This window comes from Pagrus pagrus (assembly GCF_965226575.1).
Source record: "Pagrus pagrus genome assembly, chromosome: 24".
Lineage (NCBI taxonomy): Eukaryota > Metazoa > Chordata > Actinopteri > Spariformes > Sparidae > Pagrus > Pagrus pagrus.
The window spans coordinates 19648543-19766639 of NC_140206.1; the positions used below are offsets into that span (position 1 = coordinate 19648543).

The window sequence follows — 118097 nt, forward strand, 5'->3', positions numbered from 1 at the left end:
TGGCAAGTTCACAGTAAAATGGTAGTTAAAAAAAAAGTCTCTGCTTTCAAGGCTATGTCATGTTTCTGTGATTAAGTCTTCTAGTTAATGTTTTGTTTTTGAGGGCAAATTTTAATTGAGAACATATGGGCAATGTTACTTGAAAGCTGTTAATGTGACAACTGTTCTTCTGCGGATGCTTTAGGCACTTGCTCCCAATGTTGATTCATGACAAAAATATTATTTTCTTATTCTAAGTAAACTTTTTTTTTTTTCTGCTAAAGTGTGCAAATATGGCTGATAGTTCTTATGGGAATAGAAAAATTGTCAACACAGAACGCACACAGGGTGAACTGAAGTGGGAGCTTCAATGCAAGTCCTTCCAAAATATAATCTCTCCACCATTCTCTATTCTCCGAATGTTTTCAGAATTCTCATCAAATGTGTTGCAACTGGATGGATCTCTTTTTTCACATCATATTGCATTTTAATGTTCCACTGTTCTTTGAGTTCTCTTGATGTTTAACTGCATATCCAAACGAACAAATCAAGTTTCAAGTTTTTTATTGTCAATTTCTCCACATGTATGTGGGAGAGAGGGGAGAAAGTTCAGCTTCCTGACAGCCTGGTGGATGAAGCTGTTTGTGAGTCTGGTGGAGCGGGCACGGAGGCTCCGATATCTTCTCCCAGAGGGCAGGAGGCTGAACAGACTGTGTGCGGGGTGGCTGGCGTTGTTCACAATCATGATCGCTTTGCGGGTGAGGCGGGTGGTATATGTGTCTTGCAGGGAGGGGAGTGGGGCACCAATGATCTTTCCAGTTGTGTTCACTATGCGCTGCAGAGCTTTCCTGTTGTAGTCATTGCAGCTCCCGCCCCACACAGTGATACAGCTAGACAGGATGCTCTCAATGGTGCCCCGGTAGAATGTGCACATGATGGCACATTCTCTAATAAATAAAAAATAAATCACACCCTTTGTGTAATATAAAAACACAATTCTCACTTGTGTTCTTTTACCTGTATGTGATGGCTAAACCAAGTTTATTTAATAGTATTATATTTCATTTAAGCAAATTCAAGCCTTTTCACCTATTGATGGGCGAATTTGGAAAGCAGCTATTCAGGTTTCAACCATAGTTTCATCATGTAGCAGACAGAGCACAACGTGTTCACTATCTAAAAACACCACCTAATCTCACTGTAGGAGCCATTTTTTATGTTGTGTAGGTATTTACACAACTGCTTGAGATCAGAGAGCTGATTAGTTTGAGTGGAGTGGTGGTGGGAAAAACACAGCCAGAGAAGTAATAGAAAACCGTTTGTTTTGTCAACTTACCTTATCTTTTTGTTGAAATAAATGGGAACCTCACCCAAAGAGATCACCTTAGCCTTTCTTTTTTATTCACTCTGGAATCGAGTCAAGAACCATCCCAAACCACCATCAGGTGACAAGTTTTGTTTTTTATTGAATAGTCACCACACTCACTACTGTTTAATCTGATGTTCCGCAGGGATCACTGTTTGGTCCACTGCATTTTTTAGTGATAGCATTATAGTCACATGTTAGCTACCTGTAAAAATGCCTTAGATTTTCACTGGTATGCACAGAATGGTTACACACAGTTGTGGTCTAAAGTTTATATACACTGAAAATTAACTGCATCGTTCATGTCCCTGTTGAACCAGAAGAGGAGGGCTTTCATGGCAGGGGACAATGTGGACGCAGAGAAGGAAATTCAGAAAGAGCTGAGGAGGGAACTGAGGAGCCTGCTCGAAGACGGGACGCCCCAGTGCTCAAAAAGACTTCAGAACTGTGGTTCGTCACATGTCATGAAAACCTTTGAGAGGCTGGTCCTGCAGCATCTCAGGCCCCTGGTGCGCGACTGCCTGGACCCACTGCAGCTTGCGTACCAGACTGACATCGGCGTGGAGGATGCCATCATCTACCTGCTTCACAGAGCTTACACACACCTGGAGAGGCCACAAAGCATGGTAAGGATCATGTTCTTTAACTTCTCTAGTGCTTTCGACACGATCCAGCCACTCCGGCTGAGAAGCTCTCAGTGATGCAGGTTGATCAGGACCTGTTGGCATGGATTACAGACTACCTCACGGACAGGCTGCGACACTGCCTGGCACACCCGAGGGAACTGTTCTTTCACCGTTTTTGTTCATCCTCTACACCTCTGACTCCTGCTACAACTCCCGGACATTCCACCTGCACAAGTTCTCTGAACCCTTTATGGCGGAATACAGGGAACTAACCGAGAACTTTGTAGGATGGTGTGGCAGGGATCACCTTCAGCTCAACATCGGCAAAACCAAGGAGCTGGTGGTCGAGTTCCGGCGCAGGAAGAGCCCCCCAACACCTGCTTCCATCAACAGGGAGGTGGTGGAGATGGTGGACACCTACAGGTTCCTTGGGGTGCATCTGAACAATAAACTGGACTGGTCAGACAACACTGAGGCCCTCTACAGGAAGGGACAGAGCAGGCTGTTCTTTCTGATGAGGCTCAGGTCTTTCAATGTGTGCACTACGCTACCATGTTCTATGTTCTACCAGTTTGTGATAGCCAGTATTCTTTGCAGCAGTGTGCTGGGGAGGTGGCATCGGGAGCGGTGGTGCCATCAAGCTGAACGAACTGGTGAGGAAAGCCAGCTCTGTGGTGGGGATGAAACTGAACAGTGTGGAGGCGGTGACAGAGAGGAGGATGAGAGGAAAGCTGCAAGCTATAATGGACAATCCCTCTCACCCTCTCTACGCCAAGCTGAGGCAACTCAGGAGCACATTCAGCCACAGACTCATCCAACCACGTGCCTCAAAGCGCTTGGGGGGCTCTTTCATACCATCAGCGATCAGACTACACAACACCACCACCACAGGTCCCAACACCTCCTTTCTCCACTGATTAAGGACTCAACCATACACTTCACTGTCACTTAAAGACTGATTGTTTTTTGTTCTGTTGTTATTTATTATCTCAGGAACCCTGTACATTGCACAATGCACAGGCACATTTATTATACATTTATTATTTATTGCACATGTCATGTACAGTTACTATATAGTATGTTTATCTTTATTCTAATAGTTTTTACTTTATTTTTAATTAAATTGTTATTTTATTCTTTCCAATATCTCTTTATTATTGTCTCTTTGTTTTGAGACTTACTCTTGTGCTTCTACTTATTTCCCTCTGTACTGCTGTGTTACCTGTGAATTTCTCCCAAGGGGATCAATAAAGGAAAATCTTATCTTATCTCTGGTCTTATTGGAACTGATGACTGACTTGATATACAGGTGCATCTCAAAAAATAGAATATCATGGAAATGTAAATTTTTTACCACAACTTAATTAAAAAAAGTTGAACTTTCATATATTCTAGATTCATTACACATAAAGTGAAATATTTTGTATTTTGGTTTTTTAATTTTGATTGCTACTTACAACTCAGATAAACTCAGTATCTCAAAATATTAGAATATTACATCAATCAAAAAAAGTATTCATAAAACAGAAATGCAAGAAGAGGTGCAGAAGCTGTCATGCCCGGGTCTTGTGGTGCGGCAGAGAGATAGGTAGTGTGGGAGGGGGAGGGGGGTGTAAGCCCGGCCCCAGGTGGTGAGTCAAATATGTTAAAAAACAGGTTCAGCTCATCAGCAGGTTCCTTTGTCCCCTCCACTGCTCCTCCCGCCCTTTTCATGCCTGTGATGTTTCTCACCCCCGCCCACACCTCTCAGGGTTTGTTCTGCTGCAGCTTCCCCTCTGTCCTGTCCTTCTAGCAGGCTTTAGCCCTCCTCAGTTCCCTCCTCAGCTCTTTCTGAATTTCCTTCTCTGCGTCCACATTGTCCCCTGCCATGAAAGCTCTCCTCTTCTGGTTCAACAGGGACATGAACGATGCAGTTCATTTTCTTTACAAGTGTATGTAAACTTTTGACCACAACTGTGTATGAACATTCTGTGCATACCAGTGAAAATCTAAGGCATTTTTACAGGTCGCTAACATGTGACCATAATGCTATCATCAGCCCCTTTTAGTTAGAAAATGCACCACATTTGCAGCCAGGTAAAGGCTGCAATCTGCTGCCTTGTCTATGTGAAACAGAGGTGTAATATTCCTCCTTTTCAAAAAAGCCGCCACTGGGGTAGGCATAAACATGTGATGTGACGTGAAGCATGAAGTCGGGCGTGAACAGTGGCGAGTGATCTGGTTATTGACTATTCTCTCTGCTGTGATGGTTAGCATCTTCCGGATCTCAGCGGCTTTCCAGTTGCTCATCTTGAAGTCCGCGGATGAAGTGATGAGCTGACTGCTGTGATCAGCTGTTTCCTGCTTTTAAAACTCCCGGCTGTGGGTCGCACAACAGTGCAGGTCATCGACACCTCCGCCTATGTCACGCAATTGCCGGGACATCGACGAATTGGATTTACATTGCAATGGACATGGCAAAAAGTGTACCCTCCTGAGCGTCATATTGGCGGACCAAAACGGACCCCCAATATGCAGCGGTCTGTCTAAATTCGCAGACCTAGCCGCAAAAAGGACAGCCAAATTGGCGGGTTGCTGTCCAGTATAAAAACGCTTACTAAAAAATGCAGTGGACCAAACAGTGATCTCTGCGGAACATCAGATTAAACAGTAGTGAAATTAGTTGGTGTTTTTCAGGAAGCATGCTGCTACATGATGAAACTATGGTTGAAACCTGAATAGCTGCTTTCCAAATTTGCCCATCAATAGGTGAAAAGGCTTGAATTTGCTTAAATGAAATATAATACTATTAAATAAACATGGTTTAGCCATCACATACAGGTAAAAGAACACAAGTGAGAATTGTTTTTTATGTTACACAAAGGGTGTGATTTATTTGTTCGTTTGGATATTATGCGGCTGCATATATGAAAAAAAACCACCTAACCCTGAAAAAATTCTAACAAAAGGTTTCTCCGCTGTTTTTTGTAGTATTAGGTGTCCTCAATAACATACTAAAAGTTTACCAAAGTTTGACCACTAGAAAGGTGTAATTTTCAAGATGGCGTCCAAGATGGGTAGGAAGCCCTTAAAATATCCTAACTCCTTCATTATTTGACCTAGCCAAGTAATCTTGGTGTCTAACCCCATGTTTTCTGGGTCAATGAATCCATTGGACTTGTCTAAATTGCACTGACACGATTAAATACTTATGGAATACATGATTTTGTGAGATTACTGTAAGGTTTTATCTTTGTTTGGGGTGAACCAGAGATGTAAACAATTTAGCCTATGTCATGTAACTCCTGCTCAGTACATGTTTTTGGACACATACCCTTTTTTTGCTAAAACAAAGACTTGACATGTAACTGGTGTTGTTGCCAAAGAGGAGGTGAATATGCATGAGTTTGAGACTGTTGGCAATGAGATCATTGTAAAGATGATTGGAAAACCCGTTTTTGGAATACCCTTCAAATGGAAAGACCGGGCAAAAACCCTTGCAGATGACTCCACCATCAAAGTTGCCCAAGACCGAACCATTGATCCTGCTTTGCTGTTCCAATGGTTCCTGATCATGTCAAAAACTGGACAGTTTTCACTGGAAGATGTAATGAGCCATGAACTCTGCTCATTTCCTGTAGCCCTGTTTGAAGGCAAGGAAATCTTCCGTATGCCAACAAGCCCCAACTAACGCAGGCAGTCACTGAGTTCTCAAGTAAGAAATCAAAAACAAAACTGTCCTGTTTCCATCCAGCCAACTGAGCATGATGCAGGTAATGCAGAGATACCTCTATTTTCGTTCAGACAAGTCCAAAATCGTGTGAATGGTGAATCAACCATCCAGTCCTGTGCAAATGTGTTTCTGCTCCCACATCAAGCAAGGAAGGTCATAGAGGACCATGGGACCAAGGCAATGGCAGCGTTGTTTAGCGGAAAGAGTATTGATTCACTTGCCTCTTTGCGCTACAACCTTTTTAGCAAGAAAATCGATACAGCCAAACCATTTGTTACCCCAGAACATCTGCCTCCAACTGAGTCCTCAAACAAATACTACTGCCAAAGAGTTTACTTCAAGATCATGGTGTGGATCGAAAAGGAAGGTGACATGAACACAGTGGATTGGGGATGGAAACTGGTGGACAACCGGTTCCTGCCAGTTACGACGACTGCTGCCCCAGAAAGCCTCCTGTAATATATAATGTACTATAATCAACCTCTATGGGAAGAAGAGTGTGACAACTAATGATAAATCTAGTGAAGGTCACAGTGCAAAAAGGTATAAAAAAATTAAACCAGAATAAGAGGAAACAACTGAAGAAAATAGAAAAAGAAATGTATAAATAAGAAACGTATTAAAAAAATATGAAAAGCAAAAGGCAAAAAGACTAAAAAGCATTATAAAAAAATATATAAAACACAAACAAATAAAAGGGGTTAGTGCTACTGAGCCTTCAGGTGGCAGCCCTGTTTTGACTAATTTTACATTACCACACAGTTCTAAAGAATTTATTCTTCATTGGAATCAAAAGAATGGTTATGAACCACAGAAACCACCAACACTAGGCAAAACAATATGAGAAAGGAGAAATATGCAATTACTTAAGGGAAATTGTATTTTTTTTCGCAGAAATATGCTTGTAACCAACTGATTTAATATATAATTGTACTAGTAATCACTTATCTATCATGCAAATATGCTAATTAGAATATTACATGGCCAAAACATGTATCAGGCACCAGTGTTCCTGGTGTAGGAGGAATACAAAGGAGTAATGGTCATTTTAAGGACATGACGGCCGCCATTTTGAAAAGGGGGCCTTTCTTGGAGTAAAACTTTGGTAAACTTTTAGTATGTTTTTAAGTACATCTGATACTACTGTAAACCACTGAGAAAACTTTTGTTAGAATTTTTTTGGGGTCAAACCATATTTGCAGCTGACTATGCGGCTGCATATATGAAAAAAAAAACCCTAACCCTGAAAAAATTCTAACAAAAGGTTTCTCTGCTGTTTTTTGTAGTATTAGGTGTCCTTAATAACATACTAAAAGTTTACCAAAGTTTGACCACTAGAAAGGTGTAATTTTCAAGATGGCGTCCAAGATGGGTAGGAAGCCCTTAAAATATCCTAACTCCTTCATTATTTGACCTAGCCAAGTAATCTTGGTGTCTAACCCCATGTTTTCTGGGTCAATGAATCCATTGGACTTGTCTAAATTGCACTGACACGATTAAATACTTATGGAATACATGATTTTGTGAGATTACTGTAAGGTTTTATCTTTGTTTGGGGTGAACCAGAGATGTAAACAATTTAGCCTATGTCATGTAACTCCTGCTCAGTACATGTTTTTGGACACATACCCTTTTTTTGCTAAAACAAAGACTTGACATGTAACTGGTGTTGTTGCCAAAGAGGAGGTGAATATGCATGAGTTTGAGACTGTTGGCAATGAGATCATTGTAAAGATGATTGGAAAACCCGTTTTTGGAATACCCTTCAAATGGAAAGACCGGGCAAAAACCCTTGCAGATGACTCCACCATCAAAGTTGCCCAAGACCGAACCATTGATCCTGCTTTGCTGTTCCAATGGTTCCTGATCATGTCGAAAACTGGACAGTTTTCACTGGAAGATGTAATGAGCCATGAACTCTGCTCATTTCCTGTAGCCCTGTTTGAAGGCAAGGAAATCTTCCGTATGCCAACAAGCCTGAACTAACGCAGGCAGTCACTGAGTTCTCAAGTAAGAAATCAAAAACAAAACTGTCCTGTTTCCATCCAGCCAACTGAGCATGATGCAGGTGATGCAGAGATACCTCTATTTTCGTTCAGACAAGTCCAAAATCGTGTGAATGGTGAATCAACCATCCAGTCCTGTGCAAATGTGTTTCTGCTCCCACATCAAGCAAGGAAGGTCATAGAGGACCATGGGACCAAGGCAATGGCAGTGTTGTTTAGCGGAAAGAGTATCGATTCACTTGCCTCTTTGCGCTACAACCTTTTTAGCAAGAAAATTGTTACCGCCAAACCATTTGTTACCCCAGAACATCTGCCTCCAACTGAGTCCTCAACCAAATACCACTGCCAAAGAGTTTACTTCAAGATCATGGTGTGGATTGAAAAGGAAGGTGACATTTACGACGACTGCTGCCCCAGAAAGCCTCCTGTAATATATTATGTACTATAATCAACCTCTATGGGAGGAAGAGTGTGACAACTAATGGTAAATCTAGTGAAGGTCACAGTGCAGAAAGGTAAAAAAAAAATTAAACCAGAATAAGAGGAAACAACTGAAGGAAATAGAAAAAGATATGTATAAATAAGAAAAGTTTAAAAAAAATATGAAAAGCAAAAGGCAAAAAAACCAAAACGCATTATAAAAAATATTTAAAAATATATAAAAAAATAAAACAAAAAATAAAAGGGGTTAGTGCTACTGAGCCTTCAGGTGGCAGCCCTGTTTTGACTAATTTTACATTACCACACAGTTCTAAAGAATTTATTCTTCATTGGAATCAAAAGAATGGTTATGAACCACAGAAACCACCAACACTAGGCAAAACAATATGAGAAAGGAGAAATATGCAATTATTACTTTTTTTTGCATAAATATGCTTGTAGCCAATTGCTTTAATATATAATTGTACTTGTAATCACTTATCTATCATGCAAATATGCTAATTAGAATATTACATGGCCAAAACATGTATCAGGCACCAGTGTTCCTGGTGTAGGAGGAATACAAAGGAGTAATGGTCATTTTAAGGACATGACGGCCGCCATTTTGAAAATGGGGCCTTTCTTGGAGTCAAACTTTGGTAAACTTTTAGTATGTTTTTAAGTACATCTGATACTACTGTGAACCACTGAGAAACTTTTGTTATGCACATATTTGCAGCTGACTATATGTAGTTAAACATCAAGAGAGCTCAAAGAACAGTGGAACATTAAAATACAATATGATGTGAAAAAAGAGATCCATCCAGTTGCAACACATTTGATGTCCCTGTTGATCCATGGTTGGCTGTTGGGGAAGCAGCGAACCTTCCTGGTGGGGACAACACTCTCCTCACAGAACTGACACACTGAGATGTTTCCTTCTGAAACATCTCCCAGTCAGTTATCCTGTCACACTCCATCAGGGCCCCCTCAGCCTCCACAGACCACTGCTGCACAGTCCTGGTGGTCAGTGTGGTCACTGTAGTCCTCCTGAAACATCTCCCAGTCAGTTATCCTGTTACACTCCATCAGGGCCCCCTCAGCCTCCACAGACCACTGCTGCACAGTCCTGGTGGTGATGGGCTATCTCTTAACAAGAGGCTTGTATGTAGGAGTGAGCTGAATCAGGCTGTGGTACTGTATGCCTCCTTAACGTTGGCATACAGTAAGGGTGAATTCCAATTCCTCGCTTAACCCTCAATCCTAACCCTCAATCTCAAAAATGCGCGCTCCTGCTAGTGCAAGTGCTGTCCCAATTCTCAGAAAAATTAAGTTGAGGGGCAAGTTTAAGGGCTGTATAGCCCTCAATATTGAAATTTTCCAAGACCACCCTTGGGAGTAAGGGCTACCCAGAATGCATTGCGTATTTTGACCGGACAAAGATGGCGCCGAAAGCAGCAAAGCGAGTAAGCTACAAATGTAAGTATTTTCTTTGTTAATAGAGATAAAAAAATGACGAAAACCATTGTATTATCTTAGTTTAGGCTCATTTTATGGATTACTTACGTCATTGTTGCGTAACATTTATTTTTTATTTTACGATCTTTTGTCAATAGTCGGCCGGTGCGGACAAGCCACCGTTTGCTATCGTTTACTTTTCAATAAGCCGTGGTGTGCAGTAACTTTCAGCTGAATATGTCCGTGGTTGTGGTATTTATACAGATTATTTGTATGAGTATCATCTTAGAACTGACTGATATCCTGCAAAAAAAATAATACCGTAGTAACCTAAGCTAATAACTGACAAACGGATCTGATGGACCTGTCAATGACAGCTGCAGACGGCATTGTCTGTTTTGTTTGTGTTGATACACGTCACGTCCATATGCGTCGACGGTAATGGTCGAGTACGGATGACGTAAATGCGTTCTTCTTCTTTTTTTGAGTTGACAGACTGGACGCAGCTTTCGCGTTATTCTGCCCCCCACAGTCTGAAGACGTATCTGCATTTAATGGGCGTCCCATTTCTAAGTGACAAAATAACCCTCAACACTTGGTTTTGAGGGCCAGTTAAGATTAAGGGTTGAGCTTGAGGGTTAAGATTGAGGGTTAAGATAGGAATTGGAATTGGCCCCAAGTCCAAGGTCTTGTCCCCTCTGGTGTTGCAGGTCACATACTGGGTGAAGTCAGTCAGTGTCTTTGAAATGTTAACGTGATTAAAATCTCCATTTACTACGACGAGAGCATTGGGATGCCGTGTCTGCAGGTCTGCAACGGTGGAGTGAATGACGTCACAAGCACGCGCCACCACTGCCGATGATGGAGTGTAAACAATAACAACAATGGCTGCCAAAAACTCCAGGGGCAGATAGTATGGCCCACAGCTAACAATTTCGATATCTGGCATGCATGTTATTGCCTTCATAGTAACATGGCCAGGGTTGCATCATTTGGAGTTAGCAAAGACAGCAAGTCCACCACCCAACTTCTTACCGCTTTGTTTGTCCACGCCGGTTACACCCCGCCTTTCTGAAACCCTGCTGTTCCGAAAATAGACTTCCATTCTTCGTAATGGCGTGGTTTCCCATTTTTTCTAAAGACCCCGCTATTCCGAAAAGGCTATTGGGGAACCCCTGACCCTAACCCTAACCCTGACCCTATTGGGAAGTAATTGGAACTTGAAAGTCGGATTCGGAACAGAGGTGTTTCAGAGTGGGGGTGTTTCGGAATGGAGGGGTTTCGCAATGGAGGTGTTTTGGAATGGAAGGCCGTCCCCGTCCGGGTCTGCCCGAACTATGATTTCTATAGCTCTAATTTCCTGTGATGGAATCAGTGGAACGCATGCTACTTTGTCATTCATGTTCAACATTCCTTGGTCAAAAATATACATACAACAAATTGAATGACCAGTTTTCAAGATTATAGAAAGTTGTGTCAATCAAATTTACTTTGTAGCATGGCCTCTTAACTTCTTCTGAGTGATTCTGATTGATAACAGCTGGTGACTTTTCTGGGCCCATTTAAATAGGGCTTGTTTGATACACCCACTAGACTCAGCCACAAACACTACAATGAGAAAGTCTAAAGAGCTCAGCATTGATCTGAAAATGTGCATTATTGATTTGAACAAGTCAGGAAGGTCACTTGGAGCCATTTCAAAGCAGTTACAGGTCTCAAGATCAACATCAACTATTTGTAGGTAAGTGCATGGTGCAGTTGTGTCACTGCCACGATCAGGAAGAAAATGCAAACTATCACCTGCTGCTGAGAGAAAATTGGTCAAGAGTCAAAAACCACCAAAAAAGCATCTCTGCAATGAGTTAGAAGCTGCTGGAAAACAGGTACCAGTGTCCACAGTTGAGCATGTTTTATAGCCATGGGCTGAGCTGTGCCGTGCAAGAAAGAAGCCCTTGCTCCAGGCGCAGTACCTTAAAGTGTGACAGAAGTTTTCTGCTGATCACGTGTGCAAAGAAAAAACCTTCTGGAGGAAAACTCTGTGTTCAGATGAAACAAACATTTAGTTGTTTGGCCACAATAACCAGCAATTTGTTTGGAGGCAAGAAGGTGAGACCTTTAACCCCAAGAACACCATATCTACTGTCAAGCATGGTGGTAGTAGTATTATGCTGTGGGGCTGTTTTGCTGCCAGCGGATCTGCTGCTCTAAAGAAAGTAATGGAATAATGAAGAAGGAGGATTATCTCCAAATTCTTCAGGAAAACATAAAATCATCAGCCAGAAGATTGGCTCTTGGGTGCAATTGGGTGTTTGGTAAAGGAATGGCTAAATCAGGCGGTTTTGGAATAGCCTGACTTGACCCCATCTAGAACATGTGGACCGTGCTGAAGAAACAAGTCCGTGCCAGGAAGCCAACAAATTTAGTTGAACTTCACCGATTCTGTCAAGAGGAGTGGTGAAGAATTCAGCCAGAAGACTAGCAGAAGCTTGTAGATAACCATCAAAAGCACCTAATTGAGGTGACATTGACATTTAACCAAATATTAGAATTACTGTATGTATGTTTCTGACCGAGCAGGTTTGGTCACATTTTCAGAAGACCTATTGTAGAATATATTTTGGATGTTGCCGTACACAGTCTGGCCTTAGTTTTCGGTTAGAAAAACTGCAGCTACTCCAGAGTGTTCCGTTATCCTTCTTTATTGATTCCACACATGAACAATGTACAGGATGTGTTGTGTTGTGGTTTCCTTGAAATGTACAAATAAACAACAATAAATATATTAGTATGATATAAAAATAAAGTGATATGACTGTAAAATAAACAGACACATACTCAAAGAATGCAGTGAGATAACAACTGAGGTCAAATAATACTCTCTAATGGCTACACGGGGGCGCCTCCGACCGCATCATTACAATCTAACACACAACTGTAACAAACTCAAATACAGTCAGATGCAAAACCCATCCGCAGCACCACACTCTCAATCAGAACAGTATTATATGTTTAGAACATGTATATGAAGGAAGACAAACATATTAACCAGCCCGTGGCAACATATCTCACATAAACAATTCACAACATGGCGGCCGGTCCGGATCCACACCACGCATGGTAGAAAACTGCATAAACAACAAACAACCGATGCAAACTCACTTTGTACTCACGCACAACAGACACAAGGCAACAACGTGGACATTCACGATTCAGCTCTGCTCAACGATGTCACAACCGAAGAGGATGTGCGCAGCACTCAACAGGTAACTTAGCTGCCTTCGGGGCTGTTCTGTTGTTCCATCGGGACTACTTAGGTCCTTGCGGTGATGCTCGGCTCTTCCCGTACACAGCAAAGCGGGGAAGTTCCACACCTATAGTAAATTCATTATTGAACTAAACTTCATGAATGTTCTTTGTTCCACTCATTCAATCACAGAAAAATTAGGGTTGTATGTAAACTTTTGACCACAACTGTATATGTAGCCTACCTATCAAGTGTGACACTTCCCCTTTTCTGCTAGAGAACCTTACCTCTGAGGCTGGGTGTTAAATACTTAGTGAATATACAGGGACAAAGGACAACATAGGAATACAGCTTTGATCAAATTTGCTATGTCATTTATTTTGGATTTCATGCCTTCAGCTTGTTACTCTTATATTCAGACTTGGTTGTGGTTTTTTTTTTGGTGCTTATTGTGTTTCCTTCACTGGAGCTGCCGATGCTCTCACACACCTGCAGCGCATTGGCAGTCAGCGCCTGTTTAAATATTGTGGTATTCACCTTGCTCACTGCCAGATGATTTGGTCAGTTCCTAGTAGTACATGGCCGACACTCCTAGAGTGTTACTGTGTTTGTTCCTGTGTTTTTTTGCCAGCGAACTAATTTTGCCTTCTCCAGTGAAGACACAACCCCTGATCAGCTCCACTCCACATAACTAGTTAGATCATTGTTCATGTTTGAACTTTCCACTTTGTGTGTAATTTTAATTCAACTGTGATTTTAATGATTTAAGTTATAAATTAATTTGAGTTATAAATAGTTATCAGTTTGGTTTAATTATAAGAGACCATTGCCTACTACTTCCTGATGTTTGTCTATTTTAAGAAAAGGTACAATCTGCACAATGTTTCGCAGTATATTACAGTGAAGTTCTATTGTGAGTATAAAGGGTATATGACATGTAAGTGTAAATTGATGTACTTACAAATGGTTACATATGGTTACAAATATATGAATATAATTTGGGTACCAAAACCTCACGGTACGACATCATCACTATAAATAGTCCACGGTACTATTTTCGTGATATTTAAAAAAACAAAACAAAGAAAATATGACTTGACTGTATATGACTGTTTGTTCCACCTAATGAGCCTAGAGACACTCCTGCAGCAAAGAGCGGCTCCGGAGGATGAGTGAACCCAACAAGACCAGGAGAAACATCAAAAAGGTCAGTGTGAAGGGGTCAATCAAGGTCAATCAATCAATAAAACAAAGCCTGTTAAGTTTAAATATTGCTTGAAAATGATAAAATTGTTGTTTCTGTATGCTAAGTTACAGCTTGCAGCTGTCTGTAAAGACATCTTTAGCCTATAGCTGCTGGCCTTTTACTGGACAGTGCTACACATGTTTCCTATTTATTTACACATTTACACATCTACATTAACACGTTAGTCTTAGCTATGACATTCCTTAAAGCAGATACAAGGAACTTTGAGTTTTTTGTTTATTCTGTCAGCCTCTGCAGACAAAAGCAGGACAAAATTAGCTGGTCTTCTTGTTTGCTTGTGTAGGCATCAGTTGTAAATTGAGACTTTTTCATACCCAGTTAAAAACTTCTTGCTGTATGTTTAAGTGCTGGTGCAACCTGATTTTGTGGGCTAAATCTCTGATTTAAATCTAGCCAGTTGTTACAAAGAATTTAGGAAGGACATACAAACCTAATGAAAATTCTGTGCAACTTAATCGCGGTTCTAAAACTACACCAGCACCAGCAGAAATCCATTGGGTTTCAGATGACTAATCACTACTGGACATCAAGGAAATCTGACAAGTCTGTTAAACACAAACTAGACTTTGTTACACTAATGTAGGCTGAACAATCCTAAAGCTGTGTGTTCATCCTCACCCATGGCAGGCTGTTCCTGCAGCTGAACTCCCAGGGGGCGATGTAAGTGGGACAGGTTTAGCGGTTCAACTGAACATAGGCAGTCTCAGGGTCAGCCACAAAGTTAAACTCTCCACACACTATGGTTTTACTGGCTGCTGAGGGGTCTGAATCATATGAGAAAGCTTCTTAGGGAAGCTAGGGTCCAGCTGTAGGCTACTGCAGGTTAGTGAGGGGCGCCAAGGCAACCACACTCACCTGAACACAGATGGGGCAAACAAGCTATACATAGGGGGGGGGGGGGATTGTGGATTGGAATGAGGGTGCCATCCACCACACCGATCACCTGGGGGATCCCAGCCCCTGCGTGGAACCCTTGGTGGACCTGGCGGACCTCGTCCCGTGTGGTGGGCAACTTTATGTGGGTCCGGGCATGGCGCAGGAGAATCGGTGTCACAGCTGCCACACTCCGTGACACCGATGCCTTGCTGAGGCCAGTGCCATCCCCCACCACCTCCAGGAAGCTCCCCACTGCGTAAAAACGCAGCGCAGCCAGGAGCTGCACCTCCAGGCTGAGGGCAAAACTGCAGCAGGTTGCTCTCAGGATGTGTGGGGACACCGAGTGATCAGCTGTTGGATCTCCGCACGGGGCAGCCGGTACTTTGCCTGGACAGCCCGGTCTGACAGCACGTCCAGTGGGGAGAAGTGCTGACGCACGTATGCATTTATGTAAACCGTCTGTTCCCTTGATATCTGTGAAATGCCACAGGGTTGTTGTTTTTTTATGTGTAGTACTATAAACTCATATGTGCAGATGTGTGTGGAAAACTTAAACGTGTAATTCAATAAAAAGTTGTTTTTTTTCATCTACTAGGCTATTAACCTATGTTTCTTGAGCCAGTGGTCCGCAGCTATGAGCGCATTTCAACATTGAGCATTGTTTTATTATTTCGAAAAGTGGAGGATATAAATTTCCCTGACGCGGCTTGATCACTGAGCATTTGGTCGCTAAGAAGGCTGTTAAGAGTGGGTCAGCTCGATCTTACATTTCCTTCTTAGTGAAAGATCTTCTTAAGCTAAGAGCGACTCTGGGAAACACGTCCTTCTTTCACAGCGTTCTTAAGAGCGCTCCTAAGAAGATCTTAGCACTTAAGAGCTTCTTAACGAATCTGGGAAACGCGGCCATTATCAAGTTGTTTAGGTAACTGCTTCCTTTATAGATATTATGCATCTGTGTGCACCATTCTGATTTTTGCACATTTGAATAAAAATGTATTTGGTAGGTTGTTGGCTCATGTTGTCTGTCAAATAACAATAAAATCTGATCAAACCATGCCTGTTTATTGCGATCCACATTTCTAACACAGAGATAAAGATGAAAAATCCATAGTTACATAAATCAAAGTTTGTCTCATCTCCCCAGGGTTTTGACTGACAATCTTGACCATGGCCAGCACACCTCTTTTCTTCTGCAGCAGCTCCAGGCCTGGAGCATCTGGATCTGGGACATCACCCAGCATATCCTTCCTGTTTAAGGAACACCAGGATCTGTGGAGCATACAGACTGTGCTTGTGTAGGAGTGTGTCACCCAGCTGCTAATATAATCCCCCTCGAACCCCCTAAATCCACAGATTTACATCCAGCCCGTTGCAGACTTCCAGCACATGCAGTGTGTTCTTGAAGATGTTTTCCAGGGCTGTGTTGCCGTAGCAGCAAGTGATCCCCAAAATCTCCACATTGGGGGTTGGGAGGGCCACCATGATGGCCAGAGCATCATCCACCCCTGTGTCCACGTCATTGATCCCACCCTTCCTTGTACTCCATTAGACAAGAAAATATTCATACCTAAAGCCTGAAGAATAATTCTCTTTACTGCTGCTACTCTTCTCTTTAAAGCTGTTTTAATCTGCAGCTCACTTAAGCTCTTTTAAGTGTTATTGCATTTTCAGCTTGTTTTTGGTTTTATAGTCCAAAACTTGACTAATTTGGGTCAATCCCACCATTCTCATCAATGTTGTTCCTAGTTCAAAGGGCAGTATACCCACTCTGCTTTACCTGGCCAACCCCAAACACCTGACAGACAAAGACATATTGGAGCATTTATTAACTTATGAGCAGATATTTTCCACAGGAGTTGATGGAGACCAAAACAGAGCTGAAAGGAGAGAGAATATTGGAATTGCATTCAACGGGTGTCAAGAGGCATATTTCCAAGTGAATGCTAATTTTACTCCAGCCTGCTGGATGTGTGAATACAGTAGCTGTCGTGCTTTCTCCGAGGGGGCCAAAACAATCTTTTAATGCAAGTTAAGTAATGCCACATTGAAAACTTTGAGGTCTTGACTTGTGTGTGGGAATGTTTGGGTATGATAACAGACAAGCCCGGACTCAGACAAGCCTGGACTCAGGGGGGAATAGCACGAGCGTATCATAACAAAATATTGGTGAAACTAGTTTCGTGGCAGATAATGCTCATAGAGGCTGCGCTTCGGTGCCCCGATCACTCGCATTATATGGATATACGCGGCGCTCCACTGGATCTAATTTCGTCCGAACGACACCAAATGACACCAAAGTTATCTGGGTGAGTAAATCATCGTATTTTATGCTAGAAATAAGGTCCAGGTTGTAAAAAACGGTAGTTATCCTTTAAGAGAAAGTGCATGCTGCTAGTGCTACCCCAAACCCTGAACAGATGGCAAGTCACGTGACTCAGGTGCCGCTTATGTTGTACCCTTGAACAGGGGGAATAGTGGTGAGAGAGAAATGAGGAGTAACACGCAGCTCTTGCATTCACTCATCTGAAGGAGCAGAGCGCGTTTCCCTCTACCGGAGCCCCGAGGCATTATCAACAGAGATGGCACCTGGCTGCAGGCCTCCACTGTGAAGTCGCTTCCGTTGCAGGCTCCACTGTCAGAACACCTCCACTGTCAGGACGGGAAGTGAGGAAATTTTTTTTGGGGGGGGGGGAATTTTTTATTTTTAGGGGGGGCTGGGGGGAAGTAAGGACATTTAAATCACGATTTCACCTGCCTTTTCATTCGAGAGAGACCAGCGAGTGAGCATGTGTCCCGAGTAGCGTTGAGTTGCTGATTTTTATTATCCACAGAAAGTAAATGCATGGTTTCTTGTGTTCTTCGTCAATATAGGTGCCATAAAATAATAACGTTATAGAAGTCATTAATGATGCAAATTACCGAATGTTACATGTCGGCTTGGGTTGTTGTTTTGAAGCTAAGTTAGATAACGTCAAAGTTAACTTTCACCAATGGCGGTTAGCATCAACACCGTAAGTTATCAGGGATTATTAACTTCATAGTGCATAACGTAAAGTAACTATTCGCAGTTGTTTGTATGTAACGTTATAAAACATTTTTGTAAACTCTCCTTGCATTAGCTGGGCATCGTCACAAAGTTGAAAACGCGTCTTTCTGAACTCACAAACGTGATATGTGAGACAGCCAAGCTACCAACACGATGCAACACACCATGATGTTTTGCCAGAGGTCGACTAGCTAATTAGTGATATCACCTGTTTAAGTGCACAAGCGGAATCAAAATGTGGCAGAACTACATGGCACATTTTTACTTTATTATTTTCCACCTCTGTTGTATACTAGCTACAGTATATAAACAAAACAAATAGTAACTGAAATTACTGAGAAGTAGCATGCTTCTGCACCATCAGTACTTTTATTTTTGATACTGAGGAAGGAAATACACATTGAGTGACGTCTGAGAAGGGCCCTCTGACCTCGAGACTGACTGATGGGATCCTTTCTTTTCTTCTTTTTTGGAGCTTGTATTTTGAATATTACAACTGATCATTTTGCTTATCTATATATTTTCAGGAAGAATAGCAGCAGGTCTCAGTCAGACCTGCCGATGTGGACACACCAGTGGAAGGGGTAAGCTTTTTCACAGTGTCTATTAGTCGGATACTATTGGTGCAGCAGCGATGGTACAGACATCTTTCTTTCTGTCTTTTCCATAGGACTCGGTTGAAGATCGCATTCTTCACAATTGCAGACATGCAGCAGAGTGGGTTGAGGCCAACAGACAACTGTTCTCTGCCAAAGTGGACCTGCCTGATGTTCTGTGCATGGGGAAGGAGAAACAGGTTGAGGCTGCTCTGCAATATGGGAGGGTGTGGAAAGAAGAGGTGGATGAGCATGAAAAGGAAGCAATCCTGGAGCCCTTCAAGTTCACATTTTACAATACTGAGGACATGTGGGAATTCTGCGAAGAAATAATGGACAGAAGAAATTATTTGGCCTATTGTGAATGTCACACAGATGAGTGAGTTTGTGTTCAAGAATAAAGGGCTACAGAACATTTAATCATGTTGTGACTTGGTGTGTTTTTTATGTTTTTCTCATTGATCACTTAATAATTCACTTGGATTATACTGTAGATATCAAGAGTTAGGGTAGTATTTAGTGGTACTTGGGTGTTCCAGCGGCACAAGAACATAATTAGCATAGACATAGAACCAAACATGAAATTTATGGTGGTTAAGAATAAAAATACAGAACAATACAACAGGAAAAAAAAATTGAAAAAATATATAGGAAAAGGCAGTGAAGTACTGTGTATACTGTATAGTACACAATGGAATGTCTAGGCCAATGACATGAGATGTTGGCTTATGAATGAGTTATAACTTAAAAGACAATTTGTGCACTGAGCAATATTATTCCTGCCCTCCATTGTTTTCATTTATCAACTATTTGACCTTCTCTTTTCAAGATCCTCAGCTTTGTGGTAGGCTACAAATAGACTATTGAGCCCTGAGTCATATCACCCACCGTTTGTTTTTCGTAATGACTGACTAAATCACGCAGTGCAGTGTATATTAGTCTGGCTTTTTGTCCTAGTTTTGGACAGAATAAATCAAAATGCCCACATTGGGGCTCATGCGCAACATAAAAGGAAAACACAGTACAAAAACGACAAACAAAAAAGTTTGCTATATAAATACGATATAACGATATATACTATAGACAAGGAATTGATAGATTTTATGTCACATTGTTTACTAATTAATGCATTTGTGAGTAAAACGATTAAACCGGAAGTGCATTCGCGATTTTATTTTGAAATGTATCCCGTGCATTTCCTGTCCTGACAGTGGAGGTGGCCTGAGCGTGGAGCCTGCGGCGGTAGGGACCTCACAGTGGAGGTCTGCAGCCAGGACCTCGTAAACAGATCACTGCACAATCTATCACTGCACAAACGATCCACCTGCAGTTGAATTACTCTGTGATGAGTAACTCCTTCCTGTCACATAACAACCCGTCACACTTACAACGTTGGATAGCAACTGGGTCAGCATTAGCAAGGGGAAGGGGTCTTCTAAGCCCACCCAAATGTGCATCTTGCCCACCCAATCAAAATGTAAGAAAACAAAATTCAGCCAATGGAAAATTATACCAGAATATCCGCCTCCGAAGTTGCCCTCCCCCAGCTTTCTCTCCTTTTCAACATGGGAAAAAACACACCACAGAAAGGAAAATCAAATCATCACATTTATAGATAGTTATGGAAGGCAAAAAAGATAGGGCCTGCAGCAGCAACGCTGCCTGTGTGGGCACACACAATTTTGAGCCGCAGTCGTTCACTGCACAAGCAGGCAGTGTGTTCCACACATCAACATCCGGAACATGGGGGAGATAAAACAGTTCCTACCCGGACATGCAATTAGATACACACTCAAACATGGCGGCCAACATAGAGCAAATTTTCCAAGACTTTATATTGAATAAAATAAGAGAAATTGAAGACCAGAATGAAGACAAAGCGTACGTAACTGTTGTGTTGTGTATTCGTCCCATTGATAGTTGAATACAGTTAGCTGGCTAGTAAATAGAACCGAACAAACATAATAGTTTTCCATCTTCAGTGGCCGGTTCCCGCTGTAGTTATGTGTACGCTATATTTACACATTCAAACGTTGGGACACAATTGATAACGATGTTATTATTAGGGCTTGCGAGTTGTAAATAAAGCTCCAGTTTAAAGTAGGATCATTTGTAAAGTGGGTAAAGCAGTGCTGTTTGTATTTAATTTGGCAACAACGATAGATAAAGTAGAATACAGGCAGGCTTACTGGTTAACTTACTGTGGGCATGCATGGCTGTCACTGTCGGCATTATATATAATTATATATCAGTTTTATGTATTTTCCCCTCGCTAGAATGATTATATCTCTGCTCACTTTCAGAGAAAATAATGCATACAGAACGACTCGAGTGACGTTATGCTCCTGAGATTTTACAAGTCACCAGGCATTCTTGCAAATAAAGTAACGTTATTTTCTCATTCAGATAAAATGGTACGTCCTGAGGAATAGCCAGATATAATAAACTTAAAAAGTAAATATTAAAAAAGTTGTGTTGGTGCACCATCAATTCCCCATTCCTATGAGAAAATAATTCCAGGCTTTACTTAATAAGACCTGCAAGCCTGTCAAATCTGGAAATGTACCATAATGTCTCAGTCTGTTTGGGGTTTTACTCAGCAGTTTTATTGAGATAACTTGATAGTCTCACTTGCAGCACTTTTTGTATGGTGACATTACCCCTTGAACCCATACAGAGTCCTGTTCTGATCTTTTTTGCGTTTCAAGCACGGACCAGTATTGCCAGAAAGGAAAATTATTATAAAATGATTGTGTTTTGGGGAAATTGTTGTACACTAGTCATAATGTGTGATTCTGGTTGCAATAGGTATGCAGGCCAGATGAACGTGTCTGATGTTGTGCCAGATCTGAGCTACAACAATTTTGCTATCTGGGTACATATGTAAGACAACATTTTGACATGCCCTAAAATCTACCCACATGTTTTTTTGATTGATTTTTGTTTTTCTTCCTTTGATTTAACATGAGTGGAAGCCTGTTTATATTTTGCATGAAAAAAATAATTAATTAGATAAATAACTGGACATAGAAGTGCTCTCATGCTGCAGGGCATTCCGTCGTCTCCCCACTCTGGGATGACAGAAAATGTACTTATTATGAACAGACAATCCCAAATAATAAATTAAGCTACTTCTGACAACATTATAGCCTGTGTTCTCATGCTGTTACTATAGTTATTATCTCTCTCTCTACAGCACTGTGTCAGTGCTCTTTACAATCGCTGGCTGGCTACTCAAGGCAAGACCTAACGCTATGAGAAGTGTTCCACAGTACTGGTCCATCTTTACCCTCAGTCAAAAAGGCTTGCTGGCAGGACCTTGCAAACATGTTGTACCGGTTAAACCAAGAGGGCATCAAAAATCCATACTGATTTGGCCAGAAGAGAGAGCAGCAGATTCCTACAGTGTGGCAGTTTAGCCACTGTCTTGTGTGTTTATCTGATTGGGTCTTCTGATCGGGCTTAAGGCTAAATTCAGATCGAATAAGATGGTTTGGCAAAAATGCAGGTCTTCCCATTCTTTTAATGAGGGTAGTCCATTTTGATTGTGGCAGTGCTTCACTTGTGATCACTTGGTTTGGTCTTGTGCCCCAGTTTAAAACTCACAGTAATAATCTGCCTGGCATCCTGGTTGTTTACTATTATTTTTAATACGTCGATGTGGACAAACGATTGCAAGTAGGACCAGCATGCTTGTAGCATAACAACATAGCAGCTTGGTCTTTTGGCAAAATGATCAGCGGGGGCTTCCCAACGCGCCACACACATGGACCCTGGAGCGACACTCCCACACCACTGTACCACCTGATTTGGTCTGAATTTAGCCTTATAGATACAATCGATCTGAGATTTAGAATGGATATCAGCAGATAACGATCGGTGTCTGATCAATCGAAGCACCCTCTATCAAAACTATCAAAATCAACATGGTACCGAATTACATTGCAACAATGCCCACCACAATGTGTGGAAAACACTGCTTCCACGGACAGTACTCATAAATGTAGGCGAGGTGGTCGGGCTGGCCAGGCTTCAGGTGGAACCCATTTCACTTTATCCAGCAGTTAGGAAACACAGTGAAAATTTGTACTGAACTGTTATGAAAATGCTGCACTTATTAACCGACACACTGTGACCTACACTGTACACCACTGATTGACAACATATAAACTGCTAACCTTTTTCCCTTGGCTCTGCTTGCATTCAAATCTCTTTTCTGCAGCTCTCTCTTGCTGGACCACACACGTTAGAAAAAGTTCTGGGTAGCAAGACAAAAGACTGCTGAAAAAAACAGAAGCACAGATGATGACATGACCGTGGTTTGTTTTGATTGACTAATCAGTAGTCTGCAGTGCTTTAACTCCACTTTTTAGTGTCAAATCAGTGTGCTAGGTACCTCAACAGAAGGGTAATGTAAAAACTTGATACCATCCACAACTTTTGTTAATGTTAACACAAAATAACCATTCTTACGTGTAACAGATTGATCTGAGCAGAACTGGACTGCTTGGTGCAAACACCGCTTTATACTCTTTATACTAATTATGCTAGTCAGTCCTCTGAATTAATTTCCACTTTCAAGCCCAGGTTTCCTGTGATGGAACCTTAAAATGCATTCCTTAAGCTGTGCTCGGCAGTAAAGATAACAAATGAGAATAACAAATGACAAATAAATAGTAATAATTCTTTTGTCCTGTGTCTCCCTCAGTGCTTCTGAAGGACTTGGTGCTGGCAGTAAAGTGGTTGGAGCAGAGGAAGCCACTTCAGAGACAAACAAGCCAGAAGATTTAAGGAGTAGTAGTTCACAAAAGAAACAAAAGAAGCACAAAAAACACAAAAGTAAGAAGAAGAGGAGGAACCGAGAGAAGGAGAGTAATTCCGAGTCGGAGGTGGAATTGGAGGGAGGAACCAAACATCTGCCAAGGTGAAACTTGAATGGTGCATGGTTGTCAGTGGTGTTAAAATAGTATCACTTGTGGTTATGTATCCACAATAAATTAACAGATTAAACTCCTCTCTATTCAAATGAATCATAGTAAATTGAGGGGAGGCAAAAGGTCGAAGTGAGTGCTGCTGCTGCCATGTTCGTTGTGTTCGTTTTAAAAAAGAAAAAAACATTCGTAATTCTGTTGCCATAGGCTAAATTTTATAGACAGTATTTATTTTCTATATACAGGTACTTTGCATGTATGCATACTAGGGATGCACCGATTTATCAGCCGGAAACTGGTATCGGACAATATTTACCTGCTTGACTGCCAATTGGAACATAAAATGGCACTGGCAGATGTTTATCTTTTGTGTCTTATTAACCTTATGCTGGGAACACTTGCCTTACAAGTGCCGTGTTACCTTGCCGTGTGCATGTACGTTTTGTTTTACATTGTCTTGGATAAAGATCAGTGACTTGCAGTTTGCAAGATATTCAAGTGACATTTGCTGATGTGATCTCCGTGGTGAGAGCCCAGATGCACTTTATGTAATGTACAAATATTTTTCTAGCCTGTGACACCCTTGCTGCTACAACTCCATCTAAAGGGACACACTTACGATAGAACACTGAGGATAATTATACTATTCTTGATAGAGCCTGGCCGATATTATTTGCTGCTAATGGCCAATTACAGATATATCAGTATCTGCGTATATGATATGCACAAATATGAAAACTTGTTTTTTCTTTAGAGATGATAATATAGAAAAAGATGCTTGGGATCATTTACAACTATTAAATTCCTAGTAAATTTACTGTACACTGATTTTATTTTGATTTATTTTTGACAATTCAGTTTATAGTTAAACTGTAAAATATCCTACTTTACTTACATGTCTTTTTTCACAAATGTTTGATAATCACATTTGAGAGATCATTGCAAAAATGTGTGTATATCAGCTGACATAGTGATATCAGAATTTTTTACTTCCTAATATTGGTATCAGCATTAGGCCCAAAAATCAAGTATCGATCTAATTTTTAATTCACTTTTGTTGAACGTCTTGGTCCTCTGAATAGCCAAAGGAATCTGTGCAATGTGAATGTGCCTGAGACGGCAGGGGGCACTCTTCATTAAGGAATGGCTTGAATGGACAAAGTCTAAGTTTGTTGAAGTAGCTGACCACTGCACGTTATTCCAGATTTCCTAGACATTGTTGTCAAAAGTAACGCTTCATAGAGAGTAAAAATTGTTCACCTCTTAGGACAGCTTGCATTCAAACAAGCAGATATTGTAGGGAGACACCACAGCAGTAATGGCTAATGTCTATCTCTGGTACTTCTCCAGGTTCATATACAAACACAAATAGCAGTTGTAGCCCATTTACACACACATACACTCTGTAAAGCAAAACAGGAGCCTAATTAATTAATTAATTAATTAGGCTCTCTTAATTATCTCTCTTAAATATCTCTTAATTAATTAATTTTCCTTTCTGTTTTTCATGTTAATAAATGTTCTGTGTTCTTCTACACATCGAAAGATCACACACACCATCCAGATTCACATAGTAGAATAGGAGTAAAGCAGCTGTCCTGGTTAATCCAGAGATCCTGTCTAAACATATTTATTTCAGTAGCAAAAATTTTTTGTTTTGCTTATTAAATGTGCCACGATATTTGCTGTAGTGACATTACTGCGTTAATGGAAATGTTTCAGATAACTGAAAGTGGCCTCTCTTATCATAAAATTGGAGTGTATGCACATTGTGAACAACCTATGTGGACACAAACACGCGAATGAGCAGCAGCAGCTCAGTAATGCAGTCGCCACGCAGCACACAGGCATCCAGTGTGTCCAGCCTGTCAGAGTTATAAGACTGAGTTCTCTCCTTTTATATGCTTTACTCATAGGAGTGTGATAGCGCAACATATTATAACATTACTTTCAAAGGTTATAAGACTGCTCTTCTCTTCTGTCCCCCTCTCCTCTCTCCCTTCTCCTGTCCTCCTCCCCATCCACCGCTGCTGCTAGATGCATACAGGGAAACACTGGGTTGTATATATGAGCCATAATGCCACAGAGCTGCATCTCTTCAATAGAGTGGAGTGTAGCTACTAAGTTGCGAGGAAAAAAGAATGTGTTTATGTGAGTGAGACAGAGTTTAACAGGGGTCATTACACAGATTATAAGAGATAGGACACATATACATATATAGAGCAGCTGTACACCAAGCATTAACAGAACAGCAGTTTAATTATTCCTGGAGAGCCCTATGTATATTACATCCAAAAAGGAATCTAGTTTCTGATGTTAAGAGAATGATGAGGCTTCCATTGAGTAGAAATCATTTTCCTAGCAGCAGTGAAACCAGCGAACAAGACCCTATGTCTCAAAATGCCTAGAATAATCCATTTAAACGAAAAACAGATATGGTAGAGTCTGACTGTTTTGTTGGGGCCAATGCAGATCCTGATATTAGGGACTAAATATGGATACATTGCCCCATACACACAAATATTTTGTATCAATCCCTAAACAAGGCTCCAGGATATGACTGGTCACACATGGTCCCAAAAATCTTCAAACACCAATTGTGTGTGTAGACAGTTGACATAATTTCTGTAGATTACAATACTGCTCAAAAGTTTGGGTTAACCTAGAAATATCCTTATTTTGAAACAAAAGCACAATTCTCTTTAATGAAAATGACATTAAAATCGACAAGACAACGCTGTATCTGAGGCTGGCCAATAAAAAGATTGCCTCATATTGTATTTCAGTAAATTGAGGATACCAATTAATGTTTGGTATACAGTATACTGGGGCAAAAGACTGAAAATAGTGCCCCCTTTTCTGCAATGCAATCAATAATTGATATTGATTTGTGAATTGTTTTGAACAACACCCAAGACTCAGAGTCGAATTTGAATTGTGAGAATGTGAAAGATTTAACAGCCCTGCTACTTACTCCCAGCCAATGAAAAGGGTCAAACTCAATTAAAACTGTTAAAGTTGGTGGCAAAGATTTTTTAGAAGGCAAAGAGGAGACATAAGGGATCTCAACACCAACAGCACTGAAGCTATGTGCAAATTCATGCTTTCAAGAGGAGGAAACTCCCTGCTCCACGGTTTGAGAGTTAACACGGTAAAGGCCATGTTGGTGAAGTTTTATAGATGAATATATCTATAAAATATATATACATTCCTGTAAAGTCAGCACAAAGCTACGTTGAATAAAGCTGACAGGAACACTTAAGTAGAGTTGTTTTTCTATGAAACAATACCTCGTCCCGTCCCGTCCCTCCTCTCCTCTCCTCTCCTCCCCTCTCCTCTCTCTCCTCTCCTCTCCTCTCCTCGTCTCGTCTCGTCTCGTCTGTTGTTGCAGACCACATTCTTGCAAGTAGATGCACGTTTCAACTTGTCTTGAATTTCTGCTGTAAACTTGCAAACACCCCCCAAGAACACCTCAACACGCACCCCTTTCAAAAGTATTGCTTCCAGTGCCCCCAAACATTCTCAAAATGCCCCTGTTGAGAAACACTGATCTAGCAGCTCTTTCCCTTTCCATTACTCCCACAGACTGTATAAAACTCCCTGATTTATTTGAAATTCATCGGCTGTCAACAAATGGCGAAAATGACCATTATTTTGCTCTGTAGACGCAATTTTAATGAACAGCAGCGGTAAATGTACAGTATTTCCTGTGCCTACCTTCCTTCAAAATTAAAGTCAACTTGTGATTCAGCATTTGAATGCTTTTATTGTGATGCTGCAGCGTAGGTTTGCATTAGCAGTAAATGAACACACTGCTCTACAGATAGTGAGTGACTTTTCTTGTAAAAAGCTGGTGTCATGGATACTACTGGTGTTGTCATGCACTTATTAGTCGATGCAAAAATCTCGTCACCATGGCAGCCCTACTCCGCACACCTTGAACAACAGCTGCATCAGCTTGAGGACCACACTCACTGCAATGAGATATTGGACTTCCTCTCATGCAGACCCCAAACAGTACGGATTGGCAGTCACACCACCGTTAGTGCTCAACACCGGAGCCCCCAGGGCTGTGTGCTCAGCCCTCTCCTGTTCTTGTACACCCATGAATGCATTTCCAGACATCAAAAGAACTCTATAGTGAAGAATGTGGACAACACCACCCTCATTGCTGCCTGTACAAACAGTGATGAGAGTTCATATCAGGAAGAAATCAACAATTTTGCAAAGTGGTGCACAGAGACCAATCTACTACTCTACATCAGCAAAACCGAGCAGCTGATTGTCGATTTAGGCAAAGACACACACCCCTGTCTGTATCAGTGGAGCTGAGGTGGAGCAGGTGAACAAATCAAATCAAATCAAATCAAATTTTATTTGTATAGCCCAAATTCACAAATCACAGTTTGCCTCAGAGGGCTTTACAATCTGTACAGAGACGACACCCTCTGTCCTTCGACCCTCGATTCGAGTGAGGAAAAACTTGCCCCAAAAAAGCCCTTTTAACAGGGAAAAAAATGCGGAAGAAACCTCAGGAAGAGCCACAGAGGAGGGATCCCTCTCCCAGGACGGACAGACGTGCAATAGATGTCGCGTGTACAGAGCAGATCAACGAGATCACAATGTATTCAATTATAAGCGATGGTTGACAGGAGTGAAAGTACATAAAGATGTATTACAGCAATAATAATGAAATGCACATGGAAATGTGATTACTAGTGATAACAGTAGTAGTGATTAATGGTAAGGATAGTATGTAGTAATGCATTACAATAATAGTAGTGGAACGTATGTAACAGATGTGACTAATATTTTTACAGTTTTATGTTCCTCGGAAATACCATCACTGAGAACCTATCATGGTCATCACACATTACCACCATGTTTTAAAGAGCACAGAAAAGGCTCTACTTCCTAAGGGAACTTCAGAAGGCTAAATTCCAGAGCCAAATTCTTGTAAACCTTTAATTTAATAAAAAACATAGTTGTCTTTGTTTTGAATTGGGCTATTGATTTTTTTCCCCCTAAAAAATGATTTGGTGCCAGTTTTACCTGTCTTTGGGCCTAAAAAGCCTTGCCCTGACATCATTGGTGGGGTTTACCGTTTTACCAGTCCCTGGTCCTAAATTGCGGCATGCCTAGTTCACAGTAGCCCCATTCACACTGCCCTTTGAGTGCGGGGATCCTGCGCCAATTTTCTGCATCCTCCTCTGTGTGAAAGTTTCAGATGCGGCGAGGGGTGAAATTTCGCTGCGGCTGTTTCCTCTTGTTACGTTTGCCATGGTGGGCGACCCATGACCAGATTATCATAGATTATAAAGGATATTTAGGATACAACCATTTCATACACGTACGTTCAAGATGTAGGTTATATAACACTGACCAACCCTCATTGGACCCCTTCATGTGAGTCAGCTGTCACTCTGTTAGTAGAGAATCCAGTGTAGTTCAGAGTTCTGTCCATACTTAGCACGTTCCTTCTCTTCACTTCATGCGAGTGCTGCTCTACATATTGTGTTATAAATATGCATAGCGACTGCACTTTCCAGGTTGAAACCTGGCTATTCTAGTTGAATTATGCTATTAGTCGGTCTCAAGGCCCTGCCCCTTCGTATTAAACTGACGTCTCCTGACTCAGCAGACTGTGGGAAAGGAGTATAAGCGAAGATGTGATTGAGTAGTTGGATAAAAATGCCTATGCCTAACAGCTCAGTAGCCAGGATAAAATGTTGGCAGTTAATGTTTCAGCCTAACACTGATATGTTCAAATCATATTGACATTCCTATAAAACGTGTCATATCACGTTCATATTATATTTTTATGACCTGTCATACTGAGAGGTGTAGTTACAGGAGAGAAAGCTACCAAGTCAGTGACCACTGTTTGAGATTGTGTTTCAACATTTGTGAGTGTAAAACCAGTGAATATTTTCAAGGAGACTATGGGGGAATTTCAAGAGTCTTTTGTGTCAAAAATGGGTTTTTGGACCGGGAAGTTGTGGCATCTTCAACTGTGCTTTGAGGCGACCCATCCTAATATGTTAGACCCTTCCTAATATGTTAGCTGACAGTATGTTGGTCTGTGTGTGTATTATGCGTTTATGTGTGCACTTGTGGTGGTGGTGTGGGGCTGGAGGGGACAACTGCGTCTGCTGGAGGCAGGAGGAAGAAGTGAATTTGTGTGTTACTACCCCCTGCAAGCCCTGACCACATTTTTTGAATTTCCAGGGGAGAGGCACAAGACCTGTAAACACACTTTACAGTGCCTATAAAAAGTATTCATCCCCTAAACTGTTATATTATGATGTGTATATCATTATATTGCTTTTGTAAATGGAATCATGGTCAACATACAAAAAAAAACAACAACTCTTTAATCTCAAAGTGAAAACAGATCTCTACAAAGTAATGTCATTTAATTAAAAATATATAATGTAAAATAAGTGATTGCATAAGTATTCACCCCCTTCAAATCAGTATTTAGTAGATGTCGAAGTGCTGTTTCGTAGGCCACTGGACAAGTTTCAGTTTCTTGAAGATGTTTTCACCTCTCATCTTCTTAATTTCTAACTAACTGGAGGGGAGTTGCAGGCTTTTAAACTCTGTGTGGGAGTGTCCTTACAGAGTCGTCAAGGAGCTCTGAGTTTCAAGGTTGTTAGGGCTACTTGTGGGTTGTTGACCCAACCGGCCTTCATGTCGATTGCTAAGGCTAGGTGAGCCCAGGTGTGAATGGCTGTTAAGCTGTCTGGGGAGAGAACTCAGTACTGCATTGTAGGTGGGTGATAAGTCATGTCTTAGGCCACCTCCTCTGTTCAAAGACGGTCGTTCCAGTTTGACATAGACGGATTGTTTCACTCCTCTTTCAAACCATCTGTCTTCTCTAGACAAGATGTTTACTTTGTTGTCCTCAAAGGAATGATTTTCCTCCTTCAGATGTAAGTGGACAGCAGAGTCTTGACCTGCAGAGTTGGCCCTCCTGTGTTGTGCCATTCTTTAATGGAGAGGTTGTTTTGTCTCCCCAATGTACAAATCTGTGCAGTCCTGGCTGCATTGAACAGCACATTACTCTGTTTATGCCTGGGTGTTTTGTCCTTAGGATGGACAAGTTTCTGCCTCAGTGTGTTGGTAGGTTTAAAGTGAACAGGGATATGATGTTTATTGAAGATCCTCTGAGTTTTCGCAGATGTTCCTGCGACATAAGGAATGACCATGTTGTTACGTTTTCTCGTCTCCTCCTCTCTGTCTGCTCTGGATCTTTTTGTTTTGACAAATGTCCAGTTTGGGTAGCCACAGGTTTTAAGTGCTCCCCTGATGTGCTTCTGTTCCTTCTCCTTCCCCTCTGACTTAGTGGGCATGGTCTCAGCCTGATGGTTTAAGGTTCTGATGACCCCCAGCTTGTGCTCCAGTGGGTGATGAGAGTCAAACAGCAAGTATTGATCTGTGTGTAGGTTTTCTGTACACCTCAATGTTGAGGCTTCTGTCTTCTTCAATGTGTACTGCACAGTCCAAGGAGGGCAGACTGTCTCCTCTGACATCTTCCCGTGTGAACTTGATGTTATTGTCCACAGCATTTATATGTTCTGTGAAGGCTTCTACTTCCCTTGTTCTGATAATGACCCAGGTGTTGTCCACATACCTGAACCAGTGGCTAGGAGCAGTTCCTTTGAAGGTAATCAAGGTTCTGCTCTCCACTTCTTCCATGTAGAGGTTGGTCACTATTGGAGACACTGTGAGCCCATGGCACAGCCGTGCTTCTGTCTGTAGACACCTTCACTGTACTGGAAGTAGGTGGTTGTCAGACAGAGGTCCAGTAAGGCACAAATGTGGTCTGTGGAAATTGGTTCTGCTGGACAGAGTGCATGTAAAAAGTAATGGGACTTAATAAGAAACCATTTGTTCAGTAAGATAATCTTGGCAAATGAGCGCCACTTTTGTGATTTTAGAAGCCTAAATGAAATCACCACATTGTGGTTTCATGACTTAAACATCACCACCAGTAAGTTTACTATATACACAATTACTATACAAGTCTTTTATAAATTGATCTAGAAGTTGTAAAGGTAGAGTTAGATTAGTTTGCAACTAAAGTATGACTGTAAAGACGGACTAGTGAGTAGATGAGTCTCCGTGTTCAGCATGATGATGTTAAATGTCTCTGACAACTTCGGTGGTCTCACGTAGGCACTTGTTAGCAACCCCTGTTTGTAAGTAAGCGCTTTTATTCAATTATGGGGCATTTCATGATGTATTTTATGTCATAGAGCAAAACATGTAAAACTGCATAGCCTGTGGTAACCACAGACCTTATTTCAGGCATTTCAGCGAAAAAACCACCTCAAAAAGTCCATTGACTTTGAGACGAGGGAACTGGAAATGCAAAAATGCTAACTGATTTCCGGGTTTTAGGACTCTTTAATGAGCACTCTATCTACTCACTAACCAAAGGCCAGCGCCTCCCCCTCGTGTCAAAGCGGGTGTTAATGTTTACAACTTCAACTAGCAGGTCAATGGAGTTCAGTTTGACTTTTTGTAAATGGTTTATTTATTTTTTTTATTGTAATTCTCTAATTCTATAAAATCACATCAATCAGACCTGCCTGTCCATCAAAATGACACACTACAAGAAGCTCTAACCTCTAATGGGTAGTTCCCCAGTGCATCATGGGCCTTACAATGTGAAACCGGGTGAGTGAGTGGTTGAGTTTATTTTTAAATCTGTCTTTCATTGTAGACAAAAAAGTTGGTTACCTGCCATTTTATTTTATATTATTAATACCCACTTTTTAACTGTGCCTAACTCAGGTTTTATCTTTGCTCCATAGAAGAGGAACACCAAAAGAGGCGAATATGGATCAAGGTAAGTCTTTCTCATTGTTTTATGTCAGGCTTTCTCAAACTTTTTCTTGCATACCACCTCAAAAATGTTAGGCTCTCTCAAGTACCACCATTATGACAGATGTTGAGTCATATCTCCTGTTTTGCACCGTTTGCTGCTAACATTAGCAGGTACTGTGAATGTTTCTGTGTAAGTAGCCACCAGCAGTCATGCTTGATTCACTGTTGTCAACTTCAATTTCAACAGAGCTGCTCATAATATTCTCCTCCTTTTCCGTACTTCTTTTCCTGATAGTTATTATTTCTAGCCACATTTGATCTTGAACCTATCATTAAACCTCTGCTTATTATCTTGCCTTCACAGTTTGAGTTTAGCTTGTAATAGGTCAGGGATGCTGTATGTGCTTGTGATGTGCATGAACTTGACTATGCATTTTGATTGCATTATATGTTTTAAAAACTTATTTCATGTACAAAAAATATTTCTAGGATTTTTTTGCCAGTAGAGGGAGCTTGCATACCACTGGTGGTACCTATACCATACTTTGAAAATAGTGGTTTTCTGCAGTATGATACATTGTTACATCATTGTTGTCCTCAGTTGTTGTTTGTACAGGAAATTTTAAAGGACATTATTTACAAGGGATACAAGGAATTATTAGTAGGTCGGTGCAAAGGCTCTATGGGTATGCAAGGAATTGTTATTACTTACAAATAATTTGCAGTTGTCAGGGTCAATAGATGCTTGAAAGCACACACGTCGGAACTGGTGAAAAGTTATGTCTAACGCATGGGTGTGGTGAAATGGCTCAATAGCTACCCTGCAAAATATGCTGTAATATCATGTATAATTAGTTGGTATTCTCCAGCACCACATTGTAGACACAGGAGCTGTGTCAACAAGTTGGTTTAATATAAATTGCAGCCACATGTTTATGGTTATTTTGTTGTTGTTGATGTACACCTTAACAAACCAATTTCCCCGCCCACATCAACATATTCCCCAGACCCCTAAATCATATAAACTGCTTATACAGCTAAGGGTGGGGCTGATGGACAATGGCATCGGCCATCGTAGAATGCTGACGGTCATTCACCGCTGAGATCTCTACATCGTAACATTGCGATTTAATAGCAGAGTTATTAGCGAAGTGATGTTTTTGACATGTCTGAGAAAATATACATTCTGCTTCATTGATCTTTTTTTTCATTTTCGTATTAAACCCACCTAGTGAGGTGAACTGAAATTTTCGGCTACACTGGTGGCAGTGACGTTTTTTTCCCCCGCATGCTGCTGTTAGTGTGTTTCTGTCAATTGTAGCATTGGCATATGCACTATATTTCTTAGCTTCCTCACTTTGTTTCAGGCTTCAGAGGCTGAACACAACTCATGCCTTGTTTCCACCGGTCACATCTCTATGATTTCTGTCTTTGTTCTGTCCTCCACACGGCTTCATACCCCACTGGTAGCATTTCAGAGGCCAAACGTCATGACTGCCTGATATTGTTGAGCTGCTCGGATTGTGTTCAGTTCAAATTTGTTGTGCTGTAGATCCCAATTGTGCAGAGTGGTTTTTATTTTGATGCACTATGCTGTCCCATTGTCTGACTTCCTGCCTGGCTCGATCTGCACTGTGCAGCTTGAAACGGCTTCTCTCCGCGTCCATAAAAAAAAGGCTTGTGTATGAAACGCTTGTTGTCTAGCACAACCGCGATCAGCTCCAGCGGCTGCATTGTGACGGTAACAGGACGCAGACGTGCATGGTGGAATCTTGAGGTAAATGACAGTTGCAGTATGTGGTGCAATGCGAGTTGATCTGCCCTCTCCCTTCTCTGGTGAAGGGAGCTTTTCTCAGCTGGGTGAGTAAGTTGCAGGTTTATTAGAATGACAGTGGGAAGCAGCAGCAACTACAGTGAAGAGCAGGTGAGGATCGGGAGAGGATTGTTGTTGTGAATGGGCTCAAATGGCAACGAATAAAAATGCCAATTAATACCCCCCCCCCCCACACACACACACACACAACGATATCATCATCCATTGCAGTGTTTCACTATCGACATTATCATATGATAATCTGTAAACATTACCCAACCCTATAACAGTTACTGCATACACAGAAATACAGTTATTAATTGTTGTACAAAACATGCTATGCTGACACATGCTGAACTGTTTGTCCAGGTGTGGATACTGAGAGTAAGTCCAGGTGCAACAAGCGGCAATCAACAGGAAAGAAGAAGAAGAAGAAGAAGAGAAGAAGGAGAGGTGAAGAGAACTCATCAGATTACGACTCAGAGTTTGTGTTAAAACCGAGGGATATTAAATGTGGCCAAAGCTTATCACCAAGTCGACGAGTGGAGTTGCCTGACATTATCCCAAAACAGGTAAAAAAAAATGACACACACACACACACACACACACACACACACACACACACACACACACACACACACACACACACACAAATGAAAGAAAGAGTCAACACAAGCTGTTTTGATAATGGTGACTGTACATAGTTGTTCATAGATAAAATCCTTTAAATAAAAGTAAGGGGGAGTATAATAAAATATGAATATTGGATCTGATTAACTATTAGCAGATACTTTTTTATCGGTTTATAGGTTTTCAGAATATTAAAGGAGTCTTATTAGGATTCCGATATCGCTTGTGACTGTGTCAGAAATTCACATGGAGCAGCCCTAACCGCCTGGCCACACTGGAAACTTGTGCAGTGCGTGGTGGCTATATTGCTGAGCTGCTGCTACTCACTCGCATATGTGTATTCACATAGGCAGCCTAGCTCCTGCAGCACAGCTCCTGCATGCCCTATCTGTTCACATGGAGTTTACCTTTAATAATTATCAATAAATATGATGACATGATTTTCCTTTATCCCTGTTGAAGAGCTGGAAAGCTGAAGGGGGAAAGAGAGGGAAGGAGGGAAAGAAAGAAAAAGAGAGTTCACAGGAAAAAAAACTATTCTCTTCATGTCTGTGACCTATTCTACAGACATTAAAACTGTAGTGTAATGCTCGCATGATGTAGATATGACTGTCTACAGGTCGTTTTCAGGTCTATTTTTGCAGTGAACTGCGTGTCGCAGAAGAAATAGGCACACCGAATGATTTGCCACTGCAGCCGTGCTTGACTTGCGCATGAGAAGCAGGACTCACGCAAGCCAGTGTGGCTGCTCTAACCTGTTAACATGGACGCAGAAATGAAAAGCATGACGTAACGCCACACACATGCACTGCTCATGCATCCAGCTAGGCCAGCCTGTTAGCACCGGCCCAATTGGCAATCGCATGTACACCTACACATTTGGACTTATGTTTGACTTTTTTGCCTTTCAGGAGGCAATGTTCCCACACTGAGTCAGGGCTCCAGACTGCAACCATTTAGTCACATTTTGTAACTACTTTTGGTGACAGTGTGACAAAATTTTATAACTAGGAGCACCTGCGCAACCTATAAACAGGCCCTCTGTGATTCTGCTTTTTAAAATCATCTCATCGTGTGAAACACCAAGAGCAGCATTTCTGCTAGTAACAATTTGCAGTGGACGCAGGTGAGAGGTGACCCATGACCAGATTGTCATAGTTTATGAAAATGCAGCATTGTGAGAATACAGCTTCATACACGAGTACATGTAGCCTGTATACCAATTTGCATTCAACCTGCGCTGGACTCGTTCATCTGAGTTAGCTGTGACTCTGTTTGTCTGTCATAGAGAATCTAATCTGGGAGTGAAAACATCAGATTTCCACACAATCAGAGAAAGTAAATGTGTGCGTTGAGTGCGCAGCCTGGAGCGTCTCTACTGCTGGCTGATGACAGCGCTATCAGAGCAGGGCCGGTTCTAGCCATTTTGGTGCCCTGGGCCAGATTAGGACTTGGTGCCCTCAAATTTCAACTTTTCTCAACAGTTAACCACCATCGAATGTTGTCAGTCGGATTTTTTTAGCAAGTGCGCCAGCTAATATAATATTGAAATGCTATAAAAGCACATTTTTATAAGCTTCTATGTTTTATCCTGTTATTGTACTTTGACTCACAAAAAGTGACTTGTGGGACTTGAAGAATGAGGAGTCTCAGACTGATAAAAAATCCTTACTGTTTTTGTGTGATACAGTCAGCATCACAAAGAATCAAATAATGGACTAATAGGCCTACATATAGTAATACAGGGATACAAAACAAAGCAAATCCTCTTCTTAGCCTGTATCCCAGTAAGATTTTTATTTTTTAAATAATATCTGGTTTTATGAATGTATATGAATATTATATGAATGTATTGTGTTTCTTGTTGATTTAAGTGGTGCTCCTATATTTTAAGCTGGTGCTCCTAAAAATTTCAGTAAGGACTACCAGTGCTTGTAGTGGAAAAACTTAATCTGGACAGAGCATGGTGGGAAAGTTACTGAGGCTACGCATTACTTGCGTCGCGAATATTCAACCTGCTAATATGTTAAGCTATTGACCTACAAACCAATTGAAAGTAATGTTGTCGGTTAAACCAGTTAACAGTTAGGGAGATCAGGGAGGCAAAAGAGAAGTACAGGAGAAAGCTGGAGTAGAAATTCATGAAGACCATCACTGGTTTTGGACCAACTGGCCGTGTGCTTTACATCTGACCTTGTGAGAAGACAGCTGATGAGACTCCACTCAAGCAAGACTGTGAGCCCTGATGGCGTCAGTTAGGGCTCCATGTTATATCGCTTCAGCATTCGACATCGTGACATGCACATGCACGATAGTCAAATCGCAGGATGTGCAGTGCCTGCAAACTCAGGCATGTCCTGCTACAGCTGTTTAGCTGCTTGGCAAAAAAGGTAAACTCGCACAGTTTTCATTTTCTCATTTTCCATGAACTAATATACAAAAGAAGCCTTTTTTGTGTAACAAGAAGGCTCGATAGAACAAATGCACTCTTTATTGGTGCATTGGGAAGGTTTTTTTTTTTTTTTGCATGGGCAAATTGTGGCAGCATGGGCAGTGGAATTAGGGCTGGGCAATAAAACGATCTAGATCATTTTCATGATAAAATTTTCCACAAAAACGATGATAAATTTATGACATTTATTTTCGATATAGTTATTTTTGAGTCCGTTTTCCTCTACCTTGAAGACACTACATCAACAGCCAATCACACAGCAGAGAAACAGATGCATGCGGTTGATGCATGTTTCCGGCCCCTCCCACTCACAACAACTCAGAATGATGGTGACCACTAGGGGTGGGCGATACTGCAAATTTTGGTATCGATCCGATACCAAGTAATTACAGGGCCAGTATTGCCGATACTGATACCGATACTTTTTACTTGAAAATCTGCATGTAGCCTAAATAGGAATACTAATGTTCCTTCAACAGATACACAAAAGGGTTATTATATTCTGCCATATTCATACTTCAGGTTTGAGGTAGGCTATATATCTTAATATAAGTATATATTTTTGAGTTCCAGTAAAACAATTAAGATTTATTTCAACTGTCTGAATATATGATAATAGTTTAATCACTCTGCTAAAATGACATCTCTGACCACCAATTACACTTTGAAAAACAACATTAATTAATGCTGGAAATGACTTTCACTTCTAGAAATTGCTACCTGGATATTGTTGAGGTTTTTGTTGAAAGGCCTCTGTCAGTGATGTCTGTCTCTGAGCCAGGGGTCTGGTTCGGGTTTGGGGAGCTCCCTCCTCCTCCTTCCTCCGTTTGCTTTGCAGCTCAGCGTTAACTGCTTTTGTGTGTGCTGCTTTTAAATGCTTATACAAGTATTGCTTTCCTGCATACGTCACAGGTAGCAGTTTCTCTGTCTGAAACTGTGAAATAACTCCAAACAGCACTCCTCTTCCTCTCTGCCATCTCGCCAGTCTGTCTCTGCTCTGGCAGGCAGTACAGGAGCGGAGTGAGAGAGGTGGAGAGGAGCGCTGCGCATAAGGACTAGATGCTGCGCTCACACAAACTCTGTGAAGAAATACGAGTGATTTGCTGAACTTATAGAAAAGAAACTACAACAAAAATATCGATCTCATCACGCTAGTATCGATCCAATACGAATACTCACCTTGGTATCGATACTATCGATATTTGGATCGATCCGCCCACCCCTACTAGATGCTGCGCACACACAAACTCTGTGATGAAATACGAGTGATTTGCTGAACTTATAGAAGAGAAACTACAACAAAAATATCGAATTCATCACGCTAGTATCGATCCAATACGAATACTCACCTTGGTATCGATACTATCGATATTTGGATCGATCCGCCCACCCCTACTAGATGCTGCGCACACACAAACTCTGTGATGAAATACGAGTGATTTGCTGAACTTATAGAAGAGAAACTACAACAAAAATATCGAATTCATCACGCTAGTATCGATCCAATACGAATACTCACCTTGGTATCGATACTATCGATATTTGGATCGATCCGCCCACCCCTACTAGATGCTGCGCACACACAAACTCTGTGAAGAAATACGAGTGATTTGCTGAACTTATAGAAAAGAAACTACAACAAAAATATCGATCTCATCACGCTAGTATCGATCCAATACGAATACTCACCTTATCGACACTACCGATATTTGGATTGATCTGCCCACCCCTAGTGACCACCTGTGTGTCCAGCCGACACAAGACAATGAGCAGTCCGACTAACGAAACCGAGTGCGAGGAAACTGACAAAGACGAAGAAATTGTACCGAAGAAAGGTCATATCACTTCGGTTATTTGGAAATAGTTCGGCTACCTGAAGTCTGACAAAGCACAGACCACCATTAGGTGCAAAATGTGTCGGCGACCAGTCCTCAGCAGAACTGGAAACACCACCAACCTCTTCCATCATCTCAAAAGGTACCGTCCCAAACAGTACTCTGAGAGCATGAGTTAGTGCTATCATGCTAGCGTTAGCCTCCCCTCAAGTAGCCAACATCCCAGCCCTACTGCTTCTACTACTCCAACTTCAGTTCAACCAACAGTTGCCACTGCTTTTTCAGCAATTACCCCATATGAACTGAAACCGAAGCGACACAAAGACATAACCAGCGCAGTTACGTACTGTATCGCTAAAGATATGATGACTATAATTACAGTTAAAAAATAAGCTCTACGCAGAGTGTAGGGTAAATTTGGAGGAGCAGCTCAGAGATGTCACCGCTGATATGTGGTCTGGTCGCACGTCCGAACCACATCAAGTCTTACAGAACAGGAGGCATTAAAGCTGAACTGAACAACTACCTGCAAGCTCAAGCATGCGCAATAGTCAAAGAATACAGTAGCATAATCATCCTCAACTTTACCTTTTTATTTTAATGTCTTTAATCAATGTTCATTTCAGTATACTACCTCTAAAATGTTTGAGACACATTTGAAACAAGCAATTTGTTGTACATGTTCATCATTTTATTTATCCAGTGTTTAACATAAAGCCATTTGGTTGGTCGGTTCTGTTGAATGTTTGTCACATTCATTCTGACAATAAATATTTGTATTTTATAAACCATAATTAACCTTCTGGTTTGTTTTGGGTTCTGTCCAAAAGAAAATACTCTTAAAACTGTCAATTCAACATTATTATTATTAAATATACTGTATATCGTGATAATTATCGGCATCGATCAATATAAAAAAACATATCATGATAACAGTTTTGGCCATATCGCCCAGCCCTAAGTGGAATTGTATTCCACTCTCTTAAACCTCTGATAGACCAGGCTGACTGAGTGAAGTGAGCTTTATGACTGACAGTGTCAAAAGCTTTTCTGAGATCCAAAACACTGCACCTACAACACAACCCAAATCAAGTAAGGATTTTATTTTCACTAAAAAGAAACCATTAGCGGCCTCTGTTGAGTATTTGGCTCTACAGCCAAATTGCATGAGGTGTAGAGATGCAGAGCTGCTCTTGAGCTGCAGAATGACCTGCTCATCGATCCATTTCTCAGCAGCTTTGGGTAGTGCTAGAAGAATCCTGATTGGCTTAAATTTAAATAAGGAAATGGGTCAACAGACTTGAAGGATTGGACTGACACTAGGAGATGTCCAGGCTCCTACGGACCAAGCCCATCTCTTACTCTTCAACTATCCATTTTGATCTAATCTACACATCTGTAAAGATTCTTGACTGCATTCTGCATGAGTGTGAAGCTACTTGACAGCCCCAAACTTTGTTCCCACCTCCCTAGTTCCGGTGTTGTGGCTTGTGGTACATTCCATTTGAACTCTGAAGTCAGATTTTCCATCACTTGGAAAGGCCCCTAAAATTGTCACTCCAACATGGAAACTTGAGCTTAAAATCCACACATCAACAATTGGTGAAAGCTGTACAGTATATTGTTTATTAGCCCTTTGTCTTGATTGTGTGTCATTAACCAGGCGTACACGTAATGGTGCAGTACAACTACTTATGTGGAAATGTTTGTTTCGAAATGATGTACAATCATTCTGTTAAAAATGATGTGCTACTGTTTTGTTCCAAAATATGTTGTATGGTATGTTGTGCTCACTTCACACGAGGCACCATTATTTAGTGCTTCATGCAACATTAATAGGGAGTTTTGGGTTACATTTGGCTATCAATAATAATTCATGATAATTATTGATTATGATAAATAAAAAGATCCCATTTACATTACATCACCTCGAGGCACCACCCTTAAAGAAGGGAAAAGATAGCCAATTCACCAAATCAGTCTCAGAAAAGATACTAAACTGTTTGTAAGTCTGATTAATAATTAACTTAATTACTACAACCAAAATTACCATAACAGCTGTAATGGTGAAAGGATTTTGGAGTTCTTGACAGAGTAGAGGTTGGCAACAGTCACTCCTGTACAATATTAAATAGACAGCATGAAGGTTCAAAAAGTATTTTATTTAACACAAAGATGAAACACACTAACATGTACTATATACAGGTGTGTGTGTGTGTGTGTGTGTGTGTGTGTGTGTGTGTGTGTGTGTGTGTGTGTGTGATGTGATTCCAGGTTATAGAAGATGGTTAGTAGCATGCAAAGTCCCTGAGTCTGTGTGAAGCATAATTCAACTAACGTCAAATTAGCCGTGTAACAAAACAAACTATCAATAACTTGACCTTTAGATCACAATAACACCAACACAGTGAACTAACACATCGATTGAACACATGTACATTACATCAACCAGGGTTAAACAGTTCTGTGTTTAGCCGTGCTATGCTATGCTATCTAGGCCCAGTTCAACATTACCAGTCTTTGAAGAAAAGGTGCTGGTGGTTGCAGGAGGAGGTTGGGATTCCAATATTGGACAATGCTGTTCTTGCTGTGCAAGATCTGATGAAAGACAGCAGATGGAGGAAACTGTTTGCTCCTTTCCTTTGTAGGGATAGCAGCTCAGTGCTAACTTGCTTGGTGTTCTTCAGATTGTGGAGTTAGCTGGCAAGCTTTGCATCACAGCTGCTGGTGCTAACTGATCTGGAATACTAGCAGGATCTCGTGTCGCTGCAGTGAGGAGAAGTTCTTTGGGCCTGCTGGAAATGTAGCTTGCCGCTCTCAGCAGCTGTTAGGCCCAGAAGAATCCAGGAGAAAAGAACTTGAGGTCAGGCAGCCCCGTGGGGAGAGAGGTGGAGAAGAGAGGTATAAATGAAGGAGCTGGAGTTTTGACTATCTGGTCAGAGGGGGGTCTGTCACCCTGACCAATAGTAGCTCAAAGCTGAATTTACAGCTAGTTGTGAGGACTGGGGAATTCTGGGAAACTGAGTTCAGTTTAGAGCACATTTTGAAATCCACAGTGAACGACTTTACCGATCCCTTATACCAGAAAGCTGCAGGCCCCACCAAATACTATCTGGATGGGGACCTCACACTCATGGCAAACCCAGTTGATGTCAATGCATTATTGCATATTTAGCAGTATTTAGCTGTTTTTGCACAATGTGCAAACTGTTTTACATTTTGCCCTGAAGTATGTCACTTTTTGGAATATCGTGTCTTTTGCGGAAATAAGTGACTTCCTGACATGCAATAGTTTGGCTCTATCTTCATCAATTACAACATAAAATAGAAATGCATGAACAATTATAAAGTACTTACAATCAGGTTCATTGCAAGACTTCTACTTGTAATGGAGCATTTTTCAGTATGTTATTACTATTTTTACATAAGTCAAGCCCTGGATACTTCTTCCGCCACAGCTATCTAGAAACCTGGGGCAATCGCAAACACATACACAGACACATATATATATATACACACAGTATATACAGTATATGTATACAGTATATAAAAAGAAATCTTGAAAGACACAGGCATCATACACATTTTATATTGTCAAATTCAAGCCCTTTCTAAACATTTTAAAGGTACATTTTCAAAATTTTCCAGTTTCTTGTAGCAGTGTTAACTTTATAACCATACACTCAAAATTAGTATTTTACTTCATATTGAGATGTTCTACTTGTAACATCTTGGTGCCAGATACCACAGCACACCTTCAGGGGTCTAGTGAGTCCATGCCTCGACGGGTCTGGGCTGTTTTGGCAACAAAAGGGGGACAAACACAATAGGCAGGTGGTCCATAAAGTTATGCCTGATCGGTGTATATAGTATGGTACGCTGCTGCCACCGCCAAGGACAAGGGCAGGCTGCAGCGTGTCATTCGGTCTGCAGAGAAGGTGATTGGCTGCAACCTCCCGTCTCTCCAGGACCTGTACATCTCCAGGACCCTGAGGCGTGCAGGGAAGATTGTTGCTGATCCCTCCCACCCCGGTCACAAACTCTTTGAGACACTCCCCTCTGGCAGGAGGCTGCGGTCCATCAGGACCAAAACCTCACGCCATAAAAACAGTTTTTTCCCGTCTGCTGTCAGTCTTATCAACAAGGCTCGGAACCCCCCCTGACACTCTTCACACTCCACCTCCGCCTCTGACTCTACTGTCACACTGACAGTACCATAACTCTATGCGTCACATTAACGCTCAGTCTGGACTTCTTCTTATTCTGCACATTCCATTGCACATTGTTTTTAGCAATCGCTAACTGTCAGCTGGACTGCTCTTGTCACCCGTCTGTGTATATACTATATTGTTATATTTTCTACTTCGTAATAATTTATATTGTTATATTTTCTACTTTTTAATAGTTTATATTGTCATATTTTAATGTTTAACAGTCATTTGACTGCATGCACCAGCATCACCACAACAAATTCCTCGTATGTGTGAAATCGTACCTGGCAATAAAGTCCTTTCTGATTCTGATTCTGATTCTGATAGCTTCCTAAGCTCAACAGGAAAACTGGTTCTGTCCTGGGAGTGGAACTGGAGTCTTTGGTAGAGGTGTCAGAGTTGAGGATGCTGAGAAAACTACTCAATATGATAGACAATGCCTCTCACCCTCTGCATGCCACACTGGAGTCGTATCAGATCACCTTCAGCCATAGACTCAGACCACGGAGCACCGCAGAACGCCACAGTTCAAAGAATGTGTGGAGAGGATGGGAGGGGTCCCTGACGATGTTCAGTGCCCTGGTCCTGCAGCGGCTTAGGAAGAGTTCTTGGACAGAGGGGAGGGAAACGCCGATGACCCTCTCAGCTCCTCTAACTATTCTCTGCAGGGCTTTTTTGTCTGACATACTGCAGCTGGAGTACCATGTTGAGATACAATATGTCAGAACGCTCTCCACCACACCACTATAGAAGGTCCTTAGGATGCTGATGGGGAGAGAGGCTTGTTTCAGCTTCCTAAGGAGGTACAGTATCTACTCGGCCCATTTCGTGATCCCTGAGGTGTTCTTATTCCAGCTTAGGTCCTGCAAGATCTGCACTCCGAGGAACTTGATGTTCTCCACTCTCTCCACTGTGCGGCCACTGATGCTGAGAGGAGCGTGCTCGGGCTGAGACCTCTGGTAGTCGATAATCATCTCCTTCGTTTTGTCCGCATTGAGCACCAGATTATTTTCTCTGCACCAACTCTCTAGGTGTTTAACTTATTCTCTGTACATTGATTCCTCATTTCTATGAATGAGTCCCACCACTGTTGTGTCATCGACAAACTTGATGATCTGGTTCCCCTCGTGTCTGGATGCACAGTCGTGTGTTAGCAGTGTAAACAACAATGGACTGAGTACACAGCCTTGAGGAGATCCAGTGCTCAGCATGATGGAGTTGGAGGTGTTATTTCCGACACGGACAGACTGAGGTCTCTCCGTCAGAAAGTCCCGGATCCATAGACATGTGGCGGTGTTCAGGCCGAGTAGGACGAGTGCCCCTGTAAAGTTGCAGGCCTAGCAACGCCCCTGGTCTCCACCACAACATCTCGGATCAAACTGTTGCACTCAACAGGTGGACCATATTCTGAAAACATTGATGCTTGGTGCTCACACAGTCAAAGTTGATGGACAGTGTTTCCCAGATGTCAAACTCCTAATATGAAGATGCCGACCAAATTATCCACACCATCTTGTTGCTGCTGTTTACTTACACCCTAACACACATTCAAAAGATGCACTACGTGTTTATGCATATTTGTATATAAATAACAGTATATTTGTTCTGTAATTTGTGTAGCATGAAGTAGGGTTGGGCAATATGTTAAAATTTTTTCCAACCAGCCACCTTCAGCCCATCAAGGTTGTGCAGGTGTAGCTAATGAATTATTGCTTCATCAGACGTCTGATGAACATCAGATGTCGCATTGTTTGAACAGCTTGTCAACTTGACACATACTTTGCCCATTTCTATTTTTGGCGCTTGGTTTATAATTTATTGAGTGAAATTTTGAAGGAGGCGCACCATAAATTCAGCAAAATAAAATGTCAAGATAGATGATGTATTTGTCCAGATGCCCAACCCTCAACTCAACTCAACTTTATTTATAAAGCACTTTAAAACAACCACAGCCGAAACAAAGTGCTGTACATAAACAGGTAAAACAACACCGAGACATTAAACAATTAAAAACAATAGATACAATAAAATAAAACAGGTATAAACACTAAAGTAATTGTTTTACTGTTTCTAAAACAAATTAAAAACAGTAAAACAATAACTAAAACAAACCAAAAAACACTAAAACAAGAGCAGAGTCTCATGTGGGGTTGAAAGCCAAGGAATAAAAATGGGTTTTAAGACAAGTTTTAAAAAAAACCCTAGCATAAAGGTGTTTACAAACTGTCATTTTGTTATACTACCCTGTGTTCTATAATGACAAATAAATTACCTTGTGCCGTGTATTATCTGCACTGTTACTTTTTTTCAACATGTACAATATTCTCAATATGTGCAATATCACTTCTCAATATCAAGTGCAGTACTTCTTGTCTTTATTATTATCATATACAAAATAATGTTTAACATGATGTGCATTATTACTATTTTTTTATTTTAAAAAAATTATTTTTACCACCTTTCAATATCAGTGCCAATATTACTGTCATTACCAGCACTACTTTTTTCTATTTTAGGTCATTTTCAGCTTACTTTACTCTAAGCTTACTTCTGTTGTTATTCTAGTTTTGTATTTACTGCTTTAACACTTCAGATTCTAATATTTAACACTCTATTGTCTTTATTCTCATAAAAACTGGGCCAAGTGTGTGACCCTGACCCGGGGAACCCACTGGTTATTACTGGTTGTTTCTGTAAATTGTTTTCTGGGCAATCTCTGCAACAAAAATTTCCTTTAGAATTTATAAAGTTCTATATTTTCTTATCTTTTGTTACCGGCAGTAACGCTGCTCTCGGTGTTTTATGTGATATATGATGATGATTTTCAGGTGCTCTCAGTTACAAAAGTTTTAGTCACACTTTCGAAAATTGTTTTGCAAAGTCTGACTAAATGGTGAAAGTCTGCAGTTATGCTTATATATGTACATCAATGACATAATGATAATTTATACTTATTTCTTTATTGCTTCCTAACAGGACAGCTCCAATAAAGGAAGAGGAGATGAGGAAAGACATAGGAGGAAGAGTTGTCGTTCCTGTTCCTGTTCACGGTCACATTCCTATTCATATTCACATTCCTGTTCATCGAGGAGGAACTCTCGATCTTGTTCTAGACATCATTACCGAAGATCCAGGACTCGCTCTCTATCCAGTTCACAGCACCTCAGGACTCGGTCCAGGTATGAAGAAAAAACATGAATTGATTGTTCGATTCTTGAAAATCATTTTCAGCCATTATAATCTTGAGTTGAGGTTGGAAGTTGAAATATACTTAGGTTGAGTTCATTAAAACTAAGTTTTTAACCACTCCACAGATTCAGTGTAGACGACCTAGAGTTTTGGCAAGTTGATTATTGGCACGTACTTTGTGCGTGACACAATTTATCCAACAATTGTTTACAGACAGATAATTTCACTTAAAATTCACTATATCACAATTCTAGTGGACCAGACGTTTACACACAATAAGTTGACTGTGCCTTTCAACAGCTTGGAAAATTACAGAAAATTATGTCATGGCTGTAGGAAATTGTGATCTGATTGTGGTCTAATTTACATCATAAGAGTCAACTGGATGTGAATCTGTCATCATCTGGAAGTATTTTGAAGCTGCTGTAAGCGTTGTCATTGTATTAGCAAACCCTCTGTCCGCTGTCACCGGGAGCACTGGAATGGGTAGCTTTCCCTGTTTGGCTGTGGCCGGTGCTGGTACCAGAACAGTACTGGAATGGGTAGCTTTCCCTGTTTGGCTGTGGCCAGTGCTGGTACCAGAACAGGCGGATCCTACTCTCTTCCCGTTTCCTGAGCAGACAGGTGTGTAGTTGTCAGGTACATGAAAATATGAATCACCAGTGGGCAATATGCCAAATAAAAAACTTCACTATCAGCATCTTTAGCAAATCAAATTTTCTGTAACCCACAGTATAATATGTTGCCAAAACAACTTAATTATAAAGGTATAATATGCAAAAGTTTAGTTTTGCCTCTGTTGTTCAGACATAAAGAGATTTACTGACTGTTAAGTTATATGCAGCACTGTTTTCTCTTACCACACAATCCCAGCACTCCCCAATGCACTCTTCCTGCCTGAAATAAAATATATATGGACATGGGCCCTGAGAAAAAGGATGCCATTCAAAAATTCGCCTTTGTTACACCTTTTTGTAATTGTTTACCAATTACATTTTTTTCCCCTCAACAGCTTGAAGAGCTGGACAGCGACAATTCTTTTCCAGTACTTTAGAGAAGATAATTTTGATTCATTGTTCAAATTACAGACCAGGCTTTTTTAAAAACAATTGGCTGTCCTAAAGTAGTCAGGGACAAAGCCAGAAGTATTGGAAAGGTTGATAATTGTGAGAACAGTAGGGTTAACGACAGGTAAAACCTCTAAACAGTCTAGAGGGTATCATATCAAGATCAAGATAGCAGGAGGAAAAACGCAGCTTAGAAATGGTTTCAATGAGGTTGTGCATAGAAATGGGGTCAAACTGAGTTGAAACATTTGGAACGGTATTTGTTAGATCAGGAGAGATGACTGGGGGCAGAGATGGCAGCAGGAGCAGGTTGTACAAGTTGATGGATTGTGTTGAACAGAACTCGAGGTTGTGTATTCTTAGTGAGTCATTTTGAGAACTAAGCTGTTCATGCATCAAAAGATCTTTCATGTGAAGTAAATGAACATTAAGTTTTGTTTTCTTCCATCTGCGGTCAGCCCTCCTGCAGTCCTGTTTACAGCTGCGGATAGCATCATTTATCCACGGGGGTGATTTGGAAGCTGAACCGGTCGTGGTGGGTGCAGTGGCCTCTAATGCCAAGGATGCAGCTTATTGAAATCATTGACTAAATCATTATTTTTAGGATGAGTTGGGCTGTTATGTAACCCACAGAACTGTAAAGCAAATTATTACATATACAGGAATGACCTGTTCGCCTCAGAATTGATGGAGTTGTGTGGATGCAGGATTCAAATAGAATACATTTATGGTTAGAGACAAGATCAATCAGTGAGAGTAAGTTACTAGTTAGCCCTAAGTAAATACTAGGGCAAGAGTTGAACGACTCAGTAATGTTATGGACCTTGGATGCAAAATGGTTTGATGTGTCATCAAAGTGGATATTAAAATTCCCTACAATGATAATTCTCTTGGTCTTATCAGTTGTGCTTTGTTTACAGTTGAATTAATTACTTTAAGCAACAGCAAGGCCTCCACCACGATCAGTACTCATGGGGAGTTAAAATAGCTGTAGTCAGGAGAGCAAAGTTCAGCTAGCTGGCAGCAGTCCCAAGTTTTTACTCAGTTCTCAGTTAAAGCTAGGAAGTCCAGGTTATGAGAGGTGATTAAATCATTCAAAATGTAGGTTTTGTTTAGGTTTTATCCTGCTTGCTGGTGCGAATTGGATGATTAACACTGTTTGTTACAACAGATTTAATAGGGAAATGAACTGGAGAAAGCATAGGGGACAGAGGGGTGTCCTTGCCATTAGACAAAGTTGGAACTGTAGACAAAGAGGAGGGTCTTTCCGGTCTTGGGGACAGAAAGGGACACAGAGTCAGTAGGGGGCGTTAACAACCTGTCACTAGATTAACATCTAAATGACACCATTGAAGAAGAGAAGGGACTTTCAGGTGGGAATGTGAGAGAAGTAAACATTCAATCATGTGGCTGAGTTTGTACTGCATGCTGCATGTTAGCTACCAGCTTTCGCATGCCCAGTTTGTTCAGGTGAAGAAACAGACATACGATTTCTAAACAGATTAAAATTGTCAATAAAGCCCACATTGTGTGCTCTGCATGCTGACTGCAGCCAAGAGAGAGACAGGTGCATGAAGTAGGGATGTAACGATATCAAAAGCTCATGGTAAGATATCGTCGCGATATATAGTCCACGGTACGATTTATCACAATATATATAAAAAAAGAAACAAATGACTTAAACAATTTCCTTTAATAATAAATGTGATGTATATAGCATTTATTATTTGTATACAATTTATTTTTACTTTTTATTGGATATCCTTCTGCTTTCCTTCTGTTGTATAATAAAAGTCGGCCATGATCTACACATGTGTAAAAAGTAGCCTTTGGGCTATGTACAATTACAAAACAATACAGCAGCCAGTACTATCCCTCTCCCCTTCTGGTTGTGACACGGGAGGACAGCCGAAAGCAAGCACAGGCTGCGGGTCCCAGAGATCTCCCTCCCTCTTGTTGTCCAGCGAACTACCAGAGCCAAGAAAAACTCTGTCAGCATAACTGACTCGTTATTATTTCCTTACTGTATGTTCTGTGGTTGTTTGGTGTTTATGGGTTGACATTGTTTTTTTCTCGTGGTTGGTTTGCAAATAGCCAGTGGCAGAGCTGATACAGCGGATTGAGTGTCGTAGTTTCCCCGTCGGAAAACACACCACCTGGCTGCTGTGACAGCCAGGTGGTGTGACACCAGCAGTGTCTTTGGGCTCATTAGGCAAAGCAGACAGGCTGGACTGGCTGGAGTAGCGGCATGGCAGCCCTGCGGTTGCTGACAAGCTTGCTCCATTGAACAAACCTACAGTGGAGTCACTCTTGCAGCGAAAAGCGGCCCCGGGGGAATGAGTGAAGCAGTCAAACTGTTACAACTGCTGAAAACAGACACTACCGGAGCTTAATTACTTACTTAACAAGTAACCATTTACTAGTTGTGTTGATTAATGAAGTTTGGAACTTCCTGGAAAATCATTAAAAATGTTGATGACTCATCCAAAACTCAGGGGTGTATATTAATTACTTGTCCAATAAACACTTAATTTATTTTATGATGCTACCATGAATGTAGGAAAAAAAATAATGTTACCAGAGGAGTGTGTTGCTAGGGACCAGACCAGACCTCCCAGATTACTGTACAGAAATACAACATAATTTTATTCACCGATTTGGGTGAAACTGGGTCATGTTTTATGGAGAAAATATTTTTCCCTCTGCTTTACCTTTAGCAACTCTGGACAGGTAGATTTACTTGTTGCTTTAGTAACTGTTTACAAATGTACTGATAACCAGCAGCTTCTTAACGAACACCTCCTCACCAATGTTCCCCCTAATTTTTCATGTGTCTGAGCATACACACAAACTCCCTGAGAATTCCTTGGACCACTGTGAGCAACATCAGACGTGCACACTGTGGCCACACCAGTATCACACCTGTCCAAAACCTGAGATCATAACCAGTTACATGGCTTATTTAAAGAATCAAATTACAACAGTAATTTCCGTTAGATTACTTTTAATATAAGTGATTTGGCCCACTTACAATGAAAAAGACAAAAATCTCGTTTTTCATGAGCTGTGTAGTATGTACATCAGAAAAAAATCAAAAGTGACCATCTGTATAGTTAAAGATACACTACAAAAATTCTGCAATAAAGTAGGTTCACTTTAGACAGCTTCTCTGCCTGAATTTTAGTCTGCAGCTGTTCAGAGGAAGTCCATCTCTGGGCTGAGGCTGTGAGGGTCCAGGTGCACAGAGAGAGCTGCTGCCACTTCTGGGTCCAGGTCTGCACACTGGGACTCCAGCTAGAGCAGGAAACCCACCAGCAGACAGAACAGACACAGACAAGGAGGGATAAAATTAACACACAAAACCTAAGATCATAACAAGTTACATGGCTTATTAAAAGAATCAAATTACAGCAGTAATTTCCGTTCACCTTATTTTTCCCGTCTGTCCTTCTCACTTCTCCAGTGGTTGTAGACTTTGTCCAGGTTGATGGCCCCGTCTGCTTCTTGCTTTGACTTTATGCGCATCAGCTGGTCCAAATGTGCCACTTCAAGACGATTTCTGGATGCTGTTTTGATATGATTCATTAAACTAAAGCCTCTTTCACAATCTGCACTGGATGCTTGAAATGTAGCACAAATATCCACAAGCTGTGAGATCTCCTTTAGCTCCTCACATCTAAGTACTGCAGCCACCATATCTGAGAAAGTGCTGATTGACCCTTGTTTAAGTTTTTGCTTCACTATGTACTTGAATTCAGCATATTCACTGTTAATGGCCTCCATAGAATGCGGGTGGTGGAGAATGGCCTCATACTTCTTTGCCATTGTAGCAATGTCTGTTGATCCATACTCAAAACTGATGTCTGAGCTCAATGCTTCGATGTCAAATGCAGACCACTCCTTTAATTCATCCTCTGGAAAACGAGCATCCAAGTGATCACAGAGCTTACGAATAAAAAGAGTAATCTCACCGGTATTTCTGCCATCAGCTGATGAGGTCCTCATCACCTCTTTGACACGGTCACTCCACTGAACATCCTTCTCATCCTTCAAGTATTGGGAACGCAACTTCTCAATCTTTGCTCTTGCAAAGCAGTGTCCTTCCATCACAGTCAGGTTGCGTCTTTGAAAAGAAAGGCAGAGTTGTGCCAGCTCGCCCAAAACATCTCCCAGAGCAGTGAGAGTAACCTTGAACTTTGAATCACTCAGCTTTTTGTAGCAGTATTTTGCCACTGGATCTCTGTTATCACTGGATTCTCTCTTGCAGTATTCTTCAAGCACAGTGTAGTTCCTCAGAACAGCATTCACAGCTTGGTGCCGCGACAGCCATCGCACTTCGCTCAGAGGCCTGAATGACAGTGTATCCTCATCGAGAATCTTTGCTAGGTCCTCCATTTTGCTCTTCTTCACAGTGGACCGAGAGAAAGTGGAATATACAGTTCTAAGAAGAGTTTCCACATCTCGCATCAAAGGCACATCTTTCCAGGCATCATCAATGCCCAAGTCCTCTCTATGGGCCACGCAATGTTGTTCCGTTAGGTGTGGTATTTGCCGCTTTAATAAAGCTGCAACTCCGTTGTGCCTTCCTAGCATTACTGAGGCGCCATCGGAGGTCAGCATCACCATTCTCTGCAAGTCCAGTCCATGCTTGGAGTAAAACTGAGTGATTGCCTGCACAATATCGTGAGCAGTGCATGCTGTCAACTGGATGATGCCGCCGAACACAGTTTTATAGTTGACGTCATTTTCCTCCCTGTATTTAATATATAGGACTAGCATTTTGTGCACTGTTATGTCTGTGCTCTCATCTACTATCAGGGTATGCCAGGGTGCATTTTTAACATTGCACATCGTCTCATTCTGCACTATCTCATTGATTGAGTTCACAAATTCAAAGGCATAATTTTTGCTTCGCCATCCTTCTGGTATACTCACATACTTTGCCATGTGATCGTGGATTTGTTGAACCGACAGCATTGATGCATTCATTTTGATGGCGAGTAGAATATTGTCGATGAGAACTTTAACTTGCTCGGGGTCGGATTTCTTTTTGTGTGACAGCTCGTTCCTCTTCTCTCGATCTTTTGCGCTCTCCTGCAATAATGTACCGATGCCCATTCCCGTCTTGCGTCTTCGTACAATTCCAACAGCATTCAAATGACTTTTCTGCTGAATGTGACGCTTGAGGTAGTCCAACTTCCAATCGGTCCACACTTTTCCCTCCGAAAACTCGCTTGCCACTTTGGCTTCGCAGCATGTTTTGCAGAGCAGCCCTTTCTCACTCGAAAAAGAAATCATCTCACCCAGTTTCACCTCTTGTTCTTCTGTTCGCACATACTCCGACAGCCATTCCATCTTAAAAGAACCGCATTTCTTTTGTACTTTGGCTTGGTGAGTGGATTTGCCACTGCCCGTTCGTTTCGCCATAATAAGGGGTTAGCACTGCAGCATTTACCTCTGTTAACTCCGCCGCACCGTTAGCTATACGCTAACCTGCAAAACAGGGGCACGTACGCATAAAGCGCTGTTAATGACATTGATTGGCTGTGTAAGTAAATACGTGTGAACCGCATCATATCATTGGCTGGACAGTGTTAGTCATTGTTTTACTGTAGTTACCGCTTGTTGTCACCTGTCACTCACTGAGTTGCATTGCAAAATGGTACAGAATAAATTGTTATGTGTTTATTTTATTTACAGTTCAGGTTGGATTTTATTTTATGCGCTGCATAGATTTGCTGTGCGCAGAGAACGTGGGAGCAGTGCGCACCGGAACCAACTTTAAGCTTCAATAATAAGGGTACATTAATTAACATTAGGTTGTGTCTAGTAATCATTTACAGATACTGTTCATGTTAATTAAGGTATTCATTTATACATTTATTATAAAGATGCTATTGATATATCAGTTATTTCAGTAATAAGCATTGACTAACAGTTAATTAGCTTAATATTTATTAAGGGTTAATTAAGGTTCAAATATGCCTGGGCGATATGGCTGAAAAGTCTTTCATGATAGCTTCATATGCGTCGATATCGATCAAATTTGATAATTTTATTGACCTGTCCTATTTCATATTTTTTAAAGACCAGGCAAAAAAAGGTCTTTATTTTGAATTTAACCACTTGGTTGAGATCAGTGGTCACTCCACGGTCTTCGTGTAGAATGTTTCTTGTTTTATCATCCTGAAGACATTCCTTGACTTATATCATAACTTATACAATATTGTGCATGTTACACTGTATAAGCATTACTTAAACACGATTAGCCATTCCTAATGATCTTTGTGACCCTTACTGTAAAGTTGAAAACATGTATCCCTTAAGTATAACACCAGAAATGCACAAGGATACTGAATGAGCATTATTTTACCATAATTAAGCATTAATTAATGCCCTTTGTGACCCTAAATTTAAGGTTGAAATCACATATCCCTTAAGTAATGCATCATAAATGCATAAGGGTGCTGAATAAGCACGAGTTAACCATAATTAAACATGTATTAACAATTTTCGGGACCCTTGTTGTAAAGTTGAAATCACTCCTCCTTTAAGTAACACGTCATTAATGCCCAAGGATATTGAATAATCATTACTAAACCATAATTAGCCATTTAATAATGTTCTTTGTGACCCTTTTTGAAAACGTGTCCCTTAAGTATAACTTCAAGATGACATTTTTTTATTATTAATTTCAAATGAAATTGTTAAATGTTGTAAATAGAATATTTGCATTCTCTTTAAACATGTAGCATAAAGTCTTCATCTTTTATAAGTTGGAATGAATCATGAAATGAAAAATGAAAATACCTGTGGGATTGTTTCAGAATTACTAGTCACAAAGAACATTATCAAATGTTTTATTTTGTAGTAAAGCTTTTTCAGTACATTCATGCATTTCTTTCTTTCTAGAAAAACAAAAGCACAAGCATATAAGCTTAACATGGCTACATTGCCTGCCGTAGGCTAGGCCAACTGAATGACTAGCACTATAAACCTTAGCAGGTTTTTTTTTTTACAGAGGGAAGGTTACCTCCTGGATATTAAAATGTCTTGCAGAGTAACCCTTCAGATATTCCTATAATGTTTTTTTGGCATTTGTTGACAGCGGATCAATTTCTAATATGTCAGAGAGTAGTTTTATGCAGTCCGTGGGAGTAAGAAGAAGGAGCTGTAGTGTTGTGTATGTACAAACCACCAAGGATAAAACTGAAAGTACTGAAAAACACTTTTGAAAACGGTGGACTGAAAGTCCCAAATGTTCAGTACTTCTAGAGGGCAGCACAAATTAGAATGGTCTGGACTTGGCAAGCAGAACAAGCCCACCCACCTATATGGAAACAAATTTCCCAGCATCACCTTAAAAAGTTGTAATTGGATTAAGTACCAGTCTTTTTAAAACCGAATAAGATGACCCATATAGCACTTAGATATACCATGACTTGGATGACGGATGGATGATGATATTCACTAACAGATCCAGTACCATATGCCAGCTACTTGAATTCTCTCCTGGTTATAAAAACAGACCCAATCACTATCCATACATAGATCCATACATCCTGTTAAAGGGATTCTATCTTATATTTACTTAGGAATTTTTTCACTTATAGTGCCAATAAAAAGTTTTCACCCTCTTAATTGTTTTTCCCCAAAGTGAAAACAGATTTCTACAAAGTTATGTCAATTAATTAAAAATATATAATGATAAGTGATTGCATAAGTAGTCACCCCCTTTAGTCCGTATTTAGTAGATGCACCTTTGGTTTTAATCACAGCACTGAGGGGTGGTACATCTGGACACTGCAATTTTACTCCATTCTTCTTTGCAAAACTGCTCAAGCTCTGTCAGGTTGCACAAGGATTGGGTGTGAACAGCCCTTTTCAAGTCCAGCCACAAGTTTTTTTATTTGATTGAGGTCTGGGCTTTGATTCAGCCACTCCAGAACATTCACCTTTTTGTCTTTAAACCATTTCTGTGCAGCTTTCACTGTATGCTGTATGATAAACCTTGCTTTGGTACTTCTGGCGGCGGCGCGACCGGTTCGCTGCAACCCCCGAGAGCAAAAACAGTGTTATTTATGTGTTATGTCTTCTAAACTGCAACACCCCGATGCAGGACCACAAGTCTACCATCGTAGTTTACTTCTCGGACTTAAACACTGCCCGGCGGTGTTATCAACGATGATACTGAACAGACTACAGGCTCTTGGCTTGCTTCACCGAGCAGGCCTGCTGGCAAGGGCCGGGTGAGAAGGAGCATTGCGAGAGAAGACGGAAGAGGGGCAAGAGAGCCAGTGTCCGTGCTAGGCTAAGAGCTAACGCTAGCCGGCCGGCTCTCCCATCCATCCTGCTCTCCAACGTCCGCTCCCTGGAAAATAAACTGGACTACATCAGACTACAACGGACCACTCAACGGGACACTAGGGACTGCTGTGTGTATGTTTTTACAGAAACATGGCTCAACGACCGAGTCCCAGACGTGGCCATTCAGCTAGATGGACTAGCCTCGCATCGAGGTGGAAACCGGAGGTGGAGGACTGTGTGTTTACATTAACATGGACTGGTGCAACAACTCTGTCCTAGTCTCCAATTCCTGTTCATTGCTGGTGGAATACGCAATTGTGAGATGTAGACCCTTTTATTTGCCAGGAGAGCTCCCTCCCTGCACATTGTAGCTGTTTACATTCCTCCCAGTGCTAATGCTAAGGAAGCGCTAGCCGCACTGTACGGGGCCATCAGTGATCTTCAAAACAAACACCCAGAAGGACTGCTTATTGTCGCCAGAGATTTCAACCATGCAAATCTCAAAACTGTGAGAAACTTCCTAAATTCCACCAACATGTGGATTTTGCAACGAGGGGCAAACATGCTGGACCTTGTTTACACCACAATACCCTGTGCACACCGGGCCGAGCCCCGCCCCCACCTCGGATACTCAGACCACATCTCCGTGAAGCTGATCCCAGTTTGCAGACAGCTTGTCAGAGGCTCCAGACCAGCAAACAAACAGGTGAAGACCTGGCCGGAAGGAGCCATCTCTGCCCTTTAGGACAGTTTTGAGTGCACTGACTGGCAAATGTTTAGGGGGGCAGCAACCACCAATTGCTCCACTGACCTGGAGGAGTACACGGCATCAGTAACTGGCTTCATCAGTAAGTGCATTGATGACGTCACTGTCATCAAGACCATCACCATGCGCTCAAACCAGAAGCCATGGATGACTGCAGAGGTACGTGCACTGCTGAGAGCCAGAGACATAGCCTTCAGAGCAGGAGATAAGGAGGCCCTGAGCACAGCGAGGGCAACACTGGCCCGGGCTATCAGGGATGCTAAACGAGCGCATGCCCAGAAAATCCACGGCCACTTCAGAGACACACGGCAGCTGTGGCAGGGCATCCAAGCCATCACCAACTACAGGACAACAACACCGGCCTGTAACAGTGATGCCTCCGTGCCCAATGCGCAGTGAACGTGTTCTACACCCGGTTTGAAGCAGAAAACGATGTGGTGGCGAGGAAGAACACCCCCCTCCTGGCGAACAAGTGCTACGTCTGACCACCGCTGAGGTGAGAAAGACTCTGCGCAGAGTCAAACCGCGTAGGGCTGCTGGCCCAGAAGACATTCCCGGGAGTGTGCTCAAAGGATGTGCAGACCAACTAGTAGATGTTCTCACGGACATCTTCAACATCACCCTGAGCAGTGCCACCGTCCCATCATGCGTTAAAACCACCACCATTGTCCCTGTACCCAAAAAGTCACCTGTGTTCTGCATCAACGACCACCGCCCCATCGCACTCACCCCTACCATCATGAAGTGCTTTGAGAGGCTGATCCTGAGGCACATAAAGAACATTCTGCCCCCCACCCTAGATCCCCTGCAGTTTGCGTATCGAGCCAACCGCTTCACCGACGACGCCATCACCACCACCCTCCACCTAGCACTCACCCATCTGGATAAAAAGGACACTTACGTCAGAATGCAGTTCATAGACGCTTCAGTTCAGCATTCAACGCAATCATCCCCCAGCACCTGACTAGGAAGCTGAGCTTGCTGGGCCTGAACACATCCCTCTGCAACTGGATCCTGGACTTTCTGATGGGGAGACCCCAGACAGTCCGGATCAGGAATAACATCTCCAGCACCACCACACTGAGCACAGGGGCAACTCAAGGCTGTGTGCTCAGTCCACTTCTGTTCACACTCCTGACCCACGACTGCACAGCACTACACGACTCGAACCACATCATCAAGTTCTCCGACGATACAACCGTGGTGGGTCTCATCGACAAGAACGACGAGTCATCATACAGAGAGGAGGTGGAACAACTGATAACCTAGTGCAAAGTCAACAACCTGTCCCTGAATACAGACAAAAACAAAGAGATGGTTGTTGATTTCCGGAGAACACAAAGGGACCACAAGCCACTGGACATCCACGTCTCCTCGGTGGAGATCGTGAAGAACACCAAATTCCTCGGTGTCCACCTGGCGGAGAACATAACCTGGTCCCTAAACACCGGCTCCACCGTGAAGAAAGCCCAGCAGTGTCTCCACTTCCTGAGAAGGCTGAGGAGAGCCGACCACCCACCCCCCTTTCTCACCACGTTCTACAGAGGGACTACAGAGAGCCTCCTGGGTAGCTGCATCACTGCCTGGTTCGGAAACTGCACCCAACTGAACCCCAAGAACCTGGGGGTCCAGTTGGGTAATAAACTACGTTATTTTCTTGGTCTTGAAGCAAACCAAACTTTTCCCAGACGTCCGACTTGGCCCTTGATGATGTATTTTCCACAATTTCATATTCTCCACTCGCCAACTTCAATTTTATGTCGTCCATTTCGCTCAGCAGCTAACTGGCGTGGGCGCCTCAGTGACAGTGGCCGTGAGTCGTGACGTTGTTTATTCAGCCAGAATTAGTGTCACGCAAGTGTCAAGTCACTGCTTTTCACAATAAAATGATGAAAATAGTTACCCGCCGTCCCGCCCGTGTTAGTTCAGTTCCGCCCGTGCCTGTACCCGTTAATTTATACAAATATATTTTTTAACAGTCAGAAACTGTACCCGCGGGTACCCGACCCGTTGCAGGACTCTGGTGTGGAGGACTCACCGCTTTTCCACCACGGAAAATGGTATATTTCTTTACATTGTGTTATAATTTGCTTTACTCTAGTGTTTGGAGAGCAGTGTTGTTGTGAGGCTGGTCAGACTGTGTCTGAGAGGGGGCAGTTTGCCTCAGTACCAACTGACATAGGGGACTCTTTTCTGGGCTCAGCTCTTGAGTTTGGAGGGCTTAGAAGTGGAGGGTGTCTCGGGGGCTGGATTTCAGGTGGTTAAAAAAGTTGACCGTTCTCTTTTGAATGTTAATTATCAGTGGGTATCTGCCTAATTCTGCTCTACATGCATTTGTTGGTGTGTTTCTGTGTACGTGTAAAATGTGTTTACACGCAGAATTCTGCATGTAAAGACTCTGTTGGATGTTTGTCCCAACGGGTATAGCTCTGATGACTGAGTGGACCCCAGACTTCACTACCGTACAGCGCAATAGCCTGGATGACACTATCAAATATTTTAAGCCAGATTTTAACTGGAATTTGGAAATTCTAAAATTTTCTCTTAAAGCTGGAGTGTGTTGGAAGTTATTTTAGGCGTCATTTGATCAAAAATCAATAATAATCTTTCAGCATATTGTAATTCATAGTGTTATGACAGAACACTGGACTTCTCTGTCTCCTCTTGGCTCTGTATTCAGGCTTTAAAAAATCAATGCCGTGACGGCAGTGTTCAGCCAATCACAGTTCATTTTACAGAGTAAGCTGTTTTGGGCGTTCCTATTGGTTGCTCGACCAAATTCGATGCGCGTTCACCTTCCATCGGTGGTGAAGGTGCAACGGCGGACGTCCCGGCAGGAAAAGCCACTACCCCGGCATTACCAAAAAAACGTACACGGCTAAGCAAGCCAAAAAAAGGAAGACTGACGTAGAGAAGCGAGAGTCTAAAAGGGAAAGTGACAATAGACAGAATAAATCATGTGTAAACATTGGAAAAGCATATCCGAGGTGGAGAGAGCTTAGCGATAGCATCGGGCTGAAGTTGGATACTGAGCTTGCTGTCCTTCTCCTGGACAGGTGAGCCTCCAATTTAAGTTTTACGTAGCTGATAATCTAAATGTGTGGTAGTAATTGGCTGTGTAGTTGAAATGACCGTGAATCTAAAGCAGGCGGTTTGTGGTCACAATTGATGAGTAATGTTGTGAGTTGATTAGCTTTATGCTAACCGTAGCCAAAGGCTCACGACAGCTACAAGCAAGTCAAAGTCGACGTCAAATTTATTGTCAATACCGTTATATATACACGACATACAGAGGACGTGTGCCGTGTAAATATGGATGTGACAGTTATTATTTATTTTCAGGTTACCGTGAAAAGAAAGAATTGTCTGAATAAAGTGGTTGTCTCCGATAGTCCGTGCATGTGGGTGTAATTGTTTACTTTAGCGTTATATGTTGTTTTACTATTCTTAGCATTCACACCTCTTTCCCGTGATATATAAGTGTTGCTGTTGTCATTAGATTATGCTGTATAAGTATCACGTCAGAATGACAAATATCGTGGCTTTATTAGTGCCAGACATGTAGGCTATGTCATGCTGAGACGTTAGCAAGAAATAATTGTTGTCGGTCTCTATCACGAGAGAAAGGTAAAGTACTTTCTTACCTGTAATTCGGCCATGGCAAGTGTATGACAGAAAAGTTCCGACGTGAATATTTCAAGTGCCACAGTCACGCGCGTCCACGAGAATTCAGGCAAAAGACGGGTTGGAGCTACGGAGTCGAAACAGGGAGGGGAGCATGTAGGGCTCTTCGAGCTTTTTCTTTTAGTGCATTCGCTGCCATGTTGAAACTCCCTGATGCTGCTGCTATAACTCATGCTATGTTCAATGATATGATTATTACGGTAACTGGGGCGTTTTTGAAAGATCATGACATTAGTTTTCTTCATATTTACTGCCAGGGCCCAGTTCTGACAGTACTTTTCTACTATGTCCAGCTGTTGCTGTAGTCCTTGTTCAGTAGGAGACAGTAGAACACGGTCATCAGCATAAAACAGAGACTTCACCAATCTAGCTAGGAGGGAGAGGCCAGGAGCAGCACATTGATCCAACTCAACAGCAAGTTAATTTATATACACGTTAAATAAAGTCAGACTTAAATTGCAACCCTGGCGTACACCTCTTCTCTGGGTGAAGAATTCAGTTTGTTTGTCTCCAATTTTATCAGCACACATATTTTCCAAATACATTGATTTAACCAGATCGTACATTTTGCCCCCTATACCACAGTGTAGAAGCCTGTAATAGAGCCCTTCATGCCAAATAGAGTCAAAAGCTTTCTTGAAATCAATGAACAAGTGAATATCTTACCATTTTTTGTTTGGTGTACATGTTTGTTAAATAAAGTGTGAAGGGTATATACATGGTCGGTGGTGCAGTGTTTTGGGAGGAAGCCAGTTCGACTTTTACTTAAGATGGAGTGTTCCTCAAGGAAATCTAGTATTCTTTTATTTAGAATACTACAGAATAATTTACCTAGACAGCTGCTGACACAGATGCCACAGTAGTTATTAGGGTCTGACTTGTCCCCACTCTTATGAATGGGGGAAATGAGCCCTTTGCACCAGATGTCAGGAAAACATCCTGACTGTAATACAATATTGAACAGCTTTAACACTGCACCCTGCATCTCTGGGGTGCTGCATGGGGTGCACAGAATTGATTTTGATTAATGGCATTCTCAATATCTTCAAGTTTCATGTGGGTATAATTTTGTTTTTTGTTCCTAATTGTACATTTATATTTCTTTAAAATTTCATTGTATCTAATGCGTAAGGCTGGGTTGTTTGGTTGGCGATGTTTTTCATTTCCTATTTTTCTCAGGTCTTTTCTGACGGTCTTGCATTCTTGATCAGAACATATGCCAGCGTTTTGCCTTTTAGCAGGCTTCCGTTTTTGTTTTATGAGGTCAGCTTTAATAGCTGCCTTATGAAATATCATATTGATATCATCGATTGCCTTGTTTACACCATCTCTGGTGGAGACATATTGGTTTTGGTCATATATTGATATGTCATTCATCAGATCAGATGAGTTCAAGGCCATGATGAATTTGACTCCACTGTCTGGGGCCCATCTGTAAGTAGGATTTAATTTAAACAGCTTACTGGGTTCCTTTTTTGCATCACTCATTTGATCTGAGAATTTACATTGTGTTATAACTTGCTTTACTCTGAATCTCTCTCTCTCTCTTTCTCTCTCGCTCGCTCGCTCTATATTCAATTCAATTCAATTGAATTGATTATTCAATTATGCAATTCAATTGCATATATATATACATGTATATATATATATATATATATATATACAGTACAGACCAAAAGTTTGGACACACCTTCTCATTCAATGAGTTTCCTTTCTTTTCATGACTATTGACATTGTAGATTCACACTGAAGGCATCAAAACTATGAATTAACACATGTGGAAATATGTACTTAACAAAAAAGTGTAAAACAACTGAAAATATGTCTTATATTCTAGGTTCTTAAAAGTAGCCACCTTTTGCTTTGATTACTGCTTCGCACATTCTTGGCATTCTCTTGATGAGCTTCAAGAGGTAGTCACCTGAAATGGTCTTCCAACAGTCTTGAAGGAGTTCCCAGAGATGCTTAGCACTTGTTGGCCCTTTTGCCTTCACTCTGCGGTCCAGCTCACCCCAAACCATCTCGATTGGGTTCAGGTCCGGTGACTGTGGAGGCCAGGTCATCTGGCGCAGCACCCCATCACTCTCCTTCTTGGTCAAATAGCCCTTACACAGCCTGGAGGTGTGTTTGGGGTCATTGTCCTGTTGAAAAATAAATGATGGTCCAACTAAACGCAAACCGGATGGAATAGCATGCCGCTGCAAGATGCTGCGGTAGCCATGCTGGTTCAGTATGCCTTCAGTTTTGAATAAATCCCCAACAGTGTCACCAGCAAAGCACCCCCACACCATCACACCTCCTCCTCCATGCTTCACGGTGGGAACCAGGCATGTAGAGTCCATCCGTTCACCTTTTCTGCGTCGCACAAAGACACGGTGGTTGGAACCAAAGATCTCAAATTTGGACTCATCAGACCAAAGCACAGATTTCCACTGGTCTAATGTCCATTCCTTGTGTTCTTTAGCCCAAACAAGTCTCTTCTGCTTGTTGCCTGTCCTTAGCAGTGGTTTCCTAGCAGCTATTCTACCATGAAGGCCTGATTCACACAGTCTCCTCTTAACAGTTGTTCTAGAGATGTGTCTGCTGCTAGAACTCTGTGTGGCATTGACCTGGTCTCTAATCTGAGCTGCTGTTAACCTGCGATTTCTGAGGCTGGTGACTCGGATGAACTTATCCTCCGCAGCAGAGGTGACTCTTGGTCTTCCTTTCCTGGGGCGGTCCTCATGTGAGCCAGTTTCTTTGTAGCGCTTGATGGTTTTTGCGACTGCACTTGGGGACACTTTCAAAGTTTTCCCAATTTTTCGGACTGACTGACCTTCATTTCTTAAAGTAATGATGGCCACTCGTTTTTCTTTACTTAGCTGCTTTTTTCTTGCCATAATACAAATTCTAACAGTCTGTTCAGTAGGACTATCAGCTGTGTATCCACCTGACTTCTGCACAACACAACTGATGGTCCCAACCCCATTTATAAGGCAAGAAATCCCACTTATTAAACCTGACAGGGCACACCTGTGAAGTGAAAACCATTTCAGGTGACTACCTCTTGAAGCTCATCAAGAGAATGCAGAGTGTGTGCAAAGCAGTAATCAGAGCAAAAGGTGGCTACTTTGAAGAAACTAGAATATAAGGCGTATTTTCAGTTGTTTTACACTTTTTTGTTAAGTACATATTTCCACATGTGTTAATTCATAGTTTTGATGCCTTCAGTGTGAATCTACAATGTCAATAGTCATGAAAAGGAAGGAAACTCATTGAATGAGAAGGTGTGTCCAAACTTTTGGTCTGTACTGTATATATATATATATATATTATGTGGTGTTGTTTTCTCAGTTACGTGCACTTCTTTATGAAGCCTGTGGAGATGTCCTGCCATATTTGTTGTGTTGCCTGTGGACGTGTATGCTACACGCGCACAGCAAGCAGACGGTGGTGTGGCGAAACACCGCAGGTTGGTGCGGCGGTTTGGCAGTGTCACTGTTGGCAACCCCTGCTGATCTGATCAGTTTTCCGAAAGGCGAAGCTGCTATGTTGTGCTTCTAGCATGTTGGACCTACTAGTAATTGTTTGTCCTCATCAACAGATTAAATATAACAGTAAAGTCATTACTGTCATAACTGTGAGGCACAGGGGTGGTTCCTCATATGGGCAATATGGGCAGCCGCCTAGGTAGATGGATGGATGGATGGATGGATGGATGGATGGATGGATGTATGGATGTATAGATAGATAGATAGATAGATAGATAGATAGATAGATAGATAGATAGATAGATAGGCATTAAAATCTAAACAAAACAAATGTCAATCTAGAGGGGATGCCCAATGACAGCTACTTGGACAATAAACCAATAAACAAATGCCTCTTCAGGGATAATCAAACTGAAATGTGGTCCTACAAGCTCTGAAGTCCCCAGTGAAATAAAATGTTAAAACTGAAGGTGTATAGGGACTTGGGTTTCAAGAGGTTCAGTTAAGATAATTAATTGTTATGTCATGGACATAAGTATGATGATTATATCAATTTGCCAAATAAGGAAAGTTTAACACACAAACATTTTTTTAAACATTTTATTTTTCCTTTTTCAGGACAATACCTCATCCAGTTTATGTTATACTAAAGCCTCGTATCCCACCAAGTACTTTCCATATAGTACTTTTTGAACTCATACATAACACGTAACCGGTGTTCCTAAACTCGAGATCTGTTTGGGGTATTCACTGCATACAGTACACGTTTTTGGTTGTCACTGGGGCTTCGGGGGGTAACCCCTTTTACTTTTCTAGCAGTTCGGGAAACAACAGGGAAGAATGGTCTGCCCTGGAGAAAATGCTTCATTTTTTAACTGACTGTGACCTAATACTGCCAGAATATATAGGGCCAAAAAACTGTTTACTTTTACTTTAACTACTTTTTTGTTGCTGTCTCTGTCTCTGTCTCTGTCTCTGTCTCTCTCTCGCTTTCTCTCTCACAACACAAACTTTTTGTGTAGGCTACAGCTGAAAAACACACATTGACTGCTTCTTGGTGGTAACTCTGCCTAAGCTGGACATATTCTCTACTGATTTGCTGGTGTGCACCTATTAGATTGACCAATTCAGTTCATTGAAATGATTTGGGCGTCTACGTTGTTCTTAACATATCCTTAGGCATAAAAAATGTTGGTTGGTTCTGATTGCTTAAAGTTGTTTGTTGTGCAATGATGTAGTGTATTGGTTATAGCTAGCGAGTAGATTGAGTTTTCAAACGCTTCCCAAACCTGATAGTTTTAATATGACATTAACGGCCACTAGATGTTGCACAATATTACCAGCATCTCAGACCAAAAGTGGGCACGCTTTTGATCTGAGACCTCCCTCCGACTCAGAAACAACTGGATTGATAAAAACAGTAGTTTTACGTCACAGATGATCTAAAAACAAACTTCATTCAAACTCAGGCTTTCATAGTTCCAACAATCAACAACCCTTAATTCACAGACTAAGATGTGAAAATATTCTGGATCGACATGCTTTTGCATGCGTTTTTTGTTTGTTTTTTTGATCTGATGAGTGAATCCATGTAATATAATTATTACCCTGCTAACTGTCCTGCTAATGCTAACTACCTAAAACATCAAGTAAAATTTGTGTTGAATGGGCTCTCGCACTCCCGCACGCATCTGGATGTGGGACAGCTGCAGCCTTTTTGGCAAACATCGACTGTTCCGCATACAGTACCTCTGAATTTTCATGTGTTTTGTGCCAAGGAGTTCAATCTGACTTTCTGTGTCAACTATGTGCTACAGAACATTCACTGCTTACATATTTGGGTTAAAGTATATTAAAGGTAGACCACACCATGATTGATTTTTGATTGACACAAAAGGTTTACTTTCTGATGCCAGTAGTCAGCGGAATACATTGGTATAGAAACTATCATTTCCATGTCAACCATGTTGGTTTGGGACAACGTACACAATGTATAATTGACTTACAACATCATGCTGTTTACTGCTTACCTGCAGTCATACTAAAATTAGAAATGTGAAATGAAGTGGCTGGGGATACCGTGGGTGTCTACTTTGTTTCAAATCTTGTAGGAGTTGCTATTGAGCCATTTGGCTTGAATCCTGAGACCCACATCAGATATCAAGGTTCCCTAGTTTTTACATATGTGACAAGTTTCATGAGTTCTTTTAGCATCCCTCACCCCATAACAACAACTTCCTGTTTCATTGGGAATAATACTTTGCCAAGGTAATGCAGTTTTGCTGAAGACTCAGAATCTGGAATGAAACATCATTTAAGGCTTTACTAACCAAATTTGAGTTGGATCTGATTAACCTGGTCAGAGTAATTTAGTTTAGTATAGAGCCTGTAACTTCTTTTGCCAGTAGTGTCTTTATAAATACATTTTTTTCCACAGTTTCACGGTGAGGGACTCACATGCAACAACATGTATAAGCGGCAGGATAAGCTACCAAAACAAAGAACAGAGAAACTCTGATTTCATACACAGTGTGACGTTATTCTGCTCAGGACAGTTACTTCACCATATCTTTATATAGCAAATAGTACGTAATATTAAATGTTCAAAATAGTAGCAAACAAAATCAGAAACCTTTAAATTAGTCATATCTCTGTTACATACGTTCCACTACTATTATTGTAATGCATTACTACATACTATCCTTACCGTTAACCACTGCTACTGTTATCACTAGTAATCACATTTCCATGTGCATTTCATTATTATTGCTGTAATACCTCTTTATGTACTTTCATTCCTGTCAACCATCCATTATAATTGTGATCTCGTTGATCTGCTCTGTACATGCGACATCTATTGCACGTCTGTCCGTCCTGGGAGAGGGATCCCTCCTCTGTGGCTCTTCCTGAGGTTTCTTCCGCATTTTTTTTTTTCCTGTTAAAAGGGCTTTTTTTGGGGGGCAAGTTTTTCCTCACTCGAATCGAGGGTCGAAGGACAGAGGGTGTCGTCTCTGTACAGACTGTAAAGCCCTCTGAGGCAAACTGTGATTTGTGAATTTGGGCTATACAAATAAAATTTGATTTGATTTGATTTGAAATTAATTTGGACTCTGAATGCAGTGCTAGTTACATACAAAAGGCTGTCTCACACAACCAAAGTAGGTTTGAAGCCATTGGTTCACATTGATACGATACTATTCTATTTTATCCACAATAACTGTATTGGCTCAACAACCTGCCTTTCTCACTGTGATGTTGCTTTATCCTTCCATGATCTCACTGATGGTAGCTCTTTGGAGAAGAGGGGAGCTTTGGATGAATCCAACCAGTCCAACCAATCACCTTTAAAAGGCCTCCAATTGTGTCAGCTGGCCTCCAGCCCTACCAGAAGAAACATCAGAGCAGTGGAACTAACAGAGTCAGTTACGAGGCTGCAGAGTCCTGACCAGAGTGAAAAGCTATCCAAGAAAAAAGAAGAGCAAGCAGAGGACACAGCACAACAACTAGGTAGGTCCTGTTTGATGACATTGTAGGGTCAGGGTTTTTTCTCGCAGCCCGTTATGAGATCCAACCAGTAAAAATATGATCAACTAATCAACCCAGCCTGTCCCACAAAAAATGTATGTATTATAATAGCACAAATGTTAGGACTGAGGATTAGAAAGGCAAAACCCATCGTGTTCTCCGAGGTGCTGATCCTGCTGCTGGGTCCACAGTTCCAGGATTTAACCTATTTTGACCTGCTTTACCCCTTACACCACAGCCCTGAGCTTAGTTATTCAATTTTCTGCCAGTCTATTCTTTCACTCCATTACATTTTGGGGGCAAATATTGTACTTTTTACTTCACACTTTACTTACTTTACAGATTGAATGCTGCATGAGAGCCAATGAGGCACATTTTAAAATTGATTTATTCTATGGGAAAATTATTTAAAAAAATACTGATTCTAATAATCAGAAAAATGCTGAATATCAGTTCTAATAAATGACCAGGCTCATAATCAGACATCCAATAGTATACAGTGTGCATACATGTAAATATATGTATAATTTTCTTTTACTCGTACTTTTGATTGTACATTTACTGCCAGGAAATTACTTTTGATACTTAAGTAGCTTTAATATCAGATACTTAAAGACTTTTAGTCAAGTAATATTTGTATGGGTGACTGGCCCTTTTACCAAAGTAATATTTTAAAATGATATATTTATTTTTACTCAAGTATGACTTTTAGGTACTTTGTACAAAGTACTGGATCAAAAGCCTAACAGTTCACATCACTGCATACTTAAAAAAAAACACAAAGCTGGGAAGACATAATCAAATACAAAAACATCTGCCTGGTCTTCAAAATCCTCCATAACATCACCCCTCCCCCTCTCAACTCATTTATAATCCAACATAACAGCAGTCATAACACTAGAAGCACCACAAGAGGTGACCTTGTAACCTCATTCAGGAAAAGCACATTCGGTCAATCTTCATTCTCAGTCAAAGCCATACAAAACTGGAATTCACCGCCCGCCATCATCAAAATACGTAAATACATACTCCACCTTCACCAAACACCTCAAAACATGGCTATCAGACAACTATAACTGCAAACATTAACCCCCGTCAAAGGTGATATGTGACGTAGTTATTATCTGTTGCCGCTCCATGCCTTGTATATACCATTTTTTAATTTGATTTTATTTAACTTCTTTGTATTTATTTTCCACATTCATTCTTTTTATCCCTTGTATCCCCTTGTAATATTAACTCGTCAAGATTGTCTTTTCTGTCAATCGACCGGGGACTACAGCCGGAAATTAGCCGTAAAGGCTAAAGCTGCTCCTTTTACTGTAAAGTTTATTAAAGGAGATTGTCCACGTCATAATAAACAAATAAACTAAACTAAACTATACAACACTGCAGTACACTGTTGGCTGGTGCAGTGCTGCAACACTGGCAGAATAGGCCATGAAGAAAGGATCAGGATTATATACAGGGTTGCAGTAAACAACAGGCTAAACTAAAGGTGTGGGTAGGGCTAAGACTTGCCATGCACTTGAAGTCAGACTCCTGTGCAAAAGTTGAGTTGGTGGTGCATTGGCTAAATGCACTGCTACAGCACATTCACTGGATCTCAGGTGGTGCTGCCGTGATCCAAGAGATGCTGTAGAACTACCCAAAAGCACTTGCACTGGGGCTTTGCTCACTCCATCTGAAATAACCAGTTGTTTTAAACCTAGTGGGTAGACTCAAATGTATGTGGGCTACCCATAGACAGGCAAAACTAAGACAGACTCCACGCTTGTGGAGTTCTAGCCAGGATTATATACAGGGTTACAGGACACATCAGGGTATGCAAAAGGTGTGGGCTGGGCTAAGCTAATACTCTGATGAAAGGAAGGAGATATTGCCCCTTGTTACACAAAGATCCTGCAATACTGCTGCAATGAAGGCTTGTGTTAGGCAGCACTTTCTAAATAATAACAATGACATGACATGGCAATAACAATCTTTACCTTCCCTGGACCAGGACCTTGTCGTTCTCGTGATTTGTAGTCACTTTCTAACTGCTGTATCGTAGGCAACTGGACTTGTTTCTCATCCAAGAGGCTTCTTCAGTTCTAACTAGCTGAAGGGGAGTTGCAGGCTTTTAAACCCTGTGTGGGAGTGTCCTTACAGAGTCGTTAAGGATACATGTGAGCTCTGAGTTTCAGAGCCGTTAGGGCCACTTGTGGGTCGTTGAACCCACTGGCCTTCATGTGGGTTGCTAAGGCTAGGTGAGCCCAGGTGTGAATGGTTGTTAAGCTGTCTGGGGAGAGAACTCAGTACTGCATTGTAGGTGGGTGATAAGTAATGTCTTAGGCCACCGCCTCTGTTCAAAGACGGCCGTTCCAGTTTGACATAGATGGATTCTTTTACTCCTCTGTCAACCCATCTGTCTTCTCTAGACAAGATGTTTACATTGTTGTCTTCAAAGGAATGATTTTCCTCCTTCAGATGTAAGTGGACAGCAGAGTCTTGACCTGAGGAGTTGGTCCTCCTGTGTTGTGCCATTCGTTTATGGAGAGGTTGTTTTGTCTCCTCAATGTATAAATCTGTGCAGTCCTGCATTGAACAGCATATAATACATTACTCTGTTTATGCCTGGGTGTTTTGTCCTTAGGATGGACAAGTTTCTGCCTCAGTGTGTTGGTAGGTTTAAAGTGAACCGGGATATGATGTTTATTGAAGATCCTCTGAGTTTCTCAGATGTTCCTGCGACATAAGGAATGACCATGTTGTTACATTTTCTCGTATCCTCCTCTCTGTCTGCTCTGGATCTTTTAACTATTTTTTAAGTGCTCTCCCTGATGTGCTTCTGTTCCTTCTCCTTCCCTTCTTTATTTGTGGGAACAGTCTCAGCCTGATGGTTTAGGGTTCTGAATACCTCCAGCTTGTGCTCCCATTGGTGATGAGTGTCAGCCGGTTGGGTCAGCGACCTACAAGTGGCTCAGAGCTCACACATGTCCCTTAACGTCTCTGTAAGGACACTCCCACACAGAGTTTAAAAGCCTTCAAACTCCCCTCCAGTTAGTTAGAACTGAAGAAGCCTCTTGAATGAGAGGTGAAACGTCAGTTGCCTACGTTACAACACTTAGAATTACCATGACCTGGATGACTGAGAAGCTTCATCAACATCTAGTCACTTTTGTTTGCTGTTCCTTTACTTTAAGTGAGCTGCTAACTGCTGCTAAGCACTTTTCAAATCCCTCAGATCACACACATAACACATGACCAAAATGCGAGCCCCATCCTGGCTCATGTTTTTACACTGTGTTATATGAGTTTTTCTGAGCTATCCTTGGACTGAATTCAGCAATAATGGCTGTGTGTGTGGACTGCAAACTTCAGTACTCACAGTTAAAGGAGGGTATCCAACGCTTGAGGACAGTGCTTCGGCAAAAGGAACAGCTGCTCGAAAGTTTTGTCTCCATAGCTGCTTCTCAGGCGAAACATATATGAGCTGAAGGTCAGTACAGGAACAAGACCCTTAGCCCCGGTTCACAGCTCCACTCCAAAGCCACCCCAGCCCTCCTGGACAGAGGTGGTGCGCTGAGGTAGAAAAAGAGATCCAGTGGAGGGGGGAATCTCCCTACAACCTACTTTCACCCTCTCCAACCGCTTTTCGCCCTTAATGGATAAGACTCAGGGCCCTTTCGGATGATGCCTCTACTATCCTGGCTCCTGTGGGTCCTTCTGCTGCCACTGTGTGTCCCCCACTTGTGGCTGGCTCTGATCGGGCAGTCCGTCACTCCACCACAGGGAAGATCAGCCGCAAGACATCAGCGTCAGTGAAAGTACCCTTGGTCCCTTATGTGCAAATATAAAGCCTACTGCCAGAAATGTAGGTGTCATGGTTGATTCGGATCTTTCTTTCGAACCACATATCAAAATAGTTGTCCAGTCCTGCTTTATGGTTTTGAGAACCCTCTCCAAAATAAAAACAGTACTGTCACACTTTACCCTTAAAAGCGTTATTCATGCACTGATCTTTTCTCGACTGGACTACTGTAACTCCCTCCTGTCCAGCATCAACCAAAAGTCTCTCTCCAACTCATCCAGACTGCAGCAGCTAGGCTTCCTCCTGGTTTTAACAGACAACATCACATCACTCCTATCCAGTTTCTCTTCATTCGTTTCATGCCATCAGGGCCCCTCGACTTTGGAACGTACTACCTGAGGAGATAAGGCTTTGCAGACTTAAGCTAACTTCTTTTAAAAACTTCTTAAAACCCACTTTGTGAAGTCACCGTCTTTAAACTGGATTTTATCTTTCCATCTTTTATTCCTTTTACTGCTCTTAGTCTATTAATCTGTTTTAAATTCCTCTTTTTTCTTACTGTCCTTTACTGCTTTATTTTTTTTTTTTTAATTCTTTTTAATTTTTTTTTTTTTTTGCGGTACTTTTTTTTTTTTTTTCTCTCTTTCTTTTTCTGTGATTTCGCCTGTTTTATTGCTTTTATTCCTTTAACTTGTAGTTAATCATATTGTCTTTTTGTGTTCTTATATTTTTTGTTCTGCCTTCTTGTTTTAACTCCACTTAGACTCGGCTTCCTTGTGTTTGGTTTGACTGTTGGGTGTTTATTCTGTAATATTGTCTTCCTTGGTTTCCTGCTTTTGCTTGTTTGTCAAAGCACTTTGTAAAATCTGTTTTTAAAGGTGCTGTATGAATAAAGTTTATTATTATATTATATACTGGTTAGGTTAGGTTCAATGGTTTTGTTCATGTAGAAGTAAAATAAGTATTTTGTACCTACTTTTATACCTTTTATGCCCACCCTTTTAAAATATGGTTGTTTAGTTCTGCAAGTTGTGTCTAAGTAATGTGTATTGTGGTCTAATGCTCCAGGTTCTGGCGCATCCCGTTCCATGCTGAACCAGTCCATATCTACTGAACCTCATCAGGCCACTAACCCCAACTTCCCTCAGCATAAAACACAGGAATACAACAGGTCCTTTCACACCACGACAACCAATAAATCACCAACAAAGAAGAAGAGAAAACCATCAAAGTCCCCACAGAGGAAAAAGGAAGCAAAGTCATCAAAGAGGCATAAAAGATCCAAGTCACCATGTAGGAGCCACAGGAGGGAATCCAGATCCAGGAGTCCCTCAAAGAAGAAGAGATCGAGGTGAGTCATGCGGTTTTTACTTTATACTGACCTTGTTTATTTTGTTGGTGTTATAGCTAAATTAACCAATATTTGTCGGGATACTAAAATATGGTTTAAACAATTATTTCATTACAGTATTTGTTGCATATTGTACCCCTTCTTCAAGCACTGAGTTTAGGGTAGAACTGTGAACACTTGTCAGTCACGAATTATCAATTAATCACTTTTAGTGGTGGAAAATAGCACAATACACCACCCTGACATAAGCAGGGAAGCTGAGCAGTATGATACATAAATAATCAGTACATGCTCCTTAAATAGTTCACAACATAAATAATAGGAATGTCAGTGCATAAATCCCAATCAGAGGAGTAGTTTCTCTTATCATTGGAGAGGTTTTAATGTGCAGATATGGTTTAGCAGTTACTTCATTACAAATTAAATTAACTACATTCTATCTGTGCAGGTCAGGTGACCGGAGGCCAAGGAGGTCACACTCACGGTCAGTGTCACGTGGTCCAAGGAGGGCTACATACAGCCAGAGGGACCGCTGGAAACGAGAGCCAAGTCACTCCCCTGTACTCATCCTCCGCAAAAATAGATCACCCAACCGAAAACACTGCAGTTCGAGCAACAGCCCTCAACGCATCAGTGACTTGGGTCAGATACTATGAAAACACTTGTTTGACACCAGTTGCAGTCAAGATTCATTTGGTTTTGGCATTATTGTTTAAAGACGGTATTGGTTTTGATGATGTTACTGTAAGTTAGGTCACTTCTCTGTGTAGCAAACTAAACACCTACTTTTATACAGTACAGTCTAGATATCATTAAATTGTTTTTGAGTAGATATTTGAATGTTTTTAGAACATCAGAGAACCCCTCTAATAAGGTATTGCATCAACACATATATTTAATTCATTTATTACTTTATTGTATTCATGTTTAGTCTTTGTGTTTCCTCAGACAAGGACCAGTTGTTAGAAATTGCGAAGGCCAATGCTGCTGCCATGTGTGCCAAAGCAGGTATGCCCATCCCTGCCAGTCTGAGGTCTGCAGTGCTTCCCCTGGCTCTGCCAAGTATGGCCATGAATGCTGCTATGGCCAGTATGACTGCTGGTATGATTCTGACCTTTGTTTCCTTTCTCCGTGGTGTTTTTTAAAACTATAGATCATTTGACTGTATTGTCAGTATTTTTCAGCTGTTGTAGAGACTGCAGCCCGTTGTGTAGGCCATGAACTTGCTGCTGTTCTAATCTTCAACAGTGGGTGAAAGGCTGCAAAAGTTTATTTTCAATTTGTCCACAATTTGTTATCATTGAATCAATTGAGATCAATACTGTTTGAGCGGTACAATTGTTGGTGTGTGGCCTGTGAGAGTCACTTCCTAGAGCATTGACACATAAGCAAGCCTAGGCATGATGTCTTTGCCTTGGGTTTTACAGATTTTTGTTATTTGTATGCTATGACAGTCCATTAAAAAATTGAGGAAAATGATGCATTTTAAATACAAGCTGTGTGTAGGTCAGGCAAACAGCCAACAAGCTTGACTTAACTTGAACAAGCCAATGAAACGCAACTTGTTTTTTTTTCTTGTTGCTCCTGTCTGTTCTCTTATTCTGTTTCTGTATCTTCCTTATATCTTCCTTTCTGTATCTTCCTTATAGCCACCATGACGGCAGCTTTATCTAACATGGGAACTCTTTCTTCGCTGCTCCCGCTACCCTCCATTACCAACAAGCCACCTTCTGTCCCCACTCAACCCAACATTTCTGCTTTGGACGAAGTGAAGAGGAAAGTAGCAAAGCAGGCCAACATCATCAGTATTAAGGAGTTTACTGATGTAAGGTTATAGAGCTTGTATTATACATTTTAACCCTGTTTAATGTATTGGAGTTTCAAGGCACACAGAAAAAAAAGGTTTTGTTATGGCTCACATCAAAGGTCAAGTAACTACTGTTTCCACAGTGGCAACTTTACATATATTAGTCAATAGTCAATCATGTTGTGAATATAATGCAGCTATCAGCCAAAACATCAGTTTTGAATTATTACGTTCATACTTTTTGTATTGCTGTCTTTTCATCGTTACTACTTAATATTAGCCAGCTATAAAGGAGGGGAAAAAAATTAAGTCACAAAGATTACTGGCATCTTTTGAATATCCTTTGAACATTTTATTTCACCAGTTGGAGAAAATAAAGTGGTGCTCTTGTGTGCTCCAGCAGCACTACACGTATGTGTATAAATACCCGCCCCCAATGTCAAACTTTTAAAAAATTATTTGCATAGAATTTCAGCATTTAAGTCTCTTGAAATTTCTTCGATGTGAATTACAATATCAAATTGTACGTGATGAGATGCTAGGGATTTGTCGGTTGTTAGAGATATTGGTGTTCCAATAATTCATAATAGTTCATGATAAAATTAATTAAATAAATAAATAATAACAATAATAATAATAATAATAGCGCTTATTGCCACCTTGGAATTTCCTTGGAATCAACATTACAGAGAACCTGCCTCTCCACGCTGTTAAAGAAAGCTCAGAAATGACTGTACTTTGTGAGGAATCTTAAAAAGGCAAAATCTGTTTGTGATAACATTTCCTAAAGAGCAATAAAAAGTATCCTGATTGTAAACAGGCATGCGATGTACACATTACGAGTGCTCTGTGGTGGGTGATTAAAACTACCCAGAAAATCATCACATGCCTGACTTTTATTTGTAGGTAGCATAAAGGGACTTGAACTATAATTTTTTACTTATAATTTTTATTTTTTATTATTATTATTATTGTTCCAATTAAAGAGGAATCTGTTAAAAGACTTTTAAATACGCCAATCAAATCTAATAATCATCATTATCAATGCCCTCATGAATATTAAAATCACCTGCAGTAATTACTTTATTTGTTTAAAGAATTCAAATTAAAAGTCTGAATATGGCCCAGTATCATTGTAACCTATAACAAATAGAATTGGCTGTCATGTTTTCCAGGCTGGGTGTGAAAGACTAAGAGCAAGGCTTTCAAATTAGTTTTGATTTAGTATAGTTTTAGCATTGATTAATACACTTGAGTCAAAAATGGCTGTAATTCCACATGTTGGCTGATGCCTCAAGGAGTGTGGGTATTAATGTGAATGAGGTTAATTTATGTTAATACATTCTTCGTAACACAGCCTGTGTGTGTGTGTGTGTGTGTGTGTGTGTGTGTGTGTGTGTGTGTGTGTGTGTGTGTGTGTGGGTGTGTGTTTGTGTGTATGTGGGTGTGGGTGTGGGTGTGTATAGAAATGCAAGATGATTGTGGACAGTAAAGGAGAGCTGCCAGTGGCAGTGCCTCATGTTTCAGATGAAGAGGATGATGGAAAACCCTTTGGAGGATCAGCTCTTCGGGAACAAAAAGCCATCAGCTTCAGCATCAACGTAATACACATGGGCTGCACTACATCTTATAAGTTTAGATATAACTATGAATCACAATTTACTCTCTGGTACTTTACAGCTCATAATTATAAAAGGAAATAATCTGATTATTTTCCATGAATAGAATCATGTTACTGTTAGCATATTCCATATTATTAGTCCTGTTGTTCTGCTTATCTGCCAATTTATTAAGATTCCACACACTGCTCCTGCTCATATCACAATTTCTTCATATTACTAACTAGGGCTGTATGATATGGTCCAAAAATCATATTGCGATTTTTTTTTTGACAGATATAGAAATTGCAATATGACTCAAGATTAGTGGGAATGATAATTTTGTATCACTATTTTAATTTTAACTGAAGCATTTTTAAAATCATGATGATGTGTCGGAAAGGTCTGTATCAAACAAACATCTTGTCTTAAGTCTGGAGAACAACATTTGTAGGCCAGAGCATCTTTGCAGCACTTCAGTACTTCATTATAATGTACTTTATTATTAGTTATCAGTACTTAGCATAGTCCAAGCCACATTGTTACAATTTGCAATCTTGCGATTTCGGTTATATTTTTAGTAATTATGCAGGCCTACTGCTAACATTACTGTCCGCCGGACCTTCATCAAACAATTCTTACAACAGTGATCTGAAATAAATGATGCTCCGCCCATTCTTTGTGCACGGGTATTTTTGCCATGTTAATACTAAGATCTTCCACCCCAGTATCACTTCACATGTGGTACTCAGCACATTGTTTTCTAGTTGTTTGTGGTCAGCTTTAATTATGGTAAATGTGTAGTTTAAAGTAAGGCAAGTATTTTTGCAATGATTTCCCGCAGTGTAAATTATCATACACCAGGATTTATTGCTTCTGTTTGAGATATCCTAATCTATTATTTTAATGCCACCAACTAGCCAGTCAGTGTATTCTTCAAGTGGGTAAATGCCTTAATAATTCAATTTATTTTACTTTATTTATTAAGTACGCGTCTGTCTCATTTTAGACAGACAAAAACACTCTACCCTCTTTTTCTCTCCAGAACACGATGGTTCGTCCAGCAGTGCGTAGTGATGCAGGCATGGCCAAGGAATTTCCTGTGTCTTCAGGATCCCAACATCGTAAGAAGGTCAGAATAAAACCCAGATGCCAAAAAAGTTCAAACTCTGTGTCAAATGTTAAAGAACAAACAGAACAATAATTTGCAAAGGAACCCTGTTTACAGGCAATGGTTTAATGAAGTGCCCCTGAGCCCATGTAGCAATATTCTTTATAAAATCTTGTATTTCACAAAGTTGAATCTTGCCCTGTCGTTGCATGTGATGCGTGTACTTTCTCAGCAATTTCTCATCAGAGGCTCTGTTCATGTGACTGCTTATGTAACATGTTAAATAATTGGATATTGGAGCCCTGCAGTGTGCCCTTTTTTAATTTCATATCAAATTTAGAATAAGCATTTATTTATCAAATTCTAAAACATTAAAATGTTGTTTTGTACTGTTTTCAACTGAGTATACTGTATGTAAAAAATGATTAGCAAATTATCACATTGTTTAATTTATGTTTGCCACAGCTTTCCCTACTTTTCAGAATCGGGGATATAGATGTGCATCAGAGATGAATCTTGTAACATAGTTTAAATGTTTATGTAACTTTAAATTCACTACTTCACAGTGTCACAGTTAAAGCAAACAGCAAATCTTATTTCCTGCTGTAGATGAGGCATGTATTTACACTGCAGTATAACTACAAGTAACCAAAGGCAATAAATAAATTAAAGGCAAAACAACTCTCCTTTTGGTGTAAGCTAATCTGACACTTCACCTTAATGCAACACAGTGTTTTCTCACAGTATATTATCACACTGTGTTTTTAATGAAGGTGCAACACATACAGGAAGTGAGAGTGTGGATAACCCATTACTATGTAGAAGCAATTAACTGTTCACAGGTGTGCATCTAAGTTGTGTTACTGTTACATATGTTAAACATTTTATATTTCAAAATAATGTTAAACAGCAATTTATGAATGCTTTCTTTATAATGTACCCTCCAGGAGGGCGAGGCACTGGGTGCCTATGGAGAATGGGTTCCAGTTGACAAAACGGCAGACAAAGCTGCAGCTACCTCCAGAAAGGCCTTGACCACTCTTCCCATTGCGACAGCCACCTTATCGTCAGGTGAAACAGTGACAGCAGCAAGGTTACCAGAGGTTGTCGTACAGCCAGCATTTGTGCCTGATAATGATAGTGTTTTTCCTGATCCAGTACTGCAGGTGAGAAGTATATAGTATACTGTGTATATACTATGCATAATCTGTATGCATGCATGTAATTTGGGTTATTAAGATTATAAATCCTGAAACTTTCATAAAATGATTGTGTGTGTGTGTGTGTGTGTGGGTGTGTTCACATTTGTATCGAATTTAATACAATTTTCTTTCATTACAGCTGAAAGTGAAGTGAAAAGTTGAATCTTTGAAAAATGTTCTCAAATTTTAGAATATCTTAGTACTTGGTATTTTCCCCCATTGACTTTAATGATAGCATGCACTCAGTCTGACATAGGGAAAGTCAATGTCAGTGAGTTTTTGCGAAAACTGTGTCCACACCAGCGTTTGAAAAACAGACCCAGACTTTAATATTCCCACCAGCATGTTTCACTGTTGGTTTGAAGTACTCTGGTATCATTCTCTCTCCTGTTTGTCTACTTACATACACCCTTCTTTTACTGCCATAAATCTCTAACTTGAATTCATCATTAAATAGGACTTTATTCATTCATTCACTGTGAAATTCTGGTATTTCTTAGTGCAAGTGTTTAACCTTGTTTCTATCCTAAGAAGTGGTTTAGAAAGATTCAACTTTTCACTCATATTGTTAGGCTTTTATTATCATTTGTAATGAAAAAAAGGCTGGATAAGAATTAAAATTATTTTAATGGGGTATTGTGAATTTAAATGGCAGAAGATGAATTGAGGGGTCTTGCAGTCTGAGGAAAGAAACTACTCTGCAGTGTGGTGGTACGGTACTAAATAAAAAGTTCACTTTGTTTTCTTATTGTCATATTACAACATGGCCACAAATATATTACCTTTTAGTCAATCATCTAATCATCATCATCAAAGCTCGACGCTACTGCTATTTTGTGATATTATTGATCGTAATATATAATGTCAGATGCCTGATCAAAATCTTAGAAGTAATATGTGCAGATGTAACCTGCAGCCTCCATTTAAAAAAAAATCTATTACATATAGTCAGTGACTTTGTTGAACATGAGTATCTTGCTAAATATCCAAACATGTGTTTCCGTGTGCCTCAAACTCAAGACTTTACACATGAGATTCTGTACACATCCAGTTACCAGTCAAAGATAATTATATCATTCAGAAAAGTTTGAATGAATTAATGAATGAATGAATTTATTTGATGGTTAAAAAAAACAAATGAAACACATGCATTAAAAATCATTGCGGATGAAAACACAATAAAGCCAAAGGCTTATTAGGGCCTGAGCAGGGAACCTGCAAGGTCCCTATTGTTTTTTTCCCATTGTGGTTCTTTTGTATAACATATAACACACCCCAAAAAAATGAAAAAAACAACAACAAGACAGCAAGAAGACAGAATAATAAACATACAACACACGTATATAAAAAGAAATGGCACTTTTATATCTGTCATTTTAATTGTGTAGCTTTTCTTATTAAATCTGTGCTTTTCAGCTATACCTGTTAAGTTTAGATAGTTTACTTAGTCTGTGCTTGTTAACCTGTCAAAAGTCTGGATGTACAGACACTGTGAATTTGCCTTGCAACGCTTGAGTCAAGTTTGAAATTTTAAAATTAAGCCCTCTTCCCCCTTTCCTCTTTGTCTCCCCTCAATACTGTTTTACATTTACTTCTGTTCTGTCTCTCTTTCTCTTTCTGTAGCCAGTAGATATCTCTCAAGCTGTAACTGAGAGAATCAAAGCTCAGAGGCGATTGGCTGAGAACCCCTATGATGTCAGTGCTATTTGCATGCTCAGCCGGGCACAAGAGCAGGTATTATGTGGGTGGGGTGGGGGGATGGGGGATAGACCTTATTCATTGTCTGCCTTTGGTCTCAGGAGGTGCAACTGAATCCAAGAGACTATCAAAGGCTGTGTTTATATCAGTGGTGAGCCTGTTGCTTCATTGCACCAATTGCAGCTGTAGCTAAACACAGCGGCAACATTATAGGTCTTCAGAAAATGTGCCCAAATCTGCTGGGTCAAAAATATACATACAACCAATTGAATGACCAATTTTGGGTGATGTAGAAAGTTGTGTGAATCAAATTTTCTTTGTAGCATGGCCTCTCTTAACCTCTTCTGAGTGATTATGATTGACAACAGCTGGTGACTTCTCTGGGCCCATTTAAATAGGGTTTATTTGACACACCCACTAGACTTAGCCACAAAAACTACAATGGGAAAGTTGAAGGAGCTCTGATCTGAAAGAGCACATTATTGATTTGAACAAGTCAGGAAAGTTACATGGAGCCATTTCAAAGCAATTACAGGTCCCAAGATCAACTGTGCAAACAGTTGTTTGTAAGTATAAAGTGCATGGTACAGTTGTGTCACTGGATCAATATAATGAATAATGAAGAAGGAGGATTATCTCCAAATTGTTCAGGAAAACCTAAAATCATCAGCCAGAAGATTGCGTATTGGGCACAATTGGGTGTCCAACAGGACAATGATTCCAAACACACATCAAAAGTGATAAAGGAATGGCTAAATCAGGCTAGAATTGAGGTTTTGGAATGGCCTTTCCATAGTCCTGACTTGAATCCCAACAAATTTAGTTGAACTTCACCAATTCTGTCAAGATGAGTGGCAACAAATTCAGCCAGAGGCCTGCCAGAAGCTTGTGGACGGCTATCAAAAGGGCCAGATTGAGGTGAAATGGCCAAGGGACATTTAACTAAATATTGGAATTACTGTATGTATATTTTTGACCCAGCAGATTTGATCATATTTTCAGCAGACCTATAACAAATTGATATTTGAAGCAAACTTCATAAATGTTTTTTGTGACAAAGTAGTAGTTTCCTCTCCTCTCATTCCATCACAGAAAAATGAGAGCTGTAGAAATCATTGAAACTGAAGACGGCCATGATGTACATGTTATTTACAAGTGCATGTAAACGTATGACCACGACTGTATATCCTGTCAAACAGAACTGTTTATTGAGGTTAACTCTACCCCAGATGTCTCATACAGTCCCCTTTGGGAGTCGCTTAAAGCTTACCTCAGGAGTCAAATAATTTCATACATCTTCTAATAAAAAGTTGTCTATCCAAAGAATGTCGTGAGTTAGAATATGCAAACCCCCCTCCCCCAACCAACATACATATTAGGAATTTGTTTTATAAAAAATAGATACTCCTTCTTTAATATCAGACAACTGTTTATTATAATCTACTGCCATTCTGAGTCTACCACTCCCCCGATTCACAGGTCCATGGATGCTGAGAAAGCATCTGACAGGCTGGAGTGGGAGTACTTATTTACACATTTTGGGCACATTGGACAAAAGAATAGCTATCAGAGAGATTTCCAGGCAGCAACCTTCTGGACTTCTGTGTTTGAGACACTTTTTAGAGGTCCTAAAAGTGACTATAGACCCTTGCCCTGTTATAGCTCTTTTTGTTCCCTAATGCACACTTTATGAGCAAACTCAATTGCTGCTTATTATTCTTAACACTTTTTAATCCTACTGAATGTGCTGATGTGAAACCCAGCAACGCACTGAGGCAGAAACTTGTCCGCCCTAAGGAGAAAGTATCCAGGCATAAACAGAGTAATGTAGTATATGCTGTTCAATGAAGCCAGGACTGCACAGATTTGTACAGTGGGGAGACAAAACAACCTCTCCATAAACGAATGGCACAACACAGGAGGGCCAACTCCTCAGGTCAAGACTCTGCTGTCGACTAACATCTGAAGGAGAAAGGTCAAATCAATTTTATTTATATAGCCCAAAATCACAATCACATTGCATCAGTGGGCTTTACCATCTATACAATGAACCACATCCTCTGTCCTTAGACCCTCGATTCGAGTGAGGAAAAATTGCCATATTGAAACAAAAAACAACCTTTAAACAGGGGGGAAAAAGGATGGAAGAAACCTCAGGAAGAGCCACAGAGGATGGATCCCTCTCCCAGGACAGAAAGACATGCAATAGATGTCGCATGTACAGAACAGAACAGATGTAAAGTATGTGGATCCAGGAGGACGACTGTGCAGGCCGAGGCATCACCGAGTGTTGCCCGGGCCACACAATCTCCTCTCCACCAAGGTGACCTGGAAGAGGACAGGCCATACAAGAAAAGAAAAAACACTGTTCATACTTAAGCCTAAAGTGCATGCTTTGGATTTTGTATGTTTTTCTCTCTGCATGCGCTCTGTATGTTTCTAGACTGTCTACTTGATTAGACGACTGATAAATTCCTCTATTCTGCCTGTCTAATTTAATATTCTGTTTGTGTGATAGGTAGATGCGTGGGCACAGTCCAACACTGTTCCTGGTCTTTTCACTGGTTCAACAGGAGCCCAGGTCCTCAGCTCAGAGGAGCTGTCCACCAGCGGACCACAAGCATGGCTGAAGAAGGTAAACCACACACTCAAATACAAGATACTCAAACAGGTATGAGCAGTCCCTTCACTTTCTTTTAGGCTAGTACCTATTCTTGAGCAGGGTGCAAGTTCTAGCAGGGAGTTGGTATAGTGAACAGAGAAAAGGAAGGCTGTGTGGAAGAACTTGGGGATGTTGAACAGCAGATGCCAGGGCTCAGAGAAGAAGAGCCAAGTGCCAACTGTCATCGTAAAGCATGGCATTTAGTTTTGGAGGGGGGTTATAGACCGTGATAGAAATGTGTTTGGCACAGACTAGTTCAAGATCAAGCTTCTGATATTCTCTGGTGTGGTGTGATTTGTGGTTGTGGGTTTCTTGTGAGGATGGTTTCTCTATATATTACTGGTAGTCATGGGCCCCTTCTCTGCTGCCAATGTGGCAAGAATGTGCAATCTAGGTACCAACACCAGAGGCCTTTTCCATAAAGCATGCTAAAAAAATGTGGATTAAACTTGAATGAACCTAACAATTCAGGTGAGGCTTGTGGCTGTTGCTCAGGAGGTAGAGTGGGTCGTCCACTAATATGAGGGTTGGTGGTTCAAGCTGTCAAGCATGGTGGTGGTAGTATTATGCTGTGCGGCTGTTTCGCTGCCAGTGGAACTGGTCCTCAAAGGAAAGTAAATTGAATAATGATGAAGGAGGATCATCTCTAATTTCTTCAGGAATACCTAAAATCATCAATATTTCTGTCTTTCTACTGCATAGGCCAGTTTAATGCAAGGGCCATATTTCCAGCGGTGAATTATATATTTACCATTCTAAAACGGTTCCATAAAGGCAGATTGAAGTTCATGCAATTAGAATAATTTGACACAGGTTCAAATAGTCAAAATGTGTGTGTATATGATATTCTTTAGCTGCTCGAGAGGTCTGTTTCAAAACTCAGTGCTTCTTAATCTTGACATCATGGGAAAAGCAAAAGGCATAAACCAAAACTTCAGAAAAAATGTTTGGACCTCCACAAGTCTGGTTCATACATGGGGGCAATTTCCCTAAAAGGTACCTTGGTCATCTGTACACATTTTTTTTAACAGCAACAACTTGAGTGGGGAAAAAATCATGGCAGCTGGTGAATATTAAATATGAAAATATGTAACTCTCATCTCATCTCATCTCATTTTCTTTCCTATTGGGGTCGCGGGGTGTTGCCGCTTTTATCCCCCCTTTCAGGGGGTTGCGGGGCTACTTGGGCCAAATCCAGCTCTCACCGGGCGAAGGCCAGGGTCCACCCCTGGATGAGACGCCAGTTCATCCAGGGCCCTCTGATGGCAGAGGCTGCCTTGCAGCTTGCAAGGTGCCAACTGCACATCAGGAGCAGTTTGGGGGTTCAGCATCTTGCTCAAGGTGCAAGGTGCACGACTACAGCCGTCAATATGTAACTCTATTTCTAGTAAATTATTTCTTAATAATAAACGTACTACTACTACTGATAATAATAATAATAATAATAATGAGAATAATAATAATAATACATTATACTTATAAGCTTCTTTCAAGTCACCCAAAGACACTGCAGATAAAAACAGTCAATACAGAATAAAGAAGATAATAATGATACAAGAACAGCAAACCATATCAATGATATACATATCAGATAATACACAATTACAGGATTATTTCACAATTTTTATTCTACTTATTTCTGACATGTGATTTGAAAGACTAGACTTTTACTTAATTCATGAAAAAACAATACACCCACTTAACATCTAAGTTAACTTTTTTGACCATATTTGAAATGTTTTAACCTATTACTAAATATGAATTTAGATACTTCTACTGCTGACTATTTATTGTACCTGCTGTCATTTTACTGAGGTAATTTAGATTGAGACTTACTTTATCTAGCATACGCCTAAATGTTTGATATCACATACCATATAATTAAACACAAATAGTTCTATTCCTCATCATTAACTGTCGGATGATTTATTTTATTTATTACTTATTTAAGTTGTTTTTTAATAAACTTAAGTGTTTCGACTGATAGTGGTTAATAAACTCAAATTATATGGCAGCACACCAGAGAGTTTGTGGTAATTCAATTTTACAGGAACTCTGAAGCAACACCCCAGGCTTAGCCTGATGGTTAACCTTCCCCAGACCAGGTTAGTCTCCCAGCATAAGAAGCCATAGTAACTGAACTTGAACTACGTTTAAATAGACTGACAAAAGAGTGAGACTACCTGAAATAAACCTGTTTTATTTGGTAATCTGGCTTTATGGAAGAGGCCCCAGCTGTATAATGTTCCAGCGTGTTTGTGCTTTACTGATCTTGTCACAAAACAGTTAAAAGGGTTGACCTTTTCTTCACTTTTCTCCAGCAGGGCACAAGTTGTCCTTATTTCCCCTCGATATCATAACTCACTTTTGCCACCTCCAACTAATAATCTTTCGTACTTTTTTTTCTTTCTTTCCCCTTTTTTCCGCTCTGTCTTGCTTTGTCTGTTTGTGTCTTGTTTAGGACCAGTTCCTCAGGGCAGCTCCGGTATCTGGGGGTGTCGGGGAGTTCCTGATGAGAAAGATGGGCTGGAAGACAGGAGAGGGCCTAGGAAGGAACCGTGAGGGAACTGTGGAGCCAATCATTATTGACTTCAAGGTCGACCGCAAAGGTCAGAGAAACAGAATACTGGGCCAGAAGCCTAGTGATAGGGATGTTGATAATGAGTCTTGACAACATATGCTTTACATGGAGAGGAAGTGAAGGCGAACTGATCTGAGGTGAAGAAACAGACACATACAGTAATGTGAAATATAGATACACTTTTATGCTGTTTTTAATTTTAAGTAAAAACTGTGACTATTGTGAAATAATTAATTATGATATATTCTGTTTTGGGGCTAAATAAGCATTCATCCATGCAAATGATCATTTGGTTGTTCTGTAAATTTGTACGCACAAGGCAAATACAGAAATTCTGCTCTCAACTATGGCCATCGTTGCAATAAGCAGATATAACAAAAAAATTTAAGCCACTTTCATTTTCTCATCAGGGGCCTTCTCCAGTAGGTTGGCTCTACATGGTTAACTGAAATCGACTTTTCCCACTCCTTCATGCTGAATTACTACATGCTGTGTAATGAGGGCTCAGCCTGTTTCAAATCAAGCCATGTCATCTCAGTAGGATTAGGATCCTGGCTTTGACTTAGCCATTCCAGAACTCTCTAGCCAGTCCTTGGGTAATTTAATGGAATGTTTTGGGTTATGTTTTGTTGTATAGTCACATCTAGCCAGGAAACCAGACAAATCGGTGAGCTCATGTTTTATTTGATCTGGCAGATGTGTCTAGCCTTCCTTCCCTTCAAACAGATTTTCATCTGACCTGGCCAATGTCAGGCCGATCACAGTTGTTAATCTAATATGGGCTTGGTTTGATACACTGACTATATACAGCCTATAGTTAAATACAACGTTCAGTGATCCAATGGGGTTTGAGCATGAGTAGTAGGATTCCATGTATGAAGTAGGCTAGTGGTTACTTATAGCGTTAATTATTTCACCTTAGCAGTCCACCAAAATCTGTTTTTGAACAAATTTGATGCCAGTTGCTGAATCTTCACTCAGATCTACTAGGCCTAATTTAAAAGTGTTACCACGGATGGAAGCTAACTTACCAGTAGTTGTATTGTTGAATAGCATTTACAAACAATGCAGTAGGCTGCGGTTTAACGCTGCTGTTTGTAGTAGCTTGCTAGCTTCCTTAGACTATAATTCAGTTGGAGCTAACAAGCTTGCATCTCATCAGTGCTTTAAACTGCATTCTCTGCTGACGGATGAACTGTCTCAGGGCTGTCACATGTTTAAGTCAATCCAGTTGCATCCAGAGGCATTTTGGTCTGCAATTGTTGATAAAACCTCTTGGAAACCATAAATTAATGGAGAGGTTCCAGACTAATTCACATGGGCAAATTGGTCTGGTGATGCCAGGCTAGATCACATCTGCTACATCTTCAATTTATGGACAGATGGTCTCACATTTGCATCAAGTGCCCTCTGATACAATAAAGAATTCATAGTGGATTCTATGATTGTGTGCTGGCCAGGAACTGCTGCAGCCAAGCAATCCCAAACCATGATATTTCCATCCCCATGCTTTACAGCTGGTATGCGGTTAAAGTGCTCAAATGCTGTCTTTGGATTGTACTAAACATGCCCCCTGTTACTGTGCCCAGATAATTAAAATTTTGATTCATTTTTCCAAAGCACATTGTTTCAGAAGTCCTGGTCTTTGTTTAAATGGACTTCATTTATAAATGGACTTGTAGCTCTTTTCTAGTCTTACTGACTACTCAAAGCATTTTACAACACAAGCCAGCAAACACCCATTCACACACACATTCATACTCTGGTGGCAGAGGTATACAAGGTGCCACTTGCTCATCAGGAGCGGCAACTATTTACACACACTCACACAAGGATGGCTATGCCTACAAGAGCTATTTGTGTTTCAGTATCCTAAAGGTTAATTATTTTAAAGCATTCATCAAATTTCATACATATAGCAAAGGGTCATGAGTTTGAATCCAACCTGGGTCTCTGCTGAGGACTCAGTACATGGGTTGCACGCTCTACCAGTTTAGCTCCCCAGGTGCCCTGAGTTTCAATTGATCAGCAATTTCTTCTCAGCTTTTCTCTCTGGTTTTGTTAATGACAGTTGTATTATATTTTTGGTTATGATCAGTTGCTACGAACATCGCCACTTTCACTTGAACATCTTGCCCTGATGGGTTTTGTGTTGTTTCTTTTTCTTTGACCACAATGATTTTCCTCCGTGCACATCAAAAAAATCAGAAAATCAAACTTGTGCAGCCCCTTCTGATGGTAAATGCTTCTACTTTGACATCCACTGTAGTGAGGCATCACAACATTCTTACTAAAGGCTCCCTTCCTAACAATTTATAACAATTTGCACCAGATGTGGTGCACTTAATTCAAAATGTAGTAATTTTAAGTAATAGATGTGGGGGAGTTCTGATGTTTTGATTGTTTATCAATTTTGTGAACATGAAGGTCAAATGTTCGTATGTTTGAAACATTTTTTTTTTTTTTTTTTTTTTTCAAAAGAGGTGTTCATGGTATGTCCTGTCTTTCTCACATGACTGTAGTAGCTCTTCGTGGAGACTAGGAATACAATAAATCTAGGCCTGGCTGTACTGTGTACCATGCTTTACATACCTGTGGCCATACAGACCTGTTCCAGTGTCTCATCAGTGCTTGCCCGAATGCCTGTTGGGAAAAGGGAAAGGTGAAGCTGAAGTAAGCATTTTGGATGTTGAGAGTGGCTATAAATAAGTTAAAAAGCCATTAATCCTTTAAACTCGAAATACAATCATTTCATCTGTTTAGATTAAATTCTGCAATGCATTGTAAAAAAACCTTCATTATACAGGACATAATAACAGGCTATAACTTCTCTACCTCACTAGTGAATAAGAAGTCAATTAACTCTCAGAATAGAGGTTTCTGCCATATAAAGTTTCCAAAGGTGAAATCATTTCATCTCGTTGTTGTGAGGCCGCAAACACTGCTGGTTCACAGTAGTACTCTCAGTATAACACTGCTGTCATTATACAAATTCCTTCAGCCCATTCTGATACACATTCCCTACATTACTTAGATTAGGGAGATGATGTTATATTGATGATGAGAATAATGGCACTAATGCTAATAGCAGTGGTGTTGATGATGATGATTTTTATGTGTTTCAGGACTAGTTGCTGAAGGAGAGAAGCCACAGAAGCAGACAGGAGGACTGGTGGTAACTAAGGATCTAATGGGTAAATCTGCTGAGTTTCACAACTCAACACTGTTAAGAAAAAAATGTGTTTGTCCTAAGAATGAAGCTTTTTGGCTGTGATTTTGGTATTTTAGTAAGTGCTTTAAAAGCTGGCTAGACCGAAAGTTAGTATCAGGTGGCAAGAGAGCAGCAGAGACTGGAAAGATACCTAATCACAAGTAACACCAAAGATGAGTGGCACTGGATTCAAAATATCACAATCTACAAAAGCAAGAGTGCCTACATCATTTACAAGGCTGTACTGCATGGTGAGCCTCATATGGAGAGGAAATCAACAATCTTGAAGAGTAGTGCATAGAGAACAATTGACCCCCCAGTGTCAGCAAAACCAAGAAACTGATTGTTGATTTAAGAAAAACACAGCCCAGGACAGGAAGCCTCTGCAGCTGCTATCCAGAACAACCTTTGTACCCATATACTAAGCATCAGTGATATTGGTGAGGTGAGGTGCCTGCACAAAGCACAAAGGATACTAAAATACAACACCCACCCGAGCCACAGTCTCTTCACCCCTGTGTCAAACTGCACTGAAGCAAAGCAAGTAAATCTATCTCAGCTGTCTTGCCCAGCTGTAATCATAGGTTGCCATGTTGATGGTAACTGCTGATTCCCTTAGATATTCAATTTCATAAGCTTCATTTTAGCTGAGGCACACCTCTTGCACTGCTTCTAACTCAAAGAGAGTAATTCCTAACACTCAAATGACAATATCGTAAGAAATGGGGGATCCTACTGAGCACACTGTGAGCATTCTTTGTGTATTGTCAAGCATGACCATTGGAGGATTAAAGTAAAATGTATGGTTCCCCCCTGAAATTTGTGTTCTCAGTAAACGGGCAGTGTGGCAGTTGGTTGGCGCTCCTGTCGCTTGGAGGCTCAAAGAGCAAATAGTTTATTTCTATTTGCTTCTGACGTTGACCATCACAAATTTTCTTACATTTTGACCGTGAATAAACTCTACAGCTCCTCAATACCCAAGAACAACTTATGTAAGAGCAGCCTTTCTCAAGTGTGGTCCATGAGTAGATCTGGTGAAATAGCATGTTTTAAATGAAGTGTTTCACTAACTGTATGTGACACTGAGCGACTCCAGAGCCTCGTAGTGAGTAGGATAGATGTGTTGATTTTTAATATTAAATCAGCATATTTGTATATTCAGCAATTATTTAAATTGTTTTGTTATGATGTCAGGCTTCAGCAATGTATGTGAAAATGTACGCTGGTGTTACGATTTATGTCAAAAATGATCAGCCATTGACCGCTATGTGAGACTAAAATTCTCCAGTTTGGAGCCAGACATTGCTACACTGATGTCTCCATTCCTTCTATTAAGATGACAACAGAGACAATGATGAGTGAGCAGGCTAGGCTATTTTTTTCAAGACCATCGTCAAATTAGGCTATGATTTCTAATATAATGTTGAATTAGGGCAATTATTTTTGGGGATGTTGGGAAGTGAACGCTAGGTAGTCTGTGCATTTTTTTTTTATTGGTGAAGTGGTCCATGGTCTGAAAAAGTTTGAGAAACACTGTGTGAGAGTGACAGCTGTCACTATCCCTGCTAAATATCCATGTTATCGCCATTCGAGTTATTGATGTTGCTCTTGCTAGAACAACAGTCTAATGGTGATGGATTAGGTCCCACTATTAACCACACCCCCATTCTCTGTTTAAGAACGAATGTTGATGATTAAACAGGAAAAAAATGTGGGGCTAGAGTGCAGCTTTTGGTCCCCTACTTTAGCTCTGAGCATTCCGTCATACATTTCTGGAGCCTGCTATTCATAGCTTTAAATTTGAATCTTAGAATCTGTTCTGTTGCGTGCAAACAAAGGGCCGTGCAAGATGCCATGTGATGTTTCCAGTCAGGAAGCTTTCTATTGTTCCTCAGTATAGGTTTACCACATAGGAAGTATAGTCTTTTCTGTGCTTTCTTAACCAGAGTTGTGATGTGTGATGACCAAGACAGGTTCTCAGTGATGTAATTCCCATGAACCTAAAACTGTTCACCTGCTCCAACTCAGCTCCACTGATGTAGACAGTGGTGTGTCTCTTTATCAACAATCAGCTCCTTGTTTTTTTGGCTGACGTTGATAGTAGATTGTTCTGTCCATAACTCTGCAAGATATTTGATTTCCTCCTGATATGAACTCTCATCATTGTTTGTAAAGCGGCCGATGATGGTGGTGTTGTCTGCATACTTAACAATAGAGTTCTGTTGATGTCTGGGAGTGCAGTCATAGATGTACAGTGAGCAGGATGGGGCTGAGCACACAGCCCTGGGGGGCTCTGGTGTTGCACTAAAGGAGAGCCAACCCGAACTGTCTGGGGTCTGCATGTGAGGAAGTCCAATATCATACATATCACTGTTGATAAAGTAGAAAAGAAAAGATAGACACAATTTTCAAGCCCTCATCTGAGCAAAGTAGCTGCTATTTATCAAGGATAACTTAAGTTCATAAGTGCTATGATGTAAGTGCTTGGGGTAAGAACATACAAGTTTTTTGGTTTTTTTTAGGGGGGGGGGGAGTCATGCTATGCAGGGGTCGAGGTGAAGTCTGAACAAGTGAGCCTTGAGTCTTTTGCGGAAGATGGCGAGTGACTCTGCTGTCCTGACATTGGTCGAGAGTTCGTTCCACCACTGAGGCGCCAGAACAGGGAAGAGTCGGGACTTCGCTGGGCGGCCTTTGTTTGCTCTTAGCGATGGTGGTACCAGCTGGCCAGCTGATGTAGTAGAGCGAAGTGTTCACGCTGGGGCGTGTGGTCTGTCCAGTGTTTGGAGGTAGATGGGTGCAGTTCCGTTGACGGCCTTAAGGCCAACACAGCAGGAAGCCAGTGGAGGTCACGGAGGATGGGGGTCACATGGGGGAATTTGGGTAGATGGAAAACGAGGCACGCTGCAGCGTTCTGGATACGTTGCAACAGTTTAGTCACAGAGGCTGGGAGTCCAGCCAAGAGCGAGTTGCAGTAGTCCAGGCGCGAGATGACCAGCGATTGTAACAGGGTTTTAGAGAGGAATGAAAGAAGAGATACAGGTCTGTAGTTGTGGATGTCAGCTGAGTCTAGGGTGGGTTTCTTTAGGAGTGGCTTTACTGTAGCTGTCTTGAAAGGAGCTGGAATAAGGCCTGAAGTGAAGGAGGAGTTGATCAGGGTGGTGAGGAAAGGCAAGATGTCGTGTGAGATGTTTTGGAGAAGAGAGGAGGGAATCAGGTCAAGGGAACAGGTGGTGGCACGGTTAGACATCACTAGTGTGTGAACATCTATCGTAAATAGTGTACATAGCAAGTCTCACAGGGTTATAATGCGCCCCCCCCCCCCCCCCCCCCACACACACACACACTTATTCTGCCTTTTCTTTCTGTGTGCAGGGAAGCACCCGGTGTCTGCTCTCATTGAGTTGTGTAATAAGAGACGGATAATGCAGCCAGACTTTGTCATGGTTCACCACAGTGGTCCTGACCACCGGAAGAATTTTCTCTTCAAGGTGAGTCATTTTGATTTTGTTCATTAGTCTCACTCCTTTTCATGAAGTAATTGCATGCTTAACCTTCACGTTTGTCATTCATGGAATGAACCATTCCATACGGTGGATGGTTGTCTAACTCTGCTCTACAAGAGAACTACAATTTCTCACAGTCTATAATTACCGTTCAATTTGTAAGAAACATGAAGAAGAATAAGAAGAGCAACACCTGTTTTGTTGGAAAGGAAGAGAGCTGTATTCAGTTGTTCTGTATTTTCTGTACCAACCGTCTATCTCCCTAATGGTTAAAGCACTTGATTAGTCAAATGGTGTGTTATCTAAAATAAAAAAATGAGGTTTGATTCCCTCCCCTATTCTGAAGTCTGTTTCTACTCAGATGCAGAATTTATTTATTGTATCCCCTTATGGTTAAATTGTGACATTCATCCATTCATATGTTTTGATTATATCCAGGTCACAGTGAATGGTGTGGACTACCAGCCCCAGACAGCCAGTCCCAATAAGAAACATGCAAAGGCCATGGCAGCTACTGTTGCACTACAGGCTCTGGGAGAGGTAATGTTAAAAATAGTTACACAAGCAGTTGTCAAGTTTCTCAAACAAAGAGGGAATTCGATTCTTTTTTACTTTATTTTACCTGTATTTTGTCTGTTTGGATATTCCCCATGTGGTCAGCTCCATAAGAGCAAGCATGAACATACACATACAGAAGATATACGTATATACAAAAAAGTACATTTCAGCTCAGATATTATTAATGCCATTTTCATGCACAGTTTCTATTAAATAACTTTACTGAATTTATGATAAGACTACAAGCCTTAATGCCTGGCAAGCACTGTATCAAGAAATTGTCAAGAAAGGCCAACTGTGAGATAAATAAAACTTGAGATATATTTTATGGATTGCAAGACAATTTGGTTCATAAAAAATGGAAATGTTGCTGATATTTTAAATCCAGGTGTACATTTTAAAAATATGTTGTTTGATGAAGTATGTTGATGTGCTTATTATAAAATATCTGATTGATTCCATACCAGTATATATTCATATTTGTATTATTTTGTTCATAGGTTCCTGTTGATGGACCAGGACTTTATACTGGCCCTGTCTTCACTGCTGCTTCTACTGGCCCCCTGTTCTCTACATAGACATACACACAATAGTGGGACTGACATTCTACATAGTTCAACTGTTTAATTATTAAATAACTGGTCTTATCATATCATTGCCAGGCAATGATATGATGGCTTATTTATATACCAAGAAAGTTATACATACTCTAGATACACAACAGTGATAACCATGAAGACTATTCAGGCTTCAGATGACACAGTATATTTGTATTTAAGCTTCTTGTGACTGATTTTATAGCCACAAAATCACACTTTTTTTCAAGTCACTAGGCTCATGACAGGGTGGCAAATATTTTTTGCCAGGTTGTTAAGATTGGGAAAGAGTCTCAGTCATATTAAAAGTCGGTGGCATAGTGTTATGTATGTATGTATGTATGTATGTATGTATGTATGTATGTATGAATTAATGATATAGTAGCATTTTAGCCTGAGCTGACCAATACTTAGGTAAACCCTACACCAGTCCTGAGTTTCTTAGCAATGAATTTATTGTTGGTCACAGCAAAGCAGGACAAAGTTAGGCTGTTAAATGAAAAGTTAATATGTAAGTTAATGTGTCTTGTTGGTTTGCATTTTTTCTGTTGGTCCTGACATTACATTTGTGGCCTGGCCTCCTCCTATGAAAATTCTCATAAAAGAGGCTTTTTTATATTGTGGAATCAACCTTCTAAAAATGTGTAAACGGAAATAAAGATTATATTTATGTTATGTAGTAGAGGCAGCCAGATTATGTTTCTTTAACAATCCCAATTGAATGTGTTTTATGCTTCTTTGTGTCACCAAAATCCCCTTGTTTATGAGACTGGGGAAGGTGCTGACAACCATTTCTTCAGTATGCACAGGAATTGTGGCAACTGCTTCTTTTCACTCACCATTGAAGAGAGAGGTGAATACTTGTGGAAGATTTCCCAACATCCCTGCCCCCAAGACACAAGCAACTAACTAACCAGCTGGAACTGTAGTGAATTACATCATCTTTTATCATCTCCCTGTCAGCAAACACTATCAGATGTGTTTGATACTCACCAAGGCAAGCCAGTGGCACTACTGCTGAGCACTGAAGATGGATATCAGCTGTAGTTTTTTTCTCCCCTGCAGATGAATTCTCAAACACATACTATGATAATAACTATAAATGTAAATAAACTTTTTTGACAGATGTTTTATATTATGATCATAATCTGCAAAATGGCTAGTGGAAGCTCAAATTTTACCAGCAACTCGATAGATTTCCATTGTTGTTTTTTTGTTTGTTTTTCTGGCTGGTGAGTGAAGCAAATCTACCAGCCACTTGCATATTTTGAAGCTGGTGCTAATTTTGTAACCTGCCCACTGATGGACTAAGGTCAAATCTCTATTGTAGACTCTCTTCAAGGTAAAGTGATAATACTCTATATTTTTGTAATTGTCAACAAAACCCACAAAAAGACCAAGAAAACAACAAACTGAGCCTCCTGACAAGTATAATGTTTGTATCCAAAGCCTGATATAGCTCTAAAATACATCAGTGAGTCACATCATTGTTCAGTGTGACATGTTCATAACCATGAACATACACAAAACTAATTTATTTTGACTGAATGCCACGAGCACCATCATGCTGCCTGAAATACTAAAAGTTCCTCTCACTTATTTAATTTCTTCTTGCTCCCTGGGTAACCCAGATGAATTCGGTCTGGGAGATGGCTATTGCACATCGTAATGGTCTTTCTCTGTGGATTCTTACACTTTAAGTCAACCATGAGCCTTGGGATGTGTACACTCTAGAGCCATACTGCATGGATCTTTTATGATGTTCATGAGTGTCACTGGAATATATTTCAGGCCCCCTTCATTTTTTTGTCAGTTGTCATTACCTAAGAGAACTTTTCATATGAATAAAGATTGTATGTCCACTGCTACTGCAATTATTTAAATACATGATTTTGTTTGAATAAATATATATATAAAATGTGTTGATTGTACGGAAGCATACTGCTGACACACACACACAAAAACAACCACGTTATAATGTGAAAGATTTATTGTTGTAACAAGATACTTTTCGCATTAAAACGTGATAATGTTATAACGTGAAAAGTTTCATGGTATTACATTGAAAAGTCTGTAACCTTTAATGACTATTACTGCTTGGACCATGCCTGGACCATAGAACATCTGACTTGTGCACACATTAAATACAAGGTTTCAAGAGCTGTAAAACCATTTATTGAGTAAGGAATAGTTGTTCAGATGGATGGATGAGGGGATGGTTCGATGGATGGTAGGATGATTTTGTTATTAATGCTTCCGCTAAGGTTAAAGATTATATTAAGCCTTCATCATGATCAGGTTTAAGCATCTCTCAGGTCAGTAGAGGTGTGTATCAAACAACCCCAACAGTAATACAGTCGGGTGAATCTCTCCACCCACTGTCAGCCTAAGATTTTTAACAACTGCCCCTTCAAATATGAGGTATTTGAATTGAAATGGGATCCCAAGCTTTGTGGAATTTGTCTTGTCTTTCACTTAACGGTTTCTCCATATAAAGGGTTTCAGTATCTGCATTTGTGTGAGGTAGGGGGGTGTCCTGCTGCCCCATGGGGTCACAGGGTCAGGATCAGTAGTCTGCCAGACTACTGACTCAGCTTTGCTGCCAAGCAGGGACCAGGAGAAGGCGTCGGCAGGGATGCCAACAAGAGACCAAAAGAGGGTGTCAGCCGGATGGCCGATGAGTGACCAGGAGAATAGAAAAGAATAGAGTGGGGGGTAGTTAAGTCCAGAGAACAAAGCAGTCTATCAAGTTGTGCCATAGTGTGTGAGGAGTGAGGTACTTCTTTCCTGCCGTAATGTCCTGTGCCACTAGTCTAACAATGGCTTGAAAAAAGATTATAACCCAAGTTCCTCCACAAGAACAGAGCATGGACTGGATGATGTTTTTCACTAAGAATGTTCTGTGCTTTCCTCCTGCAAGGCTGTGTGTAGATCATGTACATGGAGGGGAGGTTGGAGCCGTGGTTCTCTCTGCAGTTATAATCCATTGCAGCAATTTTCTTTCAACCAGGGTGGTTTTAGCAGACCTCACAGTGATGTCACTGGTAAGGATGCTGTCAACTAGTCCTCTCTAGGCCTGGGTGTGAGGCTGATGTCCAAGTCCAGCCTTCTTCTGCATCCTGATAAAGTGCAGCTGCTGCTCTACTTTTTTCACTGTTTTTGCAGTGTTTTTGGCCCATCTGAAGTTCTTCCGAAGTGTGAAAACCTAGTAACTTGTAGCCGCTCGTCCGCTTGACCTCAAATCAAATCAAATCAAATCAAATTTTATTTGTATAGCCCAAATTCACAAATCACAGTTTGCCTCAGAGGGCTTTACAGTCTGTACAGAGACGACACCCTCTGTCCTTCGACCCTCGATTCGAGTGAGGAAAAACTTGCCCCAAAAAAGCCCTTTTAGCAGGGAAAAAAAATGCGGAAGAAACCTCAGGAAGAGCCACAGAGGAGGGATCCCTCTCCCAGGACGGACAGACGTGCAATAGATGTCGCATGTACAGAGCAGATCAACGAGATCACAATGTATACAATTATAATGGATGGTTGACAGGAATGAAAGTACATAAAGAGGTATTACAGCAATAATAATGAAATGCACATAATGGAAATGTGACTACTAGTAGTAACAGTAGTAGTGGTTAACGGTAAGGATAGTATGTAGTAATGCATTACAATAATAATAGTGAAACGTATGTAACAGAGATATGACTAATATTAGCAACAGTAGTGGTGGGTGTCAGGCAGGGCCATGGCAGTAGGCGCATCCACGATCCACGACCCGGGCGCGGCCAGGATCCATGAGAGCCTGTAGGACTAGGACTCAGGCACCTTGATGGTGAGAGGCTTCAGAGGGGGGACCTCTTCCCCCGAAATCCAGGATCAGTCATTTGGTTTTATTTATTTTGAGAACAACAACAGCAGGGTGGCTGACGAGGGGCCAGGAAAAGGCACTGCATAACATTTTGTTCCACACTAATGCTTAGTAGAAGGGTTGATGCTGAGGTGAACAGACACTTTGATGTGTCCTATGATCCAGGTAGGGATGTAGGACCTTGGAGTGCCCAACCAAGTCTTGTGATTACTGCTGCAGGTGTCTTTCATTGGTCCAAGGCGAACAGGTTTGATAGAAGTTATGAGGGGAAGATTATGAGTATCAATGACAACTGAGGCTGAACACTGGAAAAGGCATCCACTGGAACATTAAGTAGGGACTTCATCAACATTGAGTAGATGGTTATAATGTTGCTTGAGGGTGTCGAAAGGGTAAGTGTGCTTTACCAGGGAGAGTCTATCAGATGTAACTGCCCATTCTATTGTATATGTTTTCTTTGGAGTTGATGCTGCAGCAGTCATGGGTGAAGTGGGGCAATAGTCATTAAGGCAGCTCACTGTACCTTTCTTTGGGACTGGGATGATGGTTGCTGACTTCAGGCAGGTGGGGACTACAGACTGTAGTAGCGAGAGGTTGAAGATGGTGGTGAATACTTCTGCTAGCTGGTCTGCGCAGTCCTTGAGGATCTTGCCGGCGACACTGTCTGGACCAGCTGCTTTCCTCACGTTGCCTCTACACAGGGTGGATCTGACCTGATGTTGGTCCAGCTGTATGGCGTTGACCTTCCCTGGTAGTGCCGGATGTGTATTGGCAGCAATCCAGTGGTCGAAGCGAGAAAAGAAGTGGTTGGGGGAGTCTGGCAGTGTGCAGTCTGTGGGGTTAGTGGCTGTGTAGCTGTCCTTATAGCCAGTCAGAGTCTTTATCCCCTGCCACATGCTTCTGGAGTTGTTGCTATTGAAGTGCTCCTCTATGCGCTAGGACATGTCCCAACCAATATCCAGTGAGAATACATTTCATTTGGTTTACAAATCTTCTTCTCTCTACTAGTCCCACCTCCCTAAACCAAGCTTTGTGTTTTATTGCTCTGACGTGTGATAGGCTGACTCGTGAATGTGGGCTGGCTATAGTAGCTAGCTACATCCTGGTTGAATTTATTTGTGCCAAAGTTGTTCTCTGCACCCAGGGTTCAATAATGTCAGAAGAACGTCTCATATTAATTCAGTCAGTCACAGTAGCCATTTGACGTGCTCTGTCAAAATCTGTCGGATGTCGCAACAGCATATTTCTAGATAAAGGTGGATTTATGTCAACATCTTGATTTTTGGTCATTCGGGGGGTTTCTATTTTAAATAAGCCTTGGCTTTCAGAATATAAAACTCAGATTCAGATGATAAATACATTTCCAAAGCTTGTAAATGCATGATGACAAAAGCTAGCAGCGAACGATTATCAACTGCACTCTGGTCCTACTTATAACTGAGATTATGAATGAAAGGCTTAGCGTTATATTAACAAGGCAGGAATGTGTTTGCATCTTAATTTAAATAAAAGAAGTCTTGGCTTTCATAATATTTAGATCTTGTCACCATATTTAGATGATAAATAAAACTTGTAAATGCACGATGACAGAGGATAATGTAGCAAATTAACAACCGCAGCACTGGGCTTTTTCGCCTCTCCTTCTCCCCTACCTGTTACTACAGGCGTTGCTGATTCACCATGGATGAATGACACGATTGCAGCAGGCTCATTAAAATAGGCTGAAAATGTTCATATTTTTCGATATGGCCCCGTAGACTCATTTGTTCTGAGCTTGGTTAATTTAGGCTTGTGCTAGTAGGAATGTAACTTGTGTAATTGCTGTCCTCTCTCTCTTTCTGCCCTTCTGGTGCCAGCAGACACCTAGAAACCTCCTGGCAGGGCACGCTTTGAAAATGCTTTGCATTTCAATATCTGATGTCCTCTGTCCCCAAAACTAAAACTACATCCTTGTGATGAGGGGCGAAATTTTGCTCTTTCACTGTGTCCTTTTCTTGGGAACTGAGGAGTGCTCGTTTTGGTTGCAACCTGGGCTGCCACTTCTTGGCTCTCTGCTTCTCATTGGAGCCATTGGAAATCTATTAGGTTATAGTGTGCCTTTGGGTGAGCTGCACGGGAATGTTTGGCATAGTTAGCTACCAATTCAGCAGGTAATTTGCTTAAACAACGTTGAACATGCAATGCACAGGAGAGTTCTGCCGGCCCAACTTGCCCTAAAAATTACAATATACCCACCGTGGATCTAATAAATTGGCTGCATGTTTACACATTTTTATTTACAAACTTGTATCCATAAATAAATTGAGATGTATTCATAAAATACTTGACGTACAAATGTGTGTAAATTTATGCAAACTTTGACCCATGCATACTTACATTTTGGAGGCAAGGGGAATTGGTGACACCAATGGTAGGGTGGTGAATAGAAACCAGATTGTACTAATAAAATGTGAATTATGCATTACTACACATAATGATAATGAGTTGATTTCACTTAATATCAAACATTAATTATAGGTCTACTTTATCATAAACATTCAAACCAGCGGTTGTTTGTACTTGCGCTTGTAGTGAAGGATAATTATTTCAGAAAAACCTTTCAATTGTAAAAGATAAAAGACAACTCAAATCTTAAATCAATATTTGATCAGCACTGTCTCACCATCACTTTCACTTTCCCCAGAGTGCAGCTTAAAAGGACTGGACTGTTGGACCCGGTGGCTAAATTATCATTGTTGTCGTAGAAATACAAGATAACATCAAATATCATTAAAGACTTGCAGAACACAAGAGTCATTGCTTTAGTAATATTTTCTAAAAACTGTGGATATATTACTAATTATGATTTTAGTTTCCATATAGTTTTTGTGTGTAAAATCACTGCAGTAAGCAAAACTGCTGTAGGGCATGGAGTGCACTGGAGACACGGTGGCTGCCACACACGCACTCTGCCTTCTCCAGTCAGTTCACAGTACATCTTCACCACCTAATGGCAACACGAAATAGGCCTTGTGTCACAATAATCATTTGGTGTACATGAAACTTTCATGGTGTCATCTACACTTGATCTACTGGAACATAACGTAAAATTATCATTAGAATGCTGTCTGTTGACTTCAACTGCAACTGGATTTTGGACTTCCTCACAAGCAGACCCCAGACAGTACGGATTGGCAGTCTTACCTCCTTTACATTAGTGCTCATCACCGGAGCTCCCCAGGGGTTTGTGCTCAGCCCCCTCCTGTCCACACTATACACCCATGACTGCACTCCCAGACATCAACAGAACTCTATTGTTAAGTATGCAGACGACACCACCAACATAGGCTGCATTATAAACATCGATGAGAGTTTATATCTGGAAGAAGTCAACAATCTTGCAGAGTGGTTCTTCCCAGAACATCACAGGTACCCTTCTACAGAGCATCAGTGACATTGGTGAAGTTAGATGCCTGCAGGGATCCCAAAGGATATTAAAGACAGCACCCACCCCACCCACCGTCTGTTCACCCTGCTGCCATCTGGCACAAGATACAGAAGTATCTGTTGCTTTACCAACAGACGACTACATAGCAGCTTCATTTCTTGGGCTGTGAGTCTCATCAATTTGCCATCAACACTCCATTTTCTAAAAAAGATATAGCACAAAGGACTCAAACATAGTTTTGCATTCTTCTACATATCCAAAAGGTTACACATACAGCAGGTACATCCAGTGAATTTGTATGGAGCAGAGCAGCCATTCTGCTGATAAATCCTTCGCTCCAAGAGACCTGTCTTAAAAAATATTTCAGGAGTTTAAAAGTTTATTTCTGTTTCCTCTGGAGAATTTCTTCCATTCTGTCCAGTTCACAACTAAAGCTTTTAGTTTTGCTGCTTAATGTGTCTCAATATTTGCTGCAGTGGCCTTACTGCTTGTTCTTATGTTGTATTGTAAGTATGTTTTGCTTTTCAAAAACAATACACATTCTCCATAAATGTGAGTGAGCGTAGTGTGTGGACATCTTTAATGAGTCTCTACCTTTTTTGGGTGTATCATCCGCATTAGGTTTATTTTACAGCTTATTAGAGTATATCCTAATACAGTAGGATAACATCAAAACACAGACATGGTGAGTATGTCTCCCTATTTTGATTAAAGACAATGTCAAACAAATTAGAGTGTGGCTACCCAATCTGAGCCCAACGGCTCAGGCTGGGTTTGGTCAAAAATGTATAAATTGTATTCAGGCTCGGGTTGGATTCGGTCAGCTTTCAGTGAAAATGTAATGTATAAAATCCTATTGTCTGTCCTGTTTATTGCTTGGGAACTGTTATTTACGTGGCAACACCTGAACAGAACACACATTGGCTGTTTCTGCCGGAACTTTGAGGTGGGGGTCCCGCCGGTACTTTTCTGGCGGACTTTAGTAGTTGTAACTTAACGTTACGTTACTAGCCTAGCTAAAACATGGAGGACACCAAACAACATCTGTCATCTGGGAAGTTTCAAACTACCAAAAACCACACAGTCCATCGTATGGTGGCATTTTGATTTAGTCGTCAATGCAGAAAATGATGAGCCAGTTAGATTTGTAATGTGTAAAACGTGTAAAAATAAATGTCGGGCTCGGTTCAGTTTTGGACATAACAAAACAGAATGACTGTCGGGTTCGGACGGATTCAGGTACTATTCTCTCGGGCTCAGCCGGGTTCGGATAGAAATAAAAACAAATCCTGGTGGAGATTACGTAGCTATTATGGTATATTCTTTCAAAGCTGTAACATTGCCCATAATGCTTTTGGATTTTTGGTAGGAATGCATTGATGTAACAATATTCTTGTAGTTGTTGTTGATTTGTATTTTGGGGGTGCAAATGCAAAAAGTAACTGGAGCACAAGATTCATAAACCCTGACACAGCCATACTTGCCAATCAAGTTTAAAATGTCCGAGATTTTACACTCCAGGGGAGACTACAACCTGAATCCAGTGCCTTATGCTGCATTATACATGGGAGACCACTCGCCCGAGTTGCAAAGTGGGAAATGTCTTGCGACATTTCACCGAGGCACGCCCCCTTTTGGTTGGAATATCAACTGTCCGACTCGGGGCTCCTTAGAGTACACCGAGTAGAGCCGGAATAGACAAACGACTAGACAAAGATGGCTGCGCCCGTAATTGATGTATTTTCTTTGTATTTGTACCACGCTGGTCGTTTTAATGTCGAATTTAATTGCTCTTAAACACTTGATTACATTGCTGCTTTAATCCGGTCGCCAATTTATGCATTGCACGGTCTTGCTGTGCGTGCAATACAATGTAAAGTTTTGTTTTCAAGCTGGTTTGCTAAAGAGGCTAATGTAGCATGTTCTTCCCCGACTCGTCATGTAGCGAGACAAACGGGAACGCTAAAACTGCTACAAGCCAGGAAATTACGTCACATTCTCGGGTAAGAGCAACTCGGGTGGGTGGTGTCCCATGCACCTGGAATGCAGCATAAGACCAGTGGTTCTCAACCTTTTTTCATTGATGTACCCCCTGTGAAATATTTTTCCAGCCAATACCCCCTAACCAGGACAAAGCACTTTTGGTTGAAAAAAAAAGACTTAAAACAGAGTGCTGTGCGATCAGTGTCTGATTTATTAAACTTTGGAATTAATAAACACTTTCAAATTTCAAACATTTGAAAAAAAAATTTTTTGAACATTTTAAACTTTAACAATCCGTGACTAAATTTATTGCAAATCTTTCTCATCACTTAAATGTAGGGATTCTAACTAATGTAGTGAAAACCATTAAATGAACCATTTAAACTCCATAAATGTGCAAAACACTGCTCATTTGTAGTGGTCTCTCTTGAACTATTTGGAAATAAAAAGATATAACTAAAGACTTGTTAAAAAAGAAATAATTAACTTAATTATAAATAAAGATTTGTGCACCTAAAAAGAATTATCAACTTAAAATGCCTTCTTTTGGGTTCACAATAAAGATCTGTTCTCAAAAAGAAATCATTAACTTAATTTTAAATAAAAGCAAAAAATGCTAAAAAATGCTAAAAATTGCTAAAAATAAAAATATTTATCATCTTAAAATATCTTCTTTAAGGATCAAAAAGACTGACATCTTAAAGTTACAAACTATCAACACTGAATATTGCATTGTGGCACTGAACTGAGTGTTTTTGCACTTAGTGAGACATTTTAGTGAGAAACTTGGGCTTGTGCTTCACTGAGGATCTTTGTTATTCTTGGTGGCAGGGAGGCAACTGCTGTGATCAAGCTCTTCTCCAGGCACAGTCTGTTTCTTTGCTTTGTTTTGATCACAGTCATTGCAGAGAAGGAGGCCTCACATAAATATGTGGAGGCAAAAGGTAGTAGCTGCTCCAAAGCTTTCTGTACCAGGTCAGGGTGCTGACCAGGGTGCTCCTGCTTCACACACACACCCAAAACTGTGTAAGTGTGAACATGGCAAACTTCATCTGGAGGCCAGAAATGGGTTTCTCAACCAATCCAGCTGTGCAGATTTCTCCTCCATGTCAGGAAAGTAGGAATGAAAATCTTGAATCAACTTGGTCAAATGTCCCACTATGACCGACTTGACTGGAGCTCTGTCCACATCCTCTCTAGAGAGGAAATCATCCAGCTGAGGAAAGCAGGTGAAATCCTCCTGTGCACAGGCCTTTCTCCACAGCTCTGCTTTCTTCAGGAAGCCACCCACGTTGTCATACAGGTTTAAAATGCTGGTGTCCTTGCCCTGCAGAGACATATTCAGTTTGTTCAGTTATCTGAATATATCTGCCAGATAGCACAGCATTATAAGCCAGTCTGTGTCCTGGAACAAGGTGGCATAGGGAGATCTGTGCTCAATCAGAGCACAGAAAGGCATGTACTTTGGATCGTAATTCCAACAGCCGGTTGAGTATTCTCCCTCGAGAGAGCCAGTGAACTTCTGTGTGCAGCAGCAGTCGTGTGTGCTCAGCTCCCACATTTTCACAGAGGCGGCGAAACAGGCGTGCATTAAACTGGCCTTAACTTTATGAAGTTGATCACTTTGATGCTGTCGTTCAAAATGTCATGTAACACAGGGCTCATTTTCTTTGATGCCAGTGCCTCCCTGTGTATGACGCAGTGAGTCCACATCAGGTTGGGGTTTTCTTTTTTAATGCATGCTATTAGTCCTCTCGCGCTGCCTGTCATTGATGCTGCTGCGTCTGTGCAGATGCTGCTGCAGGATTTCCAGCTCAAACCGAAGAATAGTGCAGAATAGTATGTGCTCATAAATGTCGTCAGTATTAATGTATCTCACAAAAGCAACAAGTTGTGCATTTCCACTGACATCTGTGGATTCATCCAGCTGGAGTGAAAAAGAGTCGCTAAGTTTTCCCACAACTTGCTCGACAATGTCTGTTCCCATTCTATCTACTCTGCGGTAAATGGAGTCATTTGACAAAGGCACAGTCTTTAATTTCTCCGCTGCGTTTTTGTCCAGCGTAGTCTCGGCCAGCACAACAGCCGCTGGAAGGAGCAGGTCTTCAGCGATAGTGAATGGTTTCTTGGCTTTAGCTACGAGCAAAGACACTGCGTAAGAGGCCTCCAGGGCTTTGGCTGATGTCGTGGAGGCCTTCTGCATCGTGTCTTGAAATGACCTGAATTCAGAAAGTTTCCTCTTAAAAAACTCAGGTGGCTTACCAACATGACATCCATGTTTGGGCTTGAGATGCCGCTGCAGATGTGCTGGCTTCATGCAACTGTTAGCTAATTCCTCCCCACAGAAAAAACACAGTGCCTTGGGTGGGTTGCAACTTGTGGATGTAAATCCCATCAAAACGTATGCCTCAAGATACTGCCGGAATTTTGCCGGCTCTGGTTTGGCCTTCTTTGGCACTTGTCCCTCCATGTTTTCAACAGCATTGCTGCTACGCTTCAACCACAACTCCATCGTTCATCGTTTGAGTTTTCAAGAGATTGACAGGCGATGCTAAGTGGCATATGACAGGTTGGGTCAAACCATCCTGGTATGGAGGAGACTCTGGGTTTTTAGGATAATGAAATTGAATAGCTTACTGAACATAAAATTCAGTTTATGGACTTACACTTATATTTTACTGAAATATTTATTAAATAATTATTTTTAAAGGATTTTTGCATGGATGGTACTTTTAAAATATATGTATATTTAAAATATATGTATATTTTAAAATCTCACGTACCCCTGTGGTGCCTTCATGTACCCCCAGGGGTATGCATACCCCATTTGAAAACCACTGCTCTAGGGTTGTGAAGTATGTGACCCCTACTCTGTTGTATTTAAGTCAGAAACATTTGGAAGACTGCAGAGAACACTTTGGGTCTTCTCTCTATGATGCATGTATTACAGTTTTTTTCAATTGCTTAAGCACGATTTCGAATAGAGCGCCCGGTTTTTCAAAACACTACACACAATTAGCACAACCATACACACAATTAGCAGAACACCTCACATCCTTTGCAAAATGAAACACTCTTGTAAAAACTATACACTACTTTATAAAAATGATATTTTGTTACCATATGAAAACACACACGTTTCATATGACTTAATTCTGTCTGAACCAGTTACACACTGCTGCGCTTAACCTAAAACACTTTTAGCAAATCTACTCCTCAGTTATTTGAGTAATGTAAGTGAAGTACACAGAGAGAGTGCAAATATACAATACTAAAAATTCACCAAATACAACACAAGACCAATGCTGAAGAGTGATGAAAATATAATTTATTTATCTAAATCAGTCAAAATTTCAACAAAAGATGTCCATGCTACAACAGTACTGTGCATAAAAAAATAAAAAAATAAATAAAAATACACACCCAATCAAAAAAAAAAAAAAAAAGTGCTATGAAAAATATGGGGGGGGGGGGGGGGGGGGGGGGGGGGGGACTGACAAAAAAAAGAAAAGAAAATCCAGCAGGGAAAATATTAGGGATTATCTCTTCCCCGAGCTGGATCAGGCCAGAGAATTTCGTCGACATCACAGGCGATATCTTCATTCGCAAGACAACGAGGGAAGAACCGCCGTGCATGTCGAATCCATCCTTGAATGGCTATGGTGTCAATTTGGTCACAGGCCTCCTCCATGGCCTGAATGAGGGGCACTTGAGCCTGGGGCTGCAGATCATACACCTTCCACCGCCACGTTGAGAAGAACTCCTCGATTGGATTGAGAAATGGAGAGTATGGTGGAAGGTATGGCTCTTTGAATTCCTCCTCTCATTCTTACTCTTCCTCGTCTTACTCATTCCATTGTGGTAGAAGACAGGTGAACTCACCTGCTGCTGTTTTGAAGTGCTTGAACCTGATTGGTGTGTCTACAATTAAGCAATCATGTGTTGGTGCACCTGAGTGTTGTGTTTAACCAATTAGATAATGAGTGTGGTCATTTGAAAGTCAGTGCTTTGGAATTTGCAAGGGAGTGACATCATGATATGCATCTGTGTCTAATGTATACAAGTGTGTTTAGTGTTTTGCAATTTACTGTGTGCAGTCATTTGCAAAAAGTGTGAAGCTGACATTGTGCTTATAGTTGTGCTAATCTGGTCCGGAGTTTTGCTCCTTGAGTGTAAGGTTTTAATATTTGTGTACGACTTTTGATTTGAGTGTTTTGTTGTTTTGTTTTGTTTTGTTCTTCTGAGAATTAGCAACGCTCTACCTCAACAAGGAGAATTTCCCTTACACAAAAATCGTTTGAGTTGATATCTATTTTGTTTTTGCACTTCATCCTGTCTGTGTTGTGGCTGCAGGTCTTGATGGTAAAAATAATTAGAGCTAATCTTTCTTTTTTTGTTTGTTTTTCATTCTGTCATTTTGGGGTTTTTATTTTGGCCTGGGTGTTTTGGATGCAGGTCATTTAGTCCAAATATCCTTTTGTTTTGAGAGTTGTTTATGTAGCTGTCAATGGCTGCTCTATTCACTTGTAATTAACATTTATGAATAATGCGCATTGTTTAACTATTTGTATTTTTGAAAATAAAATAATACACCCGATCTCATCCGATCCCAGAAGCTAAGCTTTGGACAAAAGCGTCTGCTAAATGTAAAACAGTCTTTCACAACATGATGTGCTTGTTCTGTCTTTCTCAGTGTCAAAGCTAAGACATCACCAGAACTTGCTTTGTCAGTTGCAGTTGTTGCCTGTAGCAACATTATTTACGATGTTCCAGGAACAACACCAACCAACAGTGATATCAACTCATCTGACTGAGAATACCAGGTTGCTGAGAAACAATTTAAAAAATACTTATATATTTCTTTGTGTATATATATATATATATATATATATATATATATATATACACACACACACACACACATATATACACACACACACACACATATTTTTTTCATTGACAGACAGCAGGGCATGCTGCTGCTTATTCAGTGGAGACTTCGCTTTGAAAGATAGAGCAGCTTGTCAAAGCAGAAGGGTATGGAGAATGAAAAAAGACTTTTATTCCTCAATAAACAAATAAATACATAAAACAGAGTGGTAGAGTTTTGCTACCACATACAGACTAACCTGTGTGGTAGTGAATAACATTGTAGCACTTAGATCAAACTACTTAATACAATTTAAAAAAAGCCACACAGCAGGTTCAAAATGTACAAGGAACATTTTAAAATAAACAGCAGGCTTCATTTATATAAATAAAAGGTACTACTCTGGTGTACAAAGTGAAACTTAAGTGTGGCACTCATTCTCAGTTCATCTGGATGACAGCCTCAGCTGCCAGGCTGAACTACAGACGTGAGTATGAACAAAGCAGATGATGTATGGGGAAGCTCCGTCCAGAAATGAGTGACTGTTTGGGAAATGACAACCTGATGCTGAGCCTGATGTAATCAAAGTTTAAAAGACCAATTAGTCCCATCTCATGTCAGTCTCACTGCAGCAGTCCACATAGTGTCTGCTGTAAAATGTCATCTTGTATAAACTGTATATTAAACTGACGTGGTGAACAGTCCTGGCACCGGAACCACAAACGACAGGAAAGTGCTCCTGTTGCCGACAGTCACACATCTGGCTCATAACTGGAGAATGTGGCTTGTTGCTCAGGTCAGTACCATGTTACCCTGGAGAAGAGAGAAGAAAGTGAGATGGATCACAATCAATGACCTGTCAATACGACTGATGTACCTCTATTTTTAGAATGGGTCTTCTCTTTGAAAATTACCAAAAAGATGAGAGTCAAATCGATCCATATGTACAGTATTGTACTATATTAAACGTTCAGGGTCATTCTACTAGCAGTACAAACTGGTTAAATGGTCTCGTTACCTCTGCCAGGAGGTTATGTTTTCACCCATGTCTGTGTAATGGTTGGTTTGGATTGCACAAAAACTACAGAACGGATTTCCAGCAAACTTTGATGGAGGATGGGTCTCAGCCCAGAATAGATACCATTAACTTTTGGTATAGATCTGGATAAAAGGGACCGATGCAGGGATTTTTCCTCATGATTTTTATAACATTATAAAAGGTAGGGCGTTTTTTGACATTTTTGTTAATTTCTTAGGGAATAATGCATGGATCTTGACTGAAGACATCAGATGTATTTAGGTGGCTGGTATCTATGAGTGAGTACAATAGGGGACAGCTGGACCTTGGTGAAGGTATGCGCTCTACTGAGTGCCATTCTAGTATTTTGTCGCATTTTGAGATCGAAATCTATTTTATTATTAATATTAACAGCTGGAAAATCATTAACATCCCAGTAAGGTTCCAATGCAATGGAAACATTCCCTACTCCAGTACATAGGACGGACTTAGTATTGACTTGACAACAGGAGTCAAACTAGTCTGCTTAGCTAATCGTCAGATAGTTAATGTTATGCTAGCAAGATTCAAAGACAATAGATTTGCATACAGTTGACAAACAGCAAGTATAATTTCACTGCATGTTAAACAACAAGACTAGCTAGCTAGCTAACCATGTCACTGTCCCCAAATCAATAGCAAGATTTTCATGAACAAATGCCGAGAAATGATAGTCCGCATCCTGAAGTTTCCGTTCTCAACATAGAACAGAAACAGCGCCCTCCTGAAAGTCATTAACGACCTCCTCCTCTCCACAAACTCCAGCCACCTGCATCCTCATCCTCCTGGACCTCACTGCAGCTTTTGACACCATCAACCACTCCATTCTTCTCTCCCGCCATGAATCCTCCCTCAACATCACTGGCACTGCCCTCTCCTGGTTAAAATCATATCTCACGAACAGTTCATCCATGTCAACAACTACACCTCCTCCACTGCTCCTCTGTCCCAAGGCGTCCCCCAGGGTTCGGTGCTTGGTCCACTTCTCTTCATCCTCTATATGCTTCCCCTTGGCAACATCATACGCCATTGGACACTGTCCAACTCTACATCTCCACATCCATGACCACCGCCACCCACTCCACACTCACCAACTGCCTCACTGAAATAAAATCCTGGATGCAATCTAATTTCCTCCAACTTAACTGTGACAAATCGGACATGGTCAACTGGCCAGAAGAAATCACCAGAACTGCCTTCTTCTACCTCAAAAACATAGCCTGTCTCCGCTTATCACTCTCCTTCTCTGCTGCAGAATCCCTGATCCACGCCTTCATCACGTCCAGAATTTTATGTGATGAAGGCAAACTCTTAAATAAACTCCAATACGTCCAGAACCCTGCCGCTCACCTGCTCACCCACACCCATGACCACATCACCCCTGTCCTCAAGAAATGCCACTGGCTCCCTGTCCCACAATGGATCCAATTCAAAATCCTCCTCCTCACTCACAAAGCCCTCCAATTTCCACCTGGTGTTTCATATTTTTCTGCTTTTTAACCTGTTAAGTGTCTCTGAGTACCATGAAAAGCGCTATATAAAATAAAAATTATTATTATTATTATTATTATTATTATTATTATTATTAAGTGTTGACTTGAAAAGTGAATGGGATGTGAGATGATGATACCAGTGAGTTCAGAGGGACGGTGTGGACCACCTCCTACTGCTGTGTTGTTACAGATTACTCAGTGTTGTGAATAAGATATTCAGATTTTTATTTTCATTCAAACACTTTTGAACGTTGATGTGTCTTCAGCCAGCTCATGCCAATACAACTCATTTTAGATTCAGGCTATAATACATTAATTTAGAACCGTGGACAGACAGTTTTACTGGTTTTACTACTCAAGTAGTTTCACAGACGTGTCCTACGGAAACAAATATACTCTTCATAAAATATTTACCAAATATTTTACGAAAAGGTGCAGTGCAGTACCTGTGCTTCTCTCCTCTGCTCAGTCTTCCTTCAAGTTGTCGATGAGCTCCTGGGTCTGCTGGGCCAACCTCTTCTTCTCAGCCTGCTGCTTCTTCAGGGCCTCCTCTGCTTTTTTACTTTGGTAGATCTTCACTCCAGCAAACCCCAAACATAGCAGGAGTGTCTTCAGGGCCAAGATGTACAGGAGGATGGGGACGTTGTCCAAAGCCTGGGGGTAGACAGACAGAGTTTATGTTGGAGTAGAATTTTGTGTTTTTCTGCCTCCCTACAGCTGGAGACAAACGCACGTTGTAGAGTAAGAGGAAACATAGCCTCTGTGGTTTCATAACACCAGAGAAGAGGAAAGAAAGCTCTGGAACAGCCAGGCTTTCTGGAGAAGTTTCTCCCCCTCCTCTCTTCTCCACCAGGCCTCAGCTGTCTCTGTGGGAGGTGGGAGTTAAATTTGGTCACACAGGGGAGGAGGCGGTGTGAAAAAGAGAAGCAGCTGCAAACCATGTAGAGTTCAGGCTTGTGGTTGTAACAGGTCATCGCTGCCCAAACTTCATTAAAAAATCTGAGAATTATCACATTGCAGTACATTTAGCACGAAAACCGCTCAAGTTTAAAAACATTTAACTCTTTCACTCAAAGTTCTCTTTCATTCGGCGTACTTCGGATCCATCAAGTTGTATTTACTTCAATAACTGTTTTTACTGTCAATCTGTATGATTGGTAGTGTGTAGCAGTTCACTGCCAGAACAAAACAGACTCAAACAAGGAAACAGAAGTACGGCGTTACAGGCATACCGACGGTGTAATTAGCAGTAGCATAGATTGACTGCTATTTAACGATGTGGCTGATTGTGAAGTCTGTGGCAATTGTGACATTTAACGCGAGACACGCAAATATGCTCAGCTGCAGCAGTGTTAGCATTATGCTAGTCACAATTCAAACAACCTCAAATTGATCAAAAAACAACCAAATACGAAACCGACATACAGCTAATGACAACTTATACTTTAGGTATTCATACAAATATAATGACTGTGAGAGTATTTACCTTCCAGTTGATCATTTTCACTTCTGTAGTTGTTGAAGTTCCTACACTTTGAGAGCCGCACAGCTAAATGTACCACTGAAGGAGGCGGGGCATGTAGTGACGGGCCAATTGAAATGCATTTCTTTTAACGTGATCTGTGCTGCATTCATGTTTATGGTGCAAAGCAGAAATATACTCAAATGTTTATGGTTTAGTCTTTAAAAGACCTATTGGCATTGATCAAACATTGAAGCACAAATATACATGTACTTAGCGGTGAATTGTGATTTTAAATTTGATGACGTTTTATAATATGTTTAATCAATGCTGTGTTATGTATACGGATTATTCCTATTGAACCTGAATGCATCATTACACTTGACAGGCTGCTGCAAACGAGGCTGGCAGCTGCTTCAAGGTTCTGGTGTCTGGAGCTTTCGGTCCCAGGCCAAAATGTGTTGTAGCAGTATATTCATGTTCATAGTTAGTTAAATCAGTTAAGTACGACATGTGTCAGAAAAACTAAATAGGTCAAATAAACGGAATAGGCCACATTTATTAAAGTCGAAGATCATTGAGGACTGGCTGGCTCTCATTCACAGTGATGCGTCTACATTGCATTCTACGGTAAAGAGTGTGCAAACAGAGACTTTATGGTGCATTCATGTGCACCTTGTAAACTCTGACATCTCTACATGAATGGCTGCGAAGGTTGTTTAAAGAAAAGATCATTTTAAAAATAATTTTATACATTTGTTAATGATTTGGGGCAAACATCATAACATTATCCCATTCAGCTCTATCTAAGCAGATTTCCAGGTCCCCAAGTACTTCTGTAATACTTTTCAAGCATAAAAGTAGAAAATAATACCCACCATGGGCCTGATGACTCACCATTCTCATAATTCTTATGATCAGTTTAACCCTAACCCAAAGAAAAGTTTGTATTGATTGTATGCAGGACAGAATTGAACTGCATTTAGCTGTGTTAAACATTATGGTTGAGCTGTTTATTTTTATGTGAGAGCTGTTGTCTATCTAGGAGCTGTGATCTTGAAAAGAGGCAGAGAAAGTGTTGTCATTAAGCTTTACAGTTGAAATAACATTAAATCTTACACATTTTCCCCCAAAATGTCATAACGATCACCATGATCATTCATAACTAAGGTATTGGAAAAACAGAAACAAAAAAACCATCTGAAAATAGTTTTGATGTTTTTAATGTCATATTGTCAATGTGGTTTAAACGTTTACGTGTCACTTTACTTACTGAGAACCATTTTCCCCAAGGGGACAATAAATTATCTATCTATCTATCTCTATCTATCTATCTATCTATCTATCTAAAAAAAAAAACTAATAATAAATAATAACAGTAATAATGTGAAGATGATTAAGAAGTATGGCGATAATGGAGGATTGATGAGAAAAATTAAAAGGTAGAGTGAAATGGACATTTCAAAGTATTTCGTGCGGAAATATATTGGAGTTGTCTGATAATACGCAATACGACGTAACGTAAATGTCAACAACTGACCAAGAACGTGGTTAACAAACGATGTTTGCAAACGCCATGTTTCGCTTGTTTTGGTAAGCACAGCTTCCAAAATGCAAGAAATGACTAGCATCTATGCCAGCAGATCTTGATACAGTCTAATTGTCATACTGACATGTTTGGGATATTTAGACACGTGCTCACACAAATTGTACTCTCATCATTTGTATAAAAGGCAGTCAAGGGGAGCGCTCCGTAGTCACGGTGGCCGAGAGGTTAAGGCGTTGGACTCGAAATCCAATGGGGTTTCCCCGCACAGGTTCGAATCCTGTTCGTGACGAGTTACTTCACTTTTTCAGACTACTTCATTAATTTGGCCTTGTGCAGAACAAATGATAATTTTGAAATAATGTTTTTTTAATTGTACACAGGGTGGTAAATACAGCCTGTACAGCTGTGTGACAAATTACTGTATAGCAGCATCTCAACTGTATAAAACAGCAACAGTGGTAAACAAGAGTTGATTTTTTAACTCACATAAAATACTGCAGTTACTTCACACATTATTAGCTTTCATTGCAGTCACTGTGCAGCTCCTTGATCTATACATCACTTTTTTATCGAAAACTGGCAGACAAAAAAATCCCTCTAGAATTGTTTTGATATAATGAAACCAACCTTAAAATATCAGATTCCACTTGCTTCATAACACATATCTAATATATTCCAGCTGTGAGAGAAACATATAAACTGGGTTACTGGGAAGTGTAAATGTAGGCCAAGGTTTCAGTGACCTGCTTTGCATCAAATCTCAAATCTCCTCTGGAGGAGTAATTGTTCAGTCCACAATACAAACAGAGGTTTCATATTTTGTTGTTGTTACATTGACGTAAGATTGTCGTTGTGGGACAAAATAAAACATACAGAAGATTCCGTCGTGGGAACGTGGGCCATACAGTGTACATACGGCTCAGATAACACATGCACTGCTTTATCCAAATCAAGAGCTGTAGTAACAGATCTGATTGCACAATTTTGTTGATCAAAACACCAGCAAAGGTTCATATTCATGTACAATTTCACAACAGAGGTTGATTATATTCATATCTGCCATGCATTTGCTGGGGACATTAAGTCCAGCCCAGGGGCTCAGTATGTTGGATTATTCCAGAGGGTTGTGGCACCCGTAAAACATTACGGGTAAAAACAGCCTTCATGAGCTGTAATTAGGTTCCGGGCAGCTAAGCTGCCAGGACACTATTGTATTCCTAGGAATTCTTTCTTTCTTTCTTTCTTCTTCTTCTTCCGAGGAAGTCATACTTTCCAAGGGCGAAAACTCACCAAACTTTACAGAAATGTCCGGCCCCATGCCAGATTGACTTAATTCCAAGGACATGTCAATATTCCTCCTGGGGGCACAATAAGCGTTTAAATTTAAAAACTTTAAAAATACCTATAAAATCAACAGTACATGCTACAGTTTTGAAACGTTCACCAAACTGTAGCCCCAATACTGCTGAAACTTTAGTCCACTTAAACTCATTACAAATTATGAAGTCCATCGCTCAGTTTTTTTCAAAACCTGTAAAACTTATAAAACCTATCTCCTCCCACAATTTTTGCTCAATTGTCACCAAACTTGCTAGAGAGCTTCTTCAGCTCTTCCACAAAACTTCTCGGATTTTTGATTTATCAAAAATTAAGCCTACAGTGCATCAAAATGTTTGACTGTAAACAGTACTGTAAACATATACTATCAAATTCTTGCTAAATACATTTTCAATCTTCCTGAAAAAAATTGAGAATATTTTGGAGTCATGGTTGATGGAGTTCGGCAAATATCAGAATTTTATCTCAAAAACTGAATTTTTGAGAATATTTTGAATTCTGCTCTCATGGGAACAACAGAAGTCAATGTAAGAGCATTTTCAAACATCAGATGTTCTCTTATGAAGCAAAACACTTTAAGTTAAAAACAAATCACCAACATTTCCATGCTGTCAAGATGCAATTTATGTATTATCAGATTTTTGTTCAGGTAACAGAATTTCTGACATTTTGACCATTTTTGAAATCTGCCTTGACAACAGCTGCCCGGACAGTGACTCCCTGAGTCGACAAATGAAGCTACACAGCAGGTCTCACTTCCAGCCAATTAGCTCAGTGAGTTGGGAGCTGGCGCTTGGTGTCAGGGGTTGTGGGTTCAAGACAGATCAAAATGTCAGATGTCCTCAACATTAAACACAAGACATGTTGTCACAAGACAATTGTCCTGATGGTGGCATCACAGCAAGCCTCTAAATTAAATAAAAACAAATAGCTTGGACTGGACCATGGATGAAAGCTAACCAAATTTTGCACAAAGGTCCAGTCTCATGCCAGATTACCTCAGCTGTAAACCCAAGCCAATAGTCCTGATGGTGGTGCTACAGCAAGTGTCTAAAGTTTAAAACTTTAAAAATTCGTAACAAATCAACCATACTTGCTACAGCTTCAGAACTTTCATCAAACTGTAGCCTCAATATTGAAGAAACTTTTGTACATTTAAACCTATTAAAAATTATGAAGTACATCACTTCAGAACTTTCATCAAATTGAGCCTCAAAAATTGAATTTTTCACAGCATTTTAAATTTTTCGTTCACGTGAACAATTGGAGTCAATGCAATAATGACATAGCTAAACACCAGTTATTCACTTATGGAGCAAATCAGTCATTTTTAAAATGACCAACATCTCCATGCTGCAATATGTGTATTTTCAGATTTTTGTCTTGATAACTGAATTTTTTACAGTGGTTTCAAATCTGCCTGCACAACAGTGAATGAAGCCACTATTGTATTGCCACTTGCCAATTAGCTCAGAGCGATAGATGACAGTCTTTGGTTCCAGAAGTTGTGGGTTCAAGCCTCAAGTGGTCCAAAATGAACATTGTTGTCAACTGTCGTGTCTTCATATTCTCCTGTTTGTTGCTCAGAATTGCCTAAATTTGCCAAAAATAGCCCGGACCCGACCCATTGCTGCGCAGCAGCTATAACTATTATTGCCTTTTGTATTTTTGTGGTGTTCATTGACTATGTGGTAAATTTGTCTTAAAAGGTTAAAAAACAAAAACAAAGGAAACCTTGATGTTATACACTGAACAAAAATATAAACGCTATAAACACTTTGTTTTTGCTCCCATTTTTCATGAGCTGAACTCAAGATCTAAAACATTTTCTATATACACAAAAGACCATTTCCCTCAAATATTGTTCACAAATCTGTCTAAATCTGTGTTAGTGAGCACTTCTCCTTTGCCGAGATAATCCATCCCACCTCACAGGTGTGGCATATCAAGATGCTGATTAGACAGCATGAAGATTGCACAGGTGTGCCTTAGGCTGGCCACAATAAAAGGCCACTCTGAAATGCGCAGTTTTGCTTTATTGGGGGGGTCTGGGGGGGTCTGGGGGGGTCTGGGGGGGTAAGAAAACCAGTCAGTATGTGGTGTGACCACCATTTGCCTCACGCAGTGCAACAAATCTCCTTCGCATAGAGTTGATCAAGTTGTTGATTGTGGCCTGTGGAATGTTGGTCCACTCCTCTTCAATGGCTGTGCGAAGTTGCTGGATATTGGCAGGAACTGGAACACGCTGTCATATCGACGATCCAGAGCATCCCAAACATGCTCAATGAGTGACATGTCCGGTGAGTATGCTGGCCATGCAAGAACTGGGATGTTTTCAGCTTCCAGGAATTGTGTTACATTTCCCTTGTAACATGGGGCTGTGCATTATCATGCTGCAACATGAGGTGATGGTCGTGGATGAATGGCACAACAATGGGCCTCAGGATCTCGTCATGGTATCTCTGTGCATTCAAAATGCCATCAATAACATGCACCTGTGTTCGTTGTCCATAACATACGCCTGCCCATACCATAACCCCAAAGCCACCATGGGTCACACGACGCCACACACGCTGTCTGCCATCTGCCCTGAATAGTGAAAACCGGGATTCATCCGTGAAGACAACACCTCTCCAACGTGCCAGATGCCATCGAATGTGAGCATTTGCCCACTCGTCAGTTATGACGACAAACTGCAGTCAGGTTGAGACCCCAATGAGGACGACGAGCATGCAGATGAGCTTCCCTGAGACAGTGACAGTTTGTGCAGAAATTCTTTGGTTATGCAAATCGATTGTTGCTGCAGCTGTCTGGGTGGCTGGTCTCAGACGATCTTGGAGGTGAACATGCTGGATGTGGAGGTCCTGGGCTGGTGTGGTTACACGTGGTCTGCGGTTGTGAGGCCAGTTGGATGTACAACCAAATTGTCTGAAACGCCTTTGGAGTTGGCTTATGGTAGAGAAATGAACATTCAACTCACGGGCAACAGCTCTGGTGGACATTCCTGCAGTCAGCATGCCAATTGCACGCTCCCTCAAAACTTGCGACATCTGTGGCATTGTGCTGTGTGATAAAACTGAACATTTTAGGGTGGCCTTTTATTGTGGCCAGCCGAAGGCACACCTGTGAAATAATCATGCTGTCTAATCAGCATCTTGATATGCCACACCTGTGAGGTGGGATGGATTATCTCAGCAAAGGATAAGTGCTCAATAACACAGATTTAGACAGATTTGTGAACAATATTTGTAGGAAAAAGAAAATGTTTTAGATCTTTGAGTTCAGCTCATGAAAAATGGGAGCAAAAACAAAAGTGTTGCGTTTATATTTTTGTTCAGTGTAAGTATGCTAGCTGTCAAAAACAAGCCAAAAATATCTCAAAGGTGCCCTGTGGAGTTTTTGACCACAAGTAGTGGTGTATATATAAGAATGGGTCCATGCTTTGATGTCCATGAGCATATGGGCAATGAAATCACAATCCTGCCTCTGGTGGCACGTTATTCCACTGATTGTCAGTTGGCGAAGATGCAACACAAGAAACATAGCAACGCCCTCGAAAAAGTTAACAATGCACAATTGAAGATTGGTGGTTTTGCAAATGTTTTATGAAGGAAATACTTTCAGCCTATTTGTAAGGCCTCTAGAATCCACAACATGTATTACAGTGAGAAACCCCGAATGTAAACATAACCTTTGTTTGTTTACAAGAAAATTCCACAGGGCACCTTTCAGTCAAGGTCCACTAACTGGTTTTTCCCTCAGCTTTCAACCACATCTTCATCAGCAGATGTATATAAAAAGTAGTAGTATATAAAAAGTAGTCAAGTCTATGGGATTTTTAAACTGGAATTTGGATTATTTTCTACAAAACATCTAAGTAAACACAAGTTTATGATACTTGCATGTTTTGTTCAGCAAGATAATCTTCACAGATGAACACCACTTTATGATTTTTCAAGCATAAATGAAATTGCCATAAGTAAATAGCTAATGTTAGGCTATAAATTAATGAAAGACATTACTATACACTGATCAGTCTACAAGTTGTTAGAGTTAGAATGGTTTCCAATG

At 40.8% G+C, this 118097-nt stretch overlaps 1 protein-coding gene across 2 annotated transcripts; it reads left to right on the forward strand.

The window, feature by feature from the left end:
• Positions 1-20392: 20392 nt before the first annotated feature.
• On the forward strand, positions 20393-94847 carry sonb (SON DNA and RNA binding protein b). 2 transcript variants are annotated; one of them, XM_084347021.1, is made up of 20 exons: positions 20393-20477; positions 23305-23520; positions 32350-32384; positions 34545-34747; positions 46280-46482; positions 67076-67293; positions 72173-72455; positions 72904-73097; positions 73404-73556; positions 74105-74280; positions 75729-75863; positions 76906-76992; positions 77919-78137; positions 79797-79907; positions 82390-82506; positions 84995-85142; positions 88240-88308; positions 91698-91813; positions 92267-92368; positions 92887-94847. In XM_084347021.1, exons 1-20 carry the CDS (start codon positions 20395-20397, stop codon positions 92962-92964), a joined length of 2946 nt encoding a protein of 981 aa, XP_084203147.1. In that variant the 5' UTR covers positions 20393-20394; the 3' UTR covers positions 92965-94847. The 2 variants fall into 2 exon arrangements, with proteins under 2 accessions (XP_084203147.1, XP_084203148.1); XM_084347022.1 differs by lacking the exon at positions 20393-20477 and having other exon boundaries at positions 23442-23520; positions 32330-32384.
• The last annotated feature ends 23250 nt before the right edge of the window (positions 94848-118097 follow it).

What these genes read in the sequence shown, in the direction of transcription:
- sonb (XM_084347021.1), top strand. Translation starts at nt 20,395, where the DNA reads ATGGCGGCCAACATAGAGCAAATTTTCCAAGACTTTATATTGAATAAA. An exon ending in TTCCTGATCCAGTACTGCAG is followed by an intron (nt 78,138 to 79,796) that starts GTGAGAAGTATA and finishes CTCTTTCTGTAG; the next exon opens with CCAGTAGATATCTCTCAAGC. An exon ending in TCAGCCGGGCACAAGAGCAG is followed by an intron (nt 79,908 to 82,389) that starts GTATTATGTGGG and finishes TTTGTGTGATAG; the next exon opens with GTAGATGCGTGGGCACAGTC.